General features: G+C 39.6%; 3 protein-coding genes across 7 annotated transcripts; 1 reads left to right on the forward strand and 2 right to left on the reverse strand.

The window, feature by feature from the left end:
- Window positions 1–14,122: 14,122 nt before the first annotated feature.
- On the reverse strand, window positions 14,123–48,985 carry Ccdc25 (coiled-coil domain containing 25). Of its 3 annotated transcripts, none has more exons than XM_027927092.2 (9): window positions 48,859–48,985; window positions 44,280–44,327; window positions 41,809–41,848; window positions 37,152–37,203; window positions 30,346–30,421; window positions 25,756–25,859; window positions 25,341–25,543; window positions 19,154–19,199; window positions 14,123–15,541 (listed from the first exon to the last, which is right to left on the reverse strand). In XM_027927092.2, exons 1-9 carry the CDS (start codon window positions 48,884–48,886, stop codon window positions 15,512–15,514), a joined length of 627 nt encoding a protein of 208 aa, XP_027782893.1. In that variant the 5' UTR covers window positions 48,887–48,985; the 3' UTR covers window positions 14,123–15,511. The 3 variants fall into 3 exon arrangements, with proteins under 3 accessions (XP_027782893.1, XP_027782894.1, XP_027782898.1); XM_027927093.2 differs by lacking the exon at window positions 48,859–48,985 and adding an exon at window positions 47,082–48,639; XM_027927097.2 differs by lacking the exons at window positions 14,123–15,541; window positions 19,154–19,199; window positions 25,756–25,859 and having other exon boundaries at window positions 25,421–25,543.
- A 2,885-nt stretch (window positions 48,986–51,870) lies between these two features.
- Window positions 51,871–79,172, forward strand: Esco2 (establishment of sister chromatid cohesion N-acetyltransferase 2). Its single transcript, XM_027927196.2, has 11 exons — window positions 51,871–51,957; window positions 53,279–53,344; window positions 54,643–55,480; window positions 58,451–58,544; window positions 61,221–61,278; window positions 64,087–64,213; window positions 64,877–65,008; window positions 69,123–69,212; window positions 70,131–70,274; window positions 74,475–74,650; window positions 78,832–79,172. The coding sequence occupies exons 2-11, from the start codon at window positions 53,292–53,294 to the stop codon at window positions 78,962–78,964; spliced, it is 1,845 nt and encodes a 614-aa protein (XP_027782997.1). The 5' UTR covers window positions 51,871–51,957; window positions 53,279–53,291; the 3' UTR covers window positions 78,965–79,172.
- A 5,757-nt stretch (window positions 79,173–84,929) lies between these two features.
- Window positions 84,930–114,051, reverse strand: Pbk (PDZ binding kinase). 3 transcript variants are annotated; one of them, XM_071609254.1, is made up of 9 exons: window positions 113,832–114,051; window positions 104,823–104,875; window positions 102,449–102,526; window positions 98,062–98,155; window positions 93,317–93,459; window positions 92,525–92,694; window positions 90,328–90,457; window positions 86,444–86,620; window positions 84,930–85,720 (listed from the first exon to the last, which is right to left on the reverse strand). In XM_071609254.1, the coding sequence occupies exons 3-9, from the start codon at window positions 102,504–102,506 to the stop codon at window positions 85,521–85,523; spliced, it is 972 nt and encodes a 323-aa protein (XP_071465355.1). In that variant the 5' UTR covers window positions 102,507–102,526; window positions 104,823–104,875; window positions 113,832–114,051; the 3' UTR covers window positions 84,930–85,520. The 3 variants fall into 3 exon arrangements, with proteins under 3 accessions (XP_071465355.1, XP_071465356.1, XP_027782934.1); XM_071609255.1 differs by lacking the exon at window positions 104,823–104,875; XM_027927133.2 differs by lacking the exons at window positions 104,823–104,875; window positions 113,832–114,051 and adding an exon at window positions 104,405–104,484.
- Between the last annotated feature and the right edge of the window lie 28,926 nt (window positions 114,052–142,977).

Genomic DNA, 142,977 nt, shown 5'->3' on the forward strand with positions numbered 1-142,977 from the left:
GAAAAACCTAAACAAACCCTCTAGTTTCACTTGATATTAATTGACTTACAAAATCACTAAGTTTGGAGGTCACACAGCCAGGTATTACATTATTAGTCCCCCATTAGCGTGGCTATACATCACACCTCTGCTGTGCAGGTTATGATAATGATTACTATGTTACTTTTCAGGTATGTGAAGGCTGCTTTTGCTGAAAACTCTAGCTCTTCATTTGGGCCTGCTAATGTCTGATGGGTGACAAGAATAAGATGAAAAAGCTTGACACTTCGGCCTTCAGGTTGTCTCTCTCTCCTTTGTAACCTTGGGGCTTAACCCAGCTGCCAGGATGGGAAATACCAGACCGTAAAAGGAATGAAAAGAGGTGGTACCCAGGTTTCTGGAAGATCACTATCATTCCCAGAAAGGACATGAATATTTCTCCCCTTTATTAGTCTGCCCCTCCCTCCCTCCCTCCCTCCCTCCCTCCCTCTCTCTCTCTCTCTCTCTCTCTCTCTCTCTCATTATTCCTATCCTTTTTCTGCACCCCTCAATTCCAGAGAGTTGAGAAGCTGTTTTAAACAAAGTTCCTGCTTTTCCATCCTTTGGCCCATGTGGCAGCAGAATCAGACCTTTCCTCTGTTACAATGATAGCCAAAAGATAACCTAATAGAACAGACATGTAGGATAGAGTCAGGGCTGGGAACCAGACTTCTCGATGTACACCTTTTAACATAATTTTTATTTTGAACCGTATAATTGTATTAACTATTCAAGAAAACAGTTGTGACATGTAAAACACAACTCTGGCTATGTCCCTCCTCTGCCTCCTGTGGCATTCAGTCCTGTTTCAAACCTTCCTTGCTGTTCTCACCCTCACACACATATGCCCTTGTACCTAGGTCCCACACTTTCAGGTGCTGTCCTTCTACAAACACTCAGGGGTACTGACTACACACTTGAGGGTGTGCTAAGCATCCACCACGTGCAGCATTATCTCATCTCATATTCTGCCTCCCTGTGGCCTCAGTCCCCTGCCAGACCCTGTTCAAAAAGCTATTCCATCACCTGGTAAGCTCTGAACCACCCCTTCAAGATCCAGATCACAAGCTGCCTTCCACATGGAAACCTCCCTGAAACAGCCCTGGGAATTGCCCCTCCCCTGTGTTTTCAGGGCCCTCTGTCATCTAGTCACTGGGCAGCTGTGATGCATCATCCTGTAGCAGCCTCAGGAGTGTCTCAGGGAAAGTTCTCTGCCTCACCAGATGCTTAGGCCAGGCCTGCCGCAGTCTGGCTGGGCACAAAATCACGAGCCACTCAAGCAGGAACAAACTTTATTTCCAAAACTCCCGCGAAAGCCTTGCACACGGCCTTCTCCCGGGACACACCACACCAACCGCAAATCCCTCCTCTGGAAATCCCTCCTACCGCACTTCCCCAACCAATGGGAACTTGCCTGGAATCCCCACGAGAGCTCCAAAGTAGCAGGCCTCAAAATAGCATGCGGAGTAGGACAGCAGGGGTCTAATATCCAATTGAATACACATCTTAACATAACCATTATCATCTCAATGGCTTGCTGGCGTCACCTTTCAACCAAAAATGCCATGCGTCATTCCTACTCTGCTATGGCTCTTAGCACAGGCCCAATAGGCAGGTGCCTCAGGAATGTTTGCCTAATTCATTTGGATTGAGAAAATGCTCCCAAAACATTAGACCCTCCAGTGAAGCCCAGTTCCTGAGCACATGAGGGACTGCAAATAAATTTGAGAGTCCTGGGACACAATCTTTATAGCACCCTACAGCTCAGAAGCAGGAGGATTTCTCCCTTCCAGATCCATTGCTTTCAAAACAAGCTGCCTCCAGACACAGCCCTCTGCCCTTGGGGAACAGGGAAGTGTTTCTTGGGAAAAGCATGCAGTACAGTGGAATCAAGTCAGGCCATACAAGATGTCATTCCAGGTGTGTAAAAGTAGCTCTTCACCTGCTGAAGACACAACAGATACACGACTGCCTCTCCAGAATCAGAATACCAAAAGCCCAGAGGAATGCATAAAAGCAAAAGTTTATGCTTTATCATCTGTCCCCTTCTTTGAGGCCAGGGCTCTGTATTCTTGTAACTAACTTCAGAAACACAAAAAATTATTCCTCTGTGATTCTTCTGAAAGTGAACAACAATCTCTTCCCTCCCTCTACATCACCTAAGCTCAGGGATACTGGGCAATCTCAGGAGGGAAGGTGGTGGGGGGATCATCATGTTTGGAGTGTTAGATGGTACAGCAGTATCCTGTGTCCATGATTTTGCTTTTCATGGTTTCAATTACTCATGGTTAACCACAGTCCAAAAATACTAATGGAAAATCCAGAAATAAACAATTCAGAAATTTTAAATAACGTTTATCACAGGATATTTTAAAAACTATTCTATTTTATTAGTTATTGATATTAATATTTTACTGTGAATGCTAAATCTAAACCTTGGATTCTTAATTGCACTATTACTGCTAATTTATAAATTAAACTTCACTATAGGTATGGATTTATAGGAAAAAGCACAGTATATCACATAGAGAGTATGAGGTTCCTGCCAGCAAAACTGAGGACTCCAGAGCTCACCCTGACTCCAGAATTCTGGTGTTGTCTTCGACTCACTCAATTGCTAAAAAGATGATTGATTTCTCGCTGTACACTAATAACCTCAGTTTGAAATGGAATGAAATATTTATGAATGCTAAATCTAAACCTACAGGTAACATGCTAGCATTCCATTTGTAGATAGCTATTAAGTATGTACAAGATTGTGATTTCTATTTTAATTTGGAAGTCAGGGCCTGCTTTCAAAGGTCTCACACATCTGTTCTCTGCCCTTGAAAAGGCACATGTTGTGCAGAATGGATAAGCTCCCGGGAATGAGCTCCCATGACCAGGGCCCCTGGATATGAAGATGAATAAAGAGAAAGAGAGTTCCTGGCTTATGTTCCTGGATAGCTACTCTGGGCTTCTGCATCTATCAAGGGGTCTTATTTACACCACAGAGGGGTCCTGAGCCTTCAGCAGGAACCCTAGCTCATACAAACCTCCCAATCCTTGGCCCTTCATACAGAGTGCCTTCAGCCTCTCTTCCTGAACCCCTTGCCCCATCCTTAGGATCCCTACCATTCACCCCACTTGCCAGGTGGCCTCAGCTCCATTCCTAAAAGTGGGGATTCTGGAGCTGCTATGGCAAAGCCCACCATCCCCACATTTCTTCCTGTGGATTTCCATTCATCCTCATTCCTTCTCTCCTTAGCCAAATGGCCTTCCCTTGGCCATCTCCTGCTGCCCTCACATTCTATGGCCAGACAGTGCCTTCCTTTTGCAGTGTCCTGGGCCTTGTTTCCTACTGGTGCCACAGACCACTGTCCACCACTAAGGGTTGGGCCATCTGCTTCTCTTACTTTTTCCAGTAGGCCTTCCTGTTTATATCTTGTGACTGGGCAGCTGGGACATGTGGCCCCACCTGCAGGGATACCTCACCTGGGTCTGCTCACTCTCCTGTTTTCTGGGCTCCCTCTCAGGTATGCTATGCCACTTCACCAGACCACGTGGACGCCCTACTCTGCATGTCCATTTGCTCAGCCTCATACCTGGTGTTCTCTTTCCTATCACAACCCACTCACCTTCATCAGACCCTCAATCATGTAACCTTTCCCACTTTTCACTGTCTGCACCCCTTCCTTTCATCTGATTTCCTTCCTGTGGGGACTGCAGCCCTGCAACCCCGTGACATTGCCTTCACCAGTGGCCTAACCTCATTTAGGTTTCCCCTCAGCTGGTGCATCTGCAGCCCTGGACTATCCTGTCTTCTTTCTTCTCTTCTGTTTCAGGTGGGGAAAGTTATCACTCCATGCTAAATGGACCGAGTACAAAATTGTTCTAACTCCACCACCTCCTTTTGGTGATTGTCTGATTCATTTCTCCTAAGAGCATGCTTTTTACCACACCACAACTATCTCAACTTTTCCACTTCATCCTCGGATTCTTAATTGCACTATTACTGCTGATTTCTAACAAAACGACTTCATCTACCATTTTTTGCACGTCAGTTATTAAGAGCTTTGTCCCAATCCCTTCCTCATTAAAAATGGCTCTTGTCCTTGCTGAGTCCTACTTTGCTGACCCACGTGGGGAACACCCCAGGTACTAAACACTTCTGAATTTAAGATCTCTCAAGTGCTTATTTATGCACTTTGAGAAATCATGGAAAGCAAGACTAGAGATTGGAAAATGTGGTTTTGTTTCTCCAAAGGCCTAAGTAAATTCTCCTAAGCCTAGGCTTGGATAGTTAACTGTCAATCTTAGGCAACATCATGGAGACCAAAGGGTTGCCAATGTTGAGTAGGGTCCATACACATTCTCTAAGCCTTATTTCCTTTCTTTGACAAGGTTGCTGGACTGGTAGATCACAAAGATGTCATAAATACATTTTATCTGGATTTCAAGTGAAGTATATTTTGATAACCGTGTGAGCAAGTAGGAAAACTCTGCCCAGATTAAGATGAAATCAGGAGGGTTCATAACTGGTTGAGTGACTCTCAAAAGTGTGAAATAACACGCTGAGCTCAGTCAAAAGGATGTTTGCTGAAGGCACCTATCCCATTCAATGTTTCCCCAAATTTCCATGGTGACAATATAGGAGGAATGATTATAAATATGGACACAATATTTATACCAGGGGTTATGTCAGAGGAACAGTTACAATGCCAAATAATCCAAAGGGCAGGTTATCTTTAATAGGGAAATTCATCAAAACAAAATATTGAGTGAAAAAGTCAAAGAAAAACCATGATAGTAAGATTCCATATAGATAAAGTTCAAAATAGGTAGACCCAAATAGCATGTTTGGGAGGCTATGAAAAAGCAAGGAAATGATTATCACAAAAGTCAGCAGAGGTGAGGGAAGAAGGTTGTGATAAGCCTCAGGTGAAAAGGGGGCTTTGAGGAGGTGGCTACTATTCTATTTCTTGACCTGGATAATATATCATTATAATTCTTATATAATTATAATTTATATAGTTATAATTATTATCCTTTAAATGAACATATGTTTTCATACACTCTTTTATGTGTTGGCTACAAAAAAAAATTAAAGGAACAAATTTGAAGTCCTATAGTCCAGGAAACACCAAGATAACCTAATCAATGTGATGTGTGGAAAAGACATGAAATTTAATCAGCAATGTTAAATCAAGGAGTCAGGTGTTCTAGGCTACATTTGGAGAAAAGCATTCTTTACCCTGCTCCTGTGCTATTGCTGTGGTCCTGGCTAGAGACTGGAGGCTCTGGGGGCTGCTTTCTCCCTGGAAGGGAGACAAATAGGAGGGTTTGGGGGCCTCACTCCACATGACATGAGGAGCCTGCTCATCCTGTTGGGTCACAATGGATGGATCATAGTGAATGGGGTGTTCAGAAGCAGCCAAGGGAGCAGCTGCTACTATCTTCACACCTTGCAAGCTGTTAACTGACAGGCTCTAGTGGACAGAACAAAGAACAGAAGCCACTATGAGGCTGATTTTAGCTCAATAAAGTAACTTCCTCATAAGCAAAAAGCTTTTTGCTTATGAGGAAGTTACTTTATTGACAGAGTTTCTGTCTCTGGACAGGTTCATGCCAAGTTCAAGACAGAGTTTCTGTCTCTGGACAAGTTCATGCCAAGCTAAAGCCTCATGGTTAGGGTGTTATAAAGGGTATAGGAGAGTAAGATGAGTTCTAAGGTCCCTTCCAACCTCCATCCAAGAACTATTGAGTCTACAAAACCTGTGCATTATGTATGTGAAGGAAAGACAGAACTGATTCCAAAACAAGATTCATTTTTAAATATGTACAGTCTTGATAACAATTTTTAAAATTCAATGCATGTTATTGGTTCAGACACCTTCCATCCCACATATCTATAATTTCAACAGCAGAGAACTTTGAGACACTACGCCCCATTCCCAAGAGCACAGCTTTTCCAATAGGTGGCAAGGTCCTGTGTCCTCAGTCTTAGCCCTCAGCAAAAGCACAATTGGGATGCATGAAGACCTGGGCTTACTCTCTTGTGCCACCTGCTGGCCCTTTCCTCCATCTCTAGTTTCTCCAGACTCCAGTGGTTTCAGAAAACCTGTAACCCAGAGTTCTATTCAGTAGTTTTTACTAGGACCCAGAAAATCATAAATTCCCAGATGATGAAGGTTGGAAGTGGGCTCAGAGCTCATTCTAACCAGAATGCTCAAACACTGAGATTGTGAGCAGGTACAGCCCAGACAGACCTTGTATTTGGCTCATGTAATGGAGAAGTTTTGAGCCAACATAAACAATTTGGAAATTTTACCTAAAATTCCAATGTGTGATGTAACAAGTTATTGGACATTCACAAAGTCTCAAATCAGAGCAAGAAGTGATGAGTACATCTATATTCCAGTTGCAAGATACCCCAATGCATGTCTTGCCCAGAGATAGCAAAACCAGTCACCTGGTAGCTGTACAAGGAATTTCAATTCAAAAGAGCTACATGGCAGCAAATCCACAGGCTTGGGAGTCGGGGAGAAGAACTTCAGTTCTTCTCTTCCCAGGCCCCAAGCCAAATGAGAGGCTTTCAAGAGCTTGTGGGTGGCATGGGGTGTGTGAGGGGTACAAGTCAGGAGGAAAAACAGGTATCTCACCTCCTTGCTGAAAGTGTGCATGGCCAATGGCCCATTTTGGCCTGTCTTCCCATAGAGACTGAAACTGCTTCTCACCTGGGGAAGTCTAAACACAGAAAGTTGGCTACAGCTGTCCATGATTGCAGGATGAAGTGACAATGGTAGCAGTCTATCAAACTGGATTGACCTCATTTGGCAAGTGAAGTTTCCCTCTGGTCAAATGAAAGCAAAGGGAGAAAGCTGGGTTCCAGGTGACAGCCTAATTGACACTTTGCTGAAGAGGGCAGCCCTCCAGGGCAAATGGACTTCTGGGAAAGACTGCAAAGACATGGCTAGGAAGCATATTCCTGGGTCAGGGAACTATGGCACTGATGATGCTGTTAGTACATCAGAGGAACCCACGAAAGAATCTTGGGAAGAACCAGCATGCAGGCTGGAGTGTGGCTCAGTGCTAGAGTAATTTCTAGTGTGCTTGAGTCTCTGGGTTCCATCCCAGTGCCACAAAACAAACTAGCATTGTGGCATCAGCTGCTTTGGAGCCAGATCACAACAGAGCCTGTCACTTAAAGACTTTGCCCCTTGTCTTTAACCCTGTCTTCTACCCGTGTCCTTGAGCACCTAGCAGCCAACCCTCCTTAAATCTACTTTTTCTAACCTCTGTTCCAATCCAAGGGAGCTGGTTGCTGGGGACAAGCAGAGTAAAGACTCAGACCTGAACAAGAAAGCCAGCTGAAGTCTGGATTTGAATGAGGTGAGTTTTTCAAATCTACAAGGAAGTCACTATTTTTAAATGGAACTCTTTGGGGATCAAAAAGTGACAGAATCTGCACATGCCTGTAAACCCAACAGCTTGGGAGGCTGAGGCAGGAGGATCATGAGTTCAAACTCAGCAATAAATAGCAAGGCGCTAAGTAACTTGGTGAGACCCTCTCTAAATAAATGTGGCTAAGGATGTGGCTCAGTGGCTGCATGCCCCTGAGGTCCATCCCTGGTGCCAAAAAAAAAAAAAAAAGCTACCAGAATCTGACTAGTTCTTCCAAGATGTCATCAAAGGATGGGAAAAGAAATCAGAGCCTTGGGCTGGGGTTGTGGCTCAGTGGTAGAGCACCTGCCTAGCATGTGAGTCACTGGGCTCAATTCTCAGCACTGCATATAAATAAATGAATAAAATAAAGGTTCACCAACATCTTAAAAATATTAAAAAAGAAAGAAATCAGAGCCTTGTTGAAGAATGGGATTAGAGGAAAAGCCATTTCCCTTTTTCTGTACTATCAAGTTCAGCTTCTTCAATGTACCACTTAATCGTTGGCTTCTCTTCTGAAACTTGACTTCCCTGTAGAGATGCATGGCCCAGCTGCAGCAGCTGCCTCTTTACCAGAGCTCTGTACTGCTCTGCTCCTTTGTCACTGTCCCCACTGCTCACACAGTGTGAGCCCTCAGCCTCACCTTCCTCCTGTGCCCTCTCTGGTCCTCTTCCTCATATTTCAGTGGGCAAACAGAGGGGACAAGTGACTAATTCTGAGTCACACTGAAAACTAGCAGAGCTATATCCTAAAGCCCATGCCCCACATAGGGAAGTCTATAGGTGAAAATGCTGTGTGGCTCCTTTCCTTCAATCTATCTTTCACAGATTGTCACCCATACTTGCGCTTTTCTCCCATCCTTTCTCTTGGGGTAAGAAGCAGCACCAAGTCCCTGGCTAAGAGAGTAGGCTGGATGTGGGGAGAGAACTGAAGAAGTTGGGCACCAAGGTCTGGAGTTGCCTGAGCTAGTCCTGTCCCCTTCCCTCCCACTACACACACACACACACACACACACACACACACACACACTCTCTCTCTCTCTCTCTCTCTCTCTCTCTCTCTCTCTCTCTCTCTCCCCTTCCAAATTCTCAAGCACAAAATGAGCAAGTAGCTTTCTCTCTGGTTTATTTTCCACTGAGCTCAGATTTCAATGGACATGGCTTACTAAGAGACAATCCTTCCTGTAACTGGGTGTCCAAGCAGAGGTTGGTTCATGGGTAGGGATGCCAAAGGACGCTTAATCCTCTTGTTCCTGTCCCTTTATGAATTCATCATCTGCCCTTAAGGCCCAGCTACCATGTGTGCAGCCTGGGAAGGCTTAGGGCATTTTCTCCTGGATTAGATGCAAGAGGCAAGGGGACAGAGAATCCCACCAAGGCAAGATTGTTTCAGGCAAAAAGCAGGCAGAACTGTGGGATCAGCTAGTCCAGATCAAGGGGCTTCTGCCTCTAATTTAAAAAACAAAAACAAAAAACAAAAAACTCTGAAGCACTAGTCATCCCAAGAAGGGGAACTGAGAGCACTGTTCACATTTACCCTATACCTTTAGAGTACAGATTCATGTAAATTGGCTAAGTTTAACAATTCTAACTAGCCCTGAACCCCAGGAGTCCCTCTACTGAGTTAACAGAGGGCCTGAGGGGAGCAGGCAGCTTAAATGAGGGGCAGCCGGGTTTCCTCTCCCTTCAGTCCTGACAGGGGAGCTCCAGCCTCAGCAGCTGTCTTGTTTTGATGCAAGTGAGGAAGAAAAACAGTCTGGGTAACTATGGTTTTGCAGTTTCACAAAGCACCAATCATGGGCACCATAAAACTTCTATCATGGCAGAAAAGGGACAAGACAGGGAGCAAATCTCCTTGGGATAGGAATAGGAACATGGACCTCTTTCTCCTTCTTGTGCAAAACAGGCTATATTTTCTAGTCATAGACACCAAGAAAACTCCTTTGTGGGATCCAATTTTAGTTTTGTATACTTCCCACTGTTTCAGTCAATATTATGTTGATGTAACAAAATACCAAGACTGATTCCTTTATGGAGAAAACGGTTCATTTAGCTCACAGTTCTGAAGGTCCCAGATCATGGTACCAGTTTCTGCTCAGCTCTGGTGAGGGACTTCTGGCTAAATCACAAGGCGATGGCATCATAGCAGAGTGTATGGGAGAGAAAGAGATTACAAGGTGAGACCGGAAGCAAGAAAGAGTCAGGAGCCAGACCCACTCTTATAGAACTAACTAGGACCCATGAGAACTGCAGTAATCCTTTCTGAGCCAACAATCGAACCAGCTTTCACTGGGCCACACCTCTCCACATGGCCACATTGGAGACCAAGCTTCCAGCACAAAAGGTTTTTGGGTTAAAACTCAAACCACAGCACAGTCCTTCTATCCCTTTCCAGACTGCTCTAAAAGCAATTCTATTACACAGGAGAAACAGGTTCCAGTGCCCCACAGCACAGCAGGGTAACCATAGTTTACAATCACCTATGAGGAACTGGAAGAGAGGAGCTCAGAGGCTCTAAACATAAAGAAATGATAAAGAAATGGAAACGCTAATTACTCTGATTCGATCAGTACACATTTATAGTACACAGCATCCTAGAAGTAATACTACTGTGTTAATTTCAAAAAATTAAAAGAATAAAAGTAATTTTGTTTTTGAAATAAGCTATGTAAGCCTCATCAATGTTGAGTATATTAACCATAAAATAAAATTTTCAGGGTTTTGATGGATGCCACATTGTGAAAGCTAAGGACTTCACAACTGAAGGTAGTCTGGCAAGACTGGGCTGGTGAAAGGGCACTGCACAGCGCCCCCAAGAGTACTTTATCTTTTTAAGTCTGTAGCGTCAATCCATTGACCTTGGACTGTCTTCACCATGGGTCAAGAAGGTTCTGTCTCTGCCACCTAGGAGATCCCAGTTCTCTTAACTCATAAGCAAATGTGAACCTTTTCCATGTAAAGCAAACTGCTGAGTAGAAACCAAAACACCAGCAGGAGCCTGGGCAGTGAGGCCTCTGGGCAGGATGTGAAATGTCAGGCCATTCGTCTGTTTTTACTGCAGTGGTTACTAGTTGGGGCTGATGTGAAGGGGAAACACAATACTGCCTTTGGAGAATTTCCTTTTTTCCAGCCTTAAATATTGACTCCCACGCACCTGGTTTGAGAACTAGAGAAATCTACATGGATTTCTAAAATAAGCATTCACTTCCCCAGTTGCCATTTCTCAGCTGTCCACAAATGCAGAAAATGCTGAGTCAGTGCCAATCAGGGCATGCCAGCACAGGGACCAGTTCTTCTTTCATGTGGTTCTAGTGCAGACCTACAGTCACCACCACTAAGGTGGAGAGCTTGGAGTTCCTGCACAGCCAGGAAATCTGAGACTAAATTACATGATCAGTGTGAGACAGAGGTATGGATAGCCATAAGCTGGGCTAGATGGCATTACACATTGTATTTGTAGTAAACTGGCAAGTCCAAGCAGTTTATACCCGGATCTCTAAATTGTTCTGTATGAAAAATTCTGATTTTAATCTACATTTGCCTTATCTTTTACTCACTCAAGTCCCAGAATTCTAGTAGCTAAGGCAGCTAAAACAAAAGAGTGTAGGAGTTGGTCCTGCCTAGAAAGAAATAACTCAAATCCTTCATCAATTAAATTCTTATATAGAATTTAAATACAGGGCTGGGGCTGCAGCTGAGAGCTAGAGTACTTGTCTGGTCATGGGCTTAAATATGCTTTTATTGGTGGGGGGGGAAAAAAGAAATCTCAATACCTCCCAACAAACACCAAGTAACATTAGAGTGAGCTTGGTAAAAAAGAGGGGGAAATCTAATACACAGAACACTGTCCAGAGTCCTATATTCCAGGGAATCCATTCCAGTGAGTCTTCACACCTGCACCCTCATCCGGCTGCTATGTTTTTAGTTATTTGTCCCCTAAAGGTTCTTCTGCTAGATGCTTGGTTTTGCTAATGAGGTGGTAGAACTTTTGTGGTGGGGCCTAATGGAAGGTAATTAGGTCACAGGGACTCCACCCTCATGAATGCATTAGTGCCTCTCAAGGAAGTTGATTATGAGAACAGGTTGTGGTAAGTAAGACCAACCACTTGCTTGGCCTCTCCAGCACCCCAGGTGCTTCTGTCTTTTCCCAAGCTGTGATGCAGGAGGGCTCTCACCAAGACACCAGCATCATGCTGTTGAGACCCCCCCAGGCACCAGAACTGTGAATCAAATAAACCTCTTTAACATATGAAGTACCCAGCCTCAAGCATTTTGCTAGAGAAACAGGAAATGGACTGATAAACCAGCCAAAATTTCAGGCAGACCCCTAAAAATTTTGGGAGGGGGAAATGGGCAAATTTAAGCTCCAAAAATATGTTTTAAATGAATACCATCACCTTTTAGCTCTAGCTTCTTCCGTCTTCTTCCTGGAATTCAAGGGTGATCTTCCCCTATCTCTGCTTTGGTCCTCTCCTCCTGCTAAGGAACAAGTGACTGTCTGAAAGGCATCTCTCATTACACACAGCACAAAAACCTCCTTCTCCCTACGTGCCTAAAATCAGTATGCACATCCCACTAGCAAGATGAGTACTGGAGGACAAGCGCAATGGGAAATCCCAAACACACATGGTTCTACTCAAACTATAAGCTTTTGTTTTAGGCATCACTTATCCACACCACACTGTCTGTGGTTGGTACCGTATCATTTTAAAAACGACAGAATGCACAGAAAACTCTCCTGCCCATGCTGGCCTCCCTTATGACTGGCAGAGCAGAGCTCTCTGTGGAGCTGGAATGGGAACTTGCTCAGGCCACAGCCAAACTGTTCTCTTTCCTGAGTTACTGCAGACTCACTGGAGCGATGTGGATCCAGATTGACATTGAGCCTGGAATTTAAGTTTCTGACTTTATACTTTTGATTATAGTTTGATCTGTTTTTATAGACCACTTTAAAATCAAAAGTTCACCCACTCAAATATGATCATTCTGAAATAGGAACTTGTTATTCACATGCTGTACTTGAAACCAAAGAAAAAGCAGGCTGCAATATGATGACTCCAGGAGAAATTGGAAAGTTGTTCCATTTCTCTGCTTTGCTACCCAGCTCAGTTTTCCATAAACTAACTGTTCCAGCTCAGAAAACAAGAACTTACCCACTCAGACAGTTGTAAAGTGGGACAGCTTTGGTCTTAAATTGGAGGCAGGAATTGAGTTCTTTCTAATTTTGCTTACGTGTGGCTCATGCCATCCTTCCTAAATGGGTGGAACTACTGGCACTGAACAATTACAAGGCTCACTAGAATGAGTTTTTAGAAAGAGTTAAAATACAACAAAACACAAAAAGACACTGAAGGGGTTCAACTAAAGCCTATCCCCTATTCTGCCAATGTCAAAATCCTTGATATTTTGATAAACTTTCCAGTATCTGTTCCAACTGTGATCAACTTCGCTTGCCCAAGGACAAAGGTGTTTGTCTAAAGCTATCCAAATACAACAACAGAGCAGTTTGTGAAGTTAATTAAACCACAATACAACCTTCACCTGCATGAAGCTCAGAGTGGTGAAACTGGAGACGGAGTTGGCAAAGGGACTCAGACCCACAGAGAACCTCTAGGATGCATGGATTTCATCAAGGGCACAGTTCATAAAAACAGCAACAATTTGGAATTTTCCCATCAAATGTTCAACAAATATGCCAACAGCAAGGACTGAGATGACTTCAGGGCCAACAGTCTGACCTATTAGCAGCAAACTTGTATGTCCTCAAGGGAAAGGTCCTTAGCCAGGCAAGGAAGCATAACCCTTTTCCTGGCTATTTCGGAAGCGGAGGCAAAAGGATTACAAATTCAGACTGTGCAATTTAGGGTGACCCTGTCTCAAAATAAAGGGGTTGGGGATACAGCTCAGTGCATTCAATCCCCAGGATCCCCCCATCCATCCCCCCACCCCATCCCCCGCCCACAAAGCCAGATGCAGTGGCATGTGCCTGTAATTCCAGCAACTTAAGAAGCTGAGGCAGGAGGAATGTAAGTACGAGGTTAGCATCACCAGCTTAGTGAGGCCCTAAGAACTTGGTAAGACCCTGTCTCAAAATAAAAAGGGCTGGGGATGCGGCACAGTGGTTAAGAACCCATTGGTTCAATCACTAGAGAAAGAAAAGAATACTTGCTTTCCCCTGGGACCAAGACAATGGGGAGAAAAAAGGCAGAGACAGAGGGAAAGGGGAATCAGCAGATAACAGCTAAAGAGGTAAGGACCAGAAATTCAACTCAGAATTCAAAAGAGGCCCTATAAGCCAAGAGTCCCAACTGTTGAAAAATTGGACTCCAACACCTCTATTAAAGAGAACTCCTCAGGCTCCACCTGCATATGTTGCAGTGTGAGGCAGAGAGGCACCAGCCAGAGGCCTGAGGATGGTGGAGCATAGCCACCAGTGCACTCAAACCAGAGTGTCTGAGAAAGGCCATCTCTTCTGACCCACCAGCAGCTGGGAGCCACAGATATTTACCCATGGAGGATACCCTTACAGAACTTGCCAGAATCAGCCTGACGAGCCAGGGCTGCAGCTTAAGTGGTAGAGTTCTTGCCTGATACACTTAATAAATGGTTTTTTGTTTTGTTTTTACAGAAAATCAACCTCAAAATCAACATGCTGATTTTATAACAAGCAAGTCCTTCCAGATTAAAAAAAAAAACCAATACTTTATTATAATTTTTTAATCACAGAACTCCAGTCTAAAACATTAGACACACATGCCCACACACTGACCTCTGGTATTTTCATACCCCTCAAAATCTGGCCAATGAGTTATGCCTCAGGAATTTTCCAGATCAAGCCCATACACCAACTTAGAATAAAAGAAAATGTCTTCTGGTTTTACCCACACTTCCAAAGTGCTAGGCAGCTACAAGGTTTGCTGAAAGTCACTTTTGATGAGTTAGAATAACAGCACCAGGCAGGGTTCTGGGTGTTACAATCTTCAAGCGGGGGTCCTGCAGGCTCTTTCGATGTTTTGTCTTGTCACTCCCTTCAGGGGTTGCCTTACACGTGGCAATAAAAATGTATCTCCTGGTCAGAATCATAACGGGTAGCCAGTGTTTCAGCCGAGTAGTAATGTTACCTAAGTTAGGAGCCTGTAACTGAGAGATCCAATCTCAAGGGTTAAAACTCAAAAATAATTATTATTTCAAGGTAAGGACATAAATTACTTGGCTGGCTAGGAAAATGCTTGATAATTCAATGTGTACTTTTGCTTCATCTTGAATTTCAAGACAAAAATCAGGTAACCTGTATCTCCCACTCAGTTCACAGAGCACCCTCTGGTCCCCCTCAGCGCGGAAATGGAGCCTAGAAGTTGTCGCACCTGTAGCTTGGATTACTTGGTGCTCAGGCAAGGTGCACAAGGTAAAACCTGATTTAGACCATCTATTTCTTTCAATATGATGCTACGAAGATGAAGGCCCTCACTTCAAAAAAGGGAGGACAAAGGAGCTGGGACAAGCTGAGGACCACTACACTAACAGACTGACGACATGCGGGAATGAGAATGTTGAAGCCAGCAATCTTTTGAAATATCACTATCACCTTCAAAACTCTGCTTTTCTAATAAGGAAATTGGGAGTGGGAGAATCTTGGCCTGAATTGCCAACCAACACATTCTTCTTAACAGAAGTGAAGGTATTTTAGGCTATGAAAAGCATTTCAAGACATCTGTTTTCAGGGATGAACCACAGCCACAAAAATACTTTTCAGAGTTGGTTTACTCTAAAGTCTATCTCAAGAACAAGGGCAGTCAGCTCTTGCAAGGTACTGAGACGTGTTCTGGCAAAAATATTTTTGTTTTCCTAAAGTTATATATGCTGTCTTCAAGTTCAACTATAATATATATATACATATCTCTCTGTTCTTTTTTTGTCAGCAAAAAAAGGGATTTTTTTTAAAACTCCAAAATTAATAATATCTGTGTAGAATGAAGGCAGAATTTTGGTTGTTAATAATTTAGAACATAGATGAAATCACAAGGTCTGCAAAGTTCTCTGCATTCACAGCTTTCAGAATCCTTTTCTCCTTTCACATGAACTCATCTGAATCATTGCCATCCTACAAGAAACAAAAAAGTGAAACCATAAAATCCTCAAAAATAAACAACTCAACATTTAAAATTTACAATTATAATCTTAACTGACAAGCCTCCTTCTCTAATCAATCTCAGGGTATAAAAATAAAAGGTAGAATAACTAAATTCACTCGTTACTTCTTGTGCATCTTTATCAGTTCTCTGAAACAGATGCATTAGCAGGCATATTTGCTAAAGTGTCACTGCAAGGACTGATTCACAGCAACAAGCTACCATGATTTCCAAAGTATGAAGGTCCACCTGACCTAGTACAGGGTGGAATGAGTGTAAAAATAATCTAAGCTAAAATCTACTCACTTAGCATGAATCTCATATTTTAGAAAATGGATAACTATGAGATGATGGATATATTAATTTGCTTCATTATAGGATTTTTAGCATCTATACATATCCCATAACATCTCATGTCTATCTTAAATATACATAATAAACTTTAAAAAAAGAAATCAGGCTTAATCCTTCAACAAATATAGCAAATAAACATGCTTCAATAGTGTTACGCCAACAATGCTGCCACTATGCAAAATAGTTGTGGCCTAAATTCCAGTGTTTTGAGCCTCAAGATTGTCAGATGTGGGACTTTCAAAAATAGCTTTGATTTCTTCGTTTTTTTCATAAGAAAAATCCATAGGAAGCCAAAGATAGGTTAGTTACCAAGTTAGTTGGCTTGCCAAGTTATTAACAAAAATCTTATGTGATGGCTTATACAATAAAGGGATCGATTTTCTTGTGTGGTGTAGACAAATGCTGAAGGCCACGCACAGAGGTGGGGCTCCACTCCTTGACTGCCAGGTCTCACAGCCTGCGCCTGTACATTGGCTTGGCTGTGGGAACCACCTGGGCACTGTATTTGTTTCATCTCTTGTCTCTTTGTTGCTTGACACCAGGATTGCTTGAGACAGGGACAGGACTGAGGCTTCCACAGCCTTTTTTCTCTCTGACAGCCTTTGCTAGAGACAGTAGGGAAATATGAGACACAGGTGGAAAACAATGGTTTTGGTGCACTCTGGCATTATTTTCAGTTTCATTCAGTGGTTCTTTCTGTGCTTTTTTCTTCCATTAGCACAAGAAACCAAAGCCACAGTAAAAGTGCCTCAGATCACAGAAATAGCAGCAGTTTGTCTGAAAGAATCATCCTACATTTTCAGGCTTCAACTTTCCACTCAGCCACTAAGGATGAACAGCTCAACAAGGGAATCTGGGCCAGGGACAATGAAAGTGCACTATTCCCTCTGCGGGGCCGGAGTTGGGTCGGCAGGAGTTCCCGTGTGTCCAAGAGCCCATGTCTGGGATCATATCAATTTTAAACATATACCTGAGATCTAAGACTTTATTTGGATAACTTTTCCATTTTAGATTCCTTTTACTCTGAATAAATAAACACAACAAATAGGTTTCTTAGCTGGACACAGTGGCACATGCCTATAATCCCCATGACTCAGGAGGCTGAGGCAAGAGGATGGCAAGTTCCCTCGACAATGCAGTATAGTAACTATTTACACAGAATTTACATTGCATTAGAAATTAAATTACATGGGAAGATGTGTGTACGTTATGAAAATACTTGTTGAAACAGAGGGACCTAAGCAACTGTAGATTCTGGTATTTGTGGAGGCCTTGGAATCAATGTCCCACAGATTGTAAGAGACACCTCTGTGTGTGTGTGTGTGTATGTGTATTTCTCAACTCCACCACAATATCCAAATTTAAAATCCATGATGATGGGAATAAAATGTCTAAGATCATAACATAATGCCAGGGTCATATTTTTGGTAGAAAGTAGCCTCTAACTAACAGAAAACTTCTAAGTAATAATACCACAGCAAAGATTAGAGTATTATATTTAACTTAGTACAAAATTAGATTTGGAAGATGTTAAAGACTGTTAAATTGTTCCAAGTTTGAAGAAATAGCTTCCAGAAGGGACTAAATATATCTCATCTTTTGATATGGACACTCTGTAGGCAACGAACAACTGAGAACCAAATAGGTAAGAACTAATAATGACTACTTATGCAGAAACTAAGTCCAGAAAGATTTTCACACACATATCCTTGTTTTAATTTTAGAACCCTATGAGTTAATTTCTCCATTTAACTGATAAGGAAAACTCCTTTAGATAGGTTAAATAACTTTGTCAGGTTTATCCAACTAGTAAATAGCAGTCTATCTCTTCAGTGTTCTGCTGAATTATACAATGCTATTCTGGAATTGTTCAGGAATAAACTATAAAGATACATCTCAGATTCAAAGGGTTGGGGCTAAGGATGTTGCTTTTATACATGCCTAAAAGAATATTAGACATAAACAATGCCTAAAATCCTATCCATTCCAATTCATGCACTAAATCTGGGATCTCACTAGTTTGCTTTTAAGGAAAGGACAGCTGCTGAGCAAAACTTTCCGCAACAGTGAAGAAGTTCTGTCTGTGCTGACTTGGTAGCCTCTAGCACATGGGGCTGATATGACTATGGACCTCAAGTTTTAATTTAATTTTAATCCATTTAAATTTAAATAACATGACATTAGAGGCTACTGTACTGGATGACACAGATCTAAAGGATGTTTTTTTTAAAAATTATATTACAATAACCAGAATATCCAAAATACAACTAGTTGGTTTCATTTTCTGCAAAGACTGTTAAGTAACTGTTCAGACAGCATAAGTTATGCTATCTCTCTGGACACTTTAACCCAAATTTTGAGGAAGACAGTCCTCAAGAACAAGGTCTGATGAAGTTCCAATAAAATATTAGATGTGGATGTTAAGAGGATCCTTTTAGTATTATGCTATGGGTCACCATTTTTTGTAACTTGGGCTACAATGAAAGATCTGAGGGTCATTACTTTAAGATGATAATTTTATTTACTCAATTACACTATAAAATCTATAATCATATTAACTGAAAACATTAATAAACAAAGGCACTTTTGCAGTCCTGAAATAGAAAAGAGAGGGAAAAAAAAGAAACAAACAAAAGTCCTGCACTATAGTAGGAATGCCCCCCCAAAACCCATGTGTTATGCTGCTGAGAAGTAGTAGAATATTTAAGAGGTAGCACCTCATGAGAGGAAGCTAGGACACTGAGGATGTGTCCCTGAAAGGGATGTTGGAATCCTAGGCCCCTTTGCTTGCTCCACCACTCACTCTACCATTAAGTACTTGTTGCCCCACCACAGGCCCAAAAGCAATGGTGCCAACCAATCATGAACTGAAACTTCCAAAAACATGTGTATCAAAATAAACCTTTTTATTGTTTAGGTTGATTATCTCAAATATTTTGTTATAGTACTGGAAAGCTGATTAATACATCCTTTAATCTAGTAGACCTATACTTCACAGTAGGTAAGGTATAACAATCTCTTTTAATGAGGTAACCTATTTAAAAACAAAACATGAGAAGGTCTATAGGGAAGGAGGGGAAATGATTAATAGAATCCAACTCAAGTGAGCATACTAGTTGCCACTCACAGTGAGAAATTTGCAACACTAAAAAAAATACTTACAACATCTTATTAAAAACCCATAGTGAATTATTTTAAGACACATATAAGTGGAAATAACTTCAACATACCTGATTTGAAGACATGTTCTCAACCTTCATTAGTGATGAATAGCTCCTAGAAGAAAACATTAAAATAAGGTTATTGAGCTAATGAGAATTTTACGAACACTTACCACATAATCAAGCACTGCCAAAGGGCTTCAGGCAAAACAAAACAGTTATTAGATATAATTCTTGTCCTCAACAAGACTGCAACATTAAAAGATAAGTGTATGAACAATAAATAAGATGGAACAGTACTTCAGTTTACCAGGAGCTTTCTCACTTGTTTCATGTTTTCACTTCCACACTCTGAAGTAGATAGCATTACTCCTATCCCTTAGAGGGGGAGATTCATCTATGGCCAAGATCATTTGTGATTCACTGCCAAAGTCCAGACTGTAAATGCTACAAAAATACAAAGGAGAGAACACACAGTTGGGAAGGAACTGTCAGGGTACCCTTCACAGTTGAGGCAGAAGTCTGACATGTGGGTAGGTTGAATGAGAGGGCATTTTAGATCCAGAGACTGGGATGAGCTAAGGCAAAGAGGTGGTATTTATAATGACGTGTAGAAGCTGAAATTGACTTGAGTGAAATCTGAAAATAAAGCAGTGGCAAATCAGGCCAGACAGAGGGGCCCAATTATGTTGACCTAATTGTGTAAGTAAACATGACGTGATTAGCAAGAAGACATATATGAAATTGAGCATAGGATCGACATAAAAAGATTCAACAAGTATTTAAGGAGAAATAAACTATCACAAAAAGGTCACCAGGGAAAGTGTTAATATATAATACTAGTTTTTAAAAAAGGAATCTATAGGAAACAGAGTGGCTGGAGGGGAGGTTAAGGCAAGAAGACCAATTAACAATATAAGTATCTGTCATTTACTAAATATCCTTTTTTCGTAGGAAATTAGTTAAATTTCATTAGGAAATAAAGTTAAGTGCTTCATAAATCAGTGCTAAGCCCACAACCACATTATAAGGCAGCAGTATTATACTGAATCAGAGGCAGGAAAGATGAAGATGGGCTTTGAGCCCAGGTCTGCCTCCTAAACTCCCACTTCTACCATCACATCCAGCCTACTGCTACCTGAAACTGATGGCATGATCTACTATGATAACAGCTACAGCGGCAAGAGAGAGAAACAGGAGAGGAATGAATGATTTGAAAAAAAGGATGATTTGAAAAAAGAATGCTGGGGCGGAGGAGGAGGCGGAGGAGGCGGGAGCTGAGCGGGGCGGGCGGCGGCGGCGGCGGGGCCCGAGCCCGAGAAGATGGCGGTGCGGAAGAAGGACGGCGGCCCCAACGTGAAGTACTACGAGGCCGCGGACACGGTGACCCAGTTCGACAACGTGCGGCTCTGGCTCGGCAAGAACTACAAGAAGTATATACAAGCTGAACCACCTACTAACAAGTCCCTGTCTAGTCTGGTCGTACAGTTGCTACAATTTCAGGAAGAAGTTTTTGGCAAACATGTCAGCAATGCACCGCTCACTAAACTGCCGATCAAATGTTTCCTAGATTTCAAAGCAGGAGGCTCCTTATGCCACATACTTGCAGCTGCCTACAAATTCAAGAGTGACCAGGGATGGCGGCGTTACGATTTCCAGAATCCATCACGCATGGACCGCAATGTAGAAATGTTCATGACCATTGAGAAGTCTTTGGTACAGAATAATTGCCTGTCTCGACCTAACATTTTTCTGTGCCCAGAAATTGAGCCTAAATTGCTGGGGAAATTAAAGGACATTATCAAGAGACACCAGGGAACAGTCACTGAGGATAAGAACAATGCCTCCCATGTTGTGTATCCCGTCCCAGGGAACCTAGAAGAAGAGGAATGGGTACGACCAGTCATGAAGAGGGATAAGCAGGTTCTTCTGCACTGGGGCTACTATCCTGACAGTTATGACACATGGATCCCAGCCAGTGAAATTGAAGCATCTGTGGAAGATGCCCCAACTCCCGAGAAACCTAGGAAGGTTCATGTTAAATGGATCCTAGACACAGACTCCTTCAATGAATGGATGAATGAGGAAGATTATGAAGTAAATGATGACAAAAACCCTGTCTCTCGCCGGAAGAAAATTTCAGCTAAGACATTGACAGATGAGGTGAATAGCCCAGATTCAGATCGAAGGGACAAGAAAGGAGGGAATTATAAGAAGAGAAAGCGCTCCCCCTCTCCTTCACCAACCCCAGAAGCTAAGAAGAAAAATGCTAAAAAAGGGTATGCCGACCCCTAACCTGCCGCCACTTTCACTGTTCTTTCCACACCATGTCAAAGGAAAAATGGATAAATCCCTTTCTATAATCCCTGGGCCCTGACCTGTGTATGCCATAACACTACAGCTGTACTGAAAGAAATAGATGAGATTTTTAGGGGCCCAGTTGTTAGTTCTAGTCCCAGCCACCAGTAAGTTTAAAAGAGGTCTTAATCACCAAATAAAAAGGCTTTGCCATCTCCCATCAAAAAAAAAAAAAAAGAAAAAGAAAAAAGAATGCTGCAAATGAGAACAATGAGAAGATGTGCTTGATCTGAGACACGCTGCACCTCATCTGAAGTGATGGTGTTGACACAAGTCAACACAACTTGCAGACAGTGAAAACTGAAAATCTGAAGGAAAGACGGGTTCAAAACATGGTTAAAGAGAACAAGCTGGGAGGCATCCAGAGAGATTAGTTGATGCTGTAGAATTCAATGGCTTCCATATGAATAATCAAAACAGGCAAGATCAACAAGTGCATAAACACAAAGAGAAGATACACGATTAAAAGAAAACGTGGTTAGAGCAGAGCAGCTCAATCCTGGCTGCATTTAAATCACTGTGAAGATCAGAACATACTCAGTGAAAGGAAAGCAAGGAACCAGGAGACGGGCAAGTGAGAGATGAAAGATGGAGACCAGGCAGAGATACACACAAGAGTTTGGTTTGTCAGAGCTGACAAATAAAGGCACATCTCTCCACAGATGGAGAAGAGGCCCCGAGATGTTTGGGTGTTCAACTTTTGTGGGGTAGGGGTTTGGAGTTGTAGTTGTGGCACTATGGGATAGGCTCAGGGATGGTTGCATCAGAGCTCGGGAGGTGGTATTAGCATGGGATTGGCTTAGGTCGATGGCACCATGGGCTTTCCAAAGTCAAGGGGTTGTGTTCTTCTGGGATTGGCTTAGTGTTATGGTACCATGGGGTAGGTCAATAATGGGGTTGGGGCGAGTTTCGGTAAGAGTAAGCACAGGAAAGCAAACATTTAAGATGGCTGCTCGAACGTTAAATCAATACCCTATACCCAGGTGCTCAGCTGTGGGAATCTACAACCCAGCTGAAGAATCGCTGGTTAGATTTCATATCTATCTTAAAGTACCACACAAAGTCATTTTTCTAGGCCACACATTTACTCTGAGCTCCATTGCATTAATCCAAATGCCCCTCTGACATCTTTCTGGATGCCTCAAAGGTATCTTCAGATTCTTAAGTCTGTATCTAACTCATGGTCTGCATACCTACCCAAACAATTTCTTGCCCATTGGTTCCTAACTCCAAGAATGGCATTATTTTCTACTCCACTTCAAACCAAAAACATAGGAGCCATTCTTAGCCCCTTCCCTCAACCCAACCTATAATCCAATCATATCATTTTATCATTGCTCCTCTCCACTTCCATATCACCACCACAGTCCAAGATACCATCACCTGTGATTCCAACATCTGCCAGTGGCTTGTGTCTGGCCTATCCACACCCACTCTGGTTCCTTTTATAATCAGATCAGTAAAGTGACCTTACCAAAAATTACTGTATTACCTGTTATGGTTTGGATGTGAGGTGTCTCCCAAAAGCTCAAGTGTGAGCAATGCAAGGTTTAGAGAAGTGATTGGGTCATGAGAGTCTTGACCCACTCAATGAATTAATCCTCTGATGGGATTAACTGGGTGGCCAGGTAGAGTATGGCTGGAGAAGGTGGGTATTGGGGGTATGGCTTTGGGATGTATATTTTGTCTTTGGTATGTGGAGTCTCTCTCTGCTTTTTATTCCCCCATGATGTTCTGCCTCACTTAAATCCCTGAAGAATGGAGCTGGCTGTCTATGGACTGAGACCTCTGAACCTCAAATAAAATTTTTCTTCTCTACAATTGTTCTTATTTGTTTATATGTGGTGCTGAGACTGGAACCCAGTGCCTCACACATGCTAGGCAAGTGTGCTACCACCGAGCCACAACCTCAGCCCACATCCATGTCTCTAAACACAATGATGGTAGACCTTAAAGGGCACAAAAAGCCATGTTTTCAATTTTCCCTATTCCAAACTAAGAACAAAAAGAACTAACTACTATAAATCCTGCATCACTCAGAATTCAAATGTTCTCTGCATTGATGGTGTTGATAATTTTTCTTTTACTCACAACACAAAGAAGACTCACAATTTTAAGCCATATAATACATTTAAATGTATTCATTAGTTTGACTCATGTTAGCAAATTATAACTCAGGATAACATTTCCAGAACTCTCTATTTTAAATGACCTCATCACCCTTTCTTAGCAGAACCCCCAACAGGAACACATGCAACTAATAAGTAATGGCACATGATGGTAATACTACACTCTGATCCAATAACCTTTGTAAGATCGCATGACACGCCAATGAACTAGGTAATGACGTGGCAAGACAACTGATTTCTTATTTATACCATTCCCAAAGGCAACATATGTTCTCAATATCTCTTTATTTATTTATTTGGTATACCTATCACAAATAATACCTATGAAAAATCTACCAGTTCTATGACTAGATGTCACAAGATTGACTTCCCTTAACTAAGAAAAATGAGAGGACTATTTAGGAATAGAAGTATATATTTATATAGATTCAGTGTGATAGGCAGGATGACGCCTCCCAGAAGGGTGGGGAGACTGAGGCAGAGGATAGAAAGTTAGAGTCCAGCCTGAGCAACTTAGTGGGGCCTTACACAACTTAGTGAGACCCTGTCTCAAAATAACAAATATAAAGGACTCGTAATGTAACTCAGTGGTAGGGCACCCTGAGTTCAGTGCCCCTACTCCTTTCTCAATCCCTATCTTACAATGTCCACATCCTAATCTCTAAAACCTTGTATGGCAATAGACTTTGTAAGTGTGACTAACAACCTTAAAGGGAGATTCTCATGGATTATATGGGTGGTCCAATCTAGTTGTATCACTCCTTCAAACCAGAGAAAGCATTGGTCAGAGAGGGAAAAGTGACACTGGCTTTGAAAATGGAAGAAGGGGCCATAAGCCATGGAATATGGGCAGCCTCTAGAAGGCAGAAGAGGAAGGAGATTTTCCTCTAGAGCCTCCGGAAAGGAATATAGCCCTTCACACCTTGACTTTGGCCCAGTGACAACTTCACTGGACTTCTGACCTATGCAATTATAAAGTAGTAAATGGCTCTAAGCAACTAATTATGTGGCACCTTGCTACAGAACCAACAGAAAACTGATGTAGTCAGTATTCTCATGGCCTTGGTACTTCAAGAGCCAAAGTGTATTTTAACTGTTGTTTTAAAATGCAGACCATTGGAGCAGTCTCATCACATTATTACTTTAAACTTTAAAAACATAGAAAAAAGTTTTAAAAAACAGTTTTCAGAATTTCTAGAGCTGGCCTTTTGAGCCAAGACAACTGTATTTGAAATGCACAGAATCAATATTAAGTACTTCTTTTAGGGGTGGGGATGTAGCTCAGTGGTAAGAGTACTTGCTGACATGTGTGAAGCCCTGGGTTCAATCCCAGCACCAGCCCCCACCACCAAAAAAAAAAAAAACACAAACCCAAACTTACAGCATCTTTTCCTCTTTGAAAAACTTACAAACTAAACTCTAAAGAAAACCTATGATTGATTACTTAGTAAAATGTTATTTTATTTCATATACTCTCATATCCTACCTACCTCCATAAAATGACAATTCATTTGATCAACAAGTAAATATATATGCTTTCACTCATTTAAAGTTCTGAGCTATACATCTTTGATCTACCAATTTTTCTTTCTTTCTTTTTTTGGGTAATGCCGGAGATTGAACCCAGGGCCTTGTGCATGCGAGGCAAGTACTCAACCAACTGAGCTACATCCTCAGTCCTAATTTATCATTCTTAACCATTACTCCATGGTCAAAATCAGCAACAAACAATCTTTGGGGTCAGCATCAATGAGACATCTCTAACATACCTAAGTTCATCCATCTCCCTCTTCTTCTTCATTTCTTCTTTTTCTCTCCTTTTCATTTCCTGAATTTGGGCTTTTTTCTCATTTCTCTCTTCCCGGTCTCTGCTTTCCTTCTCTGCAGCTAGGTCTGGAAACCGCTCCAATTTGGTCTTTTCTAATCGGTTCAGTATCTCATTCACTTTTTTCTCCACCGTCATAATTTTTACCTGAGAGAGAGACAGGGGAAAGTACTGACTCTTTATTATTGTTCTTTTCTCCCAGAAGAGGGGTAAGGCTTTCCAGGGGTTTGGCAACCCAGTTTAACTCCCCTAGGAAACATGTATCATGCTCGGCCCTCAATAACAGTAGAGTCACACAGAATAGGTGGGTATCCACTCAGTGTCAGGATGCGCCTCCTGCAGTGGTGCCAAACACTTACATCCTTCTGCCTGTGAAAGCCTATCTGCCCCACATCCATGTCAGCTGTTTTCTTCAGGTTAGACCACGGCGTATATACCACATTAACGTTGTTCATCTTGCAGCCTGCCAAGAGAGACTGTCTTCAACACGCAGGCAGGATGAGACTGAGCAAGGTACCCCCGCACCCACTGCAAACTGCGATTATCCATCCCAGGAAATGGCTTAGGATCAACAAACCTCCTACTGTTTCAAACCACAAAATGCTTTACAAAAACCACCCATAAAAGGCAAATGGTATTAAACAAAACACAACCATAAGTATTACCATGGTATACCATATATTTTATATACATACATTTTATATATATAAATAAAATGAGGTAATGACTGTATCAGTTTTTATTTCAGTCACTGAAAATCTAAGAAAATTCCATACACATACACACACACACTCCCTTCCCAATCCCTATCCCAGGATGTCCACATGCTAATCTCTAAAACCTTATATGGCAATAGACTTTGTTGTATGATTAACAACCTTAAAATAGGAAGGTTATCATGGATTATATGGATGGTCCAATCTAGTTGCATCATTCCTTCAAATCAGAGAAAGCAGTGATCAGAGAGGGAAAAGTGATACTGGCTTGGAATATGAGCAGCCTCTAGAAGGTAGAAAAGGAAAGAGATTCCTTTTACTAAACAAGGGACCATGGATTAGATCCAAGGACTTTGGAAAACTTCCCAAAATAGACAGTAAAATTTATCATGTGTAATTTTTTTTTTTTTGGAGAGAAAAAGACCCAAGAAAGTTTCCTCAGATTCTCAAAGGAGTCCTTGAGTCAGTAAAGGTTAGGAAGCAATACAAAGACATGGCCTGGGATTCCAGAGACCTGGACTTTATCCTGACAGTACCACAAACTAGTTGTGCCACTTTGAGAAAGTCCCCATAGCTTTCTGAACCTCGTCTGAAAATAACACCACCACCTCCACCACAGGGTGCCCTCTACCCCAGCAGCTCTGAGAATCACAGGGGATTCGCTGGTCTGCTGCTTCCCACCATCCTTCCACATCAGATAGCTGTAGACTTTACTGTTTAAATTCCTGTATTCATTGGAGAAGGCTAATGAACAGCACCTTACCAAGTGGTCAAAGTCGACATCACTGAAAATGAGGCAAAACGAAATCATGTTCTGCTTCACTGAAATGTGCAAAACTCTAATTGTTCAAAAATGCATACTGTAATTCTAATCAAGAGGGTACATCAGACAAACCCAAACTCTGGGAAACTATAGAACATTTCTACTCATTAAAAGTCAAAGTATTGATAGAAAAAGAGGTACCTCCAGATTCAGGAATTTTTAAAAGAGGCTAGATAAAAGAACAGTAGTAGAACCACTGACAAAACTTATATATGAACTATATATCAGAAAACAGTGGTTTGTTTGTTTTCAGTACTGGGATTGAATTCAGGGCCTTGCACATGCTAGGCAACTGCCCTTTTTTATTTTGAAGGGTCTCATTAAGTTGCCCAATCAGCCTTGAACTTGCAACCCTCCTGCCTCAGCCTTCTGAGTAACTGGGATTACAGGCGTGCAACACACCACACCCTGCCAGATAACAGTATGCTATCCATGTTAAATTCCCTGAATTTGATCACTGTAATGCAGTTACTTAAGATGATGTCCTTGGCCTGGCTTTCTTTCTTTCTTTCCCTCTCTCTCTCTCTCCCTCTTTCTTTTTGGTACCAGGATCGAACCTGGGTGTTTAATCACTGAGCCACATCCCTAGCCCTTTTAAATATTTTACTAGAGACAGGGTCTCACTGAGTTGCTTAGGGCCTTGCTATTTGCTGAGGCTGGCTTTTGAACCCATGACCCTACAGCCTCAGCCTCCTGAGTCGTTGGGATTATAGGAGTGAGCCACCACAGGTGGTAATGTCCTTGGTCTTAAGAGTTACATGTTGAAGGGTCATAATGTCTGTAATTTTCCTTCAGATGGCCCAGCTATAAAGTTAATGATGAGCTGAGTGCAGTTGCACACACATGTAATCCCAGCAACTTGAGAGGCTGAGGCAAAAGAAACACAAGTTTGAGGCCAGCCTCAGCAATTTAGCAAGACTCCATCTTAAAATAAAATTAAAAGAGTTGGGAATATAGGTCAGTAATAGCATGCCCCTGGCTTCAACCCACAGTACCACCAAAATTTTAAAAAATAGTTGATGATAAGAATGAGATACATAAAAAGCAAATAAATATGCAAAATTTAAAAACTGGTGAAGAGCATATGGGCTAGATATGTTTTCTGGTTGTATTTGTCTTGAAACTTTTCTGTAGTTTTGAAGATTTCTTTCAAAATAAAAAGTTAAAAAAAAAAAAAAGAAGAATCGCCATGTGCAAGGCACATGATACAAACATGGGTCAGACAATGGACCTGCCTTCTGAGACCCTAAAAGGGGGGAGATAAGTACATAAATAACTCCAAGGCTACCCAGAGCTGAAGAGGGGATAGGCATCACCACAAAGGTACCCAGAGCTTCAGACTGACAAAAGACTCAAGTCAGTCAGCCTCATTACAGTGCAAGAGCTCTGAGATCTTTGACAAATTTCTTATTACTCTGTAAGGTCAGTTCTCTCACCTGCAACATAAAAATGATATCATCAAGCTCAATAAGGTTGATAAACAATTTGTCAAGTTTCAGCACAGGGTCAGTCCTGTAACTAATACTCCATCAATGATTATATTATTTACTACACCTGCAGTGGGGGTCTTAAACCTTAGCTGGGATCTGCTGGTGTGATACTGAGGAAGACAGATGTCTAAGGAGTGCAGAGGAAACAACAAAAGCAAAGGCAGGAGGGTGGAAAACAGCAACTAGGCTGGATGCCATCTTGAGCCTGGACTGAATTGTATAGGCAAGGGGAGTCACAAAAACTTTCTAATTTTGGGGAAGTTTTATCTGGTAAGATTTGCCAGGTGATACAGAATGAGCTGACCTATGGTTCTAGACCTAGAACTCAGAACAGGTTAATTCTATAGTAACAAACAAGTTTAATCCCCACTCCCGTGGCAATTATCCAGGGAGGAAATATTGTAACTACACAGTGCCACAAGTGGAGTATCCTCAGCAGATCTTATAGCAAAGACCATTTGTTCATTCCTTAGCAGAACTGAATTATGAAAGTGAGGTCCTGGGGCTTAGGTTCTTTCTCTGCTAGGTGAACTATCACCATGGAAGATTGAGGAGGAGACAGAAGAGTAATTCAGTGTCATGACCCTACCTTCCTTTGTTTTCTCTACAACTAGTAAACTATAAAGATTCTAAGAAAAAAGAGGATGAGCCAAGAATACGGAGTCCACAGAACGTTTTTGAACAAAGGTGCATCTGCTAGCCAGGGGCATGGGAAGGGACAAGAATTTGTGAAGAAGGTTGGAATAGAGGGAAAAGGTAATGACTGTTTCAATTTTTACTTCAGTCACTGAAAATCTAAGAAAATTCCATTCTCATAAAAAATAAAATGTCCTCAAACTCTTTATAATTTGTTGATTTAAGGAGTTGAAATCAGTGGCTCCACAAGGAAGAAATTCTACCCTCTTTGGCCAAGTAGCTAATTTGTTATTAAGGTTGTCCAAGTTAAGATTCAAGAAACATAGATTCAGTGATGGGGAAGGGAGATGGTTGCACAGCTCTTGTCCTATAAATGCCATCCCCTGGTCCCTTTACCAGCTATACAACTGCCCCATGTTTATCTTTTACCCAAACTGTATTTCTGTCCACATCGCTCAATTTCATATCAAACCAAAGTTACCTCTATCCTATCCCCTATCTAGGTATATGTCCCACACCTAAAATCTTATTAACTAGCTTAAACATTCTCAGCAAACCACCCCCTCCAAGCTCCCCCTCCTAACTGTAACCCTTACCCCAATAATCTTTTTTTTTTGGGGGGGGGGGCGGCGAGAGGTCTTTACTATTACATTAAATTTTATATAGTAGAAACAAGTACCAAGCACAGTACTCCAGGCCATTCCTAAAACATTTAGGATAACTGTCCCCAACAGATGCTACAAAAAGCTTTATAAAAATAGTGATATTCAGGGATCATTCCAGAACAACTAAGATTCTCTGGAGAGAAGAGATAATAAGATCAACTGACTTGGAGAAAGGAAAAAAATATGTAAGCGGAGGAGGAAAAAAAAGAAAAAGTAGGAAAATATCATTTAGAGATTCTAGTTTCAGAATCTAATGACAAATGATTAAAACAAATATCTACCTTAAAAATAAAGCCAAAAGACACATCTCTCTTGCTTAGCTATCAACATTACCAAATTTCCAAGTCTTTTTACAAATAACCTTAGGGGTAGGCAGATTCAGATGTCCTACTTTCTATTTAAGGTAAGGAAAAGAGCTGACTTAAAACAGTAAAAATTTGAAGGGCAGGGAGATAAACTTTTAGTTCTTTGACAGAGAGCAAAACTGCCACCCACTATAAAGATATAATCTGCTAGTCCTTTGATGCAAACCAAAGTCAACTGCATGTTCTCTAAGATGTAATCTATTTCAGACACAGAAAGTCAATGCCAATTCAAAAAATACTTTAGGAAAACTGACCTTGAATGCTATTGGCCTTCACAAGGTGGGCACAGTCCATCAGCACTTCCTTTGGAATGTCTTCTATTTTCTCTCCCTGAAACACAAAAGTAATCAAATGGTCCATTCCCTTGGTTCTGACAGATACTACAGCACTTAAACAGTATTTCTGCCTTGCTTGCTAGGCTTGAGTTTATTACAAGTAGGGGTTCTTCAATTACATTACAGAACACTGAAAAGCAAAGTAAATTTTCTATGTCCATCATGGGAATATTTATTTAAATTAAGAGAAGACAGTAATATGGAAAAAATAAATCATAGTTATATCAAAACATTAACTGTAATTATGTCTGAGTAATATCTGCTCTCTTCTTATTCTTCTGGAAACCGTGTGGAAAAAGGCGCCTATTTTTTTAAATTATTATTATTTTTATTGGTTCTACTTAGTTGTACATGACAGCTGAATGCATTTAATTCATTGTACACAAATGGAGCACAACATTTCAATTCTCTGGTTGTACATGGTATAGAGGTGCACCATTCGTGCAATTATACATGTACCTAGGGTAATGATGTCCATCTCATTCCACCATCTTTCCTACCCCCATAACTCCTCCCCACCCTGGCCTTTGCCCAATCCAAAGTTCCTCCGTTCTTCCCATGCCCCACCCCCATCACAAATCAGCATCTACTAACCAGAGAAAATATTTGGCCTTTAGTTTTTTGGGATTGGCTTACTTCACTTAGCATAATATTCTCCAATTTCATCCATTTACCTGCAAATGCCATAATTTTACTCTCCTTTAATGCTGAGTAATAATCCATTGTGTATATATACTACAGTTTGCTATAAACATTGGTGTGGCTATGTTTTTTTTAACATTATTCTTTAGTTGTAGGTGCACACAATACCTTTATTTAATTACCCAGTGCCTCACACATGCCAGGAGAGTGCTTTTCCTCTGAGCCACAACCCCAGCCCCGTCATTGGGATTTTAATAGGAATTGCAGTAAATCTGTATAACAGTTTTAGTAGTATGGCCATTTTGACAATATAAATTCTGCCTATCCAAGAGCATGGGAGAACTTTCCATCTTCTAAGGTCTTCCTCAATTTCCTTCTTTAGTGTTCTGTAGTTTTAATTGTAGAGGTCTTCCACCTCTTTTGTTAGATTGATTCCCAAGCATTTTATATTTTTTGAGGCTATTTTCAATGAGGTAGTTTTCCTAATTTCTCTTTCAGTAGATTCTTCACTTATGTATAGAAATGCATTTGATTTATAGGTATTGATTTTATATCCTGCTACTTTGCTGAATTCATTTATTAGTTCTAGAAGTTTACTGGTGGAATTTCTTGGATATTCTAAATATAGAATCATGTCATTGGCAAATAGTGATAGTTTCAGTTTTTCTTTTTTTATGCGTATCCCTTTAATTTTTGTTGTCTGATTGCTCTGGCGATGGTGCCTATTTTTGACAACCCAAACTCTTGCTGGTTGAATGAAGTCCCTATAATCCCTCTGAAAAAGATAACTCAAGAGTTCTTGTGGGTTTTCTAACCCCAAACATAATTAGGAACAAAATGTCTGTGCTAGAACTTAGCCACTCACTGTGAAGGAGAAGTAACACAGATAAGATCAATCCTTTTTTATCTACAAAACCTATATTAAATTAAAGAGCAATTCAAGATAGCAAAAATATATCCAAGGTAAGAGTAAGTGGATATCAGTTCAGTACTGGCTCCTATTTGGTATGAGATTACAGAAACACCTGTTTGAGAATGAATGTTCCACCTAACTAAATATAGGGATAAATTAAACTCCTTCCATTCTGTTACTCAAACTTTCATTTTTTTTTTTTTTTTGGCCCTAGGGATAGAACCAGGGGTGCTTTACCATGAAGTTACACCCCCAGTCCTTTTTACTTTTTAAGATAGGGTCTCACTAAGTTGTCCAGGATGGCCTAGAACTTGCAATCTTTCTGAGTTGCTAGGATTACACGTGTGAGCCATCAAACTTGGCAATTTTTTTTTCATTTTAATTGTTTTAAATGGGAACTTCTTAAACATATAAATTTTGGCCCAGAGTAAGTAATCTAATTTTGTCACTACTTTCAAGCACATCTCATTCCATTACAAGACCATTTAAATACAGGATTTTGCAATAATATCTTATTAACTCAGTATCTTCATCATTAATATTGATCATTATACTGGGTTATAATAACATTAATTAAATACACAGACATTTACTCCATGATTTTTTTTAAAAAAGCTGCCATTTTGAGTGCCCACTATGTTCCAGGTACAGTAAATAGTCCTGTGAAATAACCTCACCCTGCCAATGAAGAGAATGAATCTTAGTGAAGTTAAGTAGCAAGACCAAGGTCTGGTAGGTGATGGAGCTGAGAGATGATACTGTTTTAAAGCTATACTCTAAAACCAAACCCCAGGCTTGGGTTGCTTACAGAGTTCTAGCAGCACCATACAGTTCCTTGGTCCTTGATGTCAAGCTATGACCCAATATGTCTCCTTACTATCTGTGGCTGTCGCTATTCCTAAAAAGTCATCTCCTATCCTTATTTTGCTACTTCCAATATTATATGAACAAAAAAGGGCTGAGGTTGTGGCTCAGTGGTAGAGCGTTTGCCTAGCATGTGCAAGGCCCTGGGTTGGATCCTCAGCACCTCATAAAAAATAAATAAGTAAAATAAAGGTACTATGTCTAACTACAACTAAAAAACAAATATTAAATTTAATAATATGAACAAAAAGAAAAAAATCATCCAATTTAGCACTCTGCATAAAGTCAGAGGAAGTGAGCTCAAAGTGTCCAAGTACTTTCAATATGTGAAGGCCAGAATTTTGATGATAGGTTTTGTGCCATCAGTTAATGGAGAAACCTCTAGGTAGGTGTGTTAAGGTCTGTAAACAAGTCAGGATGGTGCCTGGCATTTTGCCAGAGGGAGTGGTTTGAGAAGTAACACCAGCGAGCCATTAAGTGTGGAGATTTCTTATTGGTTGACTGCTGTATCTAGTTTATGTTAATTAAGATAAGCTGTGTGGAATGTATAAATACCCCTCCTGTCCTACAATAAAGGGCTCCCACTCCTGCTGTATCAATCTATACAAGTTGTTCGTCACCCCCCCCCCCCCCCCCCCCCCCGGTTATTTTGCTGCAGCCGGACTGTGGCATAGGTGAGCTTTTTCTGTGTGAGACTATAAAAGAGCACTGCTGAATATCCATGATTCAAGGTATGGGTTGAATTCAATTAAATTTAACAAAAACAACAATGAATGCATATAGTGCTTCGCATATGACATGAGACATTCTAAGTGCTTTAAGACAGACTGGGCCATTTAGTCCCCACAATGATTCAACAAGTTGGCCCCTCCCATAATGGAGGAAATAGGCAGTCAAGTAATGTGCTCAAAGTCACAAGGTTAGTAAGCTGTAGAGCCAGTATTCAAATCCAGCACTTTGGCTCTGGCTGGGTTGCAACCACTTAGCCTTGTACATCTCCAATACATATTTGGTAGCTACCAAGTACCAGGGACTAATCAGTCCTCAAAAAATCAACAATGCTAGGCACAGTCGTGCATACCCATAATCCCAGTGATTCAGGAGGCTGAGATAGAGGATCGAGGCCAGCCTCAGCAATTCAGTGAGACCCTAAGCAACTTAGAGAAACCCTGTCTTGAAATAAAAGAGGCTGGAATATGGCTCAGTGGTTAAGCACCCCTGGATTCAATCTCTGGTACCAATAAAAACAAAACAAAAATCAACAGTACAAGTAAAAATTGGGCACAAGTTTAACCCTGCTGTAAATTCAGAAGTTAGTATTTTAGCCATCGTGTACTTATTAAAATAGGGTTTATATATACATATTTTGTTGTTGTTGTTATAAAACCTAAAAAGTTTTTGGAAAAAAACTATGGATAGCAAACAGCATTTTAAACTAGCACAATACTCTGAGGGCCATTTAGCAAAAAGGATTTTACTACCAACCTAGATGCCCTTCAACAGACGAATGGATAAAAAAAATGTGGCATTTATACACAATGGAGTATTACTCTGCATTAAAAAATGACAAAATCATAGAATTTGCAGGGAAATGGATGGCATTAGAGCAGACTATGCTAAGTGAAGCTAGCCAATCCCTAAAAAACAAATGCCAAATGTCTTCTTTGATATAAGGAGAGTAACTAAGATCAGAGTAGGGACGAAGAGCAGGAGAAGAAGATTAACATTTAACAGGGATGAGAGGTGGGAGGGAAAGGGAGAGAGAAGGGAAATTGCATGGAAATGGAAGGAGACCCTCAGGGTTATACAGTGGAGGGGGTAGAGAGAGAGGAGGGGAGGGGAGGGGAGAGGTGGGGAGGGTGGAGGATGGGAAAGGCAGCGGAGCACAACAGACACTAGTATGGCAATATGTAAATCAATGGATGTGTAACTGAGGTGATTCTGCAATCTGTGTATGGGGTGAAGGTGGGAGTTCATAACCCACTTGAATCAAAGTGTGGAATATGATATGTCAAGAAATTTGTAATGTTTTGAACAACCAACAATAAAAAATTAAAATTAAAAAAAAATAATAATAAAAAAAATAAAAAAGAAAAAAAAAGGAGTTTACTGAAATATATATATCTTTTGACCCAATATTTCCATTTCTAAAAATTAATCTAAGAAACTAATTCAGAAGAAGAACAGAAAGTAGCTCATATAAAGGTAGTTCTTATTAGGAATTCATAATGCTGACAAACTGTAAATAACTATGTTCTGATAAAGATTTCATATTAATTGTGGCATATGATCAATGCCATGTAGCCAGTCAGAATAATAAATATGAAAAATAATACAGAAACATGAAAAGGTCCATAAGCTGTCACTTAAAAAGTAATACAATCAGCCAGGACAAGCCAGGATAGATTCAGATTGAGGAAAAAAGAGAAGGACATCACATTACTGGAAGGGTGGCAGAAAAAAAGCAATATATATGTAACTTAGGAAAGCGATGTTTTGATGAAAACTACTGGACAAAAAGACAAAACTATCTGCACACCAAATACTCTAACAGATAGTGTTGTTTCTCAAGTGGATGGATATAGGTTAGCAATTCTGAAACCAGCTATGCATATACTGTAGTCAAATGAATAAGTGGAAGGAAGATGGTGACAGCCAGGCTTCTCACTGCTGCAGATAAGCACATGGGGAAGGCTAGAATGAGCCCAGATTAGTCACAGGAAGCAATATGTGTTCAGGTTTACCTTAACATTGACATGATGAAGAGATAGAAAAACGATGATAGCAGATACGAGTACATACACAGATTCATGGACAGACATTTCCTAGTTCTGTCAGTTGGGAGGAGCTAGAGCAACAACAATCTAGAAGCAACAAGCACACCCAGAGCCCAGATCTTCATTTTGAAATATCATTCACCAAGATTCCTTGTAGAAATGACTGATTGTACATCCAGGGCAGGAATAATACAAGGTGTGCCTGCAGCATCTCATAGGGACAAAAGGTAAGGAAGTGCTCAAAATGGGGAGCTAAGCAGGCACATCATGGGCAACAGTAACACAGCACCAAAACATAACCCAATGTATAAAAGAAACAAGAGTCCACACTGATGCAAATAAATGGGGGAAAAGACAAATCTTCCTTCCAGAACTCCAAATAAAATATGTAGATGCTCTGTATTCTAGAAAGTGAAACTTAATTCTTTCCCTTGCCCCACTGAGTAGGAGTTGGGTTTAGTGCATTGCTAGAAATGGGGAGAAAAGCAGCTTCACAGTGGAGCAATCTGGCATACACTACCCTGGCAGGTAACTGAGACTCACAGGATCAGTGATGAATCATGTCAGTGAGTGCACCCCCTGATGTAATTAATGAGCAGAGCAACTCCCTCTGTGGTTCTCTTACCCCAAACCTATAACCTCAGTCTAGTCATGAGAAAAACATCAGAAAAACTCAGATCAAGTGAGATTATACAGAATCCCTGATCAAACTGTCAAGGTCATGAAAAATAGGTAAAGAGTGAGAAAATATCACAAACCAGGAGACAGAGCAGATGTGACTACTAAATGCAATGTAGTACCCTAGACTGGATCCTGGAACATGAAAACAACATTAACAGAAAAACTGATGAAGTTCAAATAGAGTCCAGAGTTGAGCTAATAGTAATATATCAAGGTTGGCTTCTTAGTTTTGACAAATGTACCTTGTTAATACAAGATGGAAATGATAAGGAAAACTATATGGGAACTCTCTATACTATGTTCACAATGGTTCTATAAATCTAAAATTACTCCAAAGTGAAAAGTTGGGAAATATACATACATACATATGTGGATGTATATACCCTGTGATTCAACTATTCGAAGTATGTGAATATTTGGAATATTCATATATCCATTTCCATGAATGAGTGGAAAAATAGTGTAGTATATTACAAGGGAACATTAAATCTCTTTTCCTTTATATTATAAGGCAAAAGAACCACATGAGCCTAAGAAAAAGGAACCACTGGAGCAGACAGAAAGTCTGGTGGTATCCAACTAACAGAAAGAGCTTGCAAAGTGGACACTCAACACACCGGAACCATCAGGACAAGGCAATGCTTCTACGTGGGAAATATGTAGTATGGCCCCTTCACAGTCTCAGAAATCACCTAGAATTTTCCAGTAATTTTCTGAGTCATGGGGAAGGCCTAGATTTTGAAACATTTATTATTTCAAGTAATTTAACAGCAGAAAAAGAATAAAGAATAAGATATGATGTTTAACACTGAAGAAAAAGTAATGAATCCATGTTTAAATTCAGTTACCTTATGTAATCGAAGGTATACGTGAGCTGAAGAGAGTTTGTCCACATGAAACCTACAAAGAATGAAAATCACTTTTAGCAAGAGATATGAGATAACCATCTCCTTGGTCACTTGCATTTAAAGCATTCCATTCCCAAACTGTATTCACTCAGGGCCTACCACAGGCCATGGGAGTTAAGCCACCGTGTGTGGTTAAGTGCCAAGATGAGTAAGATAATAAATATTAAATGCCCTGAGAAAAGTGATTCTTCAAGTGATAAAAAGAGCTTTCTGTGATCAAAGTGTTCATGGAAGAAATAAGATTTGGCTGGCCCCTGACTGAAGCACACACAGGACTAAAAGGAAAAACAGAAAAAGAAATTACAGATGAGAGGAGAAGGGAATGACAGAAGTTGCTGAGACTCCAATGTTGCCAGCCTGGGAGATCTGCAGGACCACAGACTGGAATAGCCTGGAGCATTCTGAGTTTCAAACAATGACAAAACAGCCACAAGTGAATGTCAAGTACAGATTTGGAAAAATTAGGTAAGGTCTAAAGTCAGTAAGCTCAGATTAACAAATTCATCCAGCCCTATACTCCAACAATGACACTAATATGTGTCCTCAGGATGAACACTGTCTTTATGGCATTGTCTAAAAAGCATTCAGGATATCTCTAATCCCAGTGTCATAAATCAATCTTTCATTAAGGCTCTAAAACCCATCAATTTAATTAAATTCTTTAAAACTGATGTGACATTTTGGGATACTGTATTTTTCAAGTTCACAGGTCAACAAAGTCAACTCTCACTTTACAACACCCAGAGAAGCCTCCAAAGTCCTAATATCAAACAATAAACAAGGTAATGCATGATTACATTTTGTGATTCTGTTAACTTTTGTCCTTACTTTTCCAGAGTAAGTGTTCAATAAAACCTATCATTAAATCTCATTTTATATTTTGCTAGATATTTTCTTAGCATCAATTTTTTTTTTGTGGGGGGAGGAAAGGTACCAGGGATTGAACTCAGGGACACTCGACCAACTAAGCCACATCTCCAGCCCTATTTTGTATATTATTTAGGGACAGGGTCTCAATGAGTTGCTTAGCGCCTCGTCATTGCTGAGGCTGGCTTTGAACTTGCGATCCTCCTGCCTCTACCTCCTGAGCTACTGGGATTACAGGCGTGGGCCACTGCACCTGGTTACCTCCTCATCTTCTTTCAGAATCCTAGAAAAATCTGCACTACTAACCAAGTCCAACTGAGAAACACCTTCTCCCATTCTAACTGTCAACAGCTTTTAAGCCAGTTCTCTATTTACAATTCCTTCCTATATACTCAAAATAGCTAGGTTGTTTTCTGATTTTTCTTCTTCTTCTTTTTTTTTTTTTTGTGGTGTTGGGGATTGAATCCAGGCCTTGTGCATTCAAAGGAAGCACTGTACCAACTGAGCTATATCCCCAGCCCTTGTTTTCTGATTTTTCTTTAAGGTCTCTGATATGAAATTTTGCCAAAAGAAATACCCAAACAATTCAATATATAGTTATTAAGTTCACACATAATAGTCAAAGTACCAAAAAACACAGGAGTATCACAGCCAATATATACCAATTTCAGGTTTGTATATAGCAAGTGCACTGCTACAAAGGGTGGGGGAATAGACAGAACTTTGGGGCTTTGATGAAATGTTGGGGGGGGGGGGAATTATTTTAAGCAAGTTTTCTTTAAAATTCCTTCCCAAATGCTCACTTAAAGTTTAAATTATGCCCACTAGTTCCTCTTCATATCTTCCTGTTCCTGATTAACTCCTGCTGCCCTTCACCAAATACAGACTAGAAATTTCACTAAGAGAGTATCAATAACTCAAGGGAACATAGATGCAAAGCCCCACAAGTGAGGACACTAAATTCCTTAGTGAGGTCTGTGAAAACCCTGCTCATTAGGCATTCTGGAGGCAGTAAATGTACACTGTTTCTATTTTTCTCATTTAAAATATAATCTAGTTCCATTCTCACTTAATCCTAGGAAAATTCTTTGCTTAAAGGAATCTCAGGAGGTTTTCTGGAATAGAATCAGATATTGACAGCCACATAGGTAAAGTCGCAAATATTTCATCAAAGTGAACCAGTGTTAAAATCTACCCTGGAAGGTAGAGCAACACAGAATCACTCTTGGCACTCCCTAGAAGACTGCCAGGCTGACATGAACCGGAATGGGTCTTGAGTTTTGGGCCTATTTCAACTCACATCAGTTCTCAAATAACTTATGAAAATAAAAGTCAATCATGTCTAACCATAGTCACTAACCTCTAGACTATTAAAGAGGGTCAAAACAGGGCTCTAGGAATCTATAGACAATAATTTGACACACACAACCTTGATGAAATTAAAAATTCAAGTCATAATTTATTGAGTGTCAGCTGTAAATTAGAAATTTCTCTTCCACTTGAAATGACTTTTATGCTGCAACTGAACCTATAACATTTTTATGCTGATATTTATGTCTCAAAGTTGATATGCTAAAAATGTACAGCAGGTAAGCTATCTAACAGGCATAGTCATTCTAATTTCCTTGAGAGAGTCTGGAGATCTTTGAGCTTTAAGGACAACAGAAACTATTCCAGCTGGGGGTGACAGGGCAGAGGTGCACAGAGCAGAGATAAGAAGAAACTGGTTATTGGGCAGAAACATCTGGGGGGAATCACTTCTAGAAGGGCAGAGACCTAGTCAATTAGGAAGTCAACAAATATTTATTAAACATCTACTACATGTTAGAACCTATGCTCTGTACCAGGGACACAACAGTTAACAAAGCAGGTAGATTGCTGTCTTCATGGAGCTCAGTCTAGGGTCCTTGGAAGGTAGGCAATACTCAACCTAAAAGTTCTCAGCAGAGTAAACCACCCACCTGAGGTAAGGGGGCACTAAGCAGAGTCTAACCTGATGACACATCTGAGTTCAGATAACAGGACATTGTGCTGGGATAGATTTTCCTTTTAAGTCTTTAAAATTTCTCATGTTCCTTGGACTTCTTGGATCCTTGGTATGGATTTTATAGAAAGTAGATAGAAGGACATGTCCACTGGGGATATGAACTGGCCTCTTCATGAAGCCAGAGAGAAAACCCTCCAGGGAGTCCCTTCACACAGGCAGGGGTGTGAGCATAGCCACATCTGGGGGTGGCTTTAGTTAGACTCTATGCAATATTTCTGTTGTTAAATACTCAATGCTATATACCTTATTAAAAATTCAGCCAGGCATGGTGGTGCTGTAATCCCAGAGGCTTAGGAGGCTGAGACAGGAAGATTATAGCCTCAGCAATTTAGCAAGGGCCTAAGTAACTTAACAAGACCATCTCAAAATAAAACATAAAAAGGGATAGGAATGTGGCTCAGTAGTTAAGTGTCCCTAAATTTAACTCCAGGTACCAAATAAATAAATAAATAAACTCTTCTAAAACATTGGAACTTAAATGCTATCACTCTGAGGAATTAAATGAAGAGTCTAAGCTCACATTTATAAAAAAGAAGTCTAGAGAGAGCTGTAGGAATGGCCTGGGGGAAGAAAAAATAACCAGAAGCCAAAAGAGTTGCACCGTGAGGGAAAACAGACCTGTTCAGTTCATCTTAACTTTGATTTCCTCATCTGAAAAATGAGTATAATAGCAATACTTATCTCACAGTATCACTGAGAAATAAAGTATTAACAGAAGTAAACACGTCACAGTATTTAGGATATAGATAAGTGCTTGAAAAATATCTATTATTACTATCATATCAAAGTAAATAGGATATGAGAAACAGATCTTTAGGACCAATATTTGGTACCAGATGTTACAAGCTGGGGATACCCCACTAAACAGGCATGAGTAGGCTCTGAGAGAGAGAGATTATGAGGGTCAAAGTGAGTGGTGGAAGCTGGAGATGGAAAAGGAAAGAAACTGACTGAGAGAACGGTAGGAGACAGAGAGAGAGACAGACAGACAGACAGAGAGAGCATGCGCGCACCGAAAACCTGTGTACTTTTCAAAAGGACTAGGTCTGTGTGGAAGAAAAGTACTCATAGGATTCTAACAGAGAAAGAGAAAATTCAGCTAAAATGAAGGAGTCCTTTTGTTCATTTTTTTTGGTCATTGTTTTCTTTTAGGACTGGGTTTAATGAGCAGCAAAATGAATGATCTTGGAGAGAAGCTAAGAAAATATATATTATTTAAACAGTTTCCACAAATAATATTGGAAAGAAGGGACAGGGGTAGATCAAAACAGGGCTAAGATCATCAGGGAGGACAAAAGGAGCCCATCTGTTTCCTTTAATGCTGGACCAGGTCAGACGCAGCTTGCAGTCCACTGACATAGATGCCTGTTTCTTTCACTGCGTCTTGGGAAAGTCTTATCCCTCTACTCAATGGGTCTGAACAAGTGTGGTATCTTAGTAACTTGCCACAAGGTGACCAACAGGCAGTAAAAGGAAGCCTATGTCCTGAAGGCCTTTGCTCTCAGGCCTGAGATCAAACCCCAAGCCAGTTCACATGGTCATTATAAACGAAGGGAACCAGCCTTGTCACAGAACACACATAAACAAAAATACAAAGCACAAATTCTAGTGACAGGAGCAGGGTGGCAGGCCACACCTAAGAAGATAAACAATCCATAAAGCAGAATCAAAACTGTTACTTACCAAATATCTTCAGGCCAGCCATACTTTATCAGATCTTCATCTATAGTAAGATAAAAGAGAACACAGAAAAGTTAAAATAGAAAGTTTTTACAACTGGACAATATAAACTGCATAATTTTTAATACTTCTTTTCAGTATTAGGTATTAAACTCATGGGCACTTGACCACTGGGCCACATCCCCAACCATGTTTTGTATTTTATTTAAAGACAGGGTCTCACTGAGTTGCTTGGCGCCTTGCCATTGCTAAAACTGACTTTGAACTTGCGATCCTCCTGCCTCAGCCTCCCAAGCTGCTGGGATTACAACCGTGTGCCACTGTGCCCAACTAATTTTAATACTTTTAATCTGATGCCCAAAGATATTTCTATTAGAAGATAACAAAAGTAACACTGGTAAATCAGAGCAGCTGAGAATTTAAATGGCACTCTAGAAAACTGATTCACTGTAAAAATACAGCTTCGCTAAAACTTCAAAGAACTGATTGCATTTTAATTATTTAAGAAAAAAATAACTCAATCATATAAATATAGAAAAATCAGTAATAAAATATCACAAGTATAAAAAGAAATTTAAAATCATCTAAAGTTATGTCACATGGTGGAAATAAAATACCATGGAAAAAGGTGAAAGGGTGAAAAGTATTTGTTTTGGGTAGAGTTTGGAACATGGCTTTTGGACGTACAGGGCAGGGAGCTGATGTTTTGCTTTTTGCTGTTTGTTTGATTAGAAGCAACAATAAATATTTATTATTTTAGTTCTTTTTTTTCTGCAATGCATAACAGATAAGCGAAGAGAACATGACTATAAAAAGAAACTGAAACGTAATACAAATAAAGGAATAGAAGCTGATATTTTTATCATTACACTAACATTCTATTACTATTTGACCTTTTTTTTTTGGTACTGGGGACTGAACTCAGGGGCACTCAACCACCGAGCCACATCCCCAGCCCTATTTTGTATTTTATTTAGAGACAAGGTCTCACTGAGTTGCTTAGTGCCTCGCTTTTGCTGAAACTGGCTTTGGACTCCTGATCCTCCTGTCTCAGCCTTCCAAGCCGCTAGGATTACAAGCCTGTGTCACCACGCTGGGCATTATTTGACTTTTTAAATTAAATATGTGGTAAATAAAAATAAGATTCTAAGAACTTTTTAGAAAACAACCACTACAGAAAGGTTGTGTTAGTATACACTTCTAATAGCTATATTAATAATTAGGAATAATTGTGTTTTTTATACAACGGTATTTAAATATTAAATAACAATTTAAAAATTATAAGGTAAACATAATAATTCATGTGGTGATTTAAAATATAATCAAGAAAGTAGAGGACACATAACTTAAGTGGGGGGCAAATCTTGGATAAGCTAGTGACTGCTAGTGACTGCTAACACCATGAGCAGACACCATAAGTCCTCCAGGGGCTTTCTATCACCTTAAGTGGAAAGTTGAGCAAATAGCCAACAGGCAATAGAAAAAGCAAAGGGAAGTGTGCAACCCAGTGTTCCTCAGTATGCAGCTGCAGCATGTGGCTCCCTCATGACACCTGCTGGCTGTGAAAAGGAACAGACCTAGAGCTGTTCATGGAAGTACATCTTTTCATTTACACTTTCTTTATGCCTGCTCTAGTCCTTCAGCCTGAAATCCTCAGGAATATTAGAAATTATGTACCAACAGGAGGCTTTGAAAATGCTCCACCCTCTCTCACAAGGCAAACTGGGACAGGCTGACTCTCCCAAATGACTCAAAGATTCCTTAGGAGAAAATGTTCTAAACGTACACAATAATGATGGCAAAATGCCATTCTAAAGGGCTCTAGATATCCAGATTTACATGTGTTGACACAAATTCTACATCTACCTGTATTTCTACTGCAGCCACTACAAGGATTCTGCAATCGCAACTCCTCCTCCACAAAGCTTTCTTGGCTCCCAGGGCCTCTAACCACACTTAACATCTCTCATCTCTCTACTTGTACAGCACTTGCTATTCGTAGGACTTTGTTTTGTCTACACTTCTTTGGGGTGAATATTATGAATATTTACTGAGCAGCTACCATGCTTTAAATTCTATTTATTCTTGTTTTTTTTTTTTTTTTTTTTTTAAGGTGCGAGAATGGTATCCGGGGAATTCTCTCGCTGAGCAACATCCTCAGCCCTTCTTACTTATCTTTATGTATTTCCTTCTCATAGAAGGAAGCATAGGTCACCAGAGACTGGGGAAGATAGGAGAGATTGGTCAACAGATGCAATGGATAAGCTATGTAACCCCTATTTGATCATTATACAATGTATACATGTATTAAAATATAACACTGTGCCCATAAATATGCACAATTATTATCTGTCAATTAAAAATTTAAAAATTAATTAAAATTTAAAAAGAAAACTCATCCAATAAATGGGGGTCCAGGGACAACAACACTTACCTGCTGGAAATTTCAAAATCAAATGCTTTTGAAAACTTACTTTCATATTTATCCTTTCCCATGTAAATAGTGTAAGCAGATGAATTAACTATGACAAAACAAACATAAAAAAATTAGATACTTTTATCATCAAAAACCTGTTTCATGGGGAAAAGAAGTGATAAATGCTCAGATTAGGGGTTGGCAAATCATGGCCCATGGGTCAAATCTGGCCCACCACCCATTTTTGGATAGCCCTCTAACTAAGAAAGACTTACATTTTTAAAGGGCTGACAAAAAGGAAAACAAAGATTAAGCTCTAGAGACTGTGTATGGCTCAAAGAACCTAAAATATTTACTATCTAGCCCCAAAATGAAAAGATTATCAATCATTATTAAATGATCACTTTCCCACTTTCTAAGGAACATAGTTCAATGGCAATTTCCCATACCTTTCTTTGCCTTCCTTAAAAGTTTAAAAAAATTAAACAAACTACACCACAATCATTTAAAGACAGTTTCCTATACTTGGCCAACTTTTATTTAGCATAATAATATGCCCCAGCTATGCCTCAGACAAACCAATTCCCACTACCAGGGCATAGTGGTGAGCATCTGTGTTTTTGAAAGACTTCCAAGTGGATCCTAATATGAAGTCAGGGTTAAAAAACATTATCCTAAATCAAACAGAATATTCTGGGTATGTTTAAGAATGCCATTTTTCTTACTGAGGTAATGTGTTTTAATACAGGCATCCTTGATCAGGAATAAAACAAGTTTTCTGTGAAACTGCAACCGATACTGGGTTTCTAAACTTGTTTGATCCCACTGGATCTAAACTTATAAAGTAATATTCAGTCTACAAAGCCTGAGAGAGTTTGTGGGTGCAGGGTTGGTTGGGCTGGAGAATTTAGAGAACAGAACACACACATATATGTAAGCTTGAAAGATCAGGAAGCAATACTCTTTCATATAAATCCTTATATCAGAGATTGCTTGTTCTTCTTAAATTATCAATACTAGTTGCTTTTCTTGGGGAGGGAAAACTCCCAATTCCACCGGTTAGCATTTGTTGTGACTATAGTCCATAGCAGTTGAAAGACAACTTAAAAGAGGGAATGTCTGCATTGACTAGTTGACAGGAACACCTACTTGTCTGATGGAGCATTATATTAGTGCAATAAGGCCTCAGCATATCATGTAACAAATGAAGACTGGGAATAAAACTAAACTGTTTCTCAGGTCCCCTCTACACAGCCTGGCAATATTTAATGTGTATACTCTTATATTTCCATAATGTTACTGCTAGGAGTACATTCTACCAAAATACTCCACCAGGCAATGATGTTCATGTTATAACCTAAGAATAGCAGAAACTGGTTAAATATACTATAGAATGTCCTTAAAATACCATGGGCCCATTAAAGAAGAAATTAAGTGGCAGAACAGTATTTCTGTGAATCTAGATGTAAAAATCAATTTGTAAAAAATAAATGAATATATCATGGTGTCCACATACAGATGTTTACAAATATATGTTTATATATACATTTTGTTTATGTGTATGAATATACATAAGTTAATAACAGTTACCTTGGGTAGCTTGCTTATAAAGTATACACAGGGCCTTTGTAACTGGAACAAAAATAATTTTTAAAATAACTGAAATAAAAGTTACAACTTAGGCCAAGCTAAGTTAGAAACAAAAAAATGAGAGGAATGTCTTGATGGTTCATCTATTAAAGAGGTGATTAGGAATATGACTGCATCAAATTCATACTACAAAGCATTCTGCAAAATAATTCTTCAATTCAAAATTCAAGACTATCTGATTTATGGGCCCACAGACTACCTATACTTGCCAGAAATACAGTAAGACAAATATTTCATTGTTCCATTATAAAAGAGTATATAAAGAATAAAAATCACGCAGACTCTAGCTAAAGATACCACTGTTGGAAAGGGAAAAACAACAACAACAAAAACCTTCTACAGATTTCCCATTTTTATGCAGTTAACCTTTAGCTGGTTGAAATAACCTTTAGCTTATGCATACCAACTCATTTCTGACTATTCTGTATGTTCAACTTTTTTTCTATATTGGCAATATGTAAAGTTTTACCATAATTTTCCTAGAAAAGTTATTTTCACATTAACTTGACAGTTTTTAATGATCTGCTGCCAACTTTAATTTTATTAGAATTAGCCCAAATATTTTTTCCAACAGGAAGCAGTTCTGACCTTAAAATGGAAGTCATTGACATAACAGGATCCACAAATCTGCCAAAGTATGCTGTTCTACTGAGGGCTCTTGTGCATACACAATTAGCACTTAAAAGGAGTTTAGAATATTTTAAAGGAAATAAAGCAGCTAGTGTGAAACATATTTAGCAGCCTTTATTCCCTGACTGTATTGTTTATTCCGCTGTGGGTCTAGAATGGATGCCTATTGTGTTGGGGAGTCTCATGAGTAAAGAAGCCATAAAGAGTGAACTTATAATACCTCAAGAAGGATGAAAATGCTCAGCAGCTTACAATACTAGTATTGTAGTTTTTATTTATTTACAGGTTTAAATAATAATAAGATTCAAAAGATCAAATCTACAGAGGCAGAGAAATAGCTTATGGCAGGCACAGAAATCTAAACTGTGAGAAAAGTAACGATGTGACAATATGATGGACTGGGACAAGCAGAGGGCTGGAAGTTATAACTTCCCTGGGCTTCAATTTTCCTCATCTCTAAAAGCAAAGTACACCCTATCAAAACCCACGCAAACAATATAGTGCTAACTTAAAGCTCACTTTTTAATTCACATAGGAGAGAAGCCTTTATATGTAAGCAATATATGTATGTTCCACTTACTATCAAAGGCATGCATGAATTCACACTGGAGAATATGTAAGTAATGAGGGAAAGTCTTCACTCAATCCAGTCCTTTCACATGCTCAAAAGAATTCACACTGGAGAGGAACCCTGAATAAAGAATGTGGGATGCTTCACTATCGCAAGACTTTTTCAGTACTCCTGAGAATGCCAAGGGGAGAGAACTTATATTAACACAAAGCATGTGGGAATGACTATAGTCAGGTCTATTCAATTCACAGATGTAAAGGAACGCACTACCTTCCACAGAAGAGATATGCAAAAGTCTTCAGTGATTACTTGTAAAAATGCACACTACATTGAAAATCTGAGAATGTGAAAAATAAAAGACAGTTGTCAGTTGTAACAAGTAGTTTCAATATCTCCTGAAACTTCCTAATGTAAGGAAGTTATATTGAATCTAAGTGGTAGGAAGAGCCTGATACAAAGTAATTCGTAGGGGCTGGGGTTTGGCTCAGCGGTAGAGCACTTGCCTAGCATGTGTGAGGCACTGGGTTCGATTCTCAGCACCACATATAAATAAATGAAATAAAGGCCAATTGACAACAAAGTAATTCGTATAGAAAGAAATGACAGAAGTTTTATATATGTATGTATAAGTATACACACACACACACATAATATATAGTGTGTGTGTTTAGCAGTGGTTCATTCTTGAAGTACATCTCTGGAGAATACATTTCCTCATTTTTACTTGTGAAAAGAAACATGACAGTGGCATCATTCCATAAGCATTGTTTAAACAAGAGTGGATGACTTTTATAGGTCATGTTTATTTTACTCAAAGCAGGTAATAAAATTGGGATTAACCCAGAAAATAAAATAGAAGGTCCCCTTTCACAAGTAAGCATGGGGTAGCAAGAGAGTGCTGTGAGTAAGACATAAAATGCCATTATCTGACTCAACATTTATTGAGAACAATTATGAGTCAGGCACTATGCGAAGTCAGGCCCCTGTCCTCCAGGGGCTTACACTCTACCTCAAACTGAGAGCATTTAACGCCATGAGACAAATGCGGTGCAAAAGGAATATGTGGGATGTTAAGGGGGTCCCAGAAGAGATAGACAATTCCGGTGTGGACGCTAGGCATCTTGGGAAAGATATTCAGAGCTATCTTATTAGAATAAGAATTAACTGGGGGTTCATTCTAGACAAAAGGAACAACATGTGCAGAGAAACTAAATGGAGCTATACCATTTTGGCAAGCACCTTTTCCTTGCCTGCCAAAACCAAATCAGAAGCATGGTGTCACTTTTCGAAAACCGGAACATCGACTCTTGCCCAGTGAGTGGCTGCTATCGACATTCCAGTCTACTGCTCCGCGCTGCGTCCCAGGCCCTTCCTAAAGAGTAAGGTGCATTTCCTGTAATAGTCGCTGACCGACGTCTCCTTCTCAATGGGAAGCACTGCCAGATTGCAGCCAGGACGAAGGCCACAGGAGCAGGGGAGAGGCTCGGCGTGCAGGGACGTGAAGATGCCCACGAACTCTGCCCAACTCCAAGGAGCACCGGGAGGTCTCAGACAGAGGAACGAGAACGATTCCTGGCCGCAAAGACCGCAAGGGCACAGCCCCTCCGCGCCCTCCAGCCCTGACCTGGGGACACCCGGGGACGCCAGGGTAGCCGAAGGGACCAATGCGCAGGGGGACCGAAGGGGCGCCGTCGCCGAGGAGGCGCCACAGGACCACGTCCAAGGAAGCGGCAGCCTCCACAGCCAGCTGCCGGCAGGGACCCGCGAAGGCGCGGCGCCCACTCACCGCTGCTGCTAGTGAAGTAGAACACCATGATCCCGACGGCCGTGCGACCAACCCAGAACCCAGCAGCAGGACTCAAATCGCGAAGCTCAGGACACCAGAAGCGCAGCGCCCGCCTGCTCCCCGGAACTCCCGCGCGCACTTCCGGCGGACGTAAGGTCGCGTCATAACGCCGTCCCGTGGGCGCCATCTTTAATCCTGGCGCGGCGGCGTGGCATTAGCCGGGCGCCAATCACCTGAGGGTTGAGGAAGGGAGGAGGGAGGCAGAACAACTTGAGGTTAGAAAACTCGACGTCTTCTTTAAAGTCTAAAAGGAAAAATGCTATTGGCAGATCTTTCCAGAGCCTACGTCCAGTGCGCATTCATATCTAGAGGGATATTTATAGATTTTATCCGCCTTCCCTCAACCTTTCCTGAGCTTCAGGAAAACAAAAACTGCTTTTTTTTCACAGCAAGGGGTATGCTGATCACACAGTGTGGGGCCTGATAGGAGTTCACTACATTTTAAGTGAACTCAAATTCCTTCGCCAAACTTTAAATTTCTGATTTTTCTACTAGGCCCATCTTGCACTCCCTTGTAAAATCCAGTTTTAGCAAAGACCTCTGTTGCGTCAGTTTATTTGGAACCTCCTGGCACCTACCCTCCGTCACCTCCCGGGTAGTCTCTGATCACCTAGGACTGTCTAGAGCAAGAATCCTGTAGGGCAGTTTAGCCGCAACCCTCCCTACTCCTGATCCTGATGTGTCCCCTTGGTGATTTTCTACCCACTGACCTCCAGCCTGCATATCGGCTGTCGTCTCGCTTGCCCACCCCATATTTGGAGTTGAGCTCCATCTCTCTGCCACAGTGCATAACTTCTAAATTCTCACATACTTTAACAAGTATAATAACTTTATTGAACATAATCTCATTCTAGCTCTGTTAGGACAAATCATGCACACGTGGCAAAGGTGGGAGACTGGAAGCAAACCTGGGATCAGCAGTTTCTAGTGGCGGGGTCTATTGGTGGCAAAAGGCCTGGCTTGGCTCATTTTAGGGGCAGAAAATGGCGCAGGCTGAATAAAGGGTCTGGGCTTCCTTTAGGATGGAACAGGAAGGTGGATAGGAAATCCCCTGGGGCTTATTGAATTGAGTCAGGTGGCAGTCTGGTAAGAATTCCTTTTGTGTTCCTTTGCTCTGGCTAGGGCCTGGGATTTTAAATAACAAAAGCTTAGGGAAAATGTCCTTGAACTTACTATCTGTATCCTTCAAGCTCCATTGCTTGTAAGGTAAATGTTGGGCATATTAGACTCTGTGCTTCACTTTCTTTGAATCTCCCCAATACAAGTGATAATAGAGAAATTAACTCTGGATATTTTGCTAAGGTTAAGTCAGTTAATAGGCATCAAGGTTTTAGAATGTAGGAATCACGCAAATTGATTGTTATTGATATTCGTATTGCTTCCTGGGGTTTGGACTATTCTGACTTTAATGTCTGTCATCTATTACCTATGAGATCAAGCAAATGCCAAACCTCTGAACCTCAGAGGTCCTCTTGCTGTAAGTGGGAATAATCATTTCATGTGAACAACACTTAAGGTTTTTTGTTTTTGTTTTTGTTTTTGAGGGGTGGGGGTGGGGGCACTCCGCTACTGAGCCACATTCCTAGCTCTATTTTGTATTTTATTAGAGACAAGGTGTCACTGAGTTGCTTAACATCTCGGTAAGCTGCTGAGGCTGGCTTTGAACTTGCCATCCTCCTGCCCCTGCTTCCTGAGCCACTGGGATTACAGGCATGCACCACCAAGGCAGCCCAGTACTTAGTTTTGATTTAATTAATTTTCTTCTCATAAACAAAAATTCTGAAAGGTCATTGTTTTGGACTCTGCTTCTTCACTAAGCCCCAATAGACCAGACCAAACCAAAATGAAGTTACCGGTGCTAAATGCCACAGACACTGAAGCTTTAAGGAAGCAGATAGATCCCCAAACACAGCAGTCTTTCCTGAAAACAGGAGACCCTAGTCTACAGGATCCTGCATAAGAACTCTTCCTTCCACTTTAACCCTTACAACAAGACCTTGAGGTAACCTTGTGTTCACCAGTATTTTCCTCTTGTACATTCTTGTTTCTACCTTTCAAAACCCAATATTCTGCTACTTCCCAGTGAGAGTTTTCATTCTGTTTTGTAAGCTGGAGGCTGCCCAATTCATGAATCACGAATAAAAGTCAATAAAATCCATAATTAAATTTCTGTTAATTTTGGTTTTTGACAATTCTTCTCATCACTTATCTAAGTTTATTTAGAACTGAAAATGTGCCAGAGAATACCATGAACTAGTGACACAAATATAATAGAGCTTTAGGAACCTTCCTGTTTCCCAAAGCAAGAACCTACCATGTTCCATAAATAGTAATTCTTTTCAGGTTTTATTCTTTGTAAAATGGGAATGATAATACATACCTCATAGACTGCGGTGAGGAGTAAGCGAAACAAAACATGAAACAACTGAGAATGCTTGCGAAGTAGATATTTGTACCCTGATTGGACTTCATAAATTTAACTTGAAGAATAAAAAAGTGAAATAGGAACCTAAAATTTTATTAACTTTAAAAAAGGTGAAAGTAATGATCAAATTTCAAATGCGAAAAATATGTGCCTGGAAAATCTTGGAGCGATTACAAAAACTACTTCCACTAAGTGACTCCACAATTTTATTTTTTTAACCTCGTTTTAGACCACAACGGGTCTAAAACTACAATTCCCACAATGCATCTCGAAGAGTCCCGAAAATGGAACGCCCCGTTGTCGCAGGAGATTGAGGGAGGCGTGGTTTCCCGGAGGGGAGAGCTCTTTGCCTCCCAAGGGCGGGAGAATCCTGGAGACAGCCTCCTTGGAGGGCGGGGCAAGGGCTAGTGAGCGACCAATCATCGAGCCCATCCTGGAAGCGCTGAGCGGCGACGAATCGGAACACAGCAGAGACCGCCTGGTCTGGCGCGCGTTAATTTGAATGCGCTCCTGGGACCACTGCAGGACTGAGGAGAGGTCTCGGGACCTGCGCGCGGGCCACCACTGCGAGGGTAGAGGCTGGAGGATAGCCGGGCGCTCTGTGGAACACCGGGGTGAGTGTCGAACAGCATTTGCTCTGGGCCGGGCGGGTTGGCGGGCTGGAGACCGCGCTCGCGGGCACCGGTTTCCATCTTCCGACGCCAGCGTTGTGGGCAGCGCTGCCCGGGCAAGACGCGGAGAGGTCTCTTTTGACCTTCCCTCTCTCGGCCCCAGAATGGGGCTCCCCGGAGCGCATCTGGACGTGCGTCCCACGGACCCGGGTCCTTCTCTCTGTCCAGCTCTAAAGTCTCGCTGGTGTAATTTTGGGGGTGGGCTATGCATGAGGCAAAGGGAGGGGAGGGAGGGAGGGAGCCTCGCTGAGCAGCGTGCAGTCAGTTGCCGAGTTCACCGCAGGAGTTCACCGCAGGACTTGCGGGGGTCCCCTCAGCTGGCAGCCTGGGGGAGGGTTAGGTTCACCACCCCTCCCCCCTCCCTGGGTAGTGGGCGTTGAACCCAGGGGCGCTTTACCACGGAGCCACACCTCCAGCCCTTGTTAAATTTTAAAAAATTTGAGACGGGGTCTCAATAAGTTGTGCTGAGGACCTTGCTAATTTGCCCAGGCTGGCCTCCAATCTGAGGCTTTAGCCTCCCGAATTCTTGGGCCGGCTTCACTCATTTTCCTGCTGGGCTCTGATGAAAAATGACAGTCGGTCTCTGCCTTCATTGAACGCTTAGGCTGTTGAGATGGTTAATAGGAAAATGGGCTAAATGGAATATTAAAGGAGTATACTGTGCAATGGAAGCAGAGAACTAGATAAACAGTGTGTGTGGGGGGGTGTGGAGTGAGAGCAATGTCAGGGAAGGTCACCTAATTATGTGAATTAAGGGGAAAAGTGCCATGATTTAGAGTAAAGTCTTTTCCATTTGGTAGGATCATTTTCCAGCGTGAAAAATATTTCTTACTGTGGTGTAATATACTCTTTAAAATTTATGGTTTAAACCTTTATTAAAGTAATTTGTCTTTTTAAATTCATGGTTTAAACGTAATTTGCCTTGGAAAAAAATCTTTTTCTTGGATTTTCTAGACCATTATTTACCTTTTTTTTGTTGTTGTTCTGGGGATTAAACTCAGGGACACTTAACCACTGAGCCACATCCCCAGTCCTATTTTTGTATTTTATTTAGAGACAGGGTCTCACTGAGTTGCTTAGTGCCTCCATAAGTTTCTGAGGCTGACTTTGAACTCACAGTCTTCCTGCCTCAGCCTCTCCAGCCACTGGGATTACAGGCATCTCCTCTGACAGCCCTTTTTCAGCCTTTTAAAATTTAATTTTGACGTGATTGTTATACCCATTTTATGAATTTGGTTACTAGCATTGACTTAATTGCTTTTAGGAATTCAATTAAGATGGCAACTATTACTCCAAGGAAGAGGAAGCGGCCTTCTGTGAACTGTGACAGGTGAGTCTCATCCTATGCATAGAAATTCTGAAAAAAGAAAACTCGACCTTGTGTTGTTCTCCTATTTCCTAAATTTTTAATTCTGTTATTAAAATGCCTCTTTGGTTACAGTCGTATTTTATATTCTAATTCTACTTTGAAAATACAGTAAACTTTTAAAGTGAATTATTTAGTTCTTTTGGAGAGAATAGAAGAATGCTGTTTTCTGTGGCTAAGACGTATGGTAAATCTCTTATTTCATTGTTCCCTTCTATTCAGTTCTTTTTTTTTTTTTTGAGTACCCGGGATTGGACTTAGGGGCCCTCAACCACTAAGCCACATCCCCAGCCCTATTTTGTATTTTACTTAGAGACAGGGTCTCACTTGAGTTGCTTAGGGCAACCTCGCAGTTGCTGAGGTTGGCTTTGAACCGCCATCCCTAGCTGCTGGGATTACAGGCCTGGGCCACTGCAACTGGCCTCCTTTCTATTCACTTGGAACATAATGTTTTGCATAGAGTAGGGAGGCTTTTCTGTAAACTGTGCCAGAAAGTCTGTGTATAGTGATCCACCCACCCTGCTGTGTCTGGTTTTGCTTTTCAAGATTTTAGTTATCTGTAATCAAGTGTTGTCTGAAAATATTAAATGCAAAAGATAAGTACAGTGCAGTAAGATATTTTGAGAAAAAGACCACATTCACATAACTTTTATTACAGTATATTGTTATAATTGTCCATTTTTATTGTTAATCTCTTATTGTGTCTAATTTATACAATAAATTTTTATAGGTGTGTGTGTATACCAAAAAACATGGTATATACAGAATTTAGTTATGTGTAGACTCAGGCATCCACTAGGCAACTTGGGATGCATCTCCCTGATATAAGAGGGGAATACTGTAGTTGGTACTCAACTACATGCCATACCAGAGATACAAATTACTTCCCACAGAAATGCCAGGGATTGCTTATTACAGAGAAATAATCATTTGGGGAGTCTTTGATCACCAATTAAGTAAAATATATGGGCTATAATTTATATGGTCTAAACATAGAAATTGATTTTGGAACATATCAAAGCTTTTTTGGAAACAACATTTGTTTTCATGAACATTATTAGTACCTTTGGGAAGTTACTTGAATACTTGATAAACACAGAATTTAAGACTCCTACTATTAAATTGATAGTCTTTATGAGTGGCTTAGAGAGATGTATTATTTTTGATATGACCTATACATAGAAATATTACTTATCAGTAAATTTATATAGGTTTTGAAGCAAAATAATGAACTTACAAATGGACTTTGTTTCTTTTCATAGCTTATTATCTTCATCAAAGAAGTTAATTATGGACTTTACTGAAAATCTGTTTCCATCACCTAGTAAAAAGCACACTTATCAAAACAGTGATGAAAGTGAAGAAAAGCTATGTTTTTCTCAAAAAGGCCATTTCATTTCAAGTCCACTCAAGAAAATTAAAAAAAACAGATTGCCATCTGCAAGTCATAGCTCACCATTTAAATCTGCTGTACCCACTGTATCTTTTTACAATAAAGACAATAAAGATAAGTGGTATCTTAATCCACTGGAGAGAAAGCTGGTGAGAGAGAGTAGATCCACTTACCTAAAAACTAATAATGAAGATAAATCTTTTCCCAGAATGACAGAAAAAATACAGGGAAAACCAATCTGCACCAAGAAGAAGAATAAAAAAACACAGAAAAGTTTAACTGCTAAGTATCAATCAAGTTATAAGCACATCAAGCCTATATCAAGAAATGCTAAGCATTCCAAGCAAAATCGGATGTCCTATAAGCCAGTTGTGGAAAAAGAGAATAATTGTTATTTAGCTGAAAATAATCCAAATACTCCTAGGGTTCTAAGCCAAAAAATAAAACCACAAGTTACACTCCAGGGTGGAGCAGCATTTTTTGTTAGTAGAAAAAAACTTTCTCTTAGAAAATTGCCTCTGGAAAATAAGCCATCACTGGAACTCACCCCAAAAAATAAACCAGAAGTGATTAAAAAGTCTGAGATAGAGACTGTATGTGAAAGAAAAACTTTTGTGAAAAGTCAAGTGCCAAAGTGCTTGTTAATAGAAAAGAAATTGAATGTGGAGCTGAGTACAAAAAGTAAAGATGAAGAGGAATTAATAAAGGTAAAGAAAGCTAAATATATCACTTTAAAAAAAGCTGGCTTTAAAATTTCATTATAAATAACGACATTATTAAACAATTTTTTTTTTTTTTTTTTTTTTGGAGATAGGGTCTCACTTAAGTTGCTTGGATCCTTGCTAAGTTGCTGAGGCTGGCCTTGTACTTGAGATCTTCCTGCCTTGGCCTCCTTAGTTGCTGGGTGTAAGGCTGCTTTTATGAAGCCAGATAGATAGGGTAAAGAATTTATAGGCAGGGTGGGAAAGATGAGACATCCCTTATTCTGCTTCAGGGAATATTTTTCTAAAGTGTAAGCATGTTGGTTTTGTTTATTTGTTTTAGCTCATTATTGATTAAGTAGGTTACTCTAGAAATTTTAAAGTACAGAAAGTATATTTTTAAAAAGCCTTCAATAGTCCTACTACCTAGAAATGATCACTGTTGATCTATAGATGGATTTTGGTTTATCTATTTATTTTGGGGGGGGCGGGATATGGGGATTGAACTCAGCAGCACTCAATTGCTGAGTTGCTTAGCACCTCGCCTTTGCTGAGGCTGGCTTTGAACTCAGGATCCTCCCGCGCCTCCTGAGCTGCAGAGATTAAAGGTGTGGGCCACCATGCCCAGCCAATTTTTGCTTATTTTATGTATACTATGTTTTCACAGTTGCCATTCTGTGCCTTTTTGTTTGGTCTTTCTCATATTAACACCGGTAGTATAGATTTGTGCTATCTAATAGGAATATGATGAGCCAAAACCAAAACTTATAGGCAATAGGCTTCAGAAAGGCTGTCTCCCAGTTCAGGGCTTCCATGTCTGCCTTGTCATTTATACTTATCTCAACCCTTGCAGCTGAAGAAATGATAGGCTTGTATAATGTCCATACTGTGTGAGAATCATATGTCTTACCAGCAATTCAAACTCATAGTCATTTCCTCCCTAACCCATGTCTCATCATTGTCATCTTCACTGCCTCCTCTCAAGTTCAACCTCAATTTTTATCTCCTGTAGTATTCTATAGTTCAAAACTCAGTGGCAAAGATTATAAATTGGTAGCCTATGGATCAAATCTAGCCCATGGATGTTTTGCTTGGACTACGTACGTAATTAAGAAAATTTCATTCAAATTTTTTTAAATGCAAGAAAACATTTCTGATTTCTCATTTCTACATGACAGTCTCTCAGAGCTGAGTTTCATCCTCTTTGACAGATAGTGTTTTTCATTTCCCTTCACTGTCAGTGTATGTATTATATATTTAAATCAGTCTAGTTTTCCAGTTGTGTTTTTCTTTTTTTGGTACTTGGGATTGAACTCAGGGCCACTTGACTGCTGAGCCCAAGACCTATTTTGTATTTTATTGAGTGGCTTAGCCCCTTGCTTTTTGCTGACACTGGCTTTGAACTCATGATCCTCCTGCCTCAGCCTCCTGAGCTCCTGGGATTACAGGTGTGCACCATGATGCCTGGCCAGTCAATACAGTTTTGATATCAGTTTCACTTACCTGCTGCCCTTATAGGCATTTAAATTTGTAGTCCCTACTGTAAATGTTTCTTCTTGTCAATCTTAAGTATTGTCAAGTTTATTGTTGGGCTGGGGATGTGGCTCAAGCGGTAGTGCGCTTGCCTGGCATGCGAGCGGCCCGGGTTCGATCCTCAGCACCACATACAAACAAAGATGTTGTGTCCGCCGAAGACTGAAAAATAAATATTAAAAAAAAAAGTTTATTGTAAGCGAGATAATATTGTTGGCTAAGCCATGACAATCTAATTCCATTAATTCTTCATGTTCTATTTCTACAACAAAATATCCCTGTGTAGATTTTGGTTATATAGATCTGTAAGTTTATCAATATTCGTTGAACTGTACACTTTATACCTATGCATTTCACTATATATAAGTTTGCCTTCATTTTTTTAAAAACTCTGGGTACAACTAATTAAGGTCTCAATATAACAAAACAAGTAGAGTGCAGTTTCCTTACCCATCTCCCACTGATTGCTATCTACATTATTATGAAGATTTGACAGCTTTCCTATGATGAACTGATAAAATTCATTTTCTTTCTGAGCTTCACTGTAAGGGACTGGGTATTCAGTTTTCAAAAGTCTGAGAAGCTGGAATATTGTCTATCTTTAATTTGTACACATGGGCTCTATTGTCTCTTAAGATTTCATTAAATAGCCACTGCTAGGATTCAAATCTGAAAGGGTATAAATATCTGTGCTACTATTCAAAAAGTGGGAACCTTTGTGGGAGAAACCTCTCCAGTGACTCCACAATGTTATTTTCTTTCCTTGGCTATTCATTTTAAAGTCAATAACAAAAAGTTGTACCTTTTCAGTTTAGTGGCTTCTGGAGAAATTTTTGCCATTTTACTAATTCTTTTCACTTTATTATTATGGAAGTGTGGTTTATAATTTTCATTCTGCCATCTTTATCTGGGTGGCCAGGAATAGTGGCACAGCTGTAATCCCAGTGGCTCAGGTGGCTAAGGCAGGAGGATTGCAAGTTCAAAGGCCAGCCTTAGTAACTCAGCAAGGCCCTAAGCAGCTCCGTGAAACCCTGCCTCTAAATAAAATATTTAAAAAGGCTGGGGATATGGCTTAGTGGTTAAGGGCTCCTGGGTTCAATTCCTTGTACCAAAAAAGACATCCATCTTTATCTGGGAGAATATTACATTTTTGACAAGGATAACAAATTATAATATGTGTACTCTGACTTTTAGTTATTTGGTTTTGTGTGTGTGTGTGTGTGATGTTGGGAATTGATGTTGGACCTTGCATATATTAGGAAAGGGCTCTACTGCTGAGCTACATCCTTAGCCCTGTACTCAGACTTTTAAAAAGGTGATATGTAGACTGAAAATTGAAGACTTAAAAATCACTTTAAACATTTGTTAAGATCCATTCACTAAATAGAAAACAACTAAGAATTATAGATTTTCTTTACTTTTTTACTTGTTTATTATTTTCAGGATTCATTAGGTGAAGTAGTTTCTTCAAAGGAATATAAACTTGATGAAAATAAGCATTTTTCACCAGAAGATTCTCTTGGTGAGAACAAAACAGGTAAGTAAGAAAATTTTTCAGATGAGTTAGATACTTGTATTAACTCTTCATTATATGTGTCAATGTGAAATTCATATAAAAATATTTTCTGGATTTTTTTTTTCCCTAATGTGCCTCCTATTAATATCTTTTTATTTTTTCTCTCTGGCTCTATTTTCTGTGGTCTAGTAGTACAGTGTGTTTTGAAAAGCAGGAGACAGGAGATTTTTAGGTCAAAACTATAGATTAAAAAAAAAAATGAATACTAAATAACTGTGGCCAAATTACTTGTGCTCTGCAGGTCTGCGGGGTGGGGTAATAAAATCATACCCTGTCTTCTACCCAAAATAGTAGAAAGGAATAAAACAGTTTGTGGTTTTTGTAATTGGGATCAAGGCCTAGTTGTGAGCAGAACTTGCTAAGCCATAGAAATGACCCTACAATCCTGGGCTCTTATCTAGGTCTAGTGCTTGTTAGTTATGTGATCTGGGAAGGGATCTTTAAAGTAAGAGATTTTAAATTCCTCTTAGTTTTGAAACCCTCTCATTAACTTACAGTGACATTGCTAAACAGTATTTACTAAACTATGAGAATATAAATAAATTAATTAGCCCAGTGTGGTGGTACACACCTGTAATCCCCTGAGTTTTTATTTATTTACTTACAAGTTTTAATTACTTGTCCCTGAGTTCAATCCCCAGTACCAAAAAAAAAAGTGAATGAAAATACTAAAAGTAGATATGTTGGATGAGTGAGAAAATGTCTCATAAAAAGAAATAAAATAAAGGTATAATCTGTAACAATATCCCTTGGAGGATCTAATATACATAGAATAATTGTTCATTATAATTCTGAGACATAAAGTTAAAAACTAGTATTTACTGAGTGCTGAATATGTACTAGATAGTATTTAGTAAAAGTTCTGTGTTCCCCTCTGCCCTGAATTAATAGAACATATAACAGAAAAATAATGTCTTCTATTTATAATATTCATACATTTTTCTTTTAAAATAAACTACTTGCTGGGCATCGTGGCGCATGCCTGTAATCCCAGCAGTTCAGGAGGCTGAGGCAGAAGGATTGCAAGTTCAAAGCCAGCTTCAGCAAAAGTGAGGTTCTAAGCAGCTCAGTGAGACCCTGCCTCTAAGAAAGATACAAAATAGGGCTGGGAATGTAGCTCAGTGGTCGAGTGCTCCTGAGTTCAATCCCTGGTACTCAAAAAATAAATAACTAAATAAATAAATTACTTGTGGTATATTATCTAAGTCAATTTAAAGAAAAATTTTTAGTGAATAAAGATCTTACAGATAGAAAAGGATATGGCAAAAGTCATAAAAGTATTACACAAATAACTACAGTTTATTACTTAGTAACTAGAGTGTAATATTGTATTCTCTTACAAACCTGGGATATAGATTCTGTTATGCTCATTTTATAAATGAGGAAATGGACTTAGGTTAAGTAACTTACCAGAGTAGATCAGACTTGCCTATCTTAGCCTTATTTGTAGAGCATGAGTGAGCACTGTTTTTCAATGCAAGGTTAAAGTTTGCTTTTTACTAGCTTATCAGGGGTACATGATAGCCATATGACATCACTGGTGCCATTAGTCTTTATCACCAGGTTCAGGTCATGTTTGCCAGGTTTCTCCTCTATAACATATTTTTCTTTTTCATACTCTAGTCTTTGAAAGCTACTCACTAAGTCTAGGCTCCCCTTTCAGGAAGCAGTGGGGATTAAAATAACTGTATACTATTTGAAATTCTACTGTAAGGAAGATTTGTTCTTTCTCAATTTGTATATCCAATCACTTAAATAAACTTGTGGATATATGTCATTATATATTCATGAATATTTTACATTTGGGGTTTAAATCCACTACATTATTTATTTTAGGGCTCAAATTATTCATCTTTGGCCATTGGAATCTTTTCAGCGTGGTTCTCTTTGGCATGTCTTATATTTTTGTCTTTTGAGCATTTCCTTTTTTCTAAACATTACAAGATTCTAGGCTCTTGTATTTTCCCTGCCCACCCCAGCACTAGAATCATCAAGTTCTCACACAGAACCCTAGTTACTTTTATTGGAGAATGGTATTTAGAAACCAAGATTTGAGGGCTAGGGATGCAGCACAGTGGTAGAAACCAAGATCTGGACTCTCGTGTGCTTGTTGCTATTAGAGTGTTGTTGTTTCTAGGCCTGCTGAGCAGACAGAACTAGAAAAGATACATACCCATGATTCCATCGTCTCCATCTGTACATATTAGTATGAGTTCATATTGCTATGTCCAACTTTGATCCAGTGCCATAGGGTTTAGTCTACCCTTTTGTATTTTACATTGAGATCTGTGATCCATTTTGAGTTAATTTTTATATAAGATGTGAGTATGTGTGATTTTTTTTGCATGCAGACATCCAATTCCAGCACTATTTGTTGAAGACTATCCTTTCTCTATTAAATTACCTTTGCCTCCTTGTCAAAAATCAGTTGAATCTATTTGTGGGTCTATTTCTGGTCTCTCTGTTTTGTCCCATCTATTTGTCTCCTTTTGCCAGTACATACTATCTTTATTATGGTTAAGTTTTGAGGTCAAATAACATGAATATTTTGGTTTTATTAACCTTTAAAATTTTAGGGTTTAATGCTTTGATTTTTATTTGGTAATACAAATTTTTGCCCTTTTTTTCCCTTGCCAGTTTCTCTGGAGTCCGATGTTTATCCCATCTTCAGTGTGTCTTCAGTCAATACAAAAAGGTAGAAATTGTTCTTATTTTGATCCAAGTTTTATTAGTTGTACAAGTCTTTTTTTCTTATGCTACGTAATTTGGAGAGTACTTTTTCTTCACTGTTAAGGGAATAGGAGAATAATATTAAGAACAGGAAATGAAATCAGCTTCTCAGAAGTTTCATAAGATTTTAGAGTTTAGAGATGGAAAAGGTCTTTATAGATTTGAATAATAATAATTGTTAATATTATTATATAATATGGGGCCCATAATAAGTTGTTATATCTATTATCTTCAGAACAAACTAAAAGGTAAATACTGTTATTAATTCCATTTTTTTAGCTGAGGAAATTTTAGTACTTAAACCACAAATTTTAGTACTTAAGCCACAAATTTTAGTGAACAGCACAGTTATTCAGTGCTAGAGCTAGGACTAGAAGACATATCTGAATCAAAATCCCATTAGCCTATATTAACTGCCCTAGATAACAATAGATTAATAGTCGCTAAAATTTTAATGTGCATTTACAACCTCATAATGTAGGAACCATTATTGTCCCATTTATAGATGACTGGCCAGAGGAGTAAGTAACTTGAGACCTTACTGCTATTGTAAATCCTAGCTGAAACTTTTACTGTCCTGTTCAGATCTAAAGACTGCAGTGAGGAAAGGCATGCGTGGGGAGAGAGCGTGATAGGGCAAGAGCTCTGAATAAAGAAGTTTCTTATAGTCTGGACGTCCTCTTCCTAAGCAGCTTTGATGATGAATAACTAGATGTTAAGGAAGGAAATTCCTAACTAAGTTCTTCTATCCTTAGAGCACCTTACCTTAAATTGCCTCAGATTTGTGTGGGTGAGCAACTTTTCCACATCAAAGGTCATGTTCTTAGTTTTCCTCACCTTTTCCTTTTCTTACCTGCATTGTCTTCTTTCATGACTCATTGAAGATGGAAGCTTTATCATAATCAGCTGATAAAAGTAATTTAATCTAGCAAGAAGAGTTACTGGGATACTCTTGATTGAATCATGTGAAATTACTTTTTTGGTAGGCTCCAAAATGTCAGATTTCAGCAATTACTTATAGATTAATCTATTTTACTTCAGGTAGATTATAGATTCTCCAGGTACATAGTCTCACATTATTGTCTTTTTATTTTTGTTTTATTTGTTCATTTAACAAACACTTAGAAAGATTCTACTATGTGTCATTGAACTTATTCTGAGTTCTGGAGATGTAAAGATAAATATGGTCCTGCTATCAAGGAAATTATGGTTGTAAGAGAAAAAGCATTGAAACAAATAAATATAATAAGGTCAATAAATACATACAATAGATATAATACAGTTCCTAAGACAAAAGTGAAGAGATTGCAATCATGCAGGAAGGGCCAAGGAGAACTACATAGCAAAGGTTTTATAAGGCCCAAGGGCCACTAACCTCATTGACCTAGTAAATGTTTTTCATATTGTGGGTAGCAACCAATTTAGTCTTTTGTCACACCCTCTTAAGAGTGTCATATCCAGCATTTTTTAACTAGAATGCTGTATCTCTATAGCAAGTGTATTTAGTGAAACTCTTTTAGCTGTGTGTCTGTACTGATTGTAACGTAAAATTAATTTGTTAGTATAGGTTTGTCACAATCAGTTTGAAAACCTTACCTTTTCAGATGATAACAAGATAGCTTGACTGAAATAAGCATTAAATAGTTTTTTTTTCCATTTTCTCATTTGTCAATTTTTTTGTTTCAACATTTTTGCTTTGGGCATTTCTTTTTTTTCCCTCTTACAATTTACTTTTACTTCTCTCTGACAATTTCTATACCTTTTGGTCCCTGGAAAACCAGAATCCTTTCATTAAAAGGCAAGGATTACAAACTCAATACCTATAGACCTTGCCAGGCTGGGCAGGAATCTGGACCAACTGGAAAATGCATGCCTCATTTGAAAGTACAAGTGCTATTTGATTCCAGCTAGTAGGGTTTTTCTTTTCTTCTCTTTTAATTTTGGGGATTGAACGTAGGAATGCTTTACCACTAAGCTATATCCGCAACCCTTTTTGTTTTATTGAAATAGGGTCTCCCCAAGTTATTGAGAGCCTCGCTAAATTGCTGAGGTTGACTTTGAAATTGCCATTTCCTGCCTCAGCTTGAGTCACTGGGATCTCAGGCATGTACCACCACACCCAGCCTAGTATATTCTTTAAAGGAATAGAGAACTAGTGATCTTTTAGTATCTCTTAAATATTGGGAATATACATTTTAAGTGAATTATCTAGATTTTAAAATACTGGTGGCTAATCCAAAGCTTTGAATACCATATGAAACAACCAAAATGTATCTATCTGGTTGTGGGATTTAGTCTAAGGGCCTTATGAGCCAAATCCCAACATTCTTCCTAGTGCTTAAAGATAGCTTCATTACATTTATCTAAAAATAAAATTTCTTTTTCTTTAAAATTTCCAAGTACTGGGATACTGCTCTCGGCATGAGGAAGAGTACCCAAGTAAAAAGTTGTTGGATCCTAATACATTGGTGATTCTGTTTGCTTGTTGGTTCATGAGATTCAGTTTTAGTATCCACTTATTTGCTATGGTACCCCAGGGATTTCTTTATTCTTACATGGGTAAGTATTAGGGTTTGATAAAGCAAGGTGAAGTCAATTTCCAAAGTGATTCTCCAATGGCATCTGATACTGGTGAGAAAAGTTCCTTGGGCTTGATGTTAGAAACCAAGATTTAAGTCTTAAAACTTCCACTACTTGTTCTGTTCCCTGGAGTGCATTACTGACCCTCATAGTTCTCATCTTTATGTAATATTTATCAACCTACCATTTGAAGATCTCTCGCTGAAGAACAGTCTTCTGTGGGATCCATCAGCTGTACTGATTTCTTGAAACAGACCAACACACAGAAAAATCTGAATACCAGAGATACAAATAAAGAAACAAATGCCCAGCTCATCATTGTGAGTAAATTTGAAACAAAGCTTCTCACATGTGGCTTTTGCATGTATAACATAAAGTTATACTTTTGTCTTAGCATAGTAAATTGGGTTATAGATATTCTGAATTTTGTGAATGTCAATTTTGTTCTAGTGGTAACATTTATGCTTGTCAATAAACTTGAACTGATAGTGTTGGGCAATGCTAGTATTTTAGTAGAAGGCTGATGAATGAGTTGTTTCCAATTAAGAAAAATTGTTGATCAACAAAAAATTTAATAGGAATAGGTACGTTGAGTTAGATCTTGGCTTGGCAAACTGGTCACAGGCCATGACCTGTGAACTAAAAGTAGTTGTTCCATTTTTATAGGTTTGGAAAAAGAGTATGTAATAAACCATATGTGTCCTGAAAGATCTAAAATATTTACATCTGATGTTGTCATAGAGAAAGTTTGCCAAGAGTGCCCCTATATTTAATCCCCAGTATCGAAAAAAGAAAAAAATTTCATTGTTCATTTTAGCTATGTTCTGTAACTTAATCTTACTCCTTAGAACTATTGAGTCTAGTAAAGAATCATGTGTTTTTTACACTGTCCACTCAAAGAGAAAATTTTGTTACTTTGATGAGATTATTGGGTTTTTAGGTCTCTTCATCTATTTTGCTTTCTTCCCCTGCTTCTATTGCAGGATGCAGGTCAGAAACATTTTGGTGCTACTATTTGTAAATCTTGTGGCATGATCTATACTGCTTCCAACCCTGAAGATGAAATGCAGCATGTCCAGTATCACCACAGATTTCTGGAAGGAATCAAATATACAGTGAGTCAAAGATACTCTTTTCAATTTGTTCTGAAAGTAAACTGGTTTGAAAGAGACATTTCTGTTCATTAAATATTGAAAGGCCTATATGTCAATAAATATTTCATTGTCTACAGTTTTCTTATCTGTAAAATTTGAGAGACTGGCACTATTAAAAAGTTAGTTGTTGTTTTTTTCCCAGTGCTAGGAATTGAATCTAGGGCTTTATGTATGGTAGAGAGACATGCTATCACTGAGCTACATCCCACTCTTAAAGTTAGCTTTTAATAGTACAGTTTCAAATTTATAATACCAGTCTAATGTGAGCATTGTCCTGGGTAGAAAAAGCACTTTATATCCTTATCCCTGACTACTGAGCAGAGTTCAACAGTCAAGATATAAAACTTGAGGAGAGCCCCTCTCCCTCTTCATGTAGCAATTTCTTCTATATAGAAAACCTTGGTAAAATAGCCTTCCACAACTTCTCCAGGCTTTTTTCCCTCTTTTTTTTTTTATGTATATTTATTTTTTAGTTCTCGGCAGACACAACATCTTTGTTGTTATGTGGTGCTGAGGATCGAACCCCGGCCGCACGCATGCCAGGCGAGCGCACTACTGCCTGAGCCACATCCCCAGCCCTTTTTTTTTTTTTTTAAAGAGAGAGAGAGAATTTTTTAATATTTATTTTTTAGTTTTCTGCGGACACAACATCTTTGTTTGTATGTGGTGCTAAGGATCGAACCCGGGCCGCACGCATGCCAGGCAAGCGCGCTACCGCTTGAGCCACATCCCCAGCCCCTTTTTTCCCTCTTGAGAGGGCAATTTCACCTCTTTATGAAGCATCTTTGTAGTTCAAACACATCCTATCTTCGGCTTCATCTTTGTGATTGTACCCACTACTAGTCAAATGCGAGTGCCCCCACTACCCCGACACACAATAGTTCGTGCTTTTATGATAATTTTAGGTTATTTGTTGTCATTGGGATTTGGGGCAGGAGGAACTCTGGGGGAGCTGGGTTTATTGAAACAGCTTCCTCCCTGAGATTCCATAGTCCTCCTACTGTTCTGTTGCCTTTTTTCCTTTCCCCCCAGAAACCCAGGGTTGCTCTACCTCTGAGCAACATCCCTTGCCCTTTTTGTTTTTTTTGAGATAGTCCTGATAAGTTGCAGAGTTTGGCCTCAAACTTGTGATTCTCCTTCCTTGGTTCCTTGGCTTCCCACGTTGCTGGGTGTACAGGTGTGCACCACCACACTGGCCCAGAATAGTTTAATGCATAGATTTATATGATTCTTCATACTTTTAGAAAAAGAAAATTCCCACCAGCAGTTAGGTGCTCCTTAACCTGGCTTTAGCTTTTCCTATACATGTGTATATAATATATAACGGAGAATGTGTGTAGGTGTGCATCTATATATCTTTCTCTATATATGTTTAAATTCTTGCCCTCTATAATCTGCTCTCTATACATTAGCCAGAGGATTCTTTTCTAAAAATAAGTAAAAGTCCATCTTTTTCTACTTCAAATTTAATAACCTCCCCTTACACTAGGAATAAAACTGAAATTCTTTACCATGGTCACCAAAACCCTTCATAATCTGCCCCCCCCCCCCCCCCCCCCGCCAACATCATTGCACAGAATATTTTCCCTTGAGCTCTAAGCTCCATTTTCTGAACAAATTAAATTCTTTTGATGAGGACTAAGTACTGTCTATATCAGGTTGTTTAATTTATCAGAGCATACTAGGTATGTTAATCCTTATTTATTTTGTGAGTTATTTCTGTGTTACAAATTTCCCTGTTTCTTTAATATATGTTTTTTGGGTTTTTTTTGGTGGGGGGTGGGTACCAGGGATTGAACCCAGGGGCACTTGACCACTGAGCCACATCCCCAGCCCTATTTTGTATTTTATTTAGAGACAGGGTCTCACTGAGTTGCTTAGCACCTTGCTTTTGCTGAGGCTAGCTTTGAATTTTGTAATCCTCCTGCCTCAGCCTCCCAAGCCACTGGGATTACAGGTATGTGCCACCATGACTAGCTCAACTATGTTTTTGATATAGTAATAATTTCACATGGTTCAAAATTTACAAGATAAAAAGTCTATTTGTTGAACAGTATTTCTTCCTACTCCTAAGTACACTGGTCCCTTATCTGCAGGGGTCCAACATTGACAATTTCATCTGTATATCTTCCAGAGGTAATTTTTGCATATATAAGAAAATATTATTACTTGATTTTATTTGTGACCTGCATTTCTTAAGTCAGAAATGTCCTTCTCATCTGGGTGCAGTGGCACATGCCTGTAATCCCAGTGGTTTGGAAGGCTGAGGCAGGAGGATTGGGAGTTCAAAGCCAGCCTCAGCAAAAGCAAGGTGCTAAGCAACTCAGTGAGACCCTGTCTCTAAATAAAATATAAAATAGGGCTGGGGATATGGCTCAGTAGCTGAGTGCCCCTGAGTTCAATCCCCAGTGACCAAAATATAAGGAATGTCATTGTCAGTTCCAAGATTCATAAAAAGATTTTCCTAAAATACTTATATTACTATAAATTCTATATTCAAATTTTTAATCCATTGGGAATGTGTAAGACATTGCATTAAAGATGAATCTTAACTTACCTTTGTTTCTTAGGATTGCTAAGTGTGCCAATTATTATTGTTAGGTTAGTTCATGTTTCCCACTAATTGCCAATGCCACCTTTAATCTATACTAAATTCCAGTATATAAATGATCTGTTAGTAGTGTTCTTGTACTAGTCCTATACTCTTTTAAATGTAGTTTCATACCGTGGATGTCTGGCCAGGTAAGTGTTTTTTTATTCTTTAAAAATGTCATCTTTTCCTACACATTTTCTCTTCGAAATTATAAAATGGGCCTATTATCCAGTTATTCCCAAATAAAAAAATCTTTTGAGATTTTGACTGAAATTGGTAAACTAATGCTGTTTTCTTGTGGTTAGTCCTCCACTTTAGGAACTTAGTATCCCTTTCTATTGATTCATGTCTTTTATATCTTTCAGGAAGGTTTTATAGTTTTCTGCATGTGGATCTTTAATTAAATTTATCCTAAATATTCTACTCTCAGTCACAACACTGCTGTTTTCTGTTTTACATCTGATGTTGTCATAGAGAAAGTTTGCCAATCATTATATTAGACAATTTAGAGCCTTGGATTTTCAATGACATTAAACAGTACCTTTGTTTATTTGGTTAGTGATCTTACCTTGAAATGGCCACCCTCCCCATTATGCTTACTGAAATCTTAATGAAGGTTCAAAAAAAAAAAAAAAACATGTCAAGTGCCTCATAGCGTTGTGGGTCCACATGCTAAAGCACTGCTGGAGATTAAGACTGAAGTGTGTAAGCCTCTGGTCTTGTCAAGCAAAAGGGCAGAAAAAGACATTGTTGTGCATATGTGAGAAAGGAAGATAGGATTCACTGAGGGAGTATGTGTAAGACATATGACTAGCACTATGCACCCTGTAATGTTCTACACACTACATATGTTTATCTATATAAAATGTATGTTTACTATCATTTTAGCCTTTTTTATCTCTATTTCCTAAATTTTATCTTTCTCTCCTAAATTTATACCCTTACAGGGATGGGGGCAGAACCACTTAGGTGGAAATGTAAGGATGGGAAATTCCTGATCTAAAAAGTGGCCTCTGCAGCTCAGTGAAGTGCTGGTGTCCCTTTCTACAAAGCTAACTAAGATGCATTGGGTGAGATCTGTGCTGAGCTGCTGATAGGAGAAAGCACTTGAACTTGAGCCTTTATTGTCTAGATTTGTCTTTCCTCGGTCCAGTAGACTCTTATTAAACCTTCCCTTAGAAGTCAGCTTAGCCTACTGCCCATGTGCCCACCCTGAGTGATTGGGCATTTCTTTCTCTGATCCCATCAAGAGCTCTCATTTGGCTTTGCTTTTAGATCTAACAAATAATATTCATGTCTCCCAACAGTGTATCAGCCCATTGAGGTCACTTGTTGTAAGCATCTTTCATTTGAGTATGTTACTTTTAATTAGATTTAATCCTTTTTTATATCATTTGATATTTGGCATTCTATCCTCTGGGTCAAACTATTTAATATCTTTTGTTTTCACAAATTAATTTTTTTTTTTTCTCCCTTTGACAGGGCTGGAAAAAAGAACGTGTAGTAGCAGAGTTTTGGGATGGGAAGATTGTATTGGTCCTGCCACATGATCCAGCTTATGCTCTCAGAAAGGTGTGGAACATTCTCTTTTTAATCCTTATTCTTCCCTCACTTCCCACACAGTTAATCTCTGTTGAATTGTGAACCACTTTGCTGGTGGGTAAGCCTCTTTGGTACATGCTTCACCCATTATGTTCCGTTGTCCCACTTATGGAACTCCTAAAAAACCTGCGTTGAGTGCAAATATACACCTATGGTAGCTTTGAAATAAATTTATGTTTTTAGAGTTCTATTCCTTTGAGAAAAGTAATAGGTGTATGATTAGTGATAATATTCATTAGTATTACTGATATTAATATTATTGTTAATAAATTATATAATAAACTCTAGATTATGATTTCCAACCTATTTTAATGCGTCTGTATCATTTTCGTTGAAATGGTCACAGAATGTAAACTTGGGATTTCATAGGTTAAAAATGACTTTAGTAGGGGTTTATACAAGATAACTAAAGGAATGTCAGTTGGAATTAAAGAAACCACATAAGGTTCTACAACTTATCTCTTATCTTCATCATCTACTTGTGAAAAATTAACTAAGCTTTTCAGTGTTGAAATTAATGGCCCCAAGTCTGTTTCTTATGTTGTTATTACCAGTTTTTCTTGGGTTGGTGTTGGCCAATACAAAAAAATGAATAAAGCTAAAACAAATCTGTTTGGGTGCTTCCTACTCCTTATTTCCCCCAGAATTCTGAACTTCTGCTGAAAGTGTTTTTTAAATAGGTTCTTAAAGCCCTATTGCTGAAGTACCAGACATGAATTGATAGTAAAATTTTGAGAGGGTATAAATTTAGGAGAGAAAGATAAAATTTAGGAAATAGAGATAAAAAAGGCTAAAATGATAGTAAACATACATTTTATGTAGATAAACATATGTAGTTTATTGTACTTTTTAAAACAAATTCGCCTTTTTGATTGTTAACACCATTAGGTAGAAGATGTCCAAGAACTTGTTGATCATGAATTGGGCTTCCAGCAAGTTGTTCCCAAATGTCCCAACAAAACCAAAACTTTCCTCTTTGTATCTGATGAAAAGAGAGTCGTTGGGTGTTTAGTTGCAGAGCCCATCAAACAGGTATGGTATATCTTAAATTACTGGCATAATTTTTGAGCAAAATAAAGTAGTTGGGAGAAGTCTCTAAGCATTTCAACTGCTACCTGATTTTTCCTATTAAAAATTTCCTTGACCATGGGGATAAATGATGTTATTTACATTATATTTATCATTTGCCTTATATAAGCAGGGTAAGTAAGTATATCCATGTAGTCATTACCATACTGGATAAAGTATAGTGGTTTTAGATAAGCAAATATGTAGACCCAAGTTATTACCTGTCCCTTTATTAGAATATATTTGTATTTTTTTTTTGTAATTTATTCTTTTTTCTGTGGTGCTTAGGATCAAACCTAGTGCCTTACTCATGCTACCAACTGCTCTACCATTGAGCGACAACCCCAGCCCCTTAATTAGAATCTTTAGATACTGAGTAGCAGTGTTCCAGAAAACATATAGTCTCTCTTTGTGTTAGATATTTTTAGAAAAATGGCTGGTTTGTATTCTTTCTTTCCCTCCATCAGCTTTATTAAGATATATCTAACAAATGAAAAATGTATATATTTACAACATATAATTTGATGTTTTGAGAGATGAACAGTTTACGAAATTGCTGAATCAAGCCAATTAACTTCATCACCTCACTTATGTTTTCGTGAGCGCATTCAGTATCTGCTTACTTTGCTATTTTCAGGTGTACATTAAGTACATGCAACATGATATACCATAGATCTTCAGAACTTACTCATCTTGTCTAAATCAAACTTTGTGCCCTTTGACTACATTTCCCATCCCCTACCACTTAGCCCCTGGCAACCACCATTCTACTCTGCTTCTGTGAACTTTTTTAGATTCTACATTAAATTAGATCATACATATCTGTCTTTCTGTGCTTGACTGATTTTACTCAGCATAATATCCTCTGGATTCATTCATGTTGTCACAAATGACAGGATTTCATCTTGGTTTATGGCTGAGTAGTATTCCAATGTGTGTGTGTGCGTGCCACATTTTCTTTCCTTATTCATTCATTAATGGACACATAGGTTGATTCTATGTCTTGGCCTGGTATGCGTAAAGCTGTGGTTCAGAAATCTCAGAATACAGATATCTCTTGATGTATGGTTTTTATTTCATTTAGGTATGTACCCAGAAATGGGATCACTGTCATGGTAGTCCTTTTTTTTCCTGTTTGAGATCTCTATACTCTTTTCTGTAGTGGCTATAATAGTTTACATTCCCTCCAGCAGTGAACATGTTTTCTTTTCTCCAAATCTTTATCAGCACGTATTATCTTTTGTCTTGTATATATACGTGGCTGTGTGGTACTGAGAGTCAAATTGATGGGTGTTCTATTACTAAGCTACTTTTTTTTTTTTTGAAACGGTCTCACTAACTTGATGAGGCCAGGCTTAAACTTGCAATCCTCCTTCCTGCTTCAGCTTCCCAAGTAAATGGGGTTACAGGTGTGGGCCACCATGACCCGCATCTTTTTGTCTTTTTTATAATCATTCTAACAGGTATGAATATGGTTTTAGTTTGCATTGCCCTGATGATTAGTGATGTTGAATATTCATATATCTGCTGGCTATTTGTATGTCTTTTCAGAAATATCTGTTTAGTTCTTGTCCCATTTTATAATTAGTTTATTATCTTGCTATTGAGTTCCTCATATTAGATATTAACACCTTATCAGATATATGGTTTGCAAATGTTTTCTTCCAACTGTATGTTTTCTCTTTACTCTGTTTCTTTGCATTGCATAAGCTTTTTAGTTTGAAGTAATCGTCTATACCCAGTTTTACTTTAATTATTTGTGCTTTTGCAGTCATATCCAAAAAATCTTTGCCTAGACCAATGTCAGATTTTTTAAGTTTTTAATGCATTTTGAGTTGACTCATACTGTGTAAGATAAGAGTCTGGTTTCATTCTATTGCATGTTTGTATCCAGTTTTCCCAGCATCATCTATTGAAGAGACTATCATTTCTCCATTGTATGTTCTTGGCACTTTTGTTGAGATCATTTGACTGTGAATGCCTGGATTTATTTTGGGGTACGTTGTTGTGTTCCATTAGTTTGGGTGCCTTTTTTTTTTTTTGATATATATTTTAATTGTCAATGGATCTTTTATTTTATTTATGTGCGGTGCTGAGGATCGAACCCAGGGCCTCAAACAGGCTAGGCAAGTGCTCTACCACTTAGCCACAATTCCAGCCAGCCCTGGGTGCCTTTTTTTTTATGCCAGTATATTATTCTGTTTTGATTACTATAATTTTATAGTAGTATATATCAAGATCTGGTAGTATGATACCTCTCACTGCCCTTTTTACTCAAAGATTGCTTTGGCTATTCAGGGTCTTTTTTGGTTCTTTGTGAATCTTAGGGTGCTTTCTCTGTGAAAAATGCTATTGGAAATTTTGATAGGGATTGCACTGAATCTGGATCGCTTTTAGCAATATAGATATTTTAATAATTTTCAAATTCATAAACATGAGATATCTTTCCACTTATGTGCGTCCTCTCTAATTTTTTTCATTAGTGTTTTGTAGTTTTTGGTATATAGTTCTTTTACTCCCATGTTTAAATTTATTCCTAAGTATTATAGTTTTATTGATATCATTGTATATGGGATTGTTTATTCTTTTTTTTTAAATAGTTATTGTAAAGAGATGCTACTGATTTTAGCATGTTGATTTTGTGTGTAGTAATTTCACACTGAAATTATTTATCAGTGTTTTGGAGAAGTCTTTAAGGTTTTTCTATATATAAGATCATGTTGTCTGCAAACAGAAATAACTTCTTTTGATTTGGATGTCTTTATTTTTTCTGCCTAATTGTTCTGCATAAAACTTTCAGTACTAGGTAGAAAAGAAGTCGCAAGGGCTGGGGATGTGGATCAAGTGGTAGCGTGCTCGCCTGGCATGCTCAGGGCGCTGGGTTTGATCCTCAGCACCACATAACAATAAAATAAAGATGTTGTGTCCGTGAAAAAACTGAAAAATAAATATTAAAAAATTCTCTCTCTCTTAAAAAAAAAAAAAAAAAACCTGTGGTACATCCATACAATGGAATGTTCCTTAGCAATTAAAAAGAGTACACTATTGACATGTGTAACCATGGGTTGGGTCTCAAAGGTATTAGGCTGAGTTAAAAAAGCCAATCTCAAAATAACAGTTATAGAGATGGAGAACAGATTAGTGGATGCTAGGAATGAGTGAGGCATGTGGAAGGGAAAAGTAGATATGATTCTACAGAGTTACAAAGAGGAACACTTGTGGCGATGCAGTAGTTCTGTGTATTGATTGTGGTGGTGGCTAAATGAATATAATATCCTTGAAATGGAATAGATATTCACACATTGGGATTAGCAAGGATGGTGGAATGTGATACACATCATCATCCAAAGTACATGTATGAAGACAGGAATTATTGTCAACATACTTTATACACAACCAGAGATATGAAAAATTGTGCTGTATACATGTAATAAGAATTGTAATGCATTCTGTCATTTATTTTTTTTAAACTCAATTTAAAAAGATACACACATTGTATCACTGTTAATTTCTTGGTTATGGAAGATGTAACCATTGGGGGAAATAGGGTGAAGGATACATAAGTCCTCTTTATACAGCTGTTTCATCTTCTTGTGGATCTCTATTTTCAAATAAAAAGTTTTTTAAAATTTAAATAGTAACCAAATTTCAGAGTTAACACGTGAAAATCTTCAATTCTTTAGGCTATCATATATACATTTTAGCATGGAGAGGATTGGGAAAATTTATGTGCTTCAGAAATTTGAATTTTACAGAGCTTTTAATCAAAAAGAAGGAATTTTCATGCAAGTATTGTGACTTAAATGGAGAGGAATTTAACACATTCAAATGATTTAAATATTTTTGATGGAGACATGATTAACTTCATATCATTAGGGTTGTTTTGGTATACTTAGGAATATTTTTTATTTTAGTTTTATAAAAATGTTTTTGGAACTGAGGATTGAATTCGGGAGTGCTTAACCACTGAGCCACATCCTCGGCCCTTTTTTATATTTTATTTAGAGATGGTCTCACTGAATTGCTAAGTGCCTCAGCCTCCTAAGATGCTGGGATTACAGTTATGCACCACCATGCCTGGGGAGGAGGAGGTTTTTCTTTTTTTTTTAAAGAAATGTAAGCTCATCTATTTTTAGTTATAGATGCTTTTGTATATCATTGTAGGCCTTCCGTCTCTTGTCTGAACCAAGTGGCCCAGAATCCTCAAACTCTAAAGAATGTCCCAGAGCTTGGCAATGTTCAAATGTGCCTGAACCTGCAGTCTGTGGGATAAGTAGAATCTGGGTTTTCAGACTGCAGAGAAGAAAGCGCATTGCAAGACGACTGGTGGATACTGTCAGGTAAGAAAAACATAAACTGAATCTTAACTTTGAACCTTGGATTCTTAGCTTTCCTAGAACAAGGAAATACTGGCTCATGAACCAGAAGGAAGGATGTTGGCAAAACATTTCCCATTATACTATCAAAGTCAGGTTACATCAAGTAACCTGGGAAAAAATACTAGATACTCAACATTCCAAGCTAGTGCTTTTTAAACTCCCTATGATAAAGGACTAGTTTGATATATCACAGACCCAAGACTATATAAAATAAAAATCGATTGCTAGAAAAATGAAATGGAAAAACAAAATTAGAAAATATGGGCTGGGGTGTCGTTTAGTGTTGAAGAGTACTTGCCTAGCATGCATAGGCCCTAGGTTCAGTCCCTGGTACTGACTGAATAAAGGAAGAAAATACAAGATCAAATTTTTATCAGATTCAATTGATACAAAATCATATTTCAATAAATATAGTTGATATAAACAAAATGTAAATTTTAAAACATACAGAAGTTGCATATGTTTATTGACTACATGTGTCTAGGTAATTAATAACTATAACTAAACTAATTTATAACTATGATTAATAACTATAACTAAAGTTATAACTAAAAAGGGAATTAGCAAGACAACCCACAAAATGAGAGGAAAAAAGTTGCAATTCTTTTCTCTACTCAGGATCTATTATCCAGCATATAAAAAGAATTCTTACCATGCAACAATGAAAAGGCAGTTTAAAAATGGGTCAAAGATTCCAATAGACATTTCTTCAAAAAAGAAATACGAATAGTTGATAAGAATGTAGAAAGATACTTAACATCTGAGAAGTCGCAAAACCCAAAGCACTGAAATACCACTGCACACCCTCTAGGAAGGCTCTCTTAAAAAGGAAAATAAGTGTTGGTGACAATGTGGAGGAAGTTGGAACCCTGGTGCATTGCTGGTAGGAATTTAAGGTAATGCAGCTGCTGTGGAATACAGTGGCAGTTTCTCAAAAAGTTCAATTATTATGACCAAGCAATTCTCCTGGGTATATGCTCAAGAGAAATGAAAGCATATGTCCACACAAAACCATGTATGGGAAGGTTTATAACAGCATTATTCATAATAGCCAAATAAGTATAAACAACGAAATCAGTGGGGAACGAAGCATATCCCATACAATAACAATGCAGTATTTATTAGTCAACCATGGAAAGGAGTGAAGTAACTGGTTCATGGTACAACGTGGGTGAACCTTGAAAACATCGTGTTGATTGTTTTCTGAACTTTATATTATAGGTACACAAAAGGGCCAGAATAGGCAAATCGACAGAGACATCAGATATTCTTGGTTTATAGGGACTAAGGGAAGAGTGAATGGAGAATGTATACAAATGGATATAGGGGGATAAAAAATGACCTGGAATTATATAGTGGTGATAAATAATTTTGTGACTACAGAAACCCGAGTTATCTTTTTGTACCGGGGAGTAAACTTCTGAGCCACATCCTCAGCCCTATTCTGTATTTTTTTAAATTTAGCAACAGAGTCTCACTGAATTGCTTTGTGCCTCACTGTTGCTGAGGCTGGCTTTGAACTTTGAACTTTCAATTCTTCTGTCTCAGCCTCCCAAGCTGCTGGGATTACAGGCATGCGCCACTATGCCCGGCTCATAGTTATATATTTTTAAAGTATGAGACTTAATGGTATATGAATTATACCTCAATGAAAGATTAAATTAGTGATTCTCCATTCTGAATTGTGCAAACCCTTTAACCCTGCAAATTGATATTTAAGGTTTGAACATGACGGACTAGGTTTATTGTTAATTTACCTAATCTGGATAAGAAGGATGAATTTCAAAACATTTTCTTCTACATATATCTCATGGATAGATAGCAGATTAAAAACCAACAACCACACTTTGAAGAGCTTTATTCAAACCTTTTGAGTTTTATGCTGCTTTTTAAATTTAAATTTTTAAATTTTTGGTATCAGGGATTGAACCCAGGTCCTTTTTATTTTTTGTTTTCAGACAGGGTCTTTCTAAGTTGTTGAGCCTTTTCTCAAACTTGCAATCCTCCTGCCTCAGCCTTGCACATTGCTGGGATTACAGGTGTGGGCCAGTGTCCCTGGTCTGAGTACTATGCCACTTTTAAGGAATGAAAAGCAAACCACTATGATGATTCCATCATGGGCCATAATCCTAGTCTACCACACATATTTATAGAAGGATCAGTTAGAAAATTGGGTGTCTATAATAATTTTGATAGTTGCAAACCAATGATTTTCCTATACAGGTTAAGGAAACCTAATCTAAAATCTGAAATCCTCTAAATCTGAAACTTTTTACAGTAAAAAGTAATATCTGAAAAGTTTTAGATTTGGGAGCATTTTAGATTTCAGGTTTTTGGATTAGGGTTGCTCAACAATATCTCTGCAAATATTCTATAATCCAGAAACATGAAATCTGAACTACCTCTGGTCCCAAGCACTTCAGATAAGGGATATTCAACCTGTATTTTATATTAAGTGATAGATAAATTGGATATGAGGAATACTAATGCTTTTTAACTTTCAACATCCATATGAATTGCCTGGGAATGTTAAAATGCAGACTATAATTCAGTAGGTATGGAGTGGGGCCTGATATTCTGCATTCTTAGTAAGCCTTTGGGTGAGCTAAATGTTGCTGGTCTGTAGATCATACTTTGAGTAACAAGGCAATGTTGTCTATAAGGAATACTGAATAAAAATGAAATGCCCTCATAGGAGCTAGAAAACATTCATTTGGAAAAATATCTTTTCTCATATCTGAATTGAAGTTATAAATAACATATTTGATAGTTTTGCATGTAAAAAAGCCTCAGACTGAATTCTCTCATCTATACAGGTGACAATATGTTTGAGTCCTGACAGAAGTTTAGCAATAAATTTTGTGTTCAATTATAGTTAAGTGTACTAAATGCTTACATATTCTAATTGAATCTAATTCTTTAATTTTTTTTTTCATTCTGAAATAAAAGTATCAAGAATAGTGAAAAGAACCCTTGTATATTTTTAATTTTTTTTTTCATTTTGGTACTGAGGATTGAACCCAGGGACACTATACCATTGAGCTACACCCCCAACCCAACCCTGTTTAGTTTTTTAAATTTTTTAGCTTTGAGACAGGGTCTCCCTAAATTGCTAAGATTGGTCTAGAACTTGGAATCCCCTGGCTTCAACCTCCTGAGTTGCTGGTATAGGCATCTCCCACCACACCTGTTCCCCCTCATATACCTTTGCTCAGATTCATCAAGTTATTATTTTACCACATTTGGTTTTCCAAATGTATCTGGTTGTTTTGTTTTGGCAGTGGGAATCAAACCCAGAGCCTGATACATGTTTGATCAGCATTCTACCACTGAACTGCTTTCCCAGCTCTTTTTATTTTTAGACAATGTCTTGCTAAGTAACTTGCCCATCCTCCTGCCTCAGCCTGCCACATAACTAGAATTACAGGTTTATACTCCTGCACCTGGCTAGAAGATGTAATGTTGATAGTCCATGTTTCAGTTTCAACGGTTGTTTCAAATGTCCTTCACTGCGGCATATACTTCTCCTTGTCTGGGATCACATTGCATTTGGTTATCATGTTTCTTTAATCATCATCTTTCTTAATCCTGGAAGTTTCTCAGCCCTCCTTTGTCTTTTATGACATTGAAGAATTGAAAAGTATAGGCCAGTTATTTTATAGAACATTCCTTAATGTGGTTGAACTCTTTAATCATTTTTACTTTTAATCTTAGTTGAGCAGGATCCGAAAGAGTTGTACTCAATGTGCAGATTTGTTTTTGCTTTCTCAAAGCTCTCTATTGTACATTTTAGTTGAGAAAAATAGTAACTGTTAAAATTGGTGATGGTTATTTTTATTTTTTATTTTAATTATATGTGGCTTTTAATTAGCACTAGCAATCTCACATTAGTTGTTCATTGTTAGGGACAGCCAAAAGTCAGCTCTGTTTTTATGTGGTTCCCTTTGCTTCTCAGAATTTTTTCTGGACCTATTTTCTCATCTTTGAAATACTATTAGATTTCCATCTCTGAAATCTAAGGCATTTTCTCGCTTAGCAGAAATAAGGTTGATTTGATCAAGAGTATTTACTCAAATTGTACTAGTGTTTAATCAGAATACTAAGTTGCTTCCATTGTTAAATTATCTTTTTCTCTTTTTTAGGAATTGCTTCATGTTTGGCTGTTTTCTCAGCACCAATGAAATAGCATTTTCTGACCCAACACCAGATGGCAAGTTATTTGCAACCAAGTACTGCAATACCCCTAATTTCCTTGTGTACAATTTTAATAGTTAAGACCAACTATAAAAGCAGTTACTACATGGATAAATTCACATAGCTTCTTATCATACAATGTAAATTAATATCAAAGTAAGAAATGCCCAGACACACACACACACACACCTATACGTCATAGTTTTGTTTCTTGTGTGTTGAAAATCCAGGGATAAATTTGGTGAAAATTATCTGGGAATTAAAAGAAAGGAAAAATCTTTGGATAATATACTTAGCACTCTGAGTCTTTAATTATGAACCTTTATAACTGGCCTCCATAAGAATATTGACCACCTTATTTTGGTGGTTTTCTGCAGATGTGGGGCAGTTATCTTTTATAAAGCAGTACTCTTTTAGTCCAGGATTATATTATACTACATCAGAAGGAAAGAGGCAAATCTAAATCCAGGCAAGTAATTTACATACCCAATTTTTTAAGGTGGAATTTCTGACTTCTCCTCAGAATTCTCACTTTACAAGCATTTATCTGTAGCAACTCAGCTAAATAGAGCATTTTTAATTTCTTGTTAGAAAAGATGGTAAGGAATGAGTAAGATATCCTGTACTCATTTATGTAGAACATAATTCCATATCTTACTGTTTTAATCTTTGAAAATCAAATGCACATTTTTCATCACACTGAATCAAAATTATACTTAGTGACTACACTATTGTAATTTTTGTTGAATAAAAATGCAGGTACTGCCATACTGCCAGGCGTGGTGGTGAATGCCTACAACCTCAGCAGCTTGGGAGGCTGAGCCAGAGATTGCAAGTTCGAGACCAGGCTCAACAATTTAGTGAGTCCCTAAGCAACTTAGTGAGACCCTGTCTCAAAAAAAGGTTGGGGATGTTGTTCATTGGTTAAGCACCTCTGGGTTTAATCCCTGGTACCAAAAGAAAGAAAATGCGGGTACTGCTACTTAACTTTAGGGAACTTGTTTCTGGTAATTGAAGTTATTAACATAATGGATCCTAGTTGGATTAGATGATTATTTTGGTTTCACTTTTTTTGTTTGTTTGTTTCACTTGTCCTCACTCAGATATCTGGCAAAAGCCTCTTCAAAATTTGTGGTAACAGAATCAAGGTTTATAAATATATCTGAGCTGGTGGACCAGAGAACATGTCAACGTTATGAAAATACCACACACTTAAATGTACACACTTTTTTTTTTCTTTTTTGGTGGGGGAGGGGTTACTGACCACTGAGCCACATCCCTAGATCTATTTTGTATCTTATTCAGAGACAGGGTCTCACTTATGCTGAGGCTGGCTTTGAATTTGCCATCCTCCTGCCTCAACCTCCAAAGCTGCTGGAGATTGCAGGTGTGTGCCACTGTACCCAGCATGTGCACACATTTTTGTAGTATTATTCTTGAATACATAAGTGAAAAGCAAAAAACTATTCAGATTGTTTTGATTCTTAAAAATCATTGAACTGGTATCTGACCATAAGAATTTGAGGAAGTACTTTTCCAATTTGTGTAAAATCTGTTAGTCTACAATTTTTATTTGCCTGTAAGTTAACACGGTTCCAAATTCTAAAACCTGGGTTCCAAAAGGAATGTGAAAGTGTTAAAATGTGTGTAATTACAAAAACATTTTAATGCTATTTTCTGCACTGCTGATTTTTTAAAATTCTTTTAAAATATTTTATTTAAAAATTTTTATTAACATGATTTTATTTGCTCAATGCTTCCCCCCCCCCCCCTCCCTTTTGCTGGTGCTGGGGATTGAACCCAGGGCTTTGTGCATGCTAGGCAAGCACTCTTATCAATTTAGCTATATCCCCAGCCCTGCTGCTTGTGTGATGAATCAGATAAAATTCTTAACATTCCATTTGTTCTATTATTCAATTGAATGCTCTGATAAATTGTTTTTTATTATAAGAACAGTAGATGCTCTTTGGGAAAAAAATGATTAGATGATATGGAAATAGATACAACCCTAAAAAGCAGCTTCTCTATAATTCTTTGGGTATGAGTAAAAATATTACTTCAGATTAATTAAATACATACACAGTTCTTTTACAACTCGATTCACTTGGGTATGTCTTAGACTTGTATTTCAAGGATTCATTTCTACTTTTAATGCATGTCATAATTTTCTGTTGATAATTTTTGCTGGTTTTGTAGTTTTTTTAAAAACATTTTTAAAGTATTAATAGGAGAAGCAAGTACAAAATACACTGAAAGGGCCTCATAGCAATGAGACCCCAACAGCAGTGAGCACTTCTAGCATCCAGATCTTGGTTTCTCTATAAAGAAGAACAAGAGGTCCTTGGAGAAATGGTTCATTCTAGAGCTGGGGCAACGAATGTACGAGATGAGCCTAGAATGTACAAGATGAGGTATGCTATAGAATACCTGACCAGTGTGCCTTAAAACTGTCAAAGTGATTAAGAACAGAGAAAGTCTGAGAAACTATCATAGCCAGGGGGTCATGACTCCTAAATGTAATGGGGTATCCCAAATGGGATGGTGAAATGGAAAAAGTTCAATAAGTGAAAATAAATAAATTTTAATAACAATGTGGATTTTAGTACTGATTCATTGATTATTGCAAAAATACTGTAGTGATGTAAAATGTTATTATGGGAAGTGTGGTATGAGGCATGTGGGAACTCTTTTTTGCAGCTTTTCTGCAAATCAGAAAATTTATTTTGAAATGTACAACTCAACAGTGAGTTTCTTACAAAGCAAATACCTTCAATTCCCCAGGTTAAAAAATAAAAAACATTGCCAGCATCTTAGAAGTCATTTTTTTATAAGTCATTTTTTTATGCTCTTAATTCTTTAGTTTCCTCAAATTGCAGTTAGCTTTTCACATGACACTTTTTGTATATTTTGAATTTTCTGTAAATTGATGCATCCACATTGTGGCATGTAGCTATAATTCATTTTTAGTGTCATATATTTCATCATGAGAACATAAAATTTTTCCATATTGTTGATGTGCAGTTTTAGGTTGTGACTATTCAAGCCCTTTTTATCTCTTTTATGTCTTTAACTTATTGATGTTTAGTTGTTTACATATTCAAGATATATATTGTCAGTTTGATGGGTTGGAAATATTTTCTTCTATTTTGTGGCTTTTTGGGGGGGGGGTATTAGAGATTGATCTCAGGGGCACTTATCACTGAACTGCATCTCCATTCCTTTTTAAGTAATTAATTTATTTAAAATTTATATTGAGACAGAGTTTTGCTAAATTGCTGAGGCTGGCCTCAAACTTCTGATGCTTCTGCCTCATTCTCTTATAGTCATGTGCCACAATGCACAGCTATATTTTTAATTTTCTGTTACTAATCTTGAAATTCTTTAGTGTCATTCAATTTATCAGTGGTTTTTTTTTTTTTTTTTCCTGACGATTGATGCTTTCTTAAGAAATCTTCCCCCAAGATGATGAGGTTGTTTATATTAACTCTCTTTCTTTTCCCCCTGTGTTCAGGGCCTTACTCAGTAAGATTTTCCCACCCAGGATTAGCAAATTATTAGAGATAAACAATTCTTTACTCTCAGTGCTGGCCAGCTAATCCAGAGCCCATTCTACCAACCAACTTTATCATTGGCCTGTCAAATTCAGGACCATTAACTACCTGACTTAATCACTTCAGGGCCCAGTATCAAACAACTAGGGACAGCCCCTAAATCACAGCTTGCTGAAATTATTTACACAAGCCAATCCTGAGACAAGGCTTTGTTGCCCTGGCTGGCCTCATGGTTCTCCTGCCATAGCCTTCCAAGTAGCTGGGATTACAAGTGTGTTCCCCCACATCCAGCATGTACATTTTCATATTAAACTTGTCCCAAAAAAAGGTGAATTTTTTTTACTCTTGCCTGCAAACACTTCTATATTTAGTTTCACAATCATTTTATAGTTTTGTCATACATCACTTAGATTTGATATCTTTAATAGTATATTTTTGAAGTTTCATACTTGCTGATATGACTGACTTCTCTACATTGACTTTGTAATCTTCAAAATCTAAATTTAATTATTTGTGTATTCAACTCACCATCTATGAATTAATTATTTCTTCTTTTTAGAGTCTTCTTGTTCTTAAAATATTATCTAAGATCTCCAGTCCATTACAGGGTTTCGTGAGAGATGGTAGTGGGTATCTTTGTTTCATCTCACAGGAAAATCTTTCAAAACTTCTATATTTTTACAATACCATCTTTGTAGATATGGATACCCTTACAAGAAAGAAATTTTTAAAAAATTTTTAGAAATTTTGATCTTGATGTTTTTGTTGCTGGATTTCACTAGTGTTTTGTTTAGGATTTTCATGTGTTCATGAATGAGAATCTTTGTAGGCTCTGCAGTTTCCTTTTTCTCATTCATTATATGTGTTTTTTTTCCTTTCTAGATGAGTCTTGCTATAGTTTATCAATTTTATTCGTATTTTTAAACACTCAACTTGGTATTGCTTCTATTAGGCTTGTTTTAAGTTTTCTACGTATGATAGATTGTTTTATACATTTTGGTTAATTTCTTTTCCTAATGGGAGGGAGATAGATGCTGAATGTGCCCTCTGAAAATTCACATGTTGAAGTTGTAATCCCCAAGGTGATAGATATTAAGATGTGGGGCTTGGCAGGGGTGTGATTAGCTCATTAGGATGAAGACCTGAGTGGGATTAGTGCCTTTACAAAGGAAGCTTTAGGGAGTTGCCTTGCCCATTTCTACTATTTGAGGACCAGAGATGCCATCTATGAGGAAATGGATCCTCACTAAGATACCACCTTGATGTTGGGACCTTTCCAGTTTCCAGAATTGAAATTTGTTTTGCAGTATCAGGAACCTAACCCAGGGTCTCAAGCACACTAAATAAATGCTGTACTAGTGAGCTCTATCCAAAGTCCAAGAAGTTTCTTTGTAAGCCACCTAGCTTATGATAGTTTGTTACAGCAATCTAGAATAGGAGGCTGTTTTGTTTATCCTATGTACTTGGCTCACTGAGTTTCTAGCCTTTTTAATATAGCATTTAAGGCTATAAGCACTTTTTTTTTCCTGAACCCAAGTTTTTACATATAGTATCTTCAATTAAAGATCCTTTTGTTATTTTTATTCTGATAAACAAATTACAGGTCAAAAAGGAACCAGGAGACATGAAAGAAAAATTAACATTTTCTAGGCAGCTGCTAATTATCTCCATTTTACAGATGCAAACAGACTTCCAGAGGCCTTATACTGGTAGTAAAGGCAAAGGTTCTCTAGGAGGTGAGAAAGCCACCTGTTTTAATTTGCTAAGTTATTCAGCAAAAAGTCCTGCTGTGTCGACCCAGTCACAGGTTGCTCTTGAAAATGAGGGCATATAAACAAAATAAGTTTACATCTGAGACATAGTTCTAGAATAAGAATAAAAACCATTTTCTTGAAGTTGGTAGCAAATTGCTATAATCTTGTGTTGATTTACCCAAACTAAAGGGGGGAAGCATGCTGGATTATTTTGTTCCAACTCTAGGAACTGGAACTTTTCAATGAAAAGTATCAATTTGTTTTTTCTTTTTTAATCCACTTAATGCTTTATGGCTTATAAACAGGAACTGCTAGTCCTCCTATTGAGAATGGGCACTTTGTTAATTTAGCAAAGAATGACACAATATACAAGTCAGAATGAGGATGGTAACACTATTGAGTGTCAGGATACAAAATTATACATTAGATTTCTTAATTAACTTTTCGATTTGCTTTCTTGGCACTTTAATTTTTAACATTATAGCCAAGTGTGAGTACAACAACTAGATTCACAATTACAATTCAGTAATTTTGAAAATTCCAAGGTTGTGGCAGATAGAAACTACTGATACAAATCAACTTTGTTTTACAGATTAACAAAATAAGGTCAAGAAAGGGAAAGAAATATACTTGCATTCACTCAAGAAGTTTAACAACAACACTCAAATCAACTAGAGTATAAAGTAAGATAATGCTGAGACTATTCAGTATGAAAATTATCTTTTATTTTGTATTGTCTTACTTGAGTTCTATTATTTTTACACAACCTTGAAATGCAGTATAGATTAATAAATAAAAACTAAAAAAGGGATCAGTACAGAAAATACAAGCCAAAGAATCAAATTACCCAAGGAGCTATTCTACTGAGTCATTTTTTTCTTCAAGTTCTAGTGACCATTTATAAGTACATCAGCCAAAAAACAGAAGCAAATGCAGGCTTTTGCACTGCATAAAGTGCTAATTTTAATAGATCCATAAAAAGAAAATATGTAAGAACGATCATTAGTAAAAGTTCTGGTCATTCAATTCAAATTAATATTAGACAGTTTACAACATTTATAGTTAGTGTTTTAACTCTATATGAGCAACATTTAAGGGCCTGCAGAGCTAGTTTTTTAAACTTCACAGAAAATCCAGTATAATACTGAGTGCTTATCATGCAAATATAAAATATAGCCTTAAGAAGTAATTCAAATGTTAACAATACTATGGTCCTACAATAGGCCTCTTTCAGAGACTAGTAACTGTAGATCATCATAGTAACTATATAAATGTATCCAAATAAACAGAACAGTTACACAAACCATACATGGTGAGGTGGTCATGACATGATCACTGGCCATCTAGTTCTAAAGCTTCAACAATGTGTGCGGCAGAGGGACGATCTTTAGGATCTTCATTAGTGCATACAGAGAAGAGTTCAATTACTTTCTGGTAGGATTCATCAAGTTCTTCCATATTAATAGGTGGCCTGGTTCCCAAAGCTGCATAATATGCCTCATCATTGAAGTCATCTTCATCAAAAGTTTTATCTGCTCACAAAGAAATTAGAGGTTGAAATAAGCTAAACCATTTGAGGTCATGGAAAAGCTTAATAGCTTACCTTCTTGAAGTAAGAACTTATCCAATATAGTGTCCATTATACCACAGGCAATCTCTTCAGTCAACATGCCATTGAGTAGATTACTATTGTCTTAGATTTTTAGGCTACCAACCCATATTCCTCCTATGATAACTTTTCAGTATTTTTTTCTCAAGGGGAGTTTTTAAGGTAACTTTGTTTCTCTAGATTTAACTCGGGGGCTCTCAACCTCTGAGTGAGTCCTATTTTAGAGACATTGATGAGGCTGGCTTTGAACTTACGATTGTCTCAGACTCCAGAGCTGCTGGGATTATAGGTGTGAGCCATTTTCCCCTTCCTAGACCTAAATTTATTTCCCTATTTTCGATCAATCTAAATCTCAATTATGTGACATTAAACATAACCAAATTAATCACTAGTATTAATATACTATGTACGTTACAAACTATCTACTAAGTCAAACATCTTGCTTTTTAAGAATTTTATCTTAATGTAAATATATAAATGTATAAGCAAATCTTCAATGTGAAGCAAAGACATTGATTTATGTTCTATTCATACCACTGGTCTGGGGGTGTAGTTCAGTGGTAGAGCATTTACCTAGCATGTGCAAGGCCTTAGGTTGGATTCCTAGAACTGAAAACAACACAATAATAATAAAACAAAACTGTACCTTCATCATCATCATCATCATCAAAATTAAAGTGTGGAATAGATAAAGTCATCATTTCCCACAGAGTAAGGCCATATGCAAATATGTCTGCCTTATCAGTAATAATGCCATTTTCCTCTAAAGCTTCCTTGGGCTTCCATGGCTCAGTACCAATGTAACAGGCCTCAGGATCAGTCACTGAAATAAGCAAAATGCAAATAAAATTATGAGGGCAGCATTAGAAATCCCTAAGAAGAAAAGCTACACAATAAAAATGGGCAAATGGTTCACAGGCTAATCATATCCAGCAGACATGAAAACACATTCAACTTCATTGATAAGGTACTTTCCCTGTATCAGAATGTTAAATTTCAAAAGGCGATCAGTTGTCAAGACATAGGGAAACAATTCTCTTAGAAAATAGTAGGAATATAAATAGATTGTGGATAACAAGATTTCATACTCTAGAGCAAGACGGCCTCATCAGAATTCAAATACATGCAAGCTGTCAGCCTTGGGCAGATACCTAATGGGCCTCAGGTTCTTCGTTTTGTGAACTTGCTGTCATAGAACGGAGGATGAAATTTCATTTCAATGCTTTCATGATTGCTAAGTCAGAAAATCAGGAAAGGGTCAAATCATACACTGGCTCTGCTTAGGAATGACACAGGTCCACTCACATTTCTATTTAAATTTTAGAGTCAATTCATCAATTTCATCTATAATTCTGACTGGGAATAGACTGAATCTCTACGTCAATTTGGGAAGAATTAACATCTCAACAGTATTGAGTTTTCCAGTCTATAATCGCACTATTTCTCCATTTAGTTATATATATTACTTAATTCTCTCAGTGATGCTTTGTGGTTTTCAATATAGAGACCTTAGACTTGTTAGATTAATTCTTGAATATTTTTTGAGTTTTGACACTTAAAAATGGAATTTTTATTATTTATTGATAATATACAGAAATATAATAGCTAACTTTACTTTTTCTAATGGTTTTATAGATTTCTCTAATGTTCAAAAGAAATCAACAGTAGAAACATTTAGCTCTTGAGTTTTCCTTGTGGGAATGTTTCTTTAATAGATGTAAGGCTATTTAGATTCCCTATTTTCTTCCTATATCAATTTTTGTAATTATATTTTTAAGGCAATTATCCTTTTCATTTTAAGTTATCCAATTTAGTGGTATAAACTATCTTATTCTTTATATATGTGTAGAATCTACAGCTGTATTTCTTTTGCATTCCTGACATTGTTTTCTTTTTTTTCCGGATCAGTCTATAGGGACTTATAACTTTTATTATCTTTTCTATGAACCAGCTTTAGGCTTTACTAATATTTTCTAGTGTTTATTTTTTCTTCTGATTTCTATTCATATATTTCTTATTCCCTTTCTCTGGTCTCCTTTGGATCTGTCTTGCTCTTTTCTAGCTTGCAAGTGAATACAGGTGATTCATTTAGAACTATTTTTTTTTAACTATAGTCACTAATAGCTACAGATTTCCCTCTAGGCCTTGCTTTAGCTTTCCCTCACATATTTTAATGTTGTATTTCCTTATTATTTCATTCAAAATACTCTCCAATTTCCCTTATTGTTTTCTTTGGCCCATAGGTTAAATTTTTGTTGTTAAATTTCCAAATACATCTTAGTGGTTTCTAAATTTTTATTTATATATGACAGAATGCATTACAATTCATATTACATATATAGAGCAAAATTTTTCATATCTCTGGTTGTATACATAGTATATTCACACCAATTCATGTCTTCATAAATGTACTTTGGATAATGATGTCCATCACATTCCACCATCATTTCTAACCCCCTGCCCCTTCCCTTCCCACCCCTCTGCCCTATCTAGGGTTCATCTATTCCTCCCATGTTCTCCCTCCCAACTATGAATCAGCCTCCTTATATAAGAGAAAACATTTGGCATTTGGTTTTTTGGAATGAGTGGTTTCTAAATTAATTTTGTAAAACTTATAAATTTTCTATTCATTGCTGTTTTCCGCTTTTCTTAGGGTTTCATTTTTTTGTTTGTTTATTTTTATGTGGTGCCGAGATCGAACCCAATGCCTCACACTTTCGAGGCCAAGTGCTCTACCACTGAGCCACAACCCAGCCCCTCTTAGGGTTTCATTTTTAAAAAATATTTTTTTAGTTGTAGATGGACACAATATCTTTTTTTTTAATGTGGTGCTGAGGATCGAACCCAGTGCCTCACACATTCGAGGCAAGAGCTCTACCACTGAGCTATAGCCCCGCCCTAGGGTGTTTTTTTTTTTAAGTATAACTCAATTTCATAAAAGTTAAATAATGAAAAAGTTTTCCTTTGAATAGTTTTAACTATATTAACTAGGTTTTGATTTGTTGTAAATTTGTATTTTTTGAATATTTTCTAACTGGAATTTGATTTTTCCTTTCAGCCAAAAATTATTTACAAGTGTTTTAAATTTATAAAAAAAAAAATTAGGAGTTTTTATTTCCAATTTTGCTACATATTTCTAGATTTACAGCACTGACATCAACACATGCCAACTACTACACTACTTTTATAATCTGAAGTTTTCTTTTGTGACCTAATAATACATGGCCAATTTTAATATTAATTTCCCCCTACCCCTGTAGTAAGGACTGAACCTAGGTGTGGGTGCTCTTTCACTGAGCTCCACCCCCAGCCCTTACTATGTGTTGAGACAGTGTCTCACCAAGTTGCTGAGGCTGCCCTAGAACTTGCCTCATTCTCCTGAATTGCTGGGATTAGAGGCATTGCTAGGATTATAGGTGTGCGCCATCTGGAATTTTTAATAAATATACTAATACAAAGAGTTTAATCATATTATTCAGATTCCTTACTTAGTTTTGTCTACTTGATTATTAAGTTTTGAGAAAATGACATTAAGAAAATCTCATTTTTATTATCTTTCAAGAATTTCTGTTTTTCCCCAAAGTTTTGACTTTGTTGTAGTTATTTAGCATAAGGATACAGGACAATTCTATTTTTATTAATTATAGATATCATTATAATCACTATTTATTCTGGCTTTTGCCCTCAATTCAATTTGTAAACTTGTTTTATTCTAATTACTTATACATGATAGCAGATGCATTTTGATTCATTATACACAAATGGAGCATAACTTTTCATTTCACTGGTTGTACACAATGTAGAGTTGCACCACATGTGCAGTCATACATGTACCTAGGGTAATGATGTTCATCTCATTCCACCATCATTCCTACCCACCCCCGCCCGTAAACTTTTATTTCTGCTAAAAATTAAGGTTTACATATGACCCATAAAAGCAGTCATGGGCCATCCTTTTAACTTATATTCATATATTAAAAAAAAAAAGGCCCTTTCTTAAGGCTGGCTCTTGGTTCTCACCAAGAACATATCTTAAATTTCTGAGAATGATCAGTATTTATAATGCAGAGGGAAGACTGGGTTGGGCTGGGCCAAAAAGCAAAAAGCAGAAGACTGATTTTTACTAACATTCCTCTTTCCTAGTTCTACTCCAGTTTCTTCGAGCAGTTTCCCAAATTTCATCACATTATTGAAATTAAGTGAGTCCCTTTCAAAAATCTTGTTAAAAAATTTTATTTTCCATTCCAAGATGTTTTATATCTTAAAAATCTCAATCCATATTAGAAATCTTTCCCAAGCCTATCTTCAGTTAAAACATAAGCTAATAGTAAAGCTAATAACATATGTGGCATAGGAGGGCCTGGAGGCTAAGTCAAAGTGAGATAGAAAAGTAGGGATACTTTTTATTATATATTTTTCAAAATTTGTTTTAAATCTTTGAAGCATGTGAATTTACTATGTATTTTTACATATAAAAATCAGGAATTTTGAAGTTGTATAAAAACAAAAATTTAAAACAGTATTACTTACCAGTCATATTTTCATCCAATGGTAGAGAGACCCCTACATCACAGATTTTAATTGTTTCAAAATCACCTTTAATTACAACATTTGAAGACTTTATATCTCCATGAAGCAGTTTCTTTTCTTGGTGTAAATACTAAAATTGTAAAAAATCAACACCCGTGAGCAGAAGTACAACTTAATCGACATATGTAACCTTCAGGACTGGAGATGTAGCTCAGTGGTAGAACACTTGCCTAGCATTCACAAAGTCATGGGTTCAATCCTCAGCACCACAAGAAAACAAATTAAAAAAAAAAAACCTTCAAATAAAATTGAAGTTCAGTGACTTGAATTCCCTTCCTAAACTATAAACTTATTCAACCATAATTTCAAATTATTTGAAGCCAGAGAAGGGAAAATCTCTGATAAATCTGAAAGATTTCTTAAAGATAGATGTCTAAGTATATGTTAACTTCTTTGTATTTTCAAACCCATCCTATGTATTTACATATGAGAAGGCGCTACTGCAGTTTTCCAACTTCAATTTTACTTGAGGCTAGTATTTTGGAAATGATTTTGGAATCTTCCACAAATCTTCCTCAAATTGTTTTTTGTTTGTTTTTTCAGTACTGGGGATTAACTTAGGAGTGCTTTACCACCAAACTAAATCCCCAGCCCTTTTTAAAAATATTTTAATTTTGAGACGAGACAGGGTCTAAGTTACTGAGGCTGTCTTAGCTTCCTGGTTAGCCAAGACTACACCACTGTGTCTCCCTCAAATTACTGAGTTAATGAAGAAGTGACTTAGGGCCACATAATTCAGAAGCAGAAGTGGAAGCAAATGCACTACATTTTGTTTTATTAACTCTTTTTTGTACTTGACAAGTAATAATAATACACTGTAAAATGACCTGCAAAATGGCTATTTGTTCATTCATCAGTATTTGAACATTTCTCTCTGAGCCCAGCTTAGAAATGAGACCGTTTCTTGCCCACGTCCTACAGGGGTGGTGGAATTTGGGTTTCTTCTGTGTGTAATCAGCTGGCTGCAAAATAAAGCTAAGAAAGAAACAGCAAAGAAACCACAGGACACAGGAAGTAATTTTAGAAAGGTGGGGTAGCAGGTGGCTCTCCCATCCTAGCGATCAAGCTTCCACACTGGAAAGAGTGAGAGAGCCCACATGTGCTTTATTTATACAGGGGAAAGCATCAACGGTTTTCTATGGGATGTTCTTTGCCAAATAAGGTAGGAGGTGGGCTGTCCAGTTTCCAACAGGTTACACCCTACTCTGGAGCTACAAAAGCAGTCTCCCTAGTGGAGGAAAATAGAGGTCATGTCCATTGTGCAATCCATTGAGTGGGAGGAGCCACAAAATAGTTTGCAAAGTAAAACCTAATGGCTAAAGGCCAGTGAAGACCTCAAATAAACTCAAATAATTAATTCATGGGTGGTGTCCCACAACTGTTCTTGGTGTAGATCTGCTCTTTACACAGGTACGTTTACATACTTAATTTAAATGCAATCCATCATAGAGTGAATAGGCCCAAGTATATTTACACTATTAATTTCATTATTCATACACATCAAAAATATTACTAAACAATTCAGATTTTTAAATTTATTCTATTTGAAATTAGTTTCTTTATAAAAATATTAGAATATTTAGGAACATTGCTTTTTTTTCCTAATCTGTTTTATCAATTTCATTTGAATTTTTAACATGCAACTTTGGCATCAGTATCATCATTACCTGATCCAATTTTGAGTCACCCAATAGTTTTTTGGAGCCAATGTTACTTCTGTGTAAATGATTTATCCAAAATTACAATAATTTCTTTGCATAACACTGAAGAGTTTTCTTCATTGAACCTATATGTGTATACCCATGATACCTAAAACTTAACATCACACAAAGTAATCCATAGGGGGTTTGCTTATATCAACAGGGGTTAAGGCTATGCCCCCAGGAATAATTACTAAATTTGTGTTAACTAAGTCTAACATGTAATCGCTATTGCAAAACTACCTGGTCTTAGATTATTTCAGGCATATGTGGGGGCCCTAAACAATACTTTCCTAATCAAAATAAAGAAATGGTACATTCTGCAATATGAGACTCTATTCAGACTTAAGGATTAACTCCCTCCTTTGAAGAAAAAAAAATTGTAATTATGTATAACAAGTATTTAGTATTTTCATAGTCCACAAAAATATAGTTACCTTTAGCCCTTTTGCCATGTTCAAAGCAACTTTTAAAATTACAGCTGCTGGAAAGGCATGCTGGCTGTCTTTATTTCGCTCCTCTATTAAATCATTTAGAGACTTTTCACCTCCATACTCCATAGCAAGGCACAGACTGCCATCACTGGCTTCAGTAAAAGCACGATAACCTCAAGAAAACAGAACATGTCTTTTTTACAGCACTGTGATTGAAAGCATGAATCTGGACTAATACTAACAAATATACGATGAAACAGCTATTATTTACAAAACTAATTCAGTAGACCAAATTTTAAATGCCTTCAGTGGTCGCCACTAGTAACACAAATTAAAATTTTTTTTTATATTCTGTACCTCCCTGAATAAAATGATTTTACCATTAAATGAAGATCATTTTAAAAGGACAGCACCATAATGACTACATCCCCACGAAGTTTAAATATATACTTAAAAGATTTTTATGAGATTTTTTTTTTCCCTTCAATCCAGGGTTTCTCTACCACTAAGCTACATCTCCAGCCCTTTTTATTTTAAGACAAGATCTCCCTAAGTTACCAAGGCTGGCCTTGAATATATAATCCTCCTCCCTCAGCCTCCAGAGTTCCACAGGCATGTGCCGCTGCATTAGGGTAGAATTTTTTTTTTTAGACTGTCCACATTAATTTGATTCCTGACAACCTTCAGCCCCATTCTCTTCATTTTGATTAGTGAAACCAGTTAAAGTATTTATACTATTTCTGGATATAAAGAATAATAATATTCCACGTAACTGGTAACAAATTTAAAACTTACCTACAATGTTTGGATGATGAAGGCTTTTCAAAATCTTAGCCTCATCAATTAGTCTCTTTTGATATATACTCCGATAATCATCACTACAGATGGGATTAATCTTTTTTACAGCCCAAGGAGAATGAGACAAACCTCTTGGAGATCTAAAATAAGTAAGTAAATATATATGTATGTATATATTAATAAAAAATAGTATTAGAATGAATAAAGACCCACAATACATTTTCAAATATTAAATTTTGAAAGACTTGACAGTAATTGTTTTTAAAAAATATTTAAGGGACTGGGACTGTAGTTCAGAGGGAGAGTGTTCACCTCCCATGTGTGAGGAACTGGGTTCGATCCTCAGCATCACATAAAAATAAAATAAAGATATTGTGTCCACCTATAACTAAAAAAATAAATATTTAAAAAAATATTTAAAATATTTTAGACTATCAACACCTCTGCTACATTTCTCTTGCAACTAGAACATATGAGAAGATGAGAGAAATCTGTTGATGGAACAACAGAGATGGAATAAAAAAAGGAGAGACTGTTATAAACTATCTAAAATTATAAATTTTTAAGATGGACATAAGTCTGTAACCCAGCAATCTGGGAGGATCCTTGGGAGGACCACAAGTTCAAGGCCAGCTTCAGCAATTTAGCAAGGGCCAAAGCAACTTAGTGAGACCTTGTCTCAAATAAAAACTAGAAAGAGCTGGGGATGTGGCTCAGTGGTAGAGTGCCCCTGAGTTCATTCCTGGTACCAATAATAACAAAATATATGTATACACACACACATTTTAAAATTGGAAACTACTATTTTCTATTTTTTCTCTTCTAGCATGTCATATAACCAAATGCTTATTAAACATATGAATCAGAGATGAGTTACAGAATGATAACATAATAAATATTAAACCTTAAGAAATTTAACTTAAAGAAGAGAAGTTAAACAAAAACACGTGGGGGGCTGGGGTTGTGGCTCAGCGGTAGAGTGCTCACCTAGCATGTGTGAGGCCCTGGGTTCGATCCTCAGCAAAGGGGAGGGTATGTAGCCAAACATTGAAGTTTGTGAATAGGCCCAAGTATATTTACACTATTACACCTGTGATCACAGTTTATCAGGAGGCTGAAACAGGTGATGCCCAAGCTCCAGGCCAGCCTGGGCAACTTACCAAGACCCTGTCTCAAAAAATAAAAAGGGCCTGGGAAATAGCACAGGTAGAAGGGCCCTGGTTCCATCCCCAGTACTGAAAAAAGATGTAGACTGAACCAAAGATATAGTTAGCTTTGTACTCTCTCACAGGCATAGCACTGCTTTGCAGAACTTTGTTCAATGGAAAATCCTGTACTCAAAAGAATCATAATATTTCTTAATTCATATATATCTATTATCCATAAGTTTATCTAAATTGTTTTTAAACTTCCAGGTTTTGGGGGTTTTTGTTCATTTGTTTTTGTTTTCTTTTGTTTTGGTACCAGGGAATGAACCCAGGGACACTTTACCACTGAGCCACATTCCCAGCCCTTTTATATTTTATTTAGAGACAAGGTCTCACTGAGTTGCTTAGGGCCTTGTTAAGTTGCTGAGGCTGGCTTTGAACTTGCAATCCTCCTGCCTTGGCCTCCCAAACCACTGGGAATGCAGGGATGTGCCACCATGCTCAGCTAAACTTAGTTTTAAATAACAGCAGCATTTGAGGGGAAACCTTTTCCATATCATTTTATTGTAAAAAAAAAAAAAAAGCTATTTCTCAAGTTTCAGTGTTACCCTCATAGCTCTTGAATGTTTAGACTCTAGAGAGAAAGTCCATCCTCTCCTTTTCCATACCTACTCTGATCTACAGAATAACAAGAACAGATTTATAAAATCTGAATAAATACTTGGCTATGCTAAAAGTTGATTCATTAAGAATAATAAAACTGACAAATTTCTGATGAGATTATGCAAGGAAAAACAAAAGGTAGCATAAATAATATTTCAAATAAAAATGGGGACATGACTACAGGTATAGTAGAAAATTTTTAAAGTAAATACTAAAACTTTTTGCCAATAACTTAAGACAAAATGGATGTTACTAGAAAAATCTAAGAAAACTGATTAAAGAAAAAAATTACTCAGTAGCTTAAAATCTTTCTACGAGAAATATGAAGCACAGATGATTCTATAAGTGAATTTACTAAACTCTCAAGAAATCTGCCGTTCAAGCTCATACAAACTATTCCCCAGAAAATGAAAAGTAAAGGGACTCTAATATAACTCCCCTTTTAAAAAAATCAAAAAGAGAGAGCAGAAAAAGGAAAATCACAACCAATTTCACTTATATATACTTATAGAACAAAAATTCCTAGGAAATATTAAAAATCTATCAATTTATTTAATAATAATCAAAATACATTGGGTAGTTCAGGAATTCAAACTTGATTTCACATTTAAAAATATAAACTTCTTGATTAAAATAATAGCTTACACACATATGTATATGCCAGGGATGGTACCACATGGTACCATGTGGTAAAAAAGTGAGTCTGTAATCCCAGTGACTCTGGAGGCTGAGGCAGGAGGATCACAAGTTTAAGGCCAGTCTCAGCAATATAGTGAGGCCCTAAGCAAGACCCTTTCTCAAAATAAAAAGGGCTGGGGATGAGGCTCAGTGGTTAAGCATCTCTGGGTTCAATCCCCAGTACCAACAAATAAATATATGGCAAATAGCTGTTTTAAGACATACCCACTTACAAGAATGGAAATAACAGAAGAGGAGACCAGAGCAACTCAATTTCAGAAGCTAGAAAGCAGATGAAAGTAACTGACTCAAAAGACCTAGTGAAGAGCTTGAAACATGATGTACAAAGCAGGGGGATTCCTATACACCAGTCCCAATTCCGTCCCACTGGGCAGTCCCCAGCCCCTACTTCTAGAGACCTGCTTTGGGAGGAGGTAAAACAGAGGGTCTTTAGCCTTTGGTTTACTAGCAGTTGAAAACATGAGACTCAGGTAGGAACAGAGTAATAACTAATAACACAGGCATACTAAGTGCTCAGTGAGTTTTTACATGTGTATACATCTGTTATCGATATCCAAGATACAGAACACATCTACAACCTCAAAATACTTGGATGTTATTTTTAAGAAAGATAATTAAAATCAAGATTTAAAAAATGAAAAACTCAACTGAAACCTTGGAAGATAAAGTTGGGGAAATATCCCAGAAAACAGCAAAAAGACAGGATAACCAGATTAAAAAAAAAAAAAAGAAGTAGGTTAGAAATCAGTCCAGTAAGTTCAATATCCAAATAAAAGGATTTGAGGTAGAGAAGAGTGAAAAACAAGTTGGAAATCATCAACAAAGTAATTTTTTTAATTTAAAATATTTAAGAACAGTAACTATCAGATTCCAAGCGGGGCACACCCAGACATGTAATTTGTCAAATTTCAGAACACTGGCAACCATCAGATCATACAAAGATCTGGAGAGTGGGGGCTGGAGTTGTGGGTCAGTGGTAGAGTGCTTGTCTAGCATGTATGAGGCACTGGGTTTGGTTCTCAGCAACTCATAAAAATAAGTGAATAAAATAAAGGTTCATCAACATCTAAAAAAAATTTAAAAAAAGATCTGGAGAGTGGGAGAGACAGATAACATAAAACAGATTACATGAAAAGGAATGAGCAATCAGAAGGGCTTCACAATTCTCAACAGTAACACTGTAAACTAAAATACAATGGTGGTGATAGATATTCTCAAAATACTGGAGGAAAATTATTTCCAAACAAGAAATGCTTCAGGAATACTCCACTGTACATAATTGCTAGAATATTCTTAATTCATTAGCTTCTTATTTTAGAAAGCATTTCTGTTTGGAAACAATACAAATCTAGGTAAATGAAGCTAAGATATCCTAAGAAAGATTGGACTAATCAGGCCGATTCCAAGAATTCATTAAGGAATACATACTAACTGAGTATTCTGCTACTTAACAGACATGAAATTAAGTAAAGAGTAATGATTAAAAGAAATAATTTTAGAAAACAAACCATCACCAGTGCCTGTAATCCCAGCAAATGAGGAGGCTGAGGCAGGAGGATCACAAGTTCAATATCTGCCTAGGCAACTTAGTGAGATCCTGCCTCAAAATTAAAAAAAAAAAGAAAAGAAAAAAATGCTGGGGATGTATGTGGTACAGCACCCTGTGGGTTTCAATCCCCAGTAACACACATACACACAAAACTGTTGACATCTATATTATTGATAATTAGCACCATACTTATTCAATTACTTCGTTTCTAACACAATTTCCTACACTTTAAAATCATGTATTTCCTCCTCTTAATAACAACGCCATAAGAAACAAAGCCCTTTTGACTTCTTTTAGAAGGAAAGATCCTGAGAAGGCAACTCACCAGATAGAGGAAGTTATTAGTCACTATCATTTTCAAGCAATGGCTTCCTCTTTGAGGTTTACTTATTGAAAATCTTATGTTAATACTACAAAGGAAACCTTTCCTCTGTCACTTCCCCTTCTTATAGAAGCCAAGGAAAAATTAAAAGGTAAACTACTTCCTCTTAAGTAATTCATCAGGAGTAGGCTACAAGAAAAGTATACCAGGCAAGATCTGGAAGTTATTGCATTCTAGGGACTGGGATACAGCAGTCAGACAGGATAAGAAACATACCCTAAAGCCACATATTTGACTTTTCATATTCCTTTTTTGTTTCTGAGTTCCATATAAAACGGTTAACCTGAAATTTTATACTCACCTCTTCATTAGGTAAACATTTACCCCAGTCCCAAAGCCAAGCTTCTGCATAAATGGAGAGGCAGGGATAGTTACATACGGAGTTGGACATAACACTAAATGTTGGAAAAAGAAACAAAAATAGAATTAGTTTGTGAAAAAGCTAATAAAAGCATCCTAATAGTCTAAAAATATTGTCATTAAGACTATTAATTGGCATAATCTTTTTGGAGAGCAATTATAGTTATCTATCCTAATCTTAAATGGATACCCTTTAACCATGCCTACATTAACCCTGAAGCAGACGTCAGTAAATTGTCTTGTGTTTCTATGGCCCACAGACTAAGAATTTTTTCCAAATTTTTAAAGGGTTGTTAAAAAAATAAAGAATATACAACAGAGTTCACGTGTGTGGCCCTCCAAGTCTAAACTATGTACTAACTGCCCACTGAGAGAAATAAATGAAATATAAATATATATATTTGAATATTGGTGTTTGCTGCTTTTTTTTTTTTTTTTTTTTTGGCACTGAGGATTGAACCCAAGGATGCTCCACCACTGAGCTATATCCCTAGCCCTTTTTGTTTTATTTTGACGTGGGGTCTCATGAGTTGTTATGGCTGGCCTTGAACTCAGAAAAAAAAAAAAAACACAACCCTCAGTGATCACCATCAGAAGCCTAATTACAATATACATTCCAGAGCATTATTGTCTTTAAAAAGATGTGATAAAGGAGTTCTACTTCTGCTTATGAACAATTACTGCTCTTGAAATGACCATCTCATCATGAACAACAGAACACCTGACACAATACAATGGATTTTACACATGACGACAGGCAGAGTAGGTCTGCGTTCTCTGAGGGAAGAGAAAGAAATGAAGGGAGCCCTATATAACTGCCCTGATTTTATGCATAAAGGCAGTTTCCAGGCTGCAACATAAAGGAAACACAGCCTGGCAGTCTTGTAAAACTATGGAGATAGAGATCAAAGAGACCTAGGTGACTAGAATTTGTAGAGCAGAGAACCAAAATGGAAGGAGCTAGAGAAAGAGTGCTCTGAAGATCTGGCAAGATCTCCCAGTGAGTACTTGGCTAAGTGCTCATCTGCAAACACAATGGGTAGTTACATATGGAAAGCCAGGAAAGAACTGACTAATTACTAGAAATCCCACAAGTCTAGGAATGAATTCACTTTACCATAAGTCAGAATGTAGTAACTCTAGTCACAACTTGGTAGCACAGCTACCTTTTAGCCCAACAAGAAAAATCTATTAAAAAACTTAAAAGCAAGTCTCAAAAGGAACAGACTAACATGCAGGTGAGTTAACTTTAGGCCTTAATGAAATCAAACAGTCTAAAAGAATAAGAAAGTCCAGCACTAAAAGATGTGAAATATAAAAAAATTACCAGCCATGAAAGAGGCAGGAAAATATGTCCCCAAAATATGTCCCATACCAGGGGAAAAATAAACTAATAAAAACATACCATCAAATGACAGGGATTGTGGAATTAATGACAAGAAATCTTAAAACATATGTTAAAAATGCACTTAATGATGTAAAGAAAACTCAAAAGAATGAAAAATGTAAGAGATAAGAATAACCACCTTAGAGTCTAAGAAAAGTGAACAGAAACTCAAGATACAGCAACAAACACTACCAAAAATGAAGCAGAGGAGAGCAAAAAAATCAGTGAGCTATGGAGTGTTAGTCTGTAAACAAGTCAGGATGGCGCCTGGCATTTTGCCAGAGGGAGTGGTTTGAGAAGTAACGCCAGCGAGCCATTAAGTGTGGAGATTCCTTATTGGTTGACTGCTGTATCTAGTTTATGTTAATTAAGATAAGTTGTATGGAATGTATATATACCCCTCCTGCCCTACAATAAACGGCTCCCACTCCTGCTGTATCAATCTACACAAGTTCTTTGTCACACACACACACACACACACACACACACACACACACACACCCGGTTATTTTGCTGCAGCCGGACTGTGGCAATGGAGCAATAGCAAAATAGATTTAAGTTCCATAATTTATTAAGTATAAATGGTCTAAACAGTATTATCCAATAAACCCTGCCACAAGAAAAATATTCTGTATTTATGCTGTTCAGTACAGAAGTCGCTACCCAAATGTGGTTACTTAGCACTAAAGAGTGTGGCTAATATAAATGAGAAACTAAATTGGTGATTTTATTTAATTATGATTAATCTGAATCCAAATTTTAAATGGCCCCATGTGGCTAGTGGTGAAATTGTCTAACTAAGGGTGAAAGTTGTCAGAATGGATAAAAACAAAACTATATAATATTTATAATAAATTCACTTTTAAATATAAAAACACAAATAAAAGGTTGGAAAACATATACCATTCAAACAATAATCAAAATAAAGCTGGATGGCTCTGTTATTATCACATAAAATGGGCTTCAAAACAGAGTATCACCTAGGATAAAGAAAGGCATTTCATAATAGCCAATGAAATGGAGACCCTGCCTTAAGTGTGGGCAGCACTGACCAATAAGATGATGGCTTGGATGAAATAAAGTTTGAAGAACAAGGAAGCAGCGCAGATGCAAGCTCCAGTCTTCTAGAATGGGTTCTCGATTTCTGCTGCCATCATCAGAGGATATTGGACTCTTGCTTCTTCACTCTTCAAAGCAGTCTCTGACAGTGATTCTCTGGAAGCCTTTGGTCTCAAACTAGGGTAACACCATTGATCCCTCTCAGTCTGAGGCTTCAGCCTCTTGGACTGCACAGCTACTGGTTCTGCCAGCTCTCCAGCAGATGGCCATTGTGGACTGTCCAGCTTCTGGTTACTTAATCTAACCTAATAAGTCTCCCTTTTAGAATTATACTTCCTGTTGATTCTGCTCCTCTAGAGAACCCTGATTAATACATGTGTGTACTTAACAACAAAGCTTAAAAATACATGAAGCAAAAACAAATAGAACTGAAGGGAGGGAAAACAGACAAATCCATAACTGTAGTTGGAGACTTCAATATTCCTCTCTCAGTAATTAAGACTAAATACAGAAAAAAAATCAATAGGGATATAAAAGACCTGAATAAAACATAACAGTTCATCCAGATTGACCTAAATGACTTGAATGGAACACTGCATTCAGCAACAGGTGCAGCATTCACCCAGATAGATGAACCTCAAGTCCAGTTGATTAAGGCAAAAAAGAAAGAATATATAAAATACCAGCATCAGAAACCAAAAAGGGCAGAAGGGTAATCAGTATATCACTAATAACTTTATGCCAATAATCTGACCATTTAGAAGTAACAAATACCTTGAAAAACACTAATAAAGCTCATAAAGGAAAAAACAGATTAGTTGACTAGCACTATATATATTAATTGTGAAATCAGTTAAAATCTTCCTATGAACTAGGAGTAGTTGCACACACCTATAATCCCAACTACTTGGGAGGCTGAGGCAGGAGCATGAATACAGCAAATATCAGCATATCAAGTCACGTAATAGATAAAATACATCTCAACCAAAGTGATTTTACCCCAGGAATGAAATGCTGGTTTAACAATTGAAAATTAATGTAATTTGCCACATATAATGCATTGCAAGCAAGGCAGATATGTCCACTAACACTTTTTTGTTAATTCAGTACTGGGGATTGAATCCAGGGGCACTCTATCACTGAGGTATATCTCTAATCTTTTTTATACTTTGAGACAAGGTATTGCGAAATGCCAAGGCTGGCCTCAAATCTTCCTGCCTCAGCCTCCCAACTAGCTGGGATTACAGGCTTGTGTCACTGTTTCTGGTTGATTTTAATCTTATTTACTTATTATTATTTTTTTAATTTTGGTACTTGGCATTGAACCCAGGGATGATTTACCACTGAGCTACATCACTAGTCCTTTTTATTTTGAGACAGGAGGTCTTACTAAATTGCTGAGGCTAGCCTCAAACTAGCAATCCTCCTGCCTTAGCCTCCGAGTTGCTGAATTATAGGTATGCTCTACAATGCCGGGCTTATTTTAACCATTTTTAAATATGACGTTGAGTTAAGGGTCACGGTTCATTATTTGCATATAGAGACCCAATTGTTTGTTGAAAAGATTTCCCTCTGCCCATTGAATCACCTTAGAAAATATCTTTTCCTCATAAGGACATGTAAGGAAGGGAGAAAGGTAAAGCAATTCCTTAATGGTTTAAGCTAAATGGATTCTTCACCAGCCAAAACCTCGATAGCTGTTAGAATGTTAATAAATTAGTCCATAGATAACCAAACCCTGTTCTATTAAATAAGTCTTATTAACATTATAAAAGAGACATGCTAGATATGAAAGATAGTAAAAGAACAAACTAAAACAATACTAAGACATTTCTAGTAGCAATAATAATGAAGAAACATCTCATTACATCTGCTATCTTACCAGATTTCCTTTTTTCAGATAATTTGCTTGGTGTCTTGAAATTATCAGTTCCTTCCATTGTAACAACCTCTCTAGGTCCTATGATAAAATAATGTTACACTGCAGTCACAAAGAGTACAACTTTCATTGATGTAGAAAAATTCCTGTAACATCACTCATTTTATAATATGAACATAAAGTCTGAAAACTAAAAAAGACCTCAACAAATATTTAGTCCAATTTTATTTACAATAAGTAAACTGAAAGCCAAAGGTACGGCTGTTACCTGTGTTCACACTATGGGTATTGTGTGTGTGTTGGGGGGGTATTTGTTAATCATAAAATATAAGAACTTGATTAAAGAAACTAATAATGCACTTGATTAAAGAGAACATTAGTTCAAAAAGGTAAAAAGTATGTCCTCCTCTTACATGTCCCAAGTTGTAAACAGTTATCCCATCCAGGAAAACTGTCTATGCAAACAATATTCTTCATAATAGCCACATAGATGATGAATATATAAATGTGGTATATGCACACAAAGGAATATTACTCAGTCATAAAAACAAATAAAGCACTGACATATGCAACATAAATGAACCTTGAAAAACATCATGCTTGGGGCTGGGTTTGTGGCTCAGTGGTAGAGCGTGCACCTTGCACATGTGAGGCACTGAGTTCAATCCTCAGCACCACATAAAAATAAATAAAGGTATTGTATCCATCTAATATTAAAAAAAAATATTTAAAAACAATCATGCTAAGTGAAAGAAAGTGCACACAAAAGGCCACATATTTGGACACGATGATCCCACGCACAGAAAATATCCTGATTTCCAGATGAGCAGACTACGGTTAAAAATAAGTCCAAAATGGCTCCATTTTCTCGAATGAGCACCTGGAGAAAATAGGAGCACCAGAAATAGAGAATAAAAGCTCACCTTTACATGCCACACTGGACAACTAGGTGAAAATGTGAAATATATGGACATATTTGTGTACATAGGATATATACCTGGAATCCAATAGCTGAAGACAAAACATTTGTGGGATACCAGCACAGAGGTGGCACTAAAGGCAAGCGAGTAGGTGAGACCACCCAGGACATCAGTGTAAAAAAAGGCCACCAGTGCAGGCCCTAGGCAAGTCGAGTGACCCGGGAAGTCTCACTGCCAAATAAAAACCACTTGATTTAAATACAAATAATTTCACATTTCATTATGTTCTAGAGACACAGGAGAACTCAGTCACACCTTCCGTACTTAAGGCTATTTGCACCTAAATATACTGTGTCTCTTCCATTCACAGTTGTCTGACTAATCCCAGCAGCTCCAGAGGCTGAGGCAGGAGGATCGCGAGTTCAAAGCCAGCCTCAGCAAAAGCAAGGCCCTAAGCAACTCAGTGAGACCCCGTCTCTAAATAAAATACAAAATTGGGCTGGGGATGGGGCTCAGGGTTCGAGTGCCCTGAGTTCGATCCCACCCCCCCAAAAAACCACTGTGGCTCTTTTAGAAGGCGACACATAGGAAACGGCGGTACCAGGGCTGCGGGGAACCCGTTCTCCGTGGGGTGCTCTGAAGGAGCTGTGCGGGGAAGTCCACGGGGCTCGCTCGTCAACAGGCCTGCTGGCCCGGACGCCCGCTCCCGTGGGCCCCGCACGGCTGCCCGCGCACCGCCCGCCAAGCTCAGCCGAGGGCGGCAGCAGGAGGGGGAGAGGAGGGAATGGGAGAGGAACTGGCGGTCACGAGAAAAGACGCAAAAGAGAAGGTGGGGGGCGGGAGGCAGCCGGGGTGCGGGCACCTGCGGTCGTCAGCCGGGCTCCCCGCGGGGTCCGGGCCCAGGCGCCGAGCGCCCCCGCAGACCCGCCGCCCTGCAGCAGCCGCGCCCACGGCCCTTCCCGGGAACGCGGCCGCCCCGCGCGCTCACGCAGCCAAGTGGAGGAAGAAAGCGCCCACCCGGCAGCCGAGCAGCGCTTACAGGGTAAGGACCGGCGCAGACGCGCAGGTGGCTCTGCAGTCCGCACCGCGCCGCTCCCCTCGGCCGGACCGGGAACTGCCGTTGCGTTTTGACCGCTCGTCGCTTTGAAAAGGCCGCGCGCGGCCCAGAACTACGGAGGGCGCGAGGGACAAAACGCGCCGACCTCGCCCGTGTACCGACTGAGGAACGGGAGGAAGGGAAACGCCAGAAAGGACAGACTGATGTTAAGCCACTGTCCTTAGTGTTTGGAAGGTTGCAGCTGTTCCTCAATCGCAAACGTTAGGTCTGGACTCAGAGTAACAGCCATTTTTGGCTGAGAATAAAAATAAATATTTAGTAGTTCTGCTAACTCTTGTGATCACCAAATTCAGTTCAACATTCACTCACTTATTCAACATATATTTACCCAGGTACTCACTATGTGCCAGGTGTGCACTGACTCTCCATTCCTAGGGTGATTCGTGGTTGTCACTACAAAAGACAGAAAGATGGTGAACTCACAGAATTCTCCCCGTCCTGGAAGGGGTTAAAGTCTATGAGGGTGAAAGATGGGAAGTGTCCTAAGAAAAGAAAACACACACACACACACACACACACACACACACACACACACGCCATATTACAAAAGAGATTAGAGTCCTTTTGTAAGGGGAGACCCGTGTGCTCCAAGTTCAAAAGAGTGTGACCTCTTCCCTTTGGTAGAAATCAACTCACTCTAGGTCTAGAAAGAGGATTGCTTGTTTCCTAAGATTTTATCACATAGTGACAAGACATGTATTTATTCGTGTGCTTGTGTACATTTGAACACGTGCATGCACACAGCACTACCTTTTTTACTTCTGACCTTCAGAAAGTTTCCCAGTCCATTTTGAGGCATGTTTTATAATTAGAGATAGACCATTCTATCTGTAAGTGGGTGAGAACCTGTAAGAAACAGATGCTCTTCGTGTACCTTCATCTATCATCCCGAATTACAATTTGTGGGGAGGGTGGCTACTGGGGATTGAACCCAAGGGCGCTCAACCACTGAGCCATATCCCCAGCCCTTTTTTTATTTCACAATTTTTTAAGTGGGAAGAGAAGCTTAATTTGTGCCAGATCAATCAAGAAGAATTTATTGATTATTCCATGTTCTGTGTTGTTAAACAACTGTTGGGGGTGGAGGGAAGAGAGGCAGCAAGGAGACTAACAGGGTACCCAGTGAATGAGCTGTGACATGTTTGCTCCCCCACCCACTCCAGCTACTTAAAATAAATGGAAGTCATTCAGAGACTCTCGCTCAGCTTCCTCCCTTCAAAAGTCATATCCACTGCATCTGTTACCTTCCTTCTCAGCCTCAGGAGAAAAGTTCCTTCCTCCTGCCTAAGGGGATTCTTCAAGACACAGCCCTACCCTTACCACACTACATCCAAATCACTCCTCTCACCTAAGACTTTGCCTTCACCCCCTTTAATGGTTCTTTTTCTTCTAAATCAAACCACATGTACTTGGGACAGTGGCACATGCCTGAAATCCCAACAACTCAGGAGGCTGAGGCAGGAGGATTGCACATTCAAAGCCAGAGTCAGCAATTTAGAAAGGCCCTAAGCAACTTAGACCCTGGCCCAAAATAAAAAGTAAAAAGGGCTGGGGATGTGGCTCTGGGTTCAATCCCCAATACAAAAAGAAAAAAGAAAAAACTCAAACAACAGTAACTGTCATGAATGTGCTATGCCATTAACATAAATGAAACACTTTGGTGTCTTTCCACAATGTCAGAATTTATTGAATAATATTATGGTTTGGATGTGAAGTGTCCCTGCAAAAGCTCACGTGTGAGACAATGCAAGAAAGTTCAAAGGAGAAATTATTGGGTTGTGAGAGTCTTAACCCAATCAGGGAATTGCTGTCTGATGGGATTAATTGAGTGGTGACTGGAGGCGGGTGGGGTGTGGCTGGAGGAGGTGGGGGCATCGGAAGTGGCTTTGGGGTATATATTTGTATCTGGTGAGTCAAGTCTCTTCTCTCCCCACCCTACCCCCTCCTCCTCCTCTGTTCTCCACTCTTACTCTCTCTCTCTCTCTCTCTCTCTCTCTCTCTCCCTTTCTGATCATCATATGAGCTGCTTCCCTTTTCCACACTCTTCTGCAAGGAATGGAGCCTGCTGTCAGTGGATTGAGACCTCTGAAACCGTGAGCCCTCAAATAAACTTTTCCTCCTCTACAGATGTGCTGGTTGGGTCATTTAGTCACAGATTGAAAAAGCTATATTTGAAAACAAATCACAGTAAATTCACGTCATAGCATTTTCATCAGGCAGGTCACTGAATACTTGTGGGCCACCTGGTCATCATAAGCTGGGCAAACACGAGTTCCTTTATTCTAATCTTAATTTCTAATATCTGTAACACTCAAGTCACACATACTCCAAATAATGAGATATAAATAGGTCACAGAAAGTCAAAGCAGCCACAGGGTTTCAGGATGCTGCGTCCAAGAGCACAGGCAGAGAGAGATGTGGAGGCAGAGTCAGAGTCACTGTGGGTGGTCAGATAAGGATCTGAACCTACAGAGTTGCCAAAGCAGAAGGTCCAGATGAGCAGCAGTTTCTGTTTCAGAGCATCCACTCAGGTTTAAGCTGGGAGTTGGCCTTGTGTGGCCCTCACAGTCAGAGCGTCCGCTGGAGGTGTGAGCTGGAAGTTGGCCTTGTGTGGCCCTCACAGTCAGAGCGTCCGCTGGAGGTGTGAGCTGGAAGTTGGCCTTGTGTGGCCCTCACAGTCAGAGCGTCCGCTGGAGGTGTGAGCTGGAAGTTGGCCTTGTGTGGTTGTCGCAGGCAGGAGAACCACATTTTGCTGAAGCACAGTGGAGACAGGAAATTGGAAGTTCATCACTGCGTCAACCTTCACAGGCGAGGCCCATAATGAGGGACCTGATGACAAGGTCAAGGTACTGAAACTGGACTTGAAAATCAGACTCAGGTCCTTGTTTCCCCAGTGTTGAAGATTAAAACCCAAGAAACACTCAGGCAAGAAAATAAGTTTTATTTAAAGGATAGAAGAGAGAGAGAGAGACTCCTCCAGGGAAAAGGGGCTCCAGAGCTGGTGCCCAAGGGAGTGAGGGCGTCTTGCCCCTTATTGATATCACCCCTCCTCCTACTCTGCCTATGTGACCAAAAGTGACCAAAAGGGCAGGAAGAAAGCCATCTGGGGGTGATTGCTTATGTTAGAAAGTGTGATCCTTCCCCTCCGCCAGAGGCTGTTAGCAACCTAACGGGTTATGGGGAGTGCCATCCACCTGTCCTTTGTCCTGGTTTCAGACCATGTTAAGTCTTGGTGGGGGAGGCTTCTCCCTTTATGGGTCTCCAATGAGGGTTCTCATCAGGTAAGGTTGATAAGCTCCTGTGTCTGGCATTCCTGATATGATATGGGATATCCACATGTCCAGGTACTCCTTGATTTAGTTGGATAAGTTGGCACATATAAGTTATTTATCAATTTATGCCTTTGGTGGTGCCAGGCAGATAGTAATTGTTTACTTGTAAAAACGAGATAGGGAGTCATTCTACTTTGGCACCTGTAGTCAAAATGGAGTAATTTAGGGCAAACTAATGCTTTACAAAATGGAGTGACTTAGGTTTAGGCACAGACTGAAAGCTACTGTTCTGTACATCCAAGAGTAATTCAGAGGAGGGCATGGGCCGCTCTCCAGAGTAACAGTGACAGCAAACAGTATTTCTAAGTGTCAGGCATTGTTCCAAGCGTTGTATATTTTTGGGGATGCAAATCAAGTCAAGATGCGCCTGGCACTTTGCCAGGAGGAGTGGTTTGTGAAGTAATGCCAGCGAGCCATTAAGATGATGAGGATTTCTTAATGACTGACTGCTGTATCTAGATGATGTTAATTAAGTTAAGCTGTGTGTAATTAGTTGGGTATATGTACCTCTGCTGTCCCGCAGAGAAGCGGCTCCCGCTACCTCGGGTGCCCGCTACTTTGAGTTCTCAGTTCCTGCTGAGTTCACTCGAAATAAAGTAGTTCCTGCTTCAGCCTTCAAGTTGCTTGTCACCTCTCGGTTATTTTGCCCGGTCGGACTTAGGCAGCCCAGCCGGACTACGGCAGTATATGTATTGACATATTTAATCCTCACAACTCTAATTATTATGGTTATTACACCTCATTTTTCAAATGAAGAAACTAACTGGGGCACAAAAATTTAAGCAATTTGCCTAAAGCCATAGAACTCATAATTGATAAACAGGATTCAAATCCATGTTGAGGTTAGACTCCGGCTTTAACAAATATGCTCACAATATCTTCCGTCTTAGATGTGTGTGTACCCCCTCCCACCTCAAGCCTCCCATTTTTGGGTCACCCTTTTCCAGACAGAGGAACATAATGTCTCATCCCACCTTCCCTCTAGACTCATTCTAATTTTTTATGAAGGTATAATATTATAGAACTCGGCATCTTTTCTTTAAATGTCTAAAATGTCCTATATGTTTTATTAAGTCTTACATTTTTACAAGCCCTCTATGTTCTGCTCTTACTGGTAGTAAAATCGTGTCTGAAGCCAGAGCCTGAACGCTTCTTAATTAACCATTGCTTGTGAAAAGAAACCCTAGAGACATGGGCTTATTGACACAGGTGTAAGATGAGGCCAAAAGTATGCAGGAGATTGAAGGCCCTTGCATAAGAAGCATAGCCATCCTGTTCTCCGTTTTAGAACCCTCCAGAGACAATCCTAGAAATATCTGACCTTCACAAGTTTACTGTTATCACCTGTAAAATGTAACTGTTAATCTCCACATCTTACACACTACCCAATTGTCATGGGAAATAGCTTCCAACCTGGATTAGTTCTTTCTTTCAGTATTCAAAGGCCTATGTTAGAAAAAGCTAATGCTGACCAACCTGCCTTCCTTCCTTCCTTCCGCAGTATTGGGGATTGAACTCAGGGATGCTTTACCCCTGAGCTACAACCCCTTGCCCTTTCTGTTTTCTATTTTGAGACAGGGTCTTGCTAAATTGCCCAGGATGGCCTTGAACTTGAGATCCTCCTGCCTCAGCCTCTGGAGTTGTTACGATCACAGACATGTGCCACCACACTCATCATCTAACTCTGTATTTGACTCTTGGCTGATTGGGCCCAAGGGCTCATTGGCGTTATCACCTTTGTATGATATAAATTCTAACTTCTGCTCCATTGAGGGCCTTACCTTTTTGAGTTTCAAGGACTTAGTTGTTGTTGTTACTGGGGATTGAACTCAGGGGTGCTTTGCCACTGAGCCAACATCCCCAGCCCTTTTCACTTTTTATTTTGAGACATGGCCTCACTAAGTGGTTGAGGCTGGCCTGGGAAATTGCAATCCTCTTGCCTCAACCTCTGGAGTCACTGGAATTACAGGTATGTGCCACCAAGCCTTAGTTTTGGGATTACAGGTATGTGCCACCAAGCCTTAGTTTTGGGATTACAGGTATGTGCCACCAAGCCTTAGTTTTGGGATTAAAGGTATGTGCCACGAAGGCTTAGTTCTGAAGTTGTTTTTTTTTTTCTCTTTACTACTATTGCATCCCAATTCTCTTTAAGGTAATATGGATGCTGACTGGCTACAAGAATGGTGGGAACATTTAGGAAAGAAATGAAAAATAAAAATTTAACTTTTTATCTTATAACATCTGTATATCCAACTAGTCAACTTGACATATTCCCTCTGGTGCCACCAGGTCCCTGGGCGAGGGCTCCTGAGCCTCCTCATGATGCCGCTCCTCTGGGTGCTGTCCTTGTCTTTGTCCTCTCATCCCCAGCACCCGAGCTGAGGCTTCACCCACCTCCCCCCATCCCCATCTGACCCTCTTCCTCCTCATCCCTCCCTTGCTCTCCATCCTCCTGCCGTGGACCATGAAGCCTCTTGACTCCCACAGCCTGCACCTGCCTCAGCCCCTCCTTCCCCCCAGGCCATGTCCACCTGCTGCCTGGTTCACCTCCCTGTTTGTACATCTCATCCTGTCACCCTCCCCCACTGCTTGAAACCCTTCAGGGATCCTCATACTTCGGGGTACGATCTCCTCCTTTATGTCCTGAGCCTGAGTGTCTCTAGCCCTGGTCCATCCGGTGTAGACTGGTCTCTGGCTGGACAGGTTCAGGTGGTACTAGAGGGCTCACGTTTCCTCAGATGTCCAGCACAGGCGCCCACCCTCCCTTCTGCACCCTCTTCTGCGCTGGGTCACCATCCTCTCACCCTTCAATGCTCAGTCAGGTGCCACCCACTCCTGGGAGCCCTCCGTCCTCCTCCCCCCCGTCTGGGCAGCTCCTCAGTCCTCTAGAGCGCCTTCCGGTGCTCCAGGCCCAGCACACATCCCGAAGCACTGGAATTATCCTTCTGTCTTCCTGATACAGGGTCAGTTCGAGGTCCCTCTTCTGCATTCCTAGGGGAGTGCTCAGAAATAAATGGGTGAATAAAAAAGACGGGCACCATGCCAGTTGGCCTGGGAAGAGTTACTGAGCTGAAAATGTAATATCTTATGGTTCCTAAAACCAGTGTTTGCTAACTGCTGTGGACTGAATTATTTCCTCCACCCTCCAAAAGAAGTTTATTTTTTCAATCCCTAACCCCTACTGTGATGGTATTTGGAGATGAGAATTTAGGAAAGTAATTAGGTTTGAATGAGGTCATGAGGGTGGAGCCCTGGTCCAATGGGATTAATGTCCTTCAAAGAAGAAACACCAGCCAATTCTCTGACACCAGCTGGGTGTCCCATGGTTCAATTCAATCCTGACATCAATCAGAGTTAGCACAGACCCCGCAGGTTAAGGGCTCAGTCCCCAGGACTGCCCCTCACATCAAAGGACAATCAAAAGTAGGAGCCCCAGGTTACTCATAACTTGTGCCCAACTTGGGTACAAATCAGAACTTCCCAGGACTATGTCCACAGGTTTGATGATTGGCTGGAGAGCTCACTGGACATGGAGTTAGGGTGCATCACCCTCCTGGCGTGTGAATGTGTTCACTGACCAATATGCTTCCCGAACCCCATCTTTTGGAGATTTCTATGGAAGCTTAATCACATGGCATAACCAATTATTAACTCCGTTGCCAGCCGCTCTCTCCTCTCCAAAGATGGGGAGTGGGCTGAAAGGTCGATACTTCTAATCATGACTTGATCTTTCTGGTGACCAACTCTCATGCAGTAGCCCACCAAAGGTCACCCCAGGAGAAGAGCAGACACTCCTATCACCCAGGAAGTTCCAAGGGTTAGAACCAGGCATCTGGGAGAGACAAGCAGCTGGGGCCCTGGAGCAGAGCAGACGGGGCTGGAAAATCCTCACACACACACACACACACACACAAGGCCGCCTGCTGGAAGGCTGGGCTCCATTGCCTTGGCTCGTCCTCGGTGGCTAAAGGTTTCCACTCGCAGCCTTCTGATTTTTCCTACCAAAGTGAAATTAGTTGGTTCTGGGAATATGGGGCTTGAAAAACAAGAAGTGCTTTGGAAAATGTGCTGGGATCCGAGATGCCTGTAATTGATGAGTTCCTGCCTCTACAGTGGTCCAGCGAACTGAAGATACGTCGTCGGGGAATCCAAACCCTCCCTGGGGGAAGACGCCTACCTCATGCCTAACAAAGCCGAGTCCCCTGTGATTGTGTAAGACTCTGGGCTGGCCCTCACATCTGGCCACAATCTCAGCACCCTGACGTTGTTTTGCTCCACAGTGTCCTTTGTTTTCTAACTCAGCCAGGAAAAAAGAAAAAAGTCTTGATTCTCAACTTTTTAGGGTGAATCAATATTATGATTAATAGGAAAGAATTTGTGGTGGTTTGCATTTTAACTATTCAGTACCCACTTGGAATATAATGGGTGGCCAGGGGCTTATAGGAGTGGAAGTCCTTCTGTTTACAGGGCACAGTTTGAAATCATCCCGCCATCAGGCAACAGCATTCACTGAACATATTGTATGAAGAGAAATAAATAGGGCTCAGTTGGTAGAGTGCTTGCCTTTCATGCATAAGGCCTGGGTTCAAACCCCAGCACCACGAGAGAGAGAGAGAAATAAAGAGAATCTTCTTAGGACATATGAAAACCTTTGCTTTGGACCCTTTTCCCAAGGAAGATGGTGAAATGGAGAAGCTGTTTGGGTCGTATGTACAGATACTGGGACCAGAGGTCAAGAACCGACTGTGGAGTGGTCCTTGGGCTTTGGGTGTGATGCCTAAGATTAGAGCAGTTACCCCATCACAGAAATGGAGTTCAGAGAGGCAGAGAGCAACTAGAGCAAGTTTATCTCAGGGCAAGAGAAGGTGAGGTATGCCCCAGAGAGAGGGGCAGGCAGATTCGCTGGGGACTGGAATGATTAGGCCTTGGGCTTGGGAGTGGGAATTAGCACAATCTTTCTGGCTCCTTTTGGGGCCTGGCTTTTTGTGTAGCTGCTGCCCATTTTGCAGAAGCCATATCCCAGCCCTGTGTGAAAATTGTGGGTAAGTGTCTGTGTGCTTGGTTTGATTCGAGTTTTCTGGGCTGATGCCGCAGGCAGAAAGTGGCATAATGGTCAACTGACCCTTTGAGGAACTTACAGGCACATGTGCGACCTTGGGAATATGATGACATGTGCCCATTAATCTATGGAGAAGGTAGTTTTAGGCCCCCTTTGTGGAATGTGCTGGGAGGGACAGGTGTGCCACTTGGTGGCTCTGAGTACTTCATAAAATGGATTTATTCCATAGGCCAACCCACACAAGGGGAGGGGGGAATTTATGTTCTTAGAGTGTTGCCTGTGGGTATTGAGTCCTGGGCCAACTGCTGGACAGAGCCCCCCTGCTCCACCCCTGCTTTTTTTTTTTTTTTTTTAGCACTGGGGTTTGAACCCAGGGATGCTTAACCGCTAAGCTACATCCTCAATATTTTGAGACAGGATCTTACAGGCATATGCCATAGCACCCAGCTCCTCCCCTTCCTGCTCATCTCTGCTGACTGTCTACACCAACAGGACCACACACTAGAACGCAGGAAGCACAGCCAGAAACAAAAAACCCAGTGCTGGTTGCCACCAGACCTCTTCCAGCAACAGGTACCCAGTCCTTTGAAATGACTGTTCCTCAGGCACTGTGAAGGACCAAGCTATGGTTTGAGTATCCCTACTGGTGAAATTCCTGGTGACATTTAATTCCCACTGTGAGACATTAAGAGAATGGACACTCAGTCCAACCCTAGTGCTCAGAGTAGGGCCTTGTGGGGGGGAGATTGGGATTAGATAAGGTGGGGCTCCCATTATTGAGGGCTGGTAGCTTAATAGGAAAGGGAGAGACCAGAACACACATATACTCATTATTTCCCACCAGGTGATGCTTGTGCCACCTCCAGACTTTGCCAGCAAGAAGGCCATCACCAGATCAGCCCCTCCACCATGGGCCAGAACCCTGAGCCAAAATCAGTCTCTTTCCCTTATAACTTACCCAGTCTGTGGTGGTGTTATCAGATGTCAGGTGCAGGCTCAGACCCGGGGAAGCAGATTCGGGATCCCAGCAGTGGAAGAAGATGCAAGAGGCACTTGGGATAGTAGACGTTCTTTATTCAGAGTGGCACAGCCCCAGCCTCCAACTCCAGCTTCGTTTACCCCCAGTTAATGCCATTTAGTCCTTCCATTGACCTTTTCTCCATGCAGGCCAAACAAAGAAGGCATATTAAACCAACAGGTTACATAAGAGGGCGCATGCTTACAAGCAAAAGTTTATGACCTTCAGTACCTACGCTGAATCAGGGTGACTAAAACAGCCCTCCAGAAGCCTCCCTAAGGGAGCCTAACTATAGCCATTTTGGGGCCTGCCCAAATCAGCAATGAAGACTAGATTAATACAGAACAGGTGGGGCATTAGAAGGGAGGAATTCCCCAAATCTCAGGGCTTATGCTCCTTCACGTTCCTTTAATATTCTCAGCACTAATTCAGTAAACCTCAGTCAAAAATAGACCTAAGTTACAAGAATAGCTTATTAAATGCCTACTATAGTGAAAGGAAGTTCTTTCTTTTTTTAAATTGCAAACCCAAAGGAGGTGGACTTTGATGAGACTCTTTCCTGTGAGGGGGAGGAGGGATGGCATTTCCAGAATTGCTCGTAAAAATTCCAAAAGTGGGTGACCTCATTTGCTCCCTCTGTCAATATCGTATTCATTTACTATTCATTAAACAAACAATCCCGAGCTAGGTGCAGGAGTATTTGGGGGCGGGGGGCGCGGAGGCAGATTTTTTTTTTAAAAAAAACCTCTGTCTTTGGGGAACATACAGACACACTAGTTAACAAATAGACACAATACAACATGGTAAGTACATAGTGCTTGGGGGTGGAGGAAGATTTCATTAAGTTGGGTCTTGGAACTGAAAACAAGTTTCAGGACGGTCCTGATTGTGGGAGGGGACGAGCTCACTAGGCAAGAGGACACACCTGTAGAGGTGTGAGAATGGATGCATAGTCTTACAACAGTCAAGAGCTGAGAAAAGTGACCTGGGAAACAGGGAGCCTCCAACTCATGGACTTCTCCATCGGGTTTTGTTTTTTGGGTCTTAGGAAGCCAAAGGATGAACCAGGAGACTGGCACAATCGGAACCATGTGTTAGATGGAAAAGCCTCCTCCGGATTGTTGGAGAGAACAGGCAGTGGGAAATGGTGATAATCCAGGTGAGTGATCCCGAGACCTTGAGCTGGCCAGTGGCATGGGTTGGAAAGGACACAACTCCGCAGAGAAATTTTTACAGGGTGGACACCACTGTAGGGTGAGGTGACTAAAGGCCCAACATAACAAAAGGAGGTGGATGCTTCAAGCGTCTTGGAACAGGATCAAAATAGAAAGACCCAAAGAGACATTGTTCCCTGTAGCAGGGACAGGCAGAGACCTGGAAGGCAAGGAGGCTAGGAAAAGCACTTGCCAAATGGGAATAGGTCTGAGTTAGCATTGTGGTTTAGGCCTAAAAATCTAATGGGACATAGTTTAAAATTCAAGGCTGGATCGTGGCCCAGGGGATGCATTTTTGCATCTTCTGAAAAAAAATTTTTTTTTTCTTTTAAGACCATTTCAAAACATGTGCTACTGTAATCCTGGTGGCTTGGGAGACTTAGTGAGGCACTAAGCAACTCAGTGAGACCCTGTCTCTAAATAAAATACAAAATAGGGCTGGGGATGTGTCTCAGTGGCCAAGTGCCCCTGAGTTCAATCCCCAGTACCAAAAAAAAAAAAAGTGCTATATTTATTTAATCTGAACATAGCCAAAATTCACACGCAATGAAATGCACGAATTTTGTGTGTACCATTGATAAGTTTGATTTATAGGCATAACATACCCATATATACACAGCCCCTTTGTATGTACAGCAAATATTTTCTCCTAGTCTGTGAGTTTTCTTGACGAATATAAGTTTTAAATTTTGATGAAGCCTAATTTAACAATTTTTCTTGGTTAGTGCTTTTCCAAAGAAACTTTTTCTTAGAGCAGTTTTGGGTTCACAGAAAGTAGTTTCCGGGCTGGGGTTGTGGCTCAGTGGTAGAGCACTCGCCTAGCATGCATGAGGCACTGGGTTCAATCCTTAGCACCACATAAAGTAAAATAAAGACGTTGAGTTCACCTATAACTAAAAATTAAACTAATAAAAAAAAGAAAGTAGTTTGTACCTACTTCCTGCCCCCACACATATATAGCCTCCCCCATTATCTACATCCCCCACCAGAGTGATGTGTTTGTCACAACTGACGAACCTATGTTGACACCTCGTTATCACCCAGAGGCCCTAGTTTACATCAGGGGTCACTCTGTCTTCCACAGTCCATGAGCTTGAACAATGTACTCTGATATGTATACACCATCTCAGTATCACACAGAGTATTTTCACTGCCTTAAATGTTCCATGTTGCACCTATTCTTCCCTCCCTTGTCCCTAATTGCGGGCAACCACTGATCCTTTCACTGTCTCCATGGTTTTGCCATTTCCAGAATAGCATATGGAATCATGCCAGTGCGGAGCCTTTCACATAGGCTTCTTTCTCATAGTAATATGCTGTGAGATTCCTCCACGACTTTTCATGGCTTGATAGTGCATTTCTTTTTACTCCTAAATAATATCCATTTTCTGAATGGACTGCAGTTTGTTTATCCATTCACCTTTTGAAGGGCATCTTGATTGCTTCCATGTTTTAGCAAGTATGAATAGAGCAGCTGCAAATTTCACGTGGAGGTTTCTATGTGGAGTTTTTAACTCCTTTGTGTAAATCTAGGGATCTAAAAAGTCATTGCCATACCTGAGGTCATCTGGGTTTCCTCCTATGTTATCTTGTAGGAGTCTTATAGTTTTTGCATTTGACATTGAGGTCTATGATCCATTCTGAATTAATTTTTGTAAAGGGCATAAGATCTACATAGGTTAATCTTTTATTTGTTCACATATGGGATTCCCAGGTGGTCTAGCACTATTGAAAAGCCCATCTTTTCTCTGTTATATTTCATTTGCTCCTTTGTCAAAGATCAGTTGACATATGTATTTGGACTGCTTCTGTGCTCTGTTCAGCTCCTTTGATCTGTTTCTCTGTTTTGCACGGATCCCACACTGTCTGGATGACTGCAGTTTTACAGTACGTCTTGGAGTTGGGTAGAGTCAGCCTTCCAACTTCGTCCTTACTGGTCATGTCATCTGTGACGAAGACAGTCTTATCTTGATTATGTCTTTCCTTCTACTTGGTTTGGCTTTAATTTGCTTTCTTCCCACTAGCTTCTTAAGGCAGATTTAGATCATTGATTTTAAACCTTTCTATCTTTTTCATTTTCTCCTCCCCCTTGCCCCCAGTATTAGGGATTGAACCTAGGGGTGCTCTACAACTGAGCTACACCATCAGATCTTTTACAATTTAAGACAGAGTCTCATTAAGTTGCTGCGGCTGGCCTTGAATCTGCCATGCTCCTGCCTCCGTCTCTCAAGTAACTGGGATGGCAGGCATGTGCCACTTTGCTCAGCTTAAACCATTTTTCTCTTATAAATTCAAACCTATACATTCCCTGTATGTATTAGCTTAGCTGCATCACGTATTTTGACATACTTAATTTTTGTTATATTTTAATTCAGATTATTTTCTATTTCTCTTGTGTTTTGGTCTGGCTACTCACAAGGATGGTTTTTAATTTTCAAATATTTGGGTGTTTTTTTGTTTTTGGATGCCATAGTATTGGCAATTTCTTTTTCTTTTTAAAATTATTAATGGACCTTTATTTTATTCATTTATTTATATGCTGAGAATCGAACCCAGTGCCTCACACATGCTAAGCAAGTGCTCTACCATTGAGCGCAACCCCAGCCCAGTATTGGCGATTTCTAATTTAATCTCATTTGGTCAGAGAACATACTCTTTAAAATTTTTAAACATTGATTTCAAAATTTATTGAGATTTATTTTTATCTTTCAACACTTGGTCTATATTAGAGAAATTTCTAACATGTGCAAGCATAGAAATGTTATATTCTGCAATTTGGAGTTGATTACCCTATAAATGTCAATCAGATTAAGTTGGTTGATAGTATTGTTCTATATAGAGACTAGCTTAAAGAGTGTCTTCCTTGTTCTTCTTGATTTTTCTACTTATTTAAGTAGAAAAATTTAATTGCTTAGAGAAAAGTGTTGAAGTCTCTAATTACAATTCTATATTTGTCTAAGTTCTGTTAGATTTATGTGTTCTAATGTTCTTAGATAATGTTGTTAGATATATACACAATTATGAATGTTAGGACTTTCTGATTAATTAATTTTTAAGGAATTATTACATAGTTCTCATTGTCTCTAATGATATTCCTTTTTGAAGTTTACTATTGAATTAATAAGGCTATAGCAGTCTTATGCTTACTACTCTAACTTGTAAGCTATACATGTCTTTATTTTGCAAGTCCTTTCATTAATTCAGTTTGGCACTCTAATCTTTTGGATTAGAACGTGTGATCCATTTGCAGTTATTATTATTTATTTTTGCAGTGCTAGAGGTTGACCTATGCATGCTGGGTAAGTAAGTGCTCTACCACTGAGTTACATCTTTAGACCCTCAGTTAAGATTGGAGTCTAACATCTGGCTGTGTCCATTTTTGTCCCATATGTTTTTTGTTCCTCCTTTCCATTTTTGCATTAATCAAATACTTATTAGCATTCCATTTTAAATCCTCCATTGGATTTTTAGCTATTTTTCAAAAGTGGTCAGTAGAGGAATTATAACATGCATCCTTAACTTGTCAGAGCTGACTATAGAATTAATATTGTGTTGTCACATAAAATATAAGAACTTATCAATAATGCAATTTCATTTTCTTCCTCATTCACTCCCCCACCCTCAAACCCTCAGTTTTAATAACTGGTTAAGGCCTTTGTTTGCCAATTCCAACATCAGGTTCATCTCAGGACTGTTTCTAGCGACTGCTTTTTCTGTTCATTTTAGACCACATTTCTCTGCCTCTTCACATGTCTAGTAGTTCTGGATCACTGACCCTGGAAAGACACCTTTTAGTGAGTCTGGATTGTATTTCCTCCTTTTAAGTTTTGTTCTGGGAGGCAGTTCCAATTACTGGAGGATCCTCTTTGTGCTGTCAGACTTGGAGTCATGCTATGTGAAGGCAGGTCGGTTTGGTTTTGCTCTTAAGGTGCTGCCCTTACTTTCAGGCATTGTCCTTCTAACTAAAAATAGTTGGAAGATGGGGGATGGGAAGAGCACATGGATACGTTAAGATGAGAGTGTTAGGTACTAATACCACCTTACTGGGAATTATAGTAGATAATGCCTAAAAAGTCAGTAAATAGCAAATAGATGAAGTAGATACAATTCTTGATGTATTTGAATGCTTGAAGGATGTTTAAGGTAATGGTAAAGGGTTTGGGGTTTAATTATAGTAAGTGTGCAGAACTAAACAGAAGAATTTGATAATTATTAACGTAATAGTGAGTAAAAGAATGTGCAGGAAATAAAAAGCAATTATTTTCATCTCTGAATACTATCCACATAATATTAAGAGTGAGTTAAACATTTTTAATTGAAACTGTAAATATGCAGAAAAATTGAATGCACAGTGAACTCTGCTACACACTTCACCTGGATGCATGAATTAAATGATAGTTAAGAGTTATATTTTTCATAAGGAAACAAATGATGTCTGAACGTCTGCCTTTTTATGATATTGGTTCTTGATGTTCAGCCCCTAGATTCATTAATTTCTGATGGTTATGAAATGATGATATTTTAATATGTCAGTACTTTTGTATTTATTAACTTCAATGACCATTTTGTGACTTAATCATACCACTTATATAAAAAATGCAGAAAAAATGCTTCATTCTTCTCATTTATTTAAGTTTTCAAGATAATGAATTGATTCCCAATCATCCTCCAAAGAAGTTCACTTATTTTTTTTTAAATATCATTATGAATACAAAGATTTCAACAGTTTTGATGGATTTGAACACATTGCAATTATTATCTTTACTGAACCCTTGTGCTGCAATATCTTTGGCTAGTGGGAACGTCTTACACGGCTTTAATAGTTTTTGTAGCTTCCCTTTAAATTCATTTGACAACACATTTCTGGCTCATCTTGTATGTTTCTCACTTCAGACTTGGAATCAAACATTTCTTCAAAAAGCTCCCATGTTTTTCATTTTAAAGTGGGAAACAGTCTTTAAAGGACATAGTCTGAATTCTAGGAGTAATCATTGCTTTGAGTATGGTCACTGTTCTAGATCTAATCATTTTTTAAAATTGATTTAAAAAAATATCAGCGGAATGCATTACAATTCTTTTTACACATATATACCACAATTTTACATATTTCTGTTTGTATATAAAGTATGTTGATACCCAATTTGTGTCTTCGTACATGTACTTTGTATAGTGATGTCCATCACATTCTACCATCCTTTTTTTTTTTTTTCAGTTTTTTTTTTTTTTTAAATTTTCAGAAGACACAACATCTTTGTTTGTATGTGGTGCTGAGGATCGTACCCGGGCGGCACGCACGCCAGGCGAGCGCGCTACCACTTGAGCCACATTCCACCATCCTTGCTAATCCCCTGCCCCCTCCCTTTCCCTCCCACCCTAGATCTAATCATTTTTAATGGACTTTCAGCCAATCTCCTGATGTTGTCCACACCTTCATCCTACTTCCAAACTCAGCTACTACCATAGTGCCAAACATTTTAGGAATTCTGTGGCCTTCCCTCTTCATGCTTAAAATTTAGTCCTCTCATGGTTACCAAGTCAGTCACTGCTGTCCATCAGCTTACAACTTTCAAAAATGTCATGCTTCTGTGCCTCCTCCTGTTGGCCCATTCTTACGTTTTTATGCCTGTAAATATGACATTGCCATATTCTTGTTCCACTGTGGGTTTTGGAGGTACTAAAAAATGGGTGTATGCTCAACCTACCTAGTTCTGACAGTCTCTCATGTGTCACGCTATTCATGGTCCAAGTGTAGGCTACATGACTCCATGGTAAGGACTGATGGAGGAGGGTCACCCTCTCCTGGACTTGCTTGTGATGAGATGGTCAGCCTAGGAGGAGTTGTGGCCTAGACATGTTTCTTTCCACCTCAGGGTCTGCCTCTGCCTGGTGTGTTCCCTGGCATCACGTGGAGCTTAGCTGGGGGAAGTGGGCCACTGGGGAAATGCCCTGGAAGGGTTTAACTTTGCTCTGCCTTCTCCTTGCTCCCCAGCTGCCATGGGCTGAGCCACTTTCCTCTGCCATGCCCACCTGCCACGATGTTCTGTCTCTCCTTTGACCCAGAGGAATGGAGTGGGCCAACCATGGACTGAGATCTCTGAAACCGTGAGCCAAAACCAACTTTTCCGCCTCTTAGGTGTTCTTGTCGGGTATTTTGGTCAGTGACAAGAAGCTGACCAACACACAGCCTGCTTGACTGTCTGGGCTTTCTGACTTCACCAGCATCAGAGTCCTGCTATGGGTTGGTCTTGTCTGAGTGTATCCCCCAAGGGTTTATGCGCTGGGAGGCTGATCTCCAATATGGCAGTGTTAAGATGGCGGAACCTTTCAGACATGGGTCCTAGTAGAAAGTAAGTAGGTTATGGGACACCATCCTAAGAAGGAATTGATGCAGGACTCTTTGGGACTAGTTTAGTTTCCATGAGACTATGTTGTCATAAGGGAACCTTGCACCTCTCCTGAATGCCTCTTCTGCAAGTGCCACTAGCTCCTCTTGCATAAGTTCCCACCATTGTGATGCTATCTCCTTGAGGCCCTCACCAGAGCTGTACCCTACTTTTCTATCTCCAAAACTATGAGCTCAATACACCTCATTTCTTTGTAGGTTTTCCATCCTCAGGTATTTTGTTGTAGCAACAGACAATGGCCTAACAGGAATCCTGTCTTGGTTATTAACCTTGCTGCAGACTGACTGTCACCAAAACTATACCCAGAACTCTGATTCCCAGGCACTGTTACTGGTCAGCTGTAGGCAGCAACTAAAATCCTCATACTGAGTAAACCCAGAATCTGCTGACTTCTATGGCAGGAAGGCCTTTTCAAACAGGAAGAAAACTTCAGGAAAGGACCATTCTAGCCTGTCTATGAAGCATGGAATATCATCAACCTGCATCTCCTTTTGGCTTGATGGACTCTGATCAGGACTCCCCACTCCAAAGTCCAGATGAGGAGACTTTGCCAGAGTTATGATTTATTTCCAAACACTTTACCTTCTAAAGAAAAACCTCAAAAAAAGGATATTATTTGTTTTGGAAGATATTTTGCTTTGCCCCATTGATCCTCATATTCCAAATAATTTGTGGGAAGAGTGAATTTCTTGATTCCTCTTGTAAAGAGGAAAAAAGGAAGAGAAAAATAAAACCTCTTAGAATTCTCTGGAGCAGCCACATGGAATTAAACATGGGAAAGGAGACACCAGCGATACCTCTTATTTACCTCCAGCAGAGGCCACGGAGGGACATCCCGACCTCAGAATCTGCAGTGCCAGCAACGAGTGCAGCCTCTTTTCTCAAATGCGACATACTTTCCACAGAACCTGATTCTCATCTTTGCTGTGGCTGCCTGTGGCCACTCAGTTACTGGAAACCTAATGTGCCAGTTCTCTGCTAAGTGGCTCTGGCAAGGCCTCTGCTAGCATTTAATCACGGTAAGAAGGCTCCCGAGACTTTACTAGTCACATAAGGAATTGTAGAGATATTAGCCTGAGTTGGATGAGGGCCAGGGCAGCTGCTTGGCTCTTCAAGTTCAGAATTTCTCAGAGATATATTATGCTAACAGAAAAGTGTCCTGGGAGTTCAGCCCTAAATCACATTAATAATGAACATAGGTGTTCCTTCATGTACAAAATAGCTGTAGTTCTGAAAACTCTGAGATGTATCCCACTTCCCCGTTCAATATATTATGATTTCAAAGGGCTGAATCTCCATTTATGGCTAAATGTCAGTCTGTGGATTCTTATATTTCAGTTCTTCTCCAAATCTCTTGGACAATTCCTTAATACAAGAAATGTAAATATACTAGGACAGCTATCTAAAGAAGGGTTTATTAAATATTTTGACAAAGTAAACATTCACTCAGTATTTTGATTTTTATATATTACGGGAATTCAGTCTTGGCTTCATCCAAAATGTACAGTCGGGTTTACTTAACCTTCCCAAATGTATTTGCCTGTAATTAATATGCACTACTATAGGGTGGTGGTGCTTTGGCTACTGACTGAGATCAGCAAGCACTTCCTTCTGAAATCAGATTAAAAATATTTGACCATTAAAATAGACACAGTTTATTTTCCATTAAGCACTAAATGTTATCATTTCAACTTAACCTACAGCTCAATTCATTCCAGCGCTTGCTTAGCTGAGATCAGTGTTTCTCAGAGTAGACTGTATAGAGCACTACTCCCCTGCACAATGGTTTTCTTCTATGCCACATAACAAGCTACCACAGTCTTAACAGCTTAAAATAACAAACATTTAGATTTCTACTTCCTTTGTGACAACATGAAGACCAACCAAGTCTCCTGAAAAGCAAACATAACTGGTGAAAATGATCTTTCAAATCCCAGAATTTAAAGTCTCTGGAAATTTTCCTAAGGGTCTATAGCAAATAAAGAAACATTTAGTCAAGAAAATCTAGTAAAACTTGGTTAGAACACTGAGAGTGTGGCATTTGAACTGGGACTTCTCCATCCTTACTCCCAGTTATGTGTGACAGACACTCCACACAGATGGCCACTCGGGGGCTTTGGTGCCTTCCTGGGAAGGGCAAGCCATCAAGATTTTTCATGGCCCCCAACTGCATGTTGCAGGGGCCAATCCCAGGTGAGTGTGGCCAAGAGTCGGATGTTCTTTCCATGCACCCAACCCCCATTCCTGGGTGGCTGTTGTACATCAGGCGCATCACCTGAGAATACAGGGTCTGCAGTCCTCGTTGCCACAGATTGTCTTTAGGGCAGAGGCTCCATGTTGGGAGAGGCAAACCAAGAAGGCCCAGCCCTCTTGAGAGCCACAGCCAAGTCGGGATGGCGCCTGGCATTTTGCCAGAAGGAGTGGTTGAGAAGTAACGCCAGCGAGCCATTGGGATGATGATAATTAAGTTAACCTGTGTATAATTATTAAGATAATGACTGATTGATGTAACTGGATGATGCTAAATTGAAACAAGCTGTGTATTCAGTTGTGTATGTAGACCTCTGCTGTCCAGCAATAAGGCGGCTCCCGCTACCTCGGGTGCCCGCTACTTTTGAGTTTCCGTTGAGTTCTCGCAGAGTTTCCAGGGAGTTCTAGAGAGTTCCCGTAGGGGTTCGGGCAATAAAGTAGTTCCTGTTTGAACCTACAAGTGGCTCCTTACCTCCCGGTTATTTTGTGCCCAGCCAGACTGCGGCACAGCCCCCTGCTCCTAAGGAGGGTGTCACTCAGAAGCAGGCTACTCACCCCAACTCCAGAGCCACCGATGGACTAGGTGATGTTTCTCAGCAGAAGAGGCGAGGCCAGAGGCCAGGAACTTCCCAAGCTCTCCCTGAGGAACTGATTTTATTCATGATATGTGAAAGCCTCAAAAACTGTGGCAATTTTGGTGGTGAGCAATTAAGAGGAGTCTGGTAGCTTCATGGGAGCAAAAAGCTAAGTGTTGGGGTTTTAGTGGACCAGAGAGCAGCAGGGAAAAGAAAGCTAAAAAGAGCGTTTCTGTCACCGGGACAAGTCTCAAACACTAGCATCAGGGTTTACCCTTGCAAAGGGCTCTCATTTAGTTGGATGAGGCTGAGGAGTAGTTTATGCCCTAGAGCATTATAGAGAACCACAGAGCTATAATCAGGGATTAGTGGGGCCCAGCAAATGGGTATGATCAGGGAAAGAGACCGCCAAAGGGAGCCCTGCACAAATAAGTAACTCTCATGCCCAAGGTGACTGCATATGTGCCCAAGGCCACAAGGCCCTGGGGAGCCCTCGAATCTGCATATCCCAGAGAGAAATAGGCTTTGCTAAAAATAACCCCATCAGTTAGTAAACAAATAAGTAAATAACAATAACAAGCTTGGTGTGGGGGTGTCAGGACCCTGATTTGCTGCAATATGTTATTTAAAACATACAGTTTTCAACAAAAATATTACAAGGGATGCAAATAAACTGGAAGGTTTCTTTAGATAAGAAGTTTTTCCATACACAGGGGAGGAGGGGAAGATAGTAAACAAGAGAAATTGTGTTAAAGGATCCAAATGTTAGATTTCAGAAAGATGTCAAAGCAGTCATTATAGCCATCCATGGTGGTGCACACCTGTAATTCCCGTAACTGGAGAGGCTGAGGCAGGAGGATCACAAATTTGGGGCCAGCCTCAGCAATTTTGTGATTTCATGTCTCAAAATAAAATAAAATAATAAAATAAATAATAAATAAGATTAAAAAGGGGTAGAGATTGAACCCTTGAGTTCCATCTCAAGTATCACCCACCAAACAAAGCAGTTATCCTAAATATGTTCAAAGAACTAAAATAAGTCATACTCACAAAGTAAAGGAATAATGAAAATGTTTTATTAAATAAAAAATATGACTAAAGAGGAAGAACCAAATGAAAATTCTAGAATTGAATGTTGTTACAGTAATTGAAATGAAAATTTCACTCCCAGGAATGAACAGTAGAGCTGAATTGGCAGAAGAAAGAATCAGAAAATTCAAAGACAGACTGATAGGAAGTAAACTACAAAGAACAGAGAAGAAAAAATGAAGTAAAGGAACAGAGTCCCAGAGAAGCATGGGACAGTGGCACATCAGCAGGAGCATACAGGGAGGGAGCACCAGACGGAGAGGACAGAGGGAACAGAGCGAATATTTGAAGAAACAATTGTGGAATGTATGATTTAAAAATGAGGTTTGAAGGGTACTGTTTCCAGAATGAGGTAGCAGGGACCTCCAAAACTCTGCTCCCAGTAAAATAAATGAGAATACTGGTAGAAATTGCCCAGATCAATTTTTCTTTTATTTTGGGGGTCATGGGGATTGAACCTAGGGGCACTCTATCACTGAGTTACAACCCCAGTCTTCTCATATATTTTGAATCAGGATCTTACTAAGTTGCCCACATTGGCCTCGAACCTGCAACCCTCCTCAGCCTCACCCTCCTGAGTCATTGGGACTACAGGTGTGTGCTGCCTCTCCTGGCAAATCAATTTTTCAAAGAAGTCTAGAAATTAAACAAGGGCCAGCAACAATGAGGGGGAGCATTTATTTTTTAAAAAGCGAAAGCACCTGTATGTAGGTGGCACTTTAGCTTGTCATGTTCTCCTTCCCCTCTCCTCTGTTCCATGGTAGCCTTGAAAACCAACAGCCTCACGATTTCGCTAGCCATGAAAATCAGCAGCCTACTAACCACTGGAGGTGAAAACAAGCAAATGCCCCCTTCTCAGTATTGCCATCACTGGGCCGAGTGGCCATTCCCTGGAACTTGTACTTTCAGGCTTGTTTTGTCTGACCCGACTGAGTTTGCTCCGTGTAAGCAGCCTTTGCCCCAGTGCATTTCTTGACAGCACTCAGTGGGAATTATTTAACACCGCGGCTGGCTGAAGTAGAACTAACCACTGGGGCAGACAAGAAACTGCCCCAAAAACTTTGAAGGAGGAGCTGAGGAATAAGACACTCTCAGGAGATTTGCAAAGCTCTAGCATATTCCTGGGATTCTAGAAGGTCACACACACCTGCAGAGCTGTGAACATGCCCAGGAAAGCCCTGGGAAGGCCCTCCATTTCTCACCTCGGCAGACCTTGAGACCTTGAGGCTCTGGTAAGCAGGAAGCCAAGGGTAAGGCCTTGGACGCTGCCTGCCGGGATGTTGCAAGCACTTCCCAGCATGCACAGAGCCTTTTAGCAGGAGCTGGAAGTCTTTTGGGGTGAAGCGATTGAAGGAAATCTTCCTCCAAGCATTGGTTCACCACTGTGGTAACCAGGCAGAGACTCCAATGACCTCACATTGACGACAGATTTTATATAATTCATCCAGAAATTAGAAAAACAGTAACAATAACACCTAGCATCTACAACACACACACACACACACACACAAACAACAAACCCTATGGAGTGGTGGGAGAAGGATATGAGTCCCAGAATTGCCGCATTATGTTATTTACATGCCTAGTTTTCAACAATCACAAAAAAATATAAAGCACACAAAGAAACAGGAAAGCATAGCTTAGACTCAGAAAAAAATATAGTGCTTAATAGTAGCTATCTCAGAGGAAAGCCAGATATTGGAACTTTGGACAAAGAATTTAAATCAGCAATTATGAATATTTTCAAACTATTTCAAAAGAGAACTATATTTAAGGAACTGAAGGAAAGTAGAAGCAGAATGTCTCACCAAGTACTGAATGTCAAAAAAGAGACAGAAAATATTTTTAAAAGTATGAGAAGAAAGAGATGCCTGTGGACCAGGGAACACCATCAAGCATACTAACATGTAATACGGGGATTCCCAAAAGGGGAGGGAAGGAGCAGAAAGAACATTGTGAAGAAATAATGGGTGAAAACTTTTTGATGAAAAGTATCAATATACACGTCCAAATAGCTTGATGAGCCCCAGGTAGGAGAAACTCAGAAATCCACACCTAGACATGTCATAATCACATCATGTTGAAAGATAAAGCCAAAGAGAGAATCTCATGAGCAGTCCAAGAAGTTCTCGTCACCTGCAAATGACACTCAATAAGATCAACAAATGACCTCTCATCAGAGACCTAGAAGGCCAGAAAGCACAGAAGACCATATTCAAAATACTGAAAGAAAAAAAAAAAAACCCTTTCAACACGAATTCTGCATCCATCAAAACTGTCCTTCAAAAATAAAGAAGAAATCCCCAGACAAAAACAGAATTCATTACTAACAAACTGTCATTCAAGAAATACCAAAGTGTATCTTTCAGCTGAAATGAAAAGACACTGGACAGTAACTTGAATGTGATGAAGAAATAAAGAGCACAGTAAAGGTAAGCGCACGGGTAAAAGAAAAGACAGTATAAGCTGTCAGGATGGCCGAGTGGTCTAAGGCGCCAGACTCAAGAAAAGACAGTATAAACAGATCTGTTGCTAGTAAGTTTATTTTCTTCTATTTGATCTAAAGGACAAGTGCATAAAAGGATAATTATCAATCTGTGCTGATGGGTGTATAATGTATATGGATGTAGTCTGTATGATGATAGCAGTGACACAAAGGAGGGAGAAATGGAGTCATACTGGAGCAAAGAATTTTTATATTATGGGAATTTAGTTGGTATTAATTCAGACTTAGATTGCTATAAATTAAGATGTTATTTGTAATTCTTAGGGCAAGCACTAAAAATTAAATTAAATTTCTGTTGCTTTTAAAATAGAGCAAAAGGAGAGAAAGGGAATCAATGTGATACACTAGAAAATATCTAGTCAACAACAAAGAAGGCAGAAATAGAAGGATAGAAAAGCCAAAATACATGAGGCCTGCAATGATTTGAATTTTTTGTCTCCTCTAAAATTCATGTTGAAACTTAAATCCCCAGTCGACAGTATTAAGTGGTGGAACTTTTAATTTTTAAATTTATTTTATTTAATTTTCTTGTACTGGGGATTGAACTCAAGGGTAAGTTCAATCACTGAGCTATATATTCCCATCCCTTTTTATTTTATTTTATTTTTTGAGACAGTGTCTCACTAGGTTGCTTGCAGCCTCACTAAGTTGCTGAGGCTGGCTTTGAACCTGCAATCCTCCTGCCTCAGTCTCCTGAGCCACTGGGATTGTGGGCATGTGCCACCACGCCCAGCAAGAGGTGGGCCTTTTAAGAAGCAACTAAACTCCAAGGGCTACACCTTCATGAGTGGGATTAGTGACTTCTAAATGGGCTCCAGGGGCGAGGCCAGATCTTCCATTTCCTCTATCATTTGGGGACATAGCATTTGTCCCTTTTTGTCTTTTCATCTCTTCTGCCATATGAGGATGCAGTGCTCCTCCATCTAGAGGACACAGTAGCAGGGCACCATCTTGGAAGCAAAAAACAGCCCTCACCAGGCTCCAGACCTGCCAGTGCCTTGATCTTGGCCTTTCCAGACTCCAGCACTGTAAGAAGTAAATTTCTGTTGCTTGTAAATTACACAGTCTCAGGCATTTTGTTTCAGTAACACTAATGGATTAAGCCATGGAAAGCAGCAGCAGAATGGCATTTAATGTATATCATTACATTAAATGTAAACGGGTTAAACAGTGCAACCAAGAGGCAAAGGTTGGCTAATGTTTTTGTTTTATTTTGTTTTTAAGTTTGGGAAACAATGGCTTAAATAGACAGATTACTTACCAAAACTTTGAGATATGTTGATATACATTATTCTAATGTTATAAATACTGTCTTGGAGCCAATTTTAGATGTACTTCTGGTCAATTTTATGTGAAAAGTGGTTTGTTCATAACACAGATTTTATTTTCACATTTCCTTAATATAATAAGTTAAGTTCTTTATTCATTTTTTTCAGTGCTCAGGATTGACCTCAGGGCCTCATAGAGCTACACCCCCAGCCCACAGCTCCCTATTTAAGCCACTAGAAAATTTTTCCCCAAGAGGATTACATTATCTCTTCTCTAGCTTCTTAGTTCACTTTCTTTCCTGTGGCATAATGAGGAAGGCAAAGGAACATTTTAACAGTGAAATTATCTTGATAGTGAGAATAATCCTAAGACAAGGTTTTTCAGTCATCCTAAAAGTTTTTCACTTCTCTGTTATCAAAAGTATTTCCAATGATGCTACCAAGGTGTTACATAAAACATATCTTTACATTTTGTTGTAATTAGCTGAGCCTGGTGCTGTGGCTCACGCCTGTAATCCCAACAGCTTGGGAGGCTGAGGCAGGAGGACCGTGAGTTCAACGCCAGCCTCAGCAACTTAGCAAGGCCCTAAGCAACTAAATAAAATATAAAAAAGGACTGGGGATGTGGCTGTGTGGTACTCCTGAGTTCAATCCCCAATACCAACAAAAAGGTAATGATCTATATACAGTTTTTTATACTCTTCGATTCAAACCATTTTAAAAAAAATATTTAGATTTTTAAAGACAGGGTCTCTCTGTGTTGCTAAGGCATGTCTCACATTCAAGGGCTCAAGCAATCATCCCCACTCAGCCTCCTGAGTAGCTGGGGCTATAGACACAGATTTTTCAACACAGCTAAAATGTTATGTCAAGTCAAATATTTGCCTTTAGGTCTCAGATAATTTAATTTTTTCACTCTGTACTATTTCCCAAGGCTGCCTTATCTTTCCCCGTGGCCTTAGTCTCAGCTGATACATGGCAGGTGACAACTTCTACCTCTGTACTGAGGCTAGCAGGACTTGAACATTGGCTTGTCTTCCTGACTCCTCTACCCGGAGGTCTCAGGGGCACTCAGCTTCAGCACACATCGGAATGAGCCCGTTTCCCTCCCCCTCCTGTTACGGGCCACATCCAAAGAACCCTCCTGCTCTGATGCTTTTTGTTCATGCTTCCAGAAGCCTTTCTGCCTCCCACCTCCGACCAACTCATGGCAATTTTCCTGCCCTGATATATCTGGAATTCAGCCTTCATTGTGCACTTATAACGCCACCTACTACTTCCATGCCACCGTCATCTCTCCCGGATTGCTATGTTTGCCCTTCACCTTAGGTTCTATTTGCCAACTAGAGTTACATGTAAATGTGAATTTTCACATTTTTATTTTTTATATAAATTACATTTTTAATATACTACACATTCTGTTTTGTGAGTCTTTGGTACTATGGATTAATCAAGCCAGTTTTCAAACTCTTAACCAGAGATACACTTTTGTTTGCTTTGACATCTTCTGTTCTCTCAATTCTTTTTCTTTTTGGTATTGGGGATTAAACCCACATGTGCTTAACCACTGAGCCACATCCACAGCCCATTTTATTTTGAGTCAGGATCTCACTAGATTTCTTAGGGCCTTGCTAATTGGCTGAGGCTAGCCTTGAACTTGCCATCCTCCTGCCTCAGCCTCCTGAGTCACTGGGATTACAGGCATGTGCCATTACGCCCATCAATTCTCAAAATTCCTAATTCTTTTTTAGCACTTTTGAAACTTCTTGGTGATTGCATTGAATTTTTCCATCTTTGTAGCTGAAATGTGCAATGCCATATACCACAAGTGACACACACACACCAAAAAACACATTAGGTTTGAGATAAGGCCTTTCGAAAAAGTAGAGACTGTTTTCTGAACTGGTCAGGCTGCCGCTGGCTGAGCACTCAGCCTCTGGGACTGACGCAGACTCTCTCTGCCTCTGCTGAGGAAGGTGGAAATGGATAGATGGCAAGATGATGGCATAGGGTAGGTCAGACAAATGTTCCTGCATCAAGGGACAAGGCTACCCCTCACGAGCATGAAGGGCAGAAAGCTGGAGTGAACTAGGAAGTGAGGCAGCTTTGTGTCTCCACTAAGAGGAAGGGCCATTTCTGAATTATCTTTATTGCACGGGCGATTATAATATCCATGAAGCTCACTTTGATGGTAACGATTGCTTATATACATTGACAGCCTGGCAAGCGGAATAGAATATTAGACTAGAAGTCAGAAAGCTTTTATTATAACTTTGTCATTTAGCCACTGTGTGATTTTAAGCAAGTTTTCTAAACTTCACGTGCCTCAGTTAATTTGCCTACACAACGGAGAGAGTAATAACTGTTGGAGCTACCTTACAGGGCATTTATGAAGACCAAACTTAGAAAAACCACCTTAGATCAGGTCACCCTATGCAAATGAGGGGTCTATTTTTATTATTGGTGATGGTTGATCACCAATCGGCTGGCAGTGGTTGGCTGGCTCAGGGAGTGTGGTTATGGAATCATTGTTCGTGATTAGTCAGACATGTGTACAACCAGTTCTTGGGGTTACTCATAGACATGGAGCAATCAGTCCATGATTCTGAAACCTAGGGAGCTTGTTGGAAGGAAGACTTCAGGACCCTCTCCCCAGAGTTTCTGATTCAGAAAGTCTGAGTTGGGATCTGAAAAAGCACATTTTCTAAGAAGTTCCTAGGAGACAATGATGCTCTTAGTCCAGAGACCACCATTTGAGAAGCACAGCCAAGGAAGACAGAAAATTTTCATTCTTGTTACAATTGGTATAAGTGCCCTGAAGATCAATTCCAATATAACATGAAAACCTTTAATAAAATTTTCATGCCTAAGTTAGTCAGCTTGTGCTACTGTGACAGAATACCTGAGAAAACCAACTTAAAAGAAGGAAAGGTTTATTTTGGCTTACAGTTTCAGAGGTTTCAACCCATGGTCAGTTGGCTCTGTTGGATTTGGGTCTGTGGTGAGACAGAACATCGAGGCAGGAGCAGAACAGAGCAGCTCACATTGTGGTGGCCAGGAAGTGAAGAGACAAAGGAAGGGGCCAGAGTCCCAGGACTCCCTTCAAGGGCACAACCCGAATGACCTAACTTCCTAGGCCTCCCCCAAAGGTTCCCCCACCTCTTCCCAGCACCATGGGCAAACCAAGTCTTTATTTACCATGTTTTTGTTTTTCCCAGTACTGGGGAATCTAGCCCACAGGCACTTTTATCACTGAGCCCCCTCCTGGACCCTTTTTTACAGTGAGATAGGATCTCACTAAATTGCTTATGGCCTCCTTTAAGTTGCTGAGGCTGGCCTCCAATTTGCCATCCTCCTGTCTCAACCACCTGAGTCACTGCAATTACAGGTACACACCACCACTCCCAGCTATGGGCCTTTGGGGGGCATTCAAGATCCAAACCATAATACCACCTGAGTCTGGGGAACCCTGGAAGTCTTCAAGAGGGAACATTTGAGCAATCTTGTAAATAGGAGTGGTGGTTAGTAGGACAGGTGGTAGGGGGAGCCATGGCTGTGCCAAGAGAGGAGCATGGCAGAGCCCCTGAGGGCAATGGAGCCCATGTGATGCTTCTGAGGAAGCCACGGGCAGCCTGCTGGAGTGGCGGTGGGCGAGGGAGAAGCTGGAGAGTGCGGGAGCCCGACCAGATGGTGAATGCTAAGAGCCACAGCCAAGTAATATGATACATGGCGTTTTTGGTTGAAAGGTGACGCCAGCAAGCCATTGAGATGATATGATTATGTAAGATCTGCATTCATATGGATATTAGACCCCTGCTGTCCACCTCGGCCTGCTAAGGGACTCCTGGAGAGTTCCCATTGGTTGGGGAAGTGCAGTAGGAGGGAATTCCGGAGGAGGGACTTCCTGTTGGTGTCCTGGAGAACGCTGGGTGGGTCGGTTGGCGATTTTCCCGGGAGCGTTTGGGGCATTGGCGGCAGTTTCAAAAATAAAGTTTGTTCCTGCTTGAGTGGCTCGTGATTTTGTGCCCAGCCAGACTGCGGCAGGTGAAGATTCTGAATTTCTTCTGAAGACCCGTGGGAGGTCCCCTGAACATTGTCAGCAAGGGGACAGTGACCAAGTGAGCACTTTTTAAAAGTTTGTTCGGGCTGCTCTTTGGAACACTGATTGGCGGCAGGCAAGAGCCGAATGGGGAGATTAGTTGCATCTAAAAGGCGAGGGCTGAGAAGGTCTATGTGAAGCAGAGAGTTCAGGGAGGGAGTGACTGCGGGTGGAGTGGCAGCAGGGACTCTTGGCACCCCACCTGTGCCCAGCTGCCACAGAGCCCAGCCCTGTTGAGCTGGAGGAGGATGCAGCACAGCGTGTCCTGGAGGAGGGACGGGGTTCCAGACTTGGTTTGGGACATATTGTACTTACATTTTTAAAATTCACATATAGTAAAGTTCAGGAATTTTGGCAAATGCATAGATTCTCATAACCATCACGACAATGGGGACACATCATAATTTCATCTCGCCCCAAATTCCTCTGTAGTCACATCTTCCCCTTATTCCTAAAACTGTCAATCACTGCGGCAGTCTCAGCCTCTATATTTTCACCTTTTCAGGAATGTTCTATAAGTGAAAACATATGGCATATAATCTTCGGGATCTTGCTTCTTTCACTTAGCAAAGTGCATCTGAGAGCCATCTGTGCTGTGGGCCCTTTCTGACTGTTACTGAGTAATGTGACATCACCTGGGGTGTGCCACTCAGCCGCTCAAGGACACTTGGGTTGCTTCCACTTTTCAGTATTGATGAATAATGCTGCTGTAAAGTTCTACATGTAGCAAAAAAAAAAAAAAAAAAAAACAGTACCGTGTATGATCCAGGAGTAATCTACCACTAGTAATCTACCAGCCCTGTTTTATTTTTTATTTTGAGACAGGGTCTTGCTAAGTCTCCGGGGCAGGCCTTGAACTTGTGATTCTCTTTCCTCAGCCTCCCAAATCACTGGGATTACAGGTGTGCACCACTGCATCCGGCCACATACAGGCTTTTAATATGAATACAGGTTTTCACACCTTTAGCATAAATACCTAGATCAGGGTGCTGGCTTGTCAAAGTTTATGGTTAATGATAAATAGAACAATTCAGCTATTTTCCAAAATGTCTGTGTCACTTTGTACACCTGCCAGCAGGTATGAGGTTTAGTTGCCCTGCATCTTAACTTCTAATATATGTTCTTGGGTTTTCAGGTTTTGCTGTTGTTTATTAAATTCTGGTCATTGGGGTAGGTCAGTGGTGTGGCTTTAACACTGTTGAGCATCTTTTCATGCACCCACTTGACAGGCAGATCTTCTTTGCTGAAGCAAAAATGGGGATGGGACATAGCTCAGTTGGCAGAGTGCTTACCTCGCATGCACAAGGAAGGCCCTGGGTTCAGTCTGGGGCTGGATCTTGTGGCGCTCCAGCACTCCAGGGGGAATGGTGAGCCTGGGAAGGGTGCTGGGGACAAGCAATCCTGGGAGGCAGAGGGAAACCCAAAGAGGGGGAGGGCACCAAGCCCCAGGAGCATGCCCCAAACAGAAGGCGGACAGCAGGGTTAAGCTTTAAGAGATTTTAAGAGAGAAAACTGTAACTGGTGAGAGGTCCCATAAGAGGGCTGGTTGGTTTACCAACACGGAGGTCATCAGTAAGCTTGTGACTTTGTCAGTGGCCCTAAATGGGTAGATGGATCCGGACATGCTGGGGGTGGGGGCTGGGAGTCAGGAAACGGAGTCAGCAGTTGTCTCCTTTGGGATTTGGACTTAAAGAGGAAACAGGACTGTCATTGCACGTACAGGGAAGGAAACTGCACTGAAGCTTTGCCTGAACCTGCGGATTTCTAAATTAAGATGACTCTTTTCAGGCCCTCCTCCACTCAACAAGCCCAGGGTCCTGCTGTGTACACGCTCTGCCTGCGGAGGAGAAACCCTGAGTGTGACCAGGGCCCCAGCCGACGAGCAGCTGGCCGTCTGCAGCTCCCCGGGACCCACCAGAACAGAACAGAGAGCGCTGCCTTCCACCCCGGAGTCCACGGGGGTCTTGCTAGGACATTCTTCTTCTGTAGAAGTTGTAAATTTTACTTTGGGCTCTCCTCATTTTGAGGTAATAAAATCCTGAGCCTGGAAGGGAACGGGGAGATCATCCTTCACCTCACGGATGTAAAAAGTTGAATCCTGGAGAGACGCAGGACACACATCCAGTAAGGGGAAGATTCAGGGGCAAAGCTCTTATCTTCTGCTTACCGGTTCGGGGAATTTTCCACTACCTCGCGCCAGATTGCATACACGAGAGTCGATTCTGCGTCTCTAAGTTCATATAGCTTAACCATTCCTTTAAATGGCTGTGTTAATGACTTCCATGAGTCAGTGCTTATTTTCCATATTCTGCCAATTAATTGTGGTTTGGGGGTGATCTGTTCCAAATCCCTGGATTATAAAGTGTGGCGTCAGCTATTTTTTGAAGGTAATTCATTCCCAAGCTTGGACCAATTATAGCTAATATAGTTGAATTTGTCTTTAAACATCCTCGAATCAAAACCCAATAGTCCTATTTGTTTCCCCCCTAGCATGGCTACCAGGAGGAATTGTGAATTCCCCAGGACCCCGTCCCCCCTCCCCACAGGACCTGGGGAAGCAGATACCCTGAGGATCCGTGAAAGTCAGCTTGGAAGTACCACTGTCACCTGGAAGATGACTGGCTGGAGCAGTCTGTTTGGAGGTGTTTGCTTTTCTTTGTTATTGTGGCCAGAAATAATAGTAAGAAGGACTTAATGTTATTTCTAACTCCGAGAGTCCCCTTTCCCTCTCCCCAGGCAATCTAGATTGGGCTCCTACCATCTGGAAAATATAAGTTTTGTTTGGAAACTAGGAACATCTTCTACCGCATCTAAAACTGGTTACTTTCCCCACCAAGCAGCATATCAAAGACAGGGATAAAAATATCCATTGTATGAGACAGCCATTTTTATATCCATGGCTTTTGGCTCTCAGATTGATCTTTGGTGGCCTCTGCCATCCAGTCTAATCAGCCTAATCTCTTGAGGGGCAAAGATGAGGAGTGCACCGCTCCGTCGAGCAGCCCGGCTCTGGGCAAGCGATCTCATTGTCATATATTAGAATTGAGAAGTGCAGGGGAGGCAAACATAATATTCCCTCTACCCTTGTAACTTCTTTTCTGGGACCCTTAAACAAAATACAGATTGACAAGAGAAAATCAAGTGTATTAAAATGTATGTTTCATGTATACACGAAAGAAAAACCAGGGAAAGAGTAACTACCAAAGATGTCATCTGCAAATTCTTGCTTATTAGTCTCTTCAACAGTAAACGATGCATTTTTAATTTATTTATTAATTTATTCTAATTAGGTATATATGGCAGCAGAATGCATTTTGATTCATTGTACAAACTGCAGCACAACTTTTCATTTCTCTGGTTGTACATGACGTAGCCTCGCACCACATGTTCAGTCATACATGTACCGGGCCATGCATTTTCAGACAAATGATGAACAAAGGAATCGGACTGTGAGTCTCTATGAGCGGCAAAGTGTGGGAAGGCAAAGGTGTGGGGAACTCACTGTAGGTAGAGACTTGACAGTCGAGATTGGCACATAGATTCCCCTGGCCTAGTCCTGGCTAATACGGGTCTCAAGCCATCTCTGGGGATGGACTTAATCCTTCCTGATGGAGAGGGGAGGAGGGACAAGGTTTTGTTCTACTTTTAGACATACAGAGGGAGGGTAGGGAGGTTTTCTGTTTCTTCTAAATTGCTTCCAGCTCAAAATAATCCTCATGCCAAAGTGACAAATGTGGCTTTTTCTGCTGTCTTTGAAAGACTTTCTGAGCTCACATGGTTTGATATTACAGACAAGAAAACCAGGCTTAGGGAAAGAAACCTCTTGCATGCTCTCCATTTGTAAGAGGACCTGCTTCGTCATTTCCACCTCTGACAGTCCCTGCTCTGAAAGTCCCTTCCGGGTGGCTGTGGACAAGCAGCCCAAAAGCATCACTTGGAGCTCCTGGAGAGGGCAGATCTGGGCCCCAGTGGGAATCTGCATCTGAAGGCCTCCTCCAGGTGACTGCCTGGGCCTGGGGCTTTAGAAATCGAACTGATATTGGCCTAAGGCATTTTGTGACTTGTCTCTCCTTGGTCTGCAGGTGTCACCAGAGAGCTGACAGTGATCTTGTGAAGCCCAGGACGCTTTCCTTCCGCCCCCCTCCCCTGCCTGCTTCCTGCCCTGGAAGTTCCCTTTAGCTCTTGGCCTGATACCCAGTACAAGGACAGGGAAATGGGCCAAGAGGGGTGTTTGAGTTTCCCACACCACACACACTTCAGCGCCTACCCTTCTAAAAGTGCCGGAACCAAGGGTCCATGAGCAGACAAATCGTGGAATGATTTTTAAAACTCCAAATCCCATGTTTCTTTGCAAATTTAGGCAAATCTTGGTTCACAGACCACTCTGACACGGTAAGCTAATGCAGTGTAATTTATTCTGGTCCTGGAATGTGTTTGTTAAGGCATTTACATGGCATTTTATCATCCATCAACTCCTTACCATGTTAAATTATAATTACTCCCTCTCCAATAAACCAAAGGCCAAAATCTCCTGTTATTCTACAAATTACATCATTTTTATAACACTTTCGAGTTTGTAAAAACCACTTTCAATTTAACTTTTTTTTTTTTTTTTTAAATCCTCATAACACGAGGTGTAAGGATGCACCCACTTATAACAACAATGAGCCTGAAGCCAGAGGTTTCTCCGGGATGTTCTGGAATTAGGCTTGAATCCAGGTCTCCTAATCCCATATTCTGGTTAAATAAAGTTTTGTAGGTGCCGTCTATTTGAACTAGGCTCCTGCGCTAACCAACAGACCAAACCAATTTGGAATTTAATCACAGTAGCTGAGCTTTAATTAAAGCAGGAGGCCCTGGAAACAATTAACTAATTAAGCTGTAGCCAATTAAGTTGTCTCTGTACCCCACTTCCACTTTCCATAACTGTCAGATCACGCTGTGGGTTGGAGTTCTCACAACCTGCTCTGGGTTGGAGGCTGCCTGATTCTCTAGACTTTTTTTTTTTGCTTTACTTTGTTTTGCTTCCTTTTGTTTTGTTTTGCTTGTTCAAATAAACTACTAAATCTAATTGGCCAAAGGAATTTTCCTCTTAGCATTCCACAATCTTTCTATCTATTTCACTGAATGGCCTCCACAGCGTAACTAAGTCTGCACCGCGAGACGCCAAGGTGAGAGGTTCTGTTTGGGGACTTGGCATTTTTTAATCAATATTTCTTCCCAGCAGTGCAGTTCACCAGTAATAACTGATTAGATATTGTGATTTCCAAGAAAGATCCCATTCCTTCTGTGGTTGGGAAACTGCCTTTGGGCAAAATGGACTTTAAAAGAAATAAAAAACAAAATAGGGCTGGGGATGTGCCTCAGTGGCCAAGTGCCCCTGAGTTCAATCCCTAGTCCAAAAAAAAAAAAAGTGATATTCCACCACGGATGGAGATGGTTCCCCAGAAAGCAAAGTCTCACCCCCATTCCCCTCACTCCACCACCATGTAAGTCCTCTTTCCACTCTCTAGTGCAGAGAGGAAAGGATTTTTCCACCCCCTGTCCCATCTTATTTTGTCACATATTAAATACCTCGTACCTCTGTCCATTTGGGCTGCTATAACAAACCATCATGGACTGGTACTTTATAAACAACAGAAGTTTATGTCTCACAGTTGGGGAGGCTGGAAAGTCCAAGACAAGGCTCCAACAGGTTGGTGTCTGTGTGGGTCGGCTTCCTGGCTCATAAAAAGCCATCTTCTCCCTGTGGATATGCAGAAGGGGCAAAGGAGCTCTCCTTGGGGATCTTTTACAAGGACTTTAACCCAATTCATGTGGGTTCCACCCCTGACCTCATCACCTCCCAAGGCCCCACCTCCTCACACCATCACCTGGGTCAGGGGGTTAGGTTTTCTTTCAACTTTGGAGGAAGACAAACATTCAGACCACAGAACTACGTTTATCAGGCCCTTTATTAGGTGCTGGTGACAGTGGAGAAGAAGGCCCAGCTCCTGCCCTCATGGAGCTGACAGTTTACCAAGGAAATCAGACATAAAGGAGGGATAGGATAGAAGGGGAGGTGTCAGGGTACCGTGGCAGCTGGTAACGAGGGACGTCCCCTCATGTGGGGATCAGGCAAGGCTCCCTCAGGGAGCAGTGATGTTTAGGCTGAGATCAAAGGACATGGTGAGGGGCAGGAGTGGGGCAGCAGAGGGAAGAAGTCCATGCAGAAAACAGCAGACGTGTTAAGATGTCCGGTGGGACGGAGTGAGGAGCTGGGAGTGGGCAGCAGGACGAGATGGGGCTGGAGAGGTGGCCTGGGACCCAGTGGCCAAGGGCTTCGTGGACCCCAAGACAGGACCTTGGTGATGAGTTCATCTGTTTGACTATTTCAATGGGAGTATTTTGCTGCTATTCATACTTTTAAGAGGCGTAAAGATTAGCACATAGATATATTTTTTTCTTTGTTTTTAAACTTCTGAGTTCAGAGCCTGTCTAAAAGTGAGGAGGTGTGTGTGTGTTCACATCTGGGTCACCCATTCACGTATTGAGCTCTCGTTGTTCCGTGGTGTTTGTCCACTGATTATCCTGGGCTGTCTACACCACATCACCTGCAGATACTTAGTTTTGTTCCTTTCCAGTCCTCATAGTTTTTTTCCTTTTCTTTTCTTACTGTGCATCTCAAGATCTCCGGCACATTGCTGAAAGGCAGCACAGACCACTGGCGTTGTTATCTCATTTATTATAATCTTTATATTAGTAATATGTGCATTTGAGTCTGCTTCTGACTAAATTGTTCATAGACACCTTTATGAGAGGTTCCCATCTCATGTGAGTTAACAAAGGGTTTTTATTTTGATGAATATTGACTTTTCTACATCTACTTAGATAACTTTTTCTCCTTTAATATGTTAATAGGTTGAATTACATTAACAGATTTTCTAATCAAGTTTGTATTCCTAGAATAAATCCAACTTGGCACAATGTGTGATTTTCTTTTTTTCTGGATTGTTTTTTAGGGGGGGGGGTTACTGGGATTGAACTCAGGGGCACTCAACCACTGAGTCACATCCCAATCCTATTTTGTATTTTATTTAGAGACAGGGTCTCACTGAGTTGCTTAGGGCCTCACTTTTGCTGAGGCTGGCTTTGAACTCATGATCCTCTTGCCTCAGCCTCCTGAGCTTCTGGGATTACAGGCGTGTACCACCACACCCAACCATTTTTGCTGGATTCTATTTGTTAATATGATGTTTACGGTTTTGGTTCTCTGTTGGTGGATGAGATTCGCCTATCATCTTTCCCTTTTCTTATGTTTCTCTCTTGTTTTGTTATGAAAGTGATTCAAGTTTCATGAAATGAATTGGATGGAGTGTTTTCTCTTTCTTAGTGTTTGGAACTATCCGTATAAGATTCAGATTCTCTGTTCTTTGGATGTCTGTAAGGTTTACCTCTTAATCATCTGAGCCTGGTGTTTTCTTTGTGGGAATATTTTCTTTTTTTTTGAGAATTTTAATATTTATTTTTTAGTTTTCGGCAGACACAACATCTTTGTTTGTATGTGGTGCTGAGGATCGAACCCGGGCCACACGCATGCCAGGCGAGCGCAATACCGCTTGAGCCACATCCCCAGCCCTGTGGGAATATTTTCAACCACAGATTCTATTTCCTTAAATGTTATTGCACTATTGAAGTTTTAAAATCTTGATTCTGTTTTGTTATTTAAAAACATTTTTTTTTGCAGCTCCATCTAATTTTCCAGGAGAATACTTCAGGCATAAAGCTGTTAATAATATTCTCTATTTTCATTTTATTCTCTGCTGCCTCTCTACTCTGTCCTCATTTACATGCCAATAGTTTTTTGTTTGTATCTTCTCTTTTTTTCTTCTTGATTAGTTTTGCTTCAGATCTGTTAATATCATCTTTTTCTATCTCAAAGTGTGTGTGTGTGTGTGTGTGTGTGTGTGTGTGTGCGGGCTGAGGTTGAACCCAGGGCTTCGCACCTGATGGGCAAGTGCTCTACTACTGAGCTACATCCCCAGCCTTTTAAAGTTCAGGATTTCAGCTTTGTTCACCCACAGTTCTGTCCATCGTATGGCTCCAACATTTGTCTAGCCACTCATCTGCTGGTGGACATTTCAGTTGTTCCAGTTCTTGTCAGACAAAGCTACTTGGAACATTTGTGTATAAGTCTTTGTGTGAACATGTGCTTTCATTTCTCCTGGGCAAATGCCTATCAGTGAAATGGCAGGGTCTTGTGGTAGGTACGTGTTGCAGCCTTTAAGAAACTGCCAAATTCTTTTCCAGAGTGGTTGTATCATTTTACATCCCCACTAGCAGGGCACGAAAGTTCCAGTTGTTCCTTGTTCTTTCCAGGACAAGACATTGTTGTTGTTATTTGTTTTGAGCAATTCATTATTTTTTCCAGAAACTTAAGCATCAAGAAAGATATTGGTTATATTTACCCGTGTGGTGACATCTGTAGGATGCTGGTCTTTGGGTGGCTACATGTTCCCGTCTCCTATCATGGCGCTTTGGCATGAAGGACTTCCTGTAACATTTCCGGCAGCTCAGATATGCTGGCAAATCCTTTCCACTGTTGTATATCTGGAAATAATCAGCATTTCACCTTTGTGCTTGAAAGATATATTCACTGGGCTAAGAATTCTAGGTTGGCAACGTCCTTTTTTTCCTTTGAGTGATTTAAAGAGACATTTGCTGTTGTTTTTATCTTTGTTCCCCTCTCTGTAATGTTTCCCCATCTCTGGCTCCTTCCTTCCTTCCTTCCTTCCTTCCTTCCTTCCTTCCTTCCTTCCTTCCTTCCTTCCTTCCTTCCTTCCTTCCCTCCTTCCTTCCCTCCTTCCTTCCCTCCTTCCTTCCTCTCTTGTTCTGGGATTTGAACCCAGGACCTCACACATGCTAAGCCCCCTGGAGGCCTTTCTGATTTCCTCTTTATCAGTGTTTTGGAGCAATCTCATTTGCCATGTGACCCTGGTCTCCCGCTGGATCCTCCAGAGCCAGAGTAGGCAGCTTGCCCACAATCCCGTGAGCCTCTTCGGCAGTCGTCTCAGACTTGACTGGTTGGAACAGAGGGCCTCTTTTGCGACTTGTATCTCCAGCACTACCACAGTGTTCCCCCTTCTGACCGTGAGGGGCTCATTGAGCATCACACCAACCTCAGGCTGTGGATGCTCATCTGAGTTGGGTTCTGTAGACTCTGGGTCACTTTCGTAGGAAAACTAACCTACAAAAGTGTTTTAGGGCTTATGACATAGGTATAGTGTCTTCCAAGTTATTTACTAAATTTCTGTCCCATATTTTAAATAAGGCGAGAGCCAAAGTTTTTGTTGATGTTTATTAACAATGTTTTTTTAGTAAATTTTTTAGATGTTGATGGAGCTTTGTTTTATTCATTTATTTATATGTGGTGCTGAGGATCGAACCCAGTGCCTCACACTTGCTAGATGAGCACTCTACCACTGAGCCACAACCCCAGCCCAGCAATGTTTTGTTTGAGTGTTTAAACACAGAAGAAATGGTGGCATTCGGTGACTATTTCTGAAGGGGGAGTGCCAGCAATTACTTCATACATTTCACTGTGTAGCACCAGTTATTTGAGAGGAAATGCAGTGGAAAGAATCATCATCTGGTTAATTGAAAGTGCAGAAGGGTAAGTGAATACCATGATGGTGGCAAAGA

Source organism: Marmota flaviventris, chromosome 3, assembly GCF_047511675.1.
Source record: "Marmota flaviventris isolate mMarFla1 chromosome 3, mMarFla1.hap1, whole genome shotgun sequence".
NCBI lineage: Eukaryota > Metazoa > Chordata > Mammalia > Rodentia > Sciuridae > Marmota > Marmota flaviventris.

Coding starts and splice junctions, on each gene's coding strand:
- Ccdc25 (XM_027927092.2), bottom strand. CDS start 48,886: ATGGTGTTCTACTTCACTAGCAGCAGCG. Junction 25,860..30,345: donor GAAGGCCAATAGCATTCAAG/GTCAGTTTTCCT, acceptor CTCTCTTGGCAG/GCTGCAAGATGAACAACGTT. Junction 19,200..25,340: donor AGGGAGATGGATGAACTTAG/GTATGTTAGAGA, acceptor GTTTTCTTCTAG/GAGCTATTCATCACTAATGA.
- Esco2 (XM_027927196.2), top strand. CDS start 53,292: ATGGCAACTATTACTCCAAGGAAGAGGAAGCGGCCTTCTGTGAACTGT. Junction 55,481..58,450: donor ATGAAGAGGAATTAATAAAG/GTAAAGAAAGCT, acceptor TATTATTTTCAG/GATTCATTAGGTGAAGTAGT. Junction 65,009..69,122: donor TGGAAGGAATCAAATATACA/GTGAGTCAAAGA, acceptor TCCCTTTGACAG/GGCTGGAAAAAAGAACGTGT.
- Pbk (XM_071609255.1), bottom strand. CDS start 102,506: ATGGAAGGAACTGATAATTTCAAGACACCAAGCAAATTATCTGAAAAA. Junction 90,458..92,524: donor ACATGGCAAAAGGGCTAAAG/GTAACTATATTT, acceptor TTACAATTTTAG/TATTTACACCAAGAAAAGAA. Junction 86,621..90,327: donor ATTGGATGAAAATATGACTG/GTAAGTAATACT, acceptor TGCTTATTTCAG/TGACTGATCCTGAGGCCTGT.